The sequence below is a fragment of the Prionailurus bengalensis genome, chromosome B3 (genome assembly GCF_016509475.1).
Source record: "Prionailurus bengalensis isolate Pbe53 chromosome B3, Fcat_Pben_1.1_paternal_pri, whole genome shotgun sequence".
In the NCBI taxonomy this organism is placed as follows: domain Eukaryota; kingdom Metazoa; phylum Chordata; class Mammalia; order Carnivora; family Felidae; genus Prionailurus; species Prionailurus bengalensis.
Window position 1 is genome coordinate 45242116 of NC_057355.1, and position 144179 is coordinate 45386294.

Below are 144179 nucleotides of genomic sequence, written 5' to 3' on the forward strand. Positions count from 1 at the left end.
AATTAGTAGGAATTTTCTTAGGTTTGATAACAGTATTGTGGTTCTGTGGGAACTTATGCTTTGGAGATGTGCTCTGCAAGCGTTTAGGAGCAAAGTGTCAGAAGGTCAACAACTTTGAAGTGGACAACTTTCAAGTGGTCCAGCAAAAGTGAGAGCAAAAGATATATACATACACGGAGAAAGGGATAAAGCAAATATAGTTAAAGGTGACTGGTTGTTGAAGCTAGGTGGAAGTAATTCAGTTCTCCAGAGAGGGCTGGGGAAGGATACCAGTGGTGGGAGGTGGGGGGCGGCAGTGTAAGGCTAAGCTTCCCAAAGTCCCAAATCACCTACCACAGCTGGCCAGGTGAGGGCTCACCATTGCTGATGGCGCCTCCCTCACCACCAGAGGGCCCCGTTTGTATCTGCCCCCAGTGCTCCCTCTGTGCCAGGAATTTACCCTGAAAAGCCCCTTGGGTAAATCCCCTGTTGCCTCTGCCAAGCCAAAAGCCGATCACCTGTGCCACCCACCACACCAGCAGCTATGGAAATTCTACCCACAGGAGTTTTCTCAGGTGGCTCAGATGAGTCCGTCCTACAGGTGCATCTGATTGGTGGAGCCTCGTTCTCAGGCCTGCATCCTTGTTGCAAGGTAAGCTGGGAACTGCCAGATTGATGCTTCTCTTGGTGAGGCTAACCAAAGATGATGGGCAGCATTCCATCTGATAGGTGTTGTCTGCACAGAGGGATAATGCACATAAAATAGCTGAAGGTCCAGGCTGTATCCTAGTACTTAGCTTGCATGGCTGCAGCATACTTCCAGGTAAGAATAATTTCGACTTACCTTTTTAATCTTTGCCAGTTTCATATATAGCATTTCTTTAACGTTGAGTCCTGGGTATAGGAGTTTATTTATGGACCAAATCTGTGGTTTATTTATTTGGGCACATTGCCTTGTTTGATCATAAGTTACTCTGTTGGTTGTTTTCTGTTAAAATGCCGAGAGGCCTTCAGCCATGGATTGTCCATTAATTATAATGTATTATGATGATTATTGTTCACAATGGATCAAAAATATACTCTCTCACCAGAATGCATAATCAAGACACTACATACAGGAAATTTTTAAAAGCCTTTGTGTTTCATCCATTGAAGATCTAAGGAAATGACGGTGAGGCTATTCTGGCAGTTGGTGATAGATTCAAATACAACTGAATTCATATTTACCATGACCTAATATTAATATCCATTAACGCATTTTATGTTGATAAATTCAGAAAGGGGATTCACGGTGCTCTCTCAGAGACTGCTGGGAAGTAGCTTCAACCCCTTCATTTGTCATCATTATAGGGAATAGCTCTGGTCCACAGCTTATCATTTGTTTATGGTAGTAAGGACAGCAAAGAAGGCATACCGGGTGGCACATTAAGGCTGCCGGTGCTCTCCCCCACTCCCTGTCTCAGGGGTTGGCAATGTCATACATCCAAATCCTCAAGCCACAAACCTAGAAGGTATCCCTGATACCTTCCTGCCTTTCCACACCCCAACACCCAATCCACCCCCAACCCTGGTGATTTTAACTTTTAAATATCTCTTGGGGAGCCTAGGTTGCTCAGTCGGTTAAGCGTCCCTGCGGCTCAGGTCGTGATCTCATGGTTCATGAGTTCAAGCCTGGCGTCGTTGGGCTGTGTGCTGACAGCTCAGAGCCTGGGGCCTGCTTCAGATTCTGTGTCTCCCTCTCTCCCTCCCCCTCCCCCGCTCGTGCTCTGTCTCTCTGTCTCTCTCAAAAATAAATAAACATTTTAAAAAAACGTTTAAGTATCTCTCAAATCCACTCACTAGTCTCCAGTCCCTTCCATATCAATCCTTCCTGAGCTACCATTATTCCCCCTGCAGTGCAACAACAGCCTTCAAACTGGCCTCCGTCCTCTGCTCTTCATCTGTGCTCTGAGGGACCTTTTAAAATGCAAATCAGGGTGTGTATTTCTCTGCTCTCATCTCCCCACCCCCTAAAACCTAAGAATTGTTTCGGCGGTCTCCAATTGCCTGTCCAATACAAACCAAAATCTTGAGCGCTTTGCCAGCCGTAGCCCCTCCCTACCTCCTCGGCGTCCCACCGTCATCTGGCACACCTCTCTTCCTCGTGCCCTGGGCTCCAGCTACACCAGCCTCATCCCTGTATTTCTTATGCTGCAAGCTCCTTCTCCCCTCCAGACCTGCCCATGTGGTGTTCCCTCTGCTTGAGATTTGTCCCTTCCGTACCCGAAGCCACTCCTGGATCATGCTGTCCACAGACCAGATCTGTTCTGCATTCCCGTAGCACCCGCTGTCCTCCCTCTTTTGCATCCACCATTGAAATGACACATACATTGGTGATTGTTCGATGACTTTTATTGTCCCCGCTACACTGGGGGCACCTTGAAGTCTGGGACAATGCTTCCGTCTCTTTGGACCCACACCTCACGGCACAAAGCCTAAGCATTTAAGGCGCTGAGTACGTATTTCTTGAGTAAGAGACTCTATGAACAAATGAATGAGTGTGAGTGACCACATTCTGGTCAGAGAGGAGTGGGAAAGCCCAGAAAACATTTAGATGGCACTGTGGGTTGAACATTGTCTTTGAACCAGGATTTAGAAATAAGGCCATGGATGCTGGCTGGTCTCATGTCTTCCCCCCAGGTGCGAGGCGGGGCTGGTCCATTCAGATACAGATAATTCCAGAGATTTGGAAGGTATTTGAAAGCAATAAAAGCTGACTCACAGGCCTGGGTGAGATCTCGATCCAGACTCAGGTTCCCCTGATTGAAATTCCCATGGCCATCTCCCCTGAATTGCATTCAACTTTCCTAAATGAGATTTTATGGGAACTGATTGTGATTAGATAAATGGGTGACTCCACTAATGTATAATACAATTTTCCATTACAGCGTATGTACAATAATTTACATTTCTTGTTTCATGGTGTGATATTTATGTGACATATTCTGGATGAGACCCGCCTGCTGTTTACATAATGATCTTGATTTTCTCTTAGAGAAGATCTGGCTTTCAATTTTCTTTTTGTGCTGCAAGGTATTGTCATCCAAGATAAACATTGTATGTAATAGGATGTGCAGGTGAGAAACATCAATAAAGTAATAATCTAGATGGGTTTTAATAATTCTTATTTATGCCACTGGATTAGGTAATAGAATGGTTCACCTTTCATAAAAGGTTGGAATAAAAATGTCCCTAAAATTACAGTAAATTTTTTGTGATCTGCTTACTGTGATCTGTTCTGTGGCCAAGTGCCACTGAATAGCAAAAATGAATGTTTCGTCGAATATATTTGACCATCAATAACATAACATTCATCGCCAGAACATTTTCCGATGTTGAAGCAATATCAAGGGAAAATATCTTTTTTTCTGACCTCTAAGTCTGCATGAAACAAATGCTTCTATGCATTTAACCCCAATTATTATTCTTCCCCTCCTAGTTAGACGTGGTTGACAGACAAGGGAGAAAATAACTCCCAATCAAATGCCTTTTCATAAAAACTCTTCATAAAATAGAGAAGGACAGGACAAAGGAGACACCTGAAATGAGCCTAATGTAGGGTTCAAGATCCAAGCAAGTATCGGGATGTATGGTCTTTTTTTTACTAATGTTTATTTATTTTTGAAAGAGAGAGAGACAGAGTGTGAGGGGGGAGGGGCAGAGAGAGAGGGAAGCAGGCTCCAGGCTCCAAGCCGTCAGCACAGAACCCAACACAGGGCTCAAACCCATGAACTGCAAGATCATGACCTGAATCAAAGTCAGACGCTTACCTGACTGCGCCACCCAGGCGCCCCTGGATATATCGTCTTGAACCCACAGGGCCACATGTGGGGACAAAGAGAAGGCCAAGCAGGTACCCTGCACCCCTCCCCCTGCTTCAGCGAGAGCAGCTCTCCTTTTGCCCATGTTATGTATTGGTGCTCCCAGTAAGAGTTCATGCAGAAAGGAGAACTGGCTATTTTTAAAACTTAAAAATGAAAAGAACAAAGACACTTAATAGTTAAAAGAACACTGTTCTAGAAGCCAGCTCTCTCAGCCCCATTTCCTCGTTTACAAAATGAAGAGTTGGTATGTAATGGTTTCTAGCATTCCCCTATTCCATGGTATGTGCTGTTTTATATTCCAGGCCAAAACGCTAGTGTAGATGTGGCTATTATTTGGTATAACAATCTAATTATGCCATGTTATCAAACAGCATGCTTACCTCCCTTTTAACATAACAAGGAAGTAAAACATTCAGGTGTGGAACCAGCAGTATATCAACTGAGAGCTGGTCTCAGATATAAAATGCTCACTTTAACATGGGTCACTGGAAAGTAGTCAAATAGCCCTCACAGATTCTAGACTACAAGGTAAAATGCTGCACATTCCTCGAGACTTGTCTGCATTCAGATGAGCCCAACACTAGCTTGAGTTGCAAATAAACCTATAATTTTACTGTAATTTAAAAAAATCTTTATGATTTTAGTGTTTTTTTAATTTTTTTAATGTTTTTATTTTTGAGAGAGAGAGAGCACTAACGGGGGAGGGACAGAGAGAGAGGGAGACACAGAATCTGAAGCAGGCTCCAAGGTCTGATCTGTTAGCACAGAGCCTGACACAGGGCTCGAACCCAGAACCGCGAGATCACAACCTGAGTAGAGTTAGGCGCTCAACCGACTGAGCCACCCAGGCGCCCCTGGATAGTGTGTTTTTAGTTACAACTTATTCTAGCACTGAGCACTTTGTTGAGTTTCTCCTCCTTGCTGCCAAAAGAAAAAAAAATAATAAATGAATATGGCAAAATATAAAATCAAATACTATACAGCCATTAAAATGACATGAATGTGTATTTGTTGGCATGAAAAAATCTCCAAAATATAGTAAGTGAAAAAGGCAAAATACAAATCAACATATATAATATTATTTCATTGTGGGGGAAAAAATCACATGTATTCATATACACACAGGAAAAAGTTTTGAAGGATGGCCTTAGTTATCCCTGGATCACAGGATTATAAGCCATCATTACCTTCTTCTTTGTTACCCTCCTGTGTTCTGAAGTATTTTTTAACATTGAAGTAGGGGGGCGGTGGTAAGTTTGGAAAAAAGAAAACCTCACTAATTTCTTACCCCATATGTTATTCAGAAAAATGTACAAATGACAGCTCTTAAGAAGTAGTGGGTGATCAGGGTGCCTGGGTGGCTCATTCGGTTAAGCATCCAATTCTTGATTTGTGCTTAGCTCATGATCTCATGGTTCATGGGATAGAGCTCCACATCAGGCTCTATGCTGGCAGCATGGAGCCTGCTTAGGATTCTCTCTCTCTCTCTCTCTCTCTCTCTCTCTCTTTTTCTCTCTCTCTCTCATTCCCTCTCTCTTTCTCCTTCTCTTTATTAAAAAAACAAAAAAAGAAAGAAATGGTGGATGATTGAGAATCAGCAGACTTTCTCTATAAAGAGCCAGATAGTAAATACTTTAAGCTCATGGGCCATGCGTAGATTTTATAATCATTTGACTTTGTCGTGCTAGTACAAAAGCATCCATAGATGGTAGATAAATGAGTACACTTGACATGGTCACAGTAAAACTTGACAGAAACAGGAGGCAGGCTGTGAGTCTACAACCCCCAGTGTAGTAGAAGCATTGGTGAAGCAGATAGATGAAGGCTTAAGCCCTCACTCCCTTGCCTCGAGCTGTGTAACCCTGTAAGACTTGCTTTCCTTGTACGCAAAAAGGAAATAATAATACCTCCCTTGAAGATTTGTGTAAGAAATCTCACCCAACAGTACACATAGTTAAGTGGTGGTTTCCTGCCTGCCTTCTTTTTATAGCACAACTGGGGGAAAAAATTAAGCACATTAAATAAAGTGAGATTTTTTTTAGTAAACTAATTCTTTTTTAAATTTTTTTAAGGTTTATTTATTTTGAGAGAGACAGAGACAGCATGAGTGGGGGGGGGGGTGGGAAAGGGGAGAGGGAGAGGAAGAGAGAGAGAGAGAGAGAGAGAGAGAATCCTAAGCAGGCTCAGCCCCGTCAGCACGAAGCCTAACACAGGGCTCAAACTCACGAAACCATGAGATCATGACGTGAGCTGAAATCAGGAGTCAGATGCTTAACAGGCACCCCTCATAAACTAATCCTAACACCAGCATTTACCCACAACAGAACTATTTTACAGCTAAAAGCAAAATTCGTAGGGCAAGCTGTGAAATAGGGTAAAGAGTGGCAAAGTGACCTGTTTGGAGGCTTTTACTTTCCACTTCACTGGCAATGACTACAGAATGCTTGGAGCACACACCTCACATGTAACTTAAACACAATATATCTCGTAAGGTTCATGTTGGGGAAGAGTTGTGCAGAATCAGAGGCATTGAACGCTGGCTCCCATCTGTTCACACAGGTTGACCCACACACCTCCTCTATGAAAAACATGTAAGGGCATCATCATGTATTCATGCTAACAGTCATTGAATCTTCTTTGAGTCTTTGAGTCATTGAGTCTTCTTTTCTCTCCTTGATGTTCGTAACGATGCCTATTGTCCTGCACCTCATTCCTAGTAATGGAAAGCGGGAGGTATGATCAGAACATATCAACGTCTCATTTATTTACCTTCCAAAGAAATAGTTCTTACTTGTGAGTTTTCAAAACTCTTTGACCACCCAGAGTACTTCCATTAGTTTCTGTCTCTGTGTCTAAGAAACATGGCTTCTGGTAGTTTTTTTGTTTGTTTGTTTTCTACTCAGGGTCTCTGCTGATTGAAGACGGTTGATTGGATTTAAAATGTTTCAGAGACTCAAAAGAAAAAGAAACGAGAAGTCTTAGTGGTACTTTACATCCTCGTGACCCCACTGGGCCAAAATTGTGTTTCATGAAAGCCAGAGAAATAAAACTATGGGACCCAAAAGAAATCTCCCTTCAGAACTGGATTTTAGTCCCAACAAGGGGGTCGTGATTAGCAGTTTCCTCCTAGCAAAACCTTTAAAACATGAAAAAAAAAATGTGATGTTGATACCAAAACACATATTCCATACAGCGTAACACAATGGTGGCTGTTAGCAGTCGGAGAGAGAAGCGCGTTGTGACTCTGGTGCTTAGTAATTACACAAGAGAACACCAGGATCACAGTGATGCCTGTTTCATCACTAACCTCACACAGAGCTGTGGTAAAGGAGGAACTTTCACAGCACTTGCCTGAGAGTGTTCCCTTTCCCTAAGACAAAGGGAAGGAATCAGAGAGAGGTGGTGATTAATATAGGTGTCAGGGACAGTTCTCATGCTCTGTATTTAGATACATTGCTTCAATCGAATATTCCAATCCAAAATACAGTCATCTGTGCTTATTCCTTTTTGTTTGCAGAGAAATGAAGTCTATAATAGGCTGCTTTCAGGAGCCAAAGTACAGTGGCCTGAATGCTGCACAAGTTCCGGGCTGGGGGGCAGAGTGGTGGGGGGAAGGCTGGAATCCAGCACCAGCTCCTAATTACCAAGAACGAGCTGTGAGAGCTGGCTGCGGCTGTGGGAGCTTGTCAAGTTCACATGATCCCAGATAGAGACTTCACTAGAAAACCTGGGTTTCTCCGGAAATCAAAACCCAGAATGGGAATAGTTGAAGATGAAAGCATTGCATTGAAAGGCAATATTGTATAGTAACCCACCATACCATAAATATTTACCAGATGTTTGGGGAACCAGATGACCTCTAGAAATTTATACTCTAGAGCAACAGCTAATATGATGGATGACACATAGTTTCAATGAAAGGATGGAGGTGATAGAAAATAACTCATTGGGCAGGGGGTGGTGATGCTAGGAGAGGAGGGACAGGCAAAGAGAAATGGTGAAGGAAGGCTTTTTAAAGGAGGAAATGGGGGGCATCTGGGTGGCTCAGTCAGTTAAGTGGCCAACTCTTCAGCTCAGGTCATGATCTCACAGTTTGTGGGATCAAACCCTGTGTTGGGCTCTGTGCTGACAGCATGGAGTCTGCTTGGGATTCTCTCTCTCCCTCTCTCTCTGCCCCTGCCCCCCCCCCAAATAAACATTTAAAAAGAACTATTTAAAGGAGGAATTGTTTGAGCTGGACTTAGCAGAGTTCACCAACTAGACAAAGAGAAATGAGCATTTCATGTAGAAGGACCAGCATGAGCAAAGTTTGGAGACATGGAACTTGCCGGATTTGGGGAAGAGCAAATAATTTCGTGTATCTGGAATGCACAGGCTGACTGGAGATAAGACTGAGGAACTGAAGGAGTAGAAAGAAGGCATTGTAAGAGGTCTCTGTACTTGGCCAAGGAGTCTGAATGAATTCCAGTAGGCAGTGAGGTTGACCAAAGCTCACTTGTAGTTTTAAAAGATAACTTCACACAGGTTGGGTCAGGAGGTGGTCTTCATTGTATGCAAACTTTGAGGGAATTGGAGAAGACTATAGTAAATCTGTATTTATTTTTTTTAATAAATAAATTGTACCAAATACGGTTCTAAGTGTGTTTGTACACATCAACTCATTTAATGCTTGTAACAACCCTGTGAAGTAGGTACTAATATTCTCCTTATTTTACAGATGAGGGAACTGAGGCACAGAGAGGTTAAGTAACCCGCCTGAGGTCACACAGCAATAAGTGTCAGAGGCACTTAGAAAAACCCCAAGAGGAAGGCTGGCTCCAGTGTTTGTGCTCCATTCAGCTAAGTTACCTGTCTTGTGCGCTGGGCTCTGTATGCAGCTCGTGGTAAGTCTTCCGTGGATGTCGCCACTGACCTAAGCTCCCACTGCTCTCGCATCTCTTATTAATGGGCTGCCTTTTAGTATCGTTCCATCATCTATCCACCTTGGAGCACCTGCCAGAGGTCATGGAGGGGAATAAGGACCCCCACTTTGCATTTTTTCTCTTCCGTGGGTATTCACCTCCCATTTACGCTGTGTGAAATGGTCTCAACAAGGCAGATCCAGGGGCTTAGTGAAGAAATTTATATATACACGTTTTTGTATTTATCTCTGGGTTTTAGTCATGGATATATTTTTTTAATTTTGCGAGCTACCCTTTGAAAACCCTTTCAACTACTATTAACACTTTTGACACGAGTCTGTAAAATTGATTCAGACAGTTTGCCAAAGCTGCCGGTCTTAATTAATGACTTACTATAACCTCCTGTTTTATTAGATCTATATTTCTAGTATATTGGCACATATATTAATGACTGACCCGTGAATAAACTGACAGTTTTAAAATGATATGGGATAACTTGTTTTCTTATGGAGAATTCACTTTTGCCTTGAACTTAGAGTAAAATGATTATTAGTTCAGTAAATTATGACTTTAGTGTTGTTATGATCACCTTAGCAGTAGAAAGACTGCCTGGATTTCATTTCTTGATGAAATTCTACTTTGGATGAGTCTCTGGTTGATCTCATGCTCTAGCACATAGAACTGCTAGCTTCATAGTCGTAAACTTTTCAAGCAGAAAAGCATTCGCTGGGGGTCTGCTAGTATGTATACATACATGTGCAAAATTATTTCGAATTTTCTTTAATTTGTGCTAAAATACATAAAGAACATTTTAGAGTCAGATAGTTATTAAAGTAAACAATGTGAATCTCAACAACAAGAACAACAACAAGGAGCTGGTTGTCTGTGTAATTTGAAACAATTTGTATTGTGCCCACAAAAGGGGGCACCAGATACGCCAGGTTTTATATTTGTGTATTTTGCAAAGTCTGTTTGATATGTGGTAGTAGAGGCAAAGAGTACTGAGTTGCTGCAGAATTACAATGTGTTCTTCCCCAACACACTGCCTTTTTTGAGAGATAATCTTTGAAACGAATGTGACAACTCAAATACTCATGAGCATACTATATAGAGCTGAAAGTTTTTCACTTGAAATTAACGCAGACACTGTGATCCAGGCCTACAGTAAATAAGTCAAATTCATAGGGATTACATTGTATTTGAGGGTTATTCCCAAAGACCTAGCTTAATTCCAGGCTGATTTTCTCCAGAGCTGACAAAGGATAGCTGGATTGTTTCCTAGTCAGAGTGGCGCCACCACGTGGTAATAGCATAAACTCTTTTACCAGTCAGTCAACCAGGAGGCTTCAAAATTACGAGATATTTGACACTTTTTAAATTTAGGAATATTGCATGATTCAAAACTGCATAAGGAGAGAGGCAACTTATATTTCTATATTATGTGATTTCAAACTAGCGTATTGCAAATTCACATAAAGTGGTCGTGTTGTGTTTTTGTATCGTCCTATGCAGAGTGATTAAGAGAATGCACTTTGGAGCTAATTAGTCAGGATTGCATTCCAGCGCTGCTACTTACTCTCTGCATACCTTGGGCAGGTTACTCAGTCCTCCCAAGTCCCAGTTTTCTCACTGTAAGATGGGGACAGTACTAGTGTCTATCCTAATGGGTCATTTTGCACATTGAGTTATCTTAAAACACTTAGAACAATGCCTGGCAAAGACTAAGTCATCTAGAAGGGTTTTTTGTTGTCGTTGTTATTGCTTTTCTATTAGTATGATTAAGCATAAAGAGCCTTTGATAAGTGGTCTGATGCACCTTTCTAAGTCTATTCAGGGTGCAGCCTAAACCAACTCATGAGAGATCTGACATCAGTGACCATGGTAAGGGAATAGATCGCAGCTACTCCTTGCGGTTTAAAGATTAATATCACACGGTGAGGGCATTGTTTTCAAACAAATCAAAATAACATCAAGGTCTTGTGTCAGATTACACTATTTAAATGCATGATTATAAATGACTGAACTTCAACATTTTAACAAAATGTATTCCTCTAGACAGGTGCTTCTTAAACTTTAATGTACATGCAAAGAACCAGAACTCTTGTCCAAATGCAGATTCTAGTTTAGTAGATCTGAGCAATTCCTTTTTTTTTTTTCTTTTTTTAGTTTTGCTTATTTATTTTGAGACAGAGAGAGGGAGAGCGAGGGGCAGAGAGAGAGAGAGATAAAGAATCCCAAGCAGGCTTCACGTGCCAGCAAGGGCCTGATGCAGGACTCGAACTCACGAACCCTGAGATCATGACCTGAGCTGAAATCAAGATTCAGACGCTTAACCGACTGAGCCACCCAGTGCCCCATCTGAGTAGTTTCTGAGATTTTCGCATTTTTTTTTGCAAGCTCCCAGATGATACCGATGCTGTTGCCTTGCAAAGCACACTTGGAGTAACAATGCTCAAAATCACCGAAAGCCATTTCCACTGCTGCTTTATTATCTTCCCTTGTTACTCAGGAAAACATGGTAATTTAATTCTAAGTCAGAGAAGAGCCATAGGAACCAAGATAATATCTTACCGTAGTCTTCACTTTCTCTAGACCACTTAACTATCTTTCGTGGTAGCAATGAGTGCAAAGGTAAGGGAAGGATGAGTACTAAAAAGAACTGGGGTAAGTGCGTAAAGACCAAGTTTTCTCCCAGGTAGTGAGCTCTACCATGCCAGAAGTACCAGTGAATTGCAAATGGTGAAGCTCACCTGTGTATAGAGCTTCCTCCTGTGTGAAAAGCAGAAGGGGCAGTACAGCGTCGGCTGAAGGGTGAAGCAGGCCACACAGGCGTAAGCCTCACGAGACATCTGTAATCGGCCTCTCTACCTCCTCAAAAGGAAGCTAAGGGTTTTATTGTTTGCAAAACAATGCCCAAAACATTGTAAACTTTAACAAATCTTTGGAAATCTGAATAAGCGTATACCAAATCAATTAGCTACGACCCAGGCAAACCAGATACACTTTTATTGTCAGAATCAGAGAGTCGAAAATTACAGTTCAAAAAACACAGTATCACGAAAAAGACTTGAGAATCTGAGCGCTTCGTGGGAAACCCATCCTAAGGATGTGACAACATCAACTCCCACCGAATACAGCTTAAATAATTTCAGGAAGCTCAAAAAATATCTGGAAGAGCATCTGTGTGCTTAGTTTTTACAGATGCAATATTTCACATTCAGTAAAACTCACATCTTAGCCAAAGAAAATATTATAAATAGATGTACGTGGAAAAAACTAGGAAGATGTATGACAAAATGGTGAAAATAGTTAACTGATGGGTGATTTTTCTTTTCTTTTTGCTTACCGGTACTTTGCTCATATTCTATAACCCGTGCATATCATTTTCGTACAATGGGGGAAAAAACAAAATTTACTTTAAAAAAAATTTTTTTTAACGTTTATTTATTTTTGGGACAGAGAGAGACAGAGCATGAACGGGGGAGGGGCAGAGAGAGAGGGAGACACAGAATCGGAAGCAGGCTCCCAGCCATCAGCCCAGAGCCCAACGCGGGGCTCGAACTCACAGGCTGTGAGATGGTGACCTGGCTGAAGTCGGACGCTTAACCGACTGCGCCACCCAGGCGCCCCTAAAATTTGCTTTAAAAAAGAAAACCACCTCCTGAATGTGGATAAAGTACAGTAAAAGTTGGCTATTTAGCAATTGAAACCTTCATACGATCCAGGTATCCCCTGCTTTTCAAAAATCCACACCACACCACTTCACGTTTTTGCAGGACCTACATTAGGACCTGCGTTCACTAATGAAAAGGAATCCAGACAGGATTTCACTTTTACGAAACAAGGAGGAAAGCGAAAATAGCGTTCTGTGCTTGTTTTGCCCCCAGCCTTTACGGGTGCCCTCGAAGCAGCAAGAGTGGTGCCACCCAGCGCCTTTCTTGGGAACTACACTCAGCGTCTCTGCATTAGGCCGCCGTGATTTTCACCCGTGTCAAAACCATGTGCTTTATCTCGATTTATTTTGTGCATCTGTTAGCAAGAGGTGTCCTAACATATCAGAAAAACCTAGAAGAGGTCATTTGGGGGATCTGACAATGCTTAAAAGTTTTTCCATATAAGTTAATGCTAATTGCCTCTTTATGCCATTTTGGCTTACAAAAGGTTTCATAGGACTGTTCTACTTTCATATAGCAAGGGAAACCTGTGTAACTACAGCTTGTGACACACATTCCTGCTCTTATTGCTAATGGGTGAATTTCTGAAATATAATTTGGATCATTTTTAGAAAACAAATACCAATATCCAAAATAGGGCCATAGCATATTGAGAATTTCCCCTGCTAGTAATTAATTCCGTGTGTTGTTTGGGTTCTAAATTACTCTGGGGAAAATCTGAAGTTAGAGAAAAATCCCATTTTTGTTAATGTCAGGGTTCTTGTGGCACCTGACGATGGTACCATTTCAAGTGCACCTGGACCTTCAAAACTGAATTTCATAACTTTTTTTACTGTAGAAACATTTCCAAGGAGCACTTGTGAGAAAACTGCTTTAAACTGGAATCCTTCCGCTCTGGTACAATCATGCAAACAGCCAGCAGAATTTATTTAACCTTCAGCCAACTGCTCAACCAACTTGAAATTATTGATAGCCCATCAGCAATGATCAAGATGGAGAGGCTAAATGAAGAGGTGCTTTTTTTTTTTTTTTTGCTTCTTTTTTTTTTTTTTTTTTTTTTTTTTTTACAAGAGAACCATTGAGCTGGTAACAGGACTTGAAATGCCGTGTCAGCTCAGCTCGCGTGGTCAGGGAGCTCAGCTGCTGGAGGGAAATAAAACTGTTCAGTTACGGCCGCCCTCCAATCAGTCACAGGGGTAATGGTGTTTGGCTTCAGTCAGGTTGTATGTCAGCAAATATACATCTCTTAGACAGCCCCTAAGAGTGCCTTAAGATCATGCTTATTGTTTTATATAGATAGGGGTCGGATGCTGATAGATGGTGGTCATAGGCCACCGAAATAAATTTTACCATGTTTAGCAGGTAAAGTTAATCTCAATACTGGAGAATGAGAGGGCCATTTTGATAGAATATTCATCCCATTGACAGTGATGGGACATTTTTCCTCTGTTAATGCATGGCGCAGATCATATGAAAGTAGATATCCTCTGCTCCCTGCTCCTCAGCCCCCCCTGTGTGAAGTCCACGTGCAGAAAAGGGACCTCAGGTACAATCTGGGAGATTTACTAAGGTTGAACTTTAAAGACCGAGTTTATTTGAAGGAGCTCTCTGGGGAACCGAATGTACGTACCATAGCACTACCCTACTGTGGTCAGAGTGACACAGGAATCAGATACAGATTTAAAGAAACACTGGCTGTTATAGTGAGTTATTTATGCCCTATCTTTAGTCCAAAAAAGGGTCGGAGGCAGCATCATGTGGCACAAGGGTAGCCACCCCCTTCCAAACCTATCAAACATTAGCAGTCAGTCAGAGTACTGTTTTACCACTGAGCCCAGATGAATCTCAGAATCTTAACCCAGTGTTTCAGACACTCAGGTTAACACGAGTTTGCCACCCTCTCACTAACTCTTTAAAATCTGGCAGTCTGCCTCCAAACATTGAAAGAAATATAGTGAGTCTTCTAAGAGTCTCCTGAAGGGCAATCAGAGGGCAGCTCCCGTACGAGAGCCTGTGCTAAACAGAATACGATGGGGTCCTTCAGAGACAGTCTGTTTGTCTGCAAAAGATTTTCTTGGGAATGATAAATGAGGCCCAGCAGAAACGGGACACTGTGCTATTTGCTGGAGAAATGAGAAAACTTTTTCAAAGGATTGGATCGTCTTACCCCAGGGCCAAGAGTCAGTGAGACTCCTAGATCCGAGTCAGTGTGCCTACGAGAGCCTGTCAGAGCCCATCTTCTTTAGAAACTCTTAGAAAGTTTGAAGGCAGAGAAGGGAAAGAAGTATTAGGATGTTAACCTCGGACGGACTCCATGCTTGTGTTGTGGCAGATACACAACCCACTCACAGTGACTTCCGCCCTGTAGGATCTGCTGCAGACGAGGGACTTGCCTCAGCTCCCCGGCCTACCACGTTGTTTATCACACTGCCTTCCTCAGACGTTATGACTGAGAGCTTGCTTGGAAATGAAAAAAATGAATGAAATTCTCATTTTCTTAATTTCCTGAGAGTAGGTCTTTGTTAACCTTCTTGTTGTCCACTTTCTTTATTATTATTATTATTATTATTATTATTGTTTTGACATTTATTTATTTTTGGGAGACAGAGATAGAGCACGAGTGGGGGAGGTTGTCAGCACAGAGCCTGACACGGGGCTCGAACTCATGAACTGTGAGATCATAACCTGAGCCAAAGTCACATGCTTAACTGACTGAGCCACCCAGGCGCCCCAGTGTTCTCTCTTTTCTTGAGGGTAGGGTGTTGCTCATGTAGCTCAAGGTCTCAGGAGACACAGACGCCCAATTTAGTAAAACCCATGAACTCATCCTTTAGTACCTGCCTTTCAAAGAAAAGCCCTAAATAAGGCTGCCATCTGGATTTCTAAGCATAGTCTACCTTAAAAAGGCCAGTCTCTGCATCTAGGCCAAAGTATGTATTTATACTAAGTTTGTGTTCCCTAAAAAAAAAAAAAAAGAAAGAAAGAAAAGAAAAGAAAGTGACTAGACTGTTCCAGAATTTGAAAAAAAAATCAATTTTTAATATTTTGATTCACAAGTATTCTGCAAGCCCAAGTTCTTTTGAATAACAAAAATGTGCTATATGGTGTTCCAGTAAAAATGTACCATAGGATATAAAGGAAAGGCCATTCTGAATTAGTCTCAACTATAGACTTTTTTTAAAATGCCCTTTAAAAATATTTTTTAAATAATGAAAATTAATCCTTAATGAAGTCCTGCCAAACAGAAGTCCTAGAGGGCCTTCCTTTGATGAATAAATTAAGGATTTTTAATTCATTAATTTAATGGCTTCCTTGAGGAAGGAATTGGCATCTAACGCAACCTTATGTCACTTGCAGTGCTCGGCAGGCTGTCTTGAACAAGGGTGACAGTCAGGAACTAGCTGCTGAGTAGATGAATGTGCATGTAAGGGATTGGAAAATGATTTGCTCTCTTGAGTAAATATCTCTTTCTGTATTTTTTCATTTTACAGGGTAATTGCTACTTTAGCCAGTGCAAAGTTCAGTTTTAGTCCAATCCATGAAGAGTGATTATAAATCCCATACAAGTGGGATCCAAATTCATATAGTTTTAGTTGACTTTAAAATGAGGCACTAAAGGGGCACCTGGGTGGCTCTTGATTTCGGTTCAGGTCATGAGCTCACAGTTCATGGGATCGAGCCCCACATTCATTGTGGAGCCTGCTTGGGATTCTCTCTCTCCCTCTTTCTCTGGCCCTCCCCAACTTGTTCTCTTTCTCTCTCTCAGTCTCTCCCGTTCCCCAAAAATAAATATTTTAAAAAATAAAATAGAATGTGGCACTAAAAATTAAGAGTCTTAAAAATACTCTTGCCTTTCACCCAGTATGCCCTTCTAGGAATAGTAAATAATAATGAATTGTGTAAAATTCTGATAAAAGAACTTGGAAGCAACCTAAATGTCCACATATACGTTTGGTGGAGTAATATTTAGCTTTTAAAAATAGTCTTATATGGCCACCTGGGTGGCTAAGTTGGTTAAGTGTCCCACTCTTGAGCTTAGCTCAGGTCATGATCTCACGGTGTGTGTTTGAGCCCCACATTGGGCTCTGTGCTGATAGTGTGCAGAGCCTGCTTGGGATTCTCTGTCTCCCTCTCTCTGCCCCTGACCTGCTTATGCTTTCTCCCTCTCAAAACAAATAAATAAACATTGTTTAAAAAAAAGTGTTATAGATAACTATTTGTGTCTTGGAAAGATAATAATTATATATTATTTCGTTTTCTTTTTTAACCCAAGGGTGACCCAGCAGGGGTTGAGAGATTGGCTACATAGAGGCAGTTTAAGCAATGGATTAAAGGAACCAGGTTTCTTGCTGTCAGAGAAGAGAGTTACAAATATAAAAAGAGAGAAGGTTAGAATTAACCCTGCAGTGTTATACTGAAATTGGAGATTCTGATGTAGACACATGGTATTCTGTACGCATAAATATAAAATCAAATATATATGTATTATATATGTATATATGTATATTTACTGACTTTGTCCACTCTTAAAAACAAGGGGGGGGGAGTGCCTGGGGACATCAACATTCTAGTAAAAGAGTATCAACATTCTGGTTACAGTAAGCACACAACTGCTGAGATCTTGGTGTCTATACCACTCTCCATTAAAAAGAACCAGGGCTCCTTGGAGAAATGGCTAATCCCAAGGCTGGAGGAAGGAAAATACACAAGAAGCCTGGAATATCTTGTTCCAGAAAGGAAGACAGTGCTCAAAGAACAATGGGAACATGTTAGGACATGTAAGTTAGCTTGTAGGAGCTCCCACTGGCTAAATTTGGGATAATATAATTGTCAGAATGATTAATAATACTAATAGATTATACCCCCACTGAAAACAGTAGAAATCCTGGGGTGCCTGAGTAGCTCAGTCGGTTAAGCTTTGGACTTTGGCTCAGGTCATTATCTTGCAGTTTGTGAGTCTGAGCCCCCATCAGGCTCTCGGCTGTCAGTACAGAGCCCTCTTATGATCCTCTGTCCCCTCTCTCTCTCTGCCCCTGCCCCACTGGTTCGTTCTCTCTCTCTCTCTCTCTCTCTCTCTCAAAATAAATAAATAAACTTTACTTTAAAAGAAATAAAACAGTAGAAATCCATGGATCCACGCTGATATAAATAAATGAATGAACACACAAAAGAAGAAAAGTCTATTCCTTACAGTAGAGTGTCAACTAACAAATGTAGAAAAAATAACAGACTTAGAAAATCACCATTTGGTAACTATCATAGTAATAATACATTTAATTAAGAAACTAATAAAAGAGAATTAGTTGATGAATGGGATACATACACCCATTCTCAGAGTATCTCCACCTAAAATATTTATGAATTACAAAGGAAAAATAAGAATTCCCTAGTGGAAAAACCTGGCAAATACCATCTTACTCAAGTAACAAAAGTCAACACCACCACTAGTTGACAACTCGTGTGCCGTCTTATAAGATGCTAAAGAGCCCAACAGCCCTTTGAGATATGCCTGCCAAAGACTCATAAGCTCAATATCTAAATCATGAGGAAACATCAGACGAAGCCAAATCAAGGGACAGTTGACAAAACAGCTAATAATCATAACTAATAATAAGGTTAACAGGGCGCCTGGATGCCTCAATCAGTTAGGCATCCAACTTCGGCTCAGGTCATGGTTTCATGGTTTGTCAGTTTGATCCCTGCATCGGGCTCTGTGATGACAGCTCAGAGCCAGGAGCCTGCTTCAGATTCTCTGTCTCCTTCTCTTTCTGCCCCTACCCCACTTGTTCTCTGTCTCTCTTAAAAATAAATATGTTTAAAAAAAATTTTTTAATAATAATAAGATTAACAACTGTAATCTTCAAATGCATCAAGATCATCAAAGTCAAGTTAGGACTGGAGTTGTCTCAGAATGGAGACTACAAAGACATGAAAAGAGCAACATCTGTTTCTGGATGGGATCTTTTTGTGTAAAGAATATTTATTGGTACTTAAGTGGGATCCTTGGATGATGGGTTTAGGGAGTTCTTTGTTCTGTAGTTCCAAAATTTCCCTATGTTGTAAAGCATTTCAAAATAAAAAAATGTGGGTATAAAACAATAACTATGATTCTATTTTGTAGAAGCTGTGTATCATAATATACATGATACATAGAAAGGTCAGAGAATATACATCAAAATGTACCAAAAAATATGGTTATCTCTTGAGTAATGGGACTTGTTTGCTTAAATTTTTTTTATTGATGTTTTTGCTCATCTATATTTTCTAATTGTTAATTAATATGTATTCTCTTTGCAATGCAAAAATTTATTTTTGTTTTTTAATTTGTATTCATGCACTTCGGTAGTTTCCAGCCTTAAACAGGAAAGATTACATTACAAGGCATAATTGCTTCATCTATAATTCAATTAACCTCTACAATATATAATATACTTGCAAGTCATTGCAAGATTGCCTTCCATTTCTAAAATGTGGAAAATAGTCATATTTTGGAAACGTTATTTATCTTTTCTCTTTATTACTTGTTGCTCATTGATCATAGTCCTGAAAAATAATCTTACTGTAATTGAATCACTGCTTTTCTCATTATTACAATACAAATTTAAAAATCAATTAGCTCTGCTAATTACTACTTATCTGGATATAAAAAATACTGAAGTAACTGTCTTTAGCTGTTGTGAGTTTCAGCATCTTTTTATTGCTTTTCTTAATTCACTTGGGATCATGTTATGATTATAAACTTCATTTTAAAGAATAATTAGAAATACTAACTAGACTGAATAATTAGTAGTGTTGCCATAGTATACAATATCTGTTATTTAGCAAACTCATACTAAAACAATTTGTGATTCTTGTTAAATTATACTAATTGAAATGAAATGTATTCAGCATTCTTATCACTTGCAAAGGCAAAACACTTATATATTGGCCTGGACTCTCAGAGCAAGAACCTTCAAAATGAATTTCAAATTCTGTCCATAAAGTTAGATTCTTTATTAGATTCCAGTGGGTAAATTTGTACTTATGGACATTGTTCACTTAATTTATAGAACACAGCATTGAAAATGTACAGGGTATACTTTTTTGCACGAAAGCTTTGAAAAACATCCCCTGGGTCAGTTTAACTGAAAAGAAAATGAATAGTGGGCCTTTGTGGTCTGTTCACACCTGGATGTACACATACATCTCCAATTAACTGAAACAAGAATTCCCAGATGTTTCCAGCAGAAAGGATATTTTTAATCATGTCATAGTGTTTTGGCAGGTATTTTCTTTTTTTTTTCTTTTTTTTTTTAAACGTTTTATTTTATTTTTGAGACAGAGAGAGACAGAGCATGAACGGGGGAGGGTCAGAGAGAGAGGGAGACACAGAATCTGAAACAGGCTCCAGGCTCTGAGCCATCAGCACAGAGCCTGACGCGGGGCTTGAACTCATGAACCGCGAGATCATGACCTGAGCCAAAGTCGGATGCTTAACTGACTGAGCCACCCAGGCGCTCCTGCCAGGTATTTTCATTTATTTTATTTTATTTTATTTTTGGGGGGGGAGTGAAGATGATTTTTTTTACAAATATAATTTATTGTCAAGTTGGCTTCCAAACAACACCCAGTGCTCATCCCCAACAAGTCCCCTCCTCAATGCCCATCACCCACTTTCCCCTCTCCCTCACTCCCTCCCACCCACCCTCAGTTTGTTCTCTGTGTTTAAGAGTTTCTTGTGGTTTGGCAGGTATTTTTAACTATGCCAGTCAGAATGTTATGTCACGAATCCAGACATGTTAACGGCAAACCCAAGTCAGAGACACAGAATTCTAATATTAACTTTAACACCCCTCCTGCATAGGTCTCTACACCACACACTACCTTACTTACCACATCTATAATTCAGAGTCAATATTACTTTGTGCAGTGGCAGAACCATTTGACCTTGGCCTATAAAAATTAAATTAGGGACACCTGGGTGGCTCAGTTGGTTAAACATCTGACTCTTGATTTCAGCTCAGGTCATGATCCCCAGGTTGTGGGATCAAACCCTATGTCAGGCTCTGTGCTGAAGGTGGAGCCTGCTTGGGATTCTCTCTCTCTCTCTCTCTCTCTCTCTCTCTCTCTCTCTCTCTCTCCCTCCCTCCCTCTGCCTCTCTCTATCTCTAAAATTAAAAAAAAATTAAATCATATAACATATATAACCTCATACCCCACCAAACTGCAGTTACTTTTACTTTTACTGTAGCTACTCCTCAGACCAAAGTCTCAATCAGAGAAAGATGCAAGGCGAATAAAACTGTTCTTACAAACACCCAGGATAGTAGCAAATTAGATAGTTAATTTAAAGATTGCATTTAAATTTAGGATTATTTTAGCTACACATACAGAAAACCTAACTGAAAATGGCACAAACAAAGATCATTTACTAAGGTAGTAACTTTAGAGGGACTGCAGGCAAGGTTAATTCCATACCTCAACAGTGACATCAATGAGTCAGGCTCTTTCTGTCTTAATGCTCATTGATCTTCAGTGTATTAGCTGTCATCCTCAGGCTTATCCCCTCATTGTAGCAAGGTGGCTGCTGCCGCCCCACACATCAAGTTGGCAACTATGTCTGAAAGCAGAAAGGGCAGTGTTCTTTTCATCAGGGAAAAACACTTCATAGAACTTCACCAGCAGACTTTCCGCTTGGGTCCATTGACCAAGACTTATTGGATCACGTGCCAATGCCCTAGCCGGAAGGAACCTGGAAAGTACCTTTCGGACATTTCAGCCTCTGAAATGAGAATCAGCTTTCCCAGCAAGAAAGAAATACAAGAAGATGGAAAGGCTGTTGAGTGGACAACCGATAGGGTCTACTATCCTGAGTGTCCTGGCCAAAGTCTTGCTTTTTCTTTTCTTTACTTTTTAAAAAATATTTGGACATTTTATATAGCTTCAAGTATAAGTAAACCTGTCAGTTGCAATTCATGTGCTTCTGAATATGGTGCATTTATGAGACCTTGTTTTTACTTAACTTCACAGTTTCCAAGGGCTGACCAGAGATAGGTGTTTTCCAGTACTTCTGTGCTGATAACATCCTGCATTTATACCTGGCTCCTATTTTTTATGATGATAACTAGCAGTTGTATAACAGAGTTAGAAAAGCCACTTATTCATATATCTTTCAGGCCTTACTCTCCATATAAAGACTGTGTCCATTTACTTAAAATGAGCACAGACAGTGGGGAGGCCCTAGATCTGGCACTCCAGAAAGCCAGAGACTAGACAGGTAAGCATTCAGTCTCTGGAAACACTGTCAACAAATAGCTGGGCCTCAGCCACCGACCTACAGCTCAGAACAGAGCGCCAGTCTGTGAGGGGAGGAAGACCAAGGACAGGATGAGGCTTCAGTCCAAAGGGGAACTTCTCTAATAGGAGGCTAATAGATGAGGACTTGTGAATCAGGACCAAGGCAGAAATCTACAAATGAGACCTAAGCCTCAGGGGTAATACTATAAACCCAGCAGGTTCTAAGTAAATTTTGAGATAAATGAATGGATGAATTTTGATGACTGAATGAGATACCAGACTTGTAGCAGAGGTGATTTGATACTAAGCCATTGCATGTTGATCTGGAACCTAGTATTATTCTTAGGAACTGGGGACTGATTGCATCTATAATTACGGATCAGATGCACCATTTGGGAATGAAAGGAGGAATGAGGCCAATTGGGGTTTTCATTAATTCAAAGTTTGCTGAGAATATAAGTTATCTGGGGAGCTTATGAAGATTTTATGCAGATTTTCAGCCACCTCCTTAGAAATTCTGATTCAGGAGGTCTTCTGTCAGGCGACATTTTTAACAAGAATCCTAAAGTGGCTCTAATGCTGTGGTCAATGGAATCATCTTGTATTCCTAATTAAGCAGTAAGCCCCTTAAGGACCAACAGCATGCCTTAGATTCCTTCTGTGTCCCCCATAGATTTTAACTGTATGATGTGAATGCTCGCTATGCATGTTGATTGAAATGTCTGCCAGTCTAAATTAGGTCACTGGAATTGACCAGTTAGGATGATCGTAGAGAGTCACCTGCTGAAGAAGTTAAGAATATTCACTAGCTTAATGCTAATTGATTACTCCCATCTGCAATGTGCTAGACATTGTAGGGGAGCCAGAGGTGAGCAGGACACAGAGTCTGCATGTGAGGTAATTACAAAGCAGTGGGGTACAGATCTAATTTAATACAAAGAAGAATTTGATGCATGTTATGACATGAATAAAAGTACAGGGAAAGACGAACAATTAGAGAAGGTCAGCTATGCCTTGAAGAACAAGTCTGATTTCAGTACATGATGGAAGAAAGGAATGGTCATCCCACAGAAAGGTGTTCACTCATTCATTCATTCATCCATTCACTCAACAAATGTTTACTGAGCTCCTGTCATGTGCCGAGCACGGTACTAGGGGTTAGAGATACAGAAATGTGCAATACCAAGTCCATGCTGATGTTCTAGGGAGGATAGGAGATAGTCAATAAACAAATTAATTAGTAATGACCTATTATGCTGCACTTGATAAAAACTGACATTCTCTCCCCTGTGTATGGAAGCTGTGTAAAAACTGAATTGAAAGGGAGGAGAGATGGGAGCAGGAAGGCCAGTTAAGAGACCAGGATAACAACAGAGGAAGACATGACAAGAATCCAGCTTGTCACATGGACAGAAAAGAAATCAATTCAATAGAAAAACGGTAACGTTACCAGGATAACAAGAAAAACAAATATGAGCAAGTAACAGTTTTCATGACCTCAACACCTACATCCTCACCCCTTCTGCTGTCTGTGTCCATCATCCCTAGAATGGTGTCCCCAGGACTTCCCTTGACTTCCACATGGCCCTTGAGATGATATGAAGGGATAACCGTAGATGCTCCCTTCTCTCCAGGGAATGATCTGCTTCTGTGGGGCTGGTTCCCTTTGAGGGACACTTCTTTGTCACTTCCCAATTATTTTTCTATAAGGTAACTGGTAGAGTGTAGCCTCAGGTCACTGACTTCAAGAACTCATATCATATCAGGAGAACCAGTTATAAAACACAATGGCTGGGCACTGTGGAAGCTAAATAATTGATTAAGTTTTTCAGTTTTCAATCCACAGTATAGGTTTTTGGAAGAAGTATTGAATCAAGTTGTTTTTTTTGTTTTTTTTTTAATTTTTTTTTTCAACGTTTATTTATTTTTGGGACAGAGAGAGACAGAGCATGAACGGGGGAGAGGCAGAGAGAGAGGGAGACACAGAACCAGAAACAGGCTCCAGGCTCCGAGCCATCAGCCCAGAGCCCGACGCAGGGCTCGAACTCCCAGACCGAGAGATCGTGACCTGGCTGAAGTCGGACACTTAACCGACTGCGCCACCCAGGCGCCCCAGAATCAAGTTGTTTTAATTGAACTACACATAACTATCACCTTTGTTTTCACTCTAATGTCCTAGATACTAACCATATATGAATGGAAAGATGAAAGAAGAAAGGAGGAAAGGAAAGGAAATAGCTTTTATTTATTTATTTATTTATTATTTTTTTAAGAGAGAGCGAGAGCGCGCACAAGCAGGACAGGGACAGAGGGAGAGGGGGAGAGAGAATCTTAAGCAGGCTCCACACCCCAGCATGGAATTCAACATGGGGATCAGCCTCATGACAGTAAGGTCATAACTCTTAAGCAGCTGAGTCACCCAGGTGCCCCAGAAATAGCTTTTACTAATTAAAGTAATTAAGTAAGCCGAAGTTTTGTAAATGGAATCGACTTGAATACTCTAAGGGTGGTTTGATGTAAACCTGCCTGGTATAAAATAATGAACAAGCTCTAAAAAGACCAGAAATGGTCCTTTCCTGCAATTATAAAATAAATGCTATTTCACATCTTACAGATTATAACATACTTTCACATGCATCTCATATGTCCTGACATTTAGACTCTAAGCAGCAACGTTGTAATATAGGGCTTGTTACTACCCCAATTTTGCTGATCAAGAAGCAATTCCATGAGGTCAAGTGACTTGCCCAAGGTAAAGGTGCTAGGAGGTGACAAACTCTAGGTTTTGTATTTCAGTCTTCTAATGAGCCCCTCTTCCCTCCCTGTTTATATGAATAATAGATCTAAATTTATACACATTGAGTTTGTCTAAAGCTAGATACAAGTAATTTTTTTTATATAATTATCACCTCACAAGTATCAAGGGGCTTTCTTTTTCTTTTCTTTCTTTTTTTTAAATGTTTACTTTTATTTTTGAGAGAGAGTGTGTGTGTGTGCTAGCAGGAGAGAGGCGGAGAGGAAGACAGAGGATCCAAAGGGGCTCTGCACTCACAGCAGAGAGCCTGCTGTGGGGTTTGAACTCAAGAACTGTGAGATCATGATCTCAGCAGAAGTGAGATGTCTAACCGACTGAGCCACCCAGGTGCCCCCTCTTTTCTTTTCTTTTTTTTAAGTAGGCTTTACCTGCAGCATGGAGCCCAACGTGGGCCTTGAACTCACAACCATGAGATCAAGACCTGAGCTGAGATCGAGTCAGACGCTTAACTGACTGAGCCACCCAGACACCCCTCAGAGGGCCTTCTTGACAAATCTACAGCTTTCTATGTTAATAAGTTGCCAAAAGATTATTGATAAGCTAGCCAGTAAACAATTTTTAAATTATTCAGGTGTACCTTACTTGATCCATGATTTTCTAAAATGCATGAGAGAATTTGTTATGTAAAGCAACCCTTTTTTCCCTTCTTTCGTAAATGATTTCTTTACCTAAAAAAATAATCATGGATCAGGCTTACAATTACCATTGCATTCTTGACTGTTTTCAGTTGCGAGCACTCAAGACCAATTCTGGCTATCTTAAGCAAAGAGAGACCATTTTGCAAGGATCTTGGGAGCCCACTAAATCAATGGAAGGCTAGAGAATCATGCTTGAGATCTAGGATACAAGGTGGCCACATAAACCAAGGTCACCCCACAGGAGCAGTGGCCCTTCACCACCAGTCCCATAAGAATGACCTTGACCTCCAAGATTCCTTTTGTGCCTCCATTGTCGTGGGATCCAAAGCCCTGGGAGCAAATGTCTGATCGGTTGAGCAGACCACGACACTACCACAAAGTGAGCTGAGGAATAACCAGGTCCCCTTATTTTCTATTCATGTGCAGAAATAGGGGAGAAGGGGAGTGAGCACTGGGCATTGCCACTTTGCAAAGACTAACTACAATGTTGAATTCTCCCAAAAGGGTGATCCAGAGGCTGAAGGGGACTGAAGGAGGGGTAGAGTGCTGCCCCAGTGCAATAGATTGCAAAAAAAATAAAATAAAATCCAGTCCAAACATGTTCCTCACAGTATTGCGTATCATACTTAGAGTGCGGAGAGCCATGAGAACATTTTCTGACAATAAGGGATTTAGTTAAATTATGGTTCATTTTATATAATAGAAAACACTGAAGCTATGAAAATGATGTTAAGGCAAAATGATATGAGAAGCTAGTTATTAAATATTAATAAGAGAAAAAATAGATTATAAAGCAATATTTAAAATAGGATCCTATTTTGTAAATAAGAACAATGGAGGGATATGTACCCCCAAATTAATAGTTTACCTCTGGGTAATAGAATTAGGAATGTTCCTTTTCTTTTCAATGCTTCTCCCTATAATACCACTGTATTATTTTTAAATGATTAAAAGCTGGTTTAATGTGCACATATTCTCATTAAATAGATAATTTCTTTTGTTTAAATATTCATACCCATTGTCTTAATTTTTTTTAATATTTATTTTTGTGAGGGTGCAGGTAGGGGAGAGGTAGAGAGAGTGGGACAGAGGATCTGAAAGCGGGATCTGAGCTGACAGACTGACAGCAACAAGGCTGAGCCTAATGTAGGGCTTGAACTCATGAACCACGAGATCATGACCTGAGCTGAAGTTGGATGCTCAACTGATTGAGCCACCCAGGTTCCCCTCTATTGTTTGTCTTTAAATTATATATGTGTGTGAATCCTATTTCAGTGTTTAATAACTGTGTGTCCTTGGGTGAGTCACTCCACTTCTCTGAGCCCTTGTGTGTAAAATGGTGCCATGATCAGAAATACCCTATACATACATATACTCTTTGACCCAGGTCCTCCAGTTCTCAGAATTTATCCTACAGGTAAAGTTGCATTTAAAAAAAAATGTTTTAGGGGCGCCTGGGTGGCTCAGTCGGTTAAGCGGCCGACTTTGGCTCAGGTCATGATCTCACGGTCCATGGGTTTGAGCCCGGTGTCGGGCTCTGTGCTGAAAGCTCAGAGCCTGGAGCCTGTTACAGATTCTGTGTCTCCCTCTCTCTGATCCTCCCCCCATTCATGCTCTGTCTCTCTCTGTCTCAAAAATAAATAAATGTTAAAAAAAATTTTCTTTTAAATGTTTTAATGTTTATTTTTGAGAGAGAGCAGGGGAGGGGGCTGAGAGGGAAGGGGACAGAGGATCCAAAGCAGGCTCTGTGCTGACAGCAAAGAGCCTGACATGGGGCTCGAACTCATGAACCATAAGATTGTGATCCGAGGTGAAGTCGGATGCTTAACCAACTGAGATGCCCCTGCAAACTTGCATTCTTAAGAAGTAATGTTTTTATAGGCTTAGTCATTGTAGCATTGTTGGAATCACAGAAGTTTTTAAATAACCTAACTGTCCCCCAGTAAGGAACTGATAGGGTAAATTACAGTACATGTGTACAATGACATCATTAAAAGGATTGGAGAAGATCTTTTTTTGCGTTCATAGGCAACAATCTCTAAATACTAAATGCAGAACTGTGCATATAGTACACTAGAATCTTTAAAAGGGTAGGAAAGAAAGTATTCATTTACATTTATATGCATAACTTAGCTCTAAACAAACTGATACCATTAAATACCTGTGAAATGACACATCACAAAAAAGCTGATAACATTAGTTGCATGTGGGAGGGTAGCTGAGAGGCTGGGGCACAAATGTAGCAGGGAGAGTTTTCACTGTATACTTTTGTACTGTAGAAATTTTGAAACTTATGACTATATTTTTTATTTAAAAATAAATAATGTAATGTAAACTGAAGGGATTAAAAATAACAAAATAATGCTATGAAAGCGTAGCATGTGGCTAGCACTTAGCTATCAGCCTCTGATAGAAAAGCTATCTACCACCTTCGTGAGTAGTAAGGGTGTAAGGCTTAAGGCTACTTGCTTTTTTTCTCCAAACATTAACCGTGCTCCCTCTGGTGGAGATACCCAGGAATTGCAACAAATGGGAGAAGAAAAATTGAACCGAGCCCCTCCCTGATTAAATAAGTGGATTGATTGATTGATTGATTGATTGATTTTATAATTTATTGCCAAATTGGTTTCCATACAACATCCAGTGCTCATCTCAACTGGTACCCTCCTCAATGTCAGTCACCCACTTTCCCCTCTTCCCCACCTCCCATCAACCCTCAGTTCTCAGTATCCAAGAGTCTCATGGTTTGCCTCCCTCCCTCTCTGTAACTTTCTCCCCCCTTTCCCTTCCCCCATAGTCTTCTGTTAAGTTTCTCAAGATCCACATATGAGTGAAAACATGTGGTATCTGTCTCTCTGACTGACTTTAAATAAGCGGATTTAGATACCTACCTTCATCTCCCGGAAACCACTGCAGTCCATGCCTGTTCAAAGCAGCTCTCAACTTCGGGAGACTGGTACCTGAGTGCTTCCCATGGCACACAAAGAGTTAATAATATATGTGGTCACAGTGGCCAGCGGATGTAGCTCAGTTTACACAGACCTGTGGGTGTATCTCATAAAACTTCAGCATCAGGCATTTTTAAATAAACAACCTAGAAATAAATGTCCAGATATTGTCCAAGGATCAAGACAAATCAACTGCTGCTATTCATCCACAAGCACAATTTTTAATGAAAATGACTAATTCAAGCAGCTTCCATAACGCAGGATGTCAGAGGTAGTTGTACAGTTCTGTATTAGTTGATATTTGTGTTGCTGAAGGAGCAATATCCCATCCACGTCAGGATTTTTCCTAATGTGTGCCCTAGTGAAGCCTCAAGAACGTTTAAATCCCATTAGCACTATCCCCACTGGAGGGGGAACTGATTTAATTGGGAATCAACACACATTTTACACCTCTTTGGGAGAAAATGCTCAGGACTTGGATATGTTTAACAGAAAAGGCTCTATGTATGGCACTATGAGGAATAATTAAGCTATAAATTTCATCTTTGTTTGCCAAATGAGAAATGCCTTTTTTAAAAAAAAATATGACCCACTCTTCCCCCTCCCCCCAACTTTATCTGTCTAGGTAAATATAATTAGGTAATGGATGATGATTTGTTAGCATTTTATTTCCTGTGTTTGCAAGGGCATTAACAGTGATCAGAAAGCACACAACAAATGTGGTCAGTTTCTGATTTTCAGAGGCAAGAACGTGACTTTAGAGAATCAGATGGGCCAGAAACAGGCATTCTTGCAAATTAACTCTTCCTGTATTCCGAATAGGATCAGAGAGACTTTTGTCTTAGCTGATTTGCATGCACTAATTGCTAGTGCTGAGTAAATGTGGAGTGATCACCTACACAATTACATTCATAAATTAATATTTTTTTACTCCGCTGTTATTTACACACAGGAAAAAACAGTACAAATAATTTTAAGGCTGTGTCTACACTTACATAATGAAGTGGTTAATTAAAGTAATGAGCTAGTTAATGACAGGCCTAGAAATTTTTCATGAAATACCCATATAAGGGAAGAAGAAATGTCTTTGCCTGAATAATTCTCATAATTGCCTCAACATTTGATTTCACTTTCTATGCACAGAGACATGCCCTAAATGACACTTTGGTTATGAATCTGAATTATCCTTTGATTTCTCATGGGCGCTATGGATGCCAAGGCTAACTGCCAAGGTAACAGGATTAAACTAGGGGTATCACACAGAGAAGAGCCCCCCACCCCGGAAGTGCTGAGCACAGACTGATGCAGGCAAGCACATGGTACTGAATGTTCAGAAACAGAAGCTTTGGCTGGGTCTAGATTAAATTATTCCTCCACCATCAATGCCAAGGGGTCATTTATCACTCCCAACCCAGAATGATCCGGTCCAGTTTTAGAGAGCCCCATCCTTTTTCAGGACCTCTGATCCTTTGGTCCAGTAGACCTCTAACCTTAGTGCTGGAGGCCAGATCACCTCTACCTGCTTGCTTCACGTCTGTAGTCACAGCCGTCTTGATTCTGTTCCTCGTGTTGGTCTAAGCCACCATCATCTCTGACTTGGGTCAGTACAGCATCTCCTCGCTCACCTCCTTGCCTCCACTCTGGCTTCCTCAACTGTACCACTGATCACCAAAGCCTATTCTCAAGGCAGCAGCCAGAATAATTTTCTAGAATGTATGTCATATCATGTCAGTCCTCCGCTCAAAACCATGCAATGACTAGAGCCCAAACTGTGGCATGCACTCTGGGTCTGGAAGCATATTGAGGAGGTTCAGCTTCTGTAGAATACCAAAGAGTAAGGTGCCTGAGAAGAAATGAGGGACTAGAACCCTTCTCACTGTTTGAAGCCGTGACTGGGGTGGCGCTCCTCTACTCAAGCTCAAGGACCCTTTGGCCCAGGGATATAATTTATAGGGAAATGAGACTCTAGGGAGGAGAAAGGACACAGACATAATTTCTTGACCTAGATCTGATCCAGTATTGCCTTTTATTAATATTCCCCTTCCCTGCTGTATACACCTTGTCTAATTCCTACGCTTGAGCGTAGATGGGACATGACAATCATAAATAGGTTATGTTTTATGAAATGGTTCACTGTAAGAAAAGTAAAATTATCCTGGGTGGACATGACCTAATCTGGTAAGCCCTTAAATGGGATTAGGCTCTGTTTAGAAAGAAAGATTTGAGGCATAAGAAGGATTTGATGAGAGGGAGAACTTCTATCCCAGTGTTTGAAGATGAAAAGGTCACCTGTCAAGGAATGAGAGTGGGCTCGAGGAACTGAGAGTATGTCCCAGTTGACAGCCAGTAAGAAATGGGAACCCGAGTCCTACCACTACAATGAATTGAACTCTGCCACGTAAGCTCAGAAGAGGGCTCCGGGTCCAGATGAGAAAGCAGCTCGGCCAACATCTTGGTTTTAGCTTTGTGAACACTAAGCACAGAGCCCAGTAACACTGCGTCTAGACTTCTGCCCCACAGAACCGTGGACAAATAATAGCATTGTTTTAAGCCGCTAAGTTTGTGGTAATTTGTTACACAACATCAGAATACCATTTTAGGTAGAGGAGTTTAATGGGTGTGTTTAGGTCTGATTATAGTAGAAAGAATCTAGATGGCACAAGACCAGTTAGAAATTGCTGTAGTAATCTATGATGAGATGATAAAGGCCTGAAGTGTCGACAGTAAAAAATCCACAACAAAAAACTAGTAACAGATTGTGAAGGAAGAATCCATTAGACTTGGTGTCCACAAAAACATTCAGGGATAGTTAAATGCTGTAGCAATGGTCAACTGAACAACTCACTGGAAATCAATCATGAACTTCATCTGATAGTTTTCTTGCTACTAAGTTGGACAATTGTTGAAATACTGCGTTGGATTTTGCGTATGTTTGTATTAGGTTCTCAACTAAAAGACAAACTCCTTGTGGAGAGAATCATTTAAACTTCACCGAATTGAACCGTGGGATCAAATGTTATAGACATGAAATGATGTAATTAAATTACAAGGCACTTCACTAACTGTTAGACTGGCTCAAATCAGAACAAACTGACAATGTCAAGTGCCAAGAAGAAGGAAGAGCCACTGTAACTGACATGCATTGCAGGTGGAATGAAAAACAAGATAGCTACTTTGGACAACAGTTTGTCAGTTTCTTATAAAGTTAAAAATAGACTTACCCGGGCGCCTGGGTGGCTCAGTCGGTTGAGCGTCCACTTTAGCTCAGGTCATGATCTCACGGTCTGTGAGTTCGAGCCCCGCGTCGGGCTCTGTGCTGACAGCTCAGAGCCTGGAGCCTGTTTCGGATTCTGTGTCTCCCCCTCTCTCTGCCCCTCCCCCACTCGCGCTCTGTCTCTCCCTGTCTCAAAAATAAATAAAAACATTTTAAAAAATTAAAAAAAAATAGACTTCCCTTACAACCCAGAAACCAGTCTTGGGTATTTAGCCCCCCCCCCCCAAATAAAGACATTTATACACACAAAGCCCTGTACTTAAATGGTTCTAGCAGCTTTATTCAAAATCATCAAAAAGTATAAACAACTCCAGTATCCATCAATTGAAGGATAAATTATAGTATACCTATGCAATGGAATACTACTCAGCAATAAAATAGAACCAACTACGGGTCTGTGCAACAACACGGATAAATCTCAAAAAGCATCATGCTAAGAGAAACAAGCCAAACTAAAACTACATGCTCTATGACCCCACTTATATAACATTCTCAAGTGTCAAAACTCTAGGGACAAGGAATAAATCAGTGCTGGGTTAAGGCCAACAGCTACGGTAAGGGCCGGTAAAAGGGAACTTCTTGGGATAATACAAATATTCTGTATCTTTTCTGTGAAGGTGGTTACAAGTCTATGTACATTTTTCAAAATTCATAGAACTATACATCTAAATGGGGTGAATTTTAATATATGTAAATTATACTTGATAAGTCTGGCTTAAGGAAAAAAAGAAAACAAAAATTACAGTACACCAACAAGCACTCCATAGTAGCTTCATTATCTGTCTAGTGAAATAGGCCCCTGTCCAGATCTTTAGAGCTTTTTAAGGCTGGGGGCAAAGCACAGGATGTATTATCGTCCTTCTCTGAACTCCTACCCCCCAACTTCAGCAAGAAGTATATATGTATTAAGTAAAATAATTTATTTGTGCATAAAAATCTGACCAAAACAACAATTGTTGTACTAAAGAGGAAAGAAGGGAAGAAAATATTTCAACCGCTCATGTTCAAGAAGAGAAAGAGGTCTGAAAGCAAGGAGGGCCTGCCAAGTCCAGGCAGTGTATTTCTGCAAATGTGGACCAGGGCTTCCAGTCTGTTTTTAGCACCAACTGGTAGCATTCCTCGCTCTTCTCCTCTCCCTGGTGCCATATAGCAACAGCTGCCTGAACTCTGAAAACGTTTAGAACCACTCCAAACACAGGCCCATGGGCAGTGTTATCCCTACTGTCCATATCTTAGGTCTCTACCCATAGACATTCACAGGCATCTATGACAGATCAAGTCTTAGGAAGGTCCAGGCGGCACTTCCCATATTCATACTTCTACTGGTGTAAACGTGGACCCAACTGGGAATTTCCTGTTTTTATTTGACTTGACTTGAATGTCATTTCTGTATAGACAGAGGGCGTGGATTATTCTAAGGCCCATCTCTAATCTTAAAGAAAAGAAGGATTTACCCTATTCTCTTCTTAAAATGTCATACGCAAACACACAAAATTTCTCCAGGCACCCAAATGACAGTGTAGGAAAGCATGTCAAATGAGAAATAGGTGTCATGGTAGGTCAGGAAGGAACAATAGCATCAGCAAAAGCATTAATGCTAAGAGGATGTTAGAAATGAAAGCAGCGGCACCTGGCTGGCTCAGTCAGTAGAGCATGTGACTCTTGATCTCAGGGTGGTGAGTATGAGCTTCAGGTTGAGTGTAGAGACTACCTAAAAATAAAATCTTTTAAAAAATAATGAAAGCAAAAGAGTTCTATTTCAGTACGATAGCATCTAATATGTTCAGAGAGATGCAGGCATTTTTGTTTTGCTACGTTCGTTGTCTTTCTTGAGTTTTGTCTTAAGACGGGTATAAATTTTTTTTAAAGATTATACACTGCTCCCTCTGAGAATAGGGGAACTTGAATTTAAAATTAACAATATTTCCAATATGTTAAAAATTAACTACATCCCATGTTCAATATTTTCTTAAATAACGATTGTCTATCACAGGCCATTCTGAAGTATAATAAATGATATCTTCTAAATTCTACTAATGGCTGGCATTACTTATGACCCTTTCTGTAGCAATAGCCAATAAAAAAGATCATATTTTCTGTATATACATATCATTTTGAAGACTCTAACATTCAGAAGTGAGTCAATTTATTTAATTTATAGGAAGATGAAAATCGTTCTAGGAATAACATTTTATGATTGTACTCTCATCAATATCTGATACTCTAAATTTTCTTTTTAAACACCTCCATTTTCAACTGTCATGTTTGAATTACTTTTATTATTGTATTTTACCTATTTCAATGTCTACTTCTTTTCTTTTATAAATGAATTCACCAGTTGAAGTCAAAATGAGCCTAGAAACCCTTAAGATTTAGAATACTCTTTAATTACCATATATCATGCCACTAAGAACAATCAGATCTAGCTCTCTCTGATAAGAATTACGTTGACATTTTTCTCATCATTAAATTTGACTTATTAAAAATAGTCTTTTCACAGCAATAAAAATGGAATACTAGATTTTTAGCATACTAAAAATGGGCTATTCTTATTTTTTTTAATTTTTTTTTTTACATTTATTTATTTTTGAGACAGAGAGAGACAGAGCATGAACGGGGGAGGGTCAGAGAGAGGGAGACACAGAATCCGAAACAGGCTCCAGGCTCCAAGCTGTCAGCACAGAGCCCAACGCGGGGCTCAAACTCACGGATCGCGAGATCATGACCTGAGCCCATGTTGGCCACTCAACTGACTGAGCCACCCAGGCGCCCCTGGGCTATTCTTATTTTATCATTTAAAAATTTTGAAACAATTTGACTGCTGTTACAACTGTATTTCCATAATTTCCTCTCCTTATTAGGGAAAAATTTGCCCACTGGAAATGTACATGTAACAGAACATATACATAAGTGTATATAAAATGAAAATATGTACATATGCATATCAACAGACAAAACTGTAAAATGGCTCTGTAAGACCTATAGTATTAGAGATGTTTCAAACACCAGTGATTAGGAATTTATCAGACATTTTTTTTCAAATTTAGGGAAGGGCATAATTTCAGATAAGCCTTGTCTGGTCATTTGGTCCTTCGTTATTCATGCTTCCCCATTTGGCATTTTATAACAAATTGGAAGAATAAATTCAATTTGTTATGATCCAAGCATTGTGTTTACAGGGTCCTATTTAACCTCCAGACTGTGAAAGACCCACACATTTGCCTTCTATTTGAATGGATATTGAGAAAAATGAGATTTGAGAAAGAAATATGGCTTTGTTTCATAAAAACTAAATATCATCTAAAAAGTTAGTTTATTATCCATGGCTAAATATTTGACCCTCATAAAGAAATTGCATGATATGCTTTTGAATCACTTTCTGTTACTAAGTGCATTAAACCTTTAAGCTTTTCACTCATAATTATTTTTAATTCTCATCCAACCCTTCAATGACTGTTTCTCTTTGACTAGTTTAATTATCATGTTCACTTTTCCCAAACTAAACTGTGTACTTTTCATTATAAATTTTAAATTTCCATAGAATAAATGAAATTATTTTTGCCCTAATAACCTAAATATGTTACAAGAGTAGATATGAAATGTGTTGCAGAATTTTTAGGATTAGATATCAAAGATGGCGATCGATACCAAATTTTAAGAATTTTACTGGAAAGTTTTGTGACACTATACTCTGGTCCCAATTTATGGTTGAGAAACTAACAGCAAAGTAAGCATATATACAGATCAACAAATATGCCTTATTTCTTCTGGACATGTCTCATCTCCCCTATTAGATGATCAGCCTTTCCTGGACAAAGCCAAAGTAACACCCCCAGTATCTAGCACATCCCTACTAAGAATTAGGGAATTTGAGTTGACTTTTAAAAACCAGTGAATCTTTGCCATATATATTTACTTAGCCCAGAATGAAATGTTTTGCCATTAAAGATTTAGTAGCTACTAAATTATGTGCTCATCTTATGATTTCTGCACCAGTCTCACCAAGCCGTTAGCTAATGGGGCACCTGGCTGGCTCACTTGGGAAGGCTGTGACTCTTCCATCGTTGGGTCGTGAGTTTGAGCCCCACAGTGCAGGTAGAGGTTACTTTAAAAAATTAAAAACTAAAATCTTTAAAAACAAATCAATTAGTTTTATTTTCTATTGAGTTCCCAAATTTACATTTCTTCACTACAGCTATTGTGGGGAATTGGGAATGCTTTGGCTGCACTTTTCTTAGATTTTATGTGAATTTTCCACACTATTGTATAAAACAGAACATTTCTTTTAGAAAAATTTTGTTCCTGACTTACTCTTTTTGCTTTCAACATTGTTTTGCATTTTATGCTGGCAGAAAAAAATAAAATTTATTTTAAATGTGCAAATGAAATAAAGGCCAACAAAAAACTGTTCTCTGCATTGGATAATAGAGTTTTAATGTATTTCTGCTGTCTGGCTGGTGTATTTGTGTGATAATTTTATGTGACAGTGTAATTAAGTTGTAAAACAATTCCCATTTCCTATGTGTTTTATCTATTTATCATCATTTATTTCTTTACCTTCTTTTTCTGCAATAAATATTATTGTAAGGAGAGTTAAATAAGTTAAACCAATGCAATTACTTTTACAGATTGAAATTAACTTCATATATCAATTTGTACACATTTATACAAAGTACCTACAACTTGCCCGATATAAATAAATGTGTTTATTGCCGTATATTTATGATGTCACTGTGGTTTCCATGTTTGCCTTCCTTTTGAGTGATGATCTATATGTTTAAACTTGACATTTTAACAGTATTTTCAAACAATTTCATTCATTATCAAATAACCATTTATTAGACTATGGCAATTTCATACAATTTACTGAACCCTTTAGACACTCCTAAACAATGATTTATCAACCAATATACAGATTTTCATGCTTATCACAGCAAATATAGAAAGTAACATTAAATAGTGACTTGACAAGAGATAACTAAATTATCTTTTTAAAAAAATCCTGATGAGTCATGTTTAGTAATAGCCCATATGCTTTTATAACTCCACTAGAAATTAAAGGAGGTGTATTAGATTGTTATATTCTTCATGTATTAAGATGGTTAATTATAAAACCTATATAGATGTCGATCCTATAAACTCAAATGTTGATTTTAAAGGCAAGAAAGAAGAAAGGGTATTTAAGATGTTTTGGACGCTGATGTGCTTGGTGGCTTTTTGTGTCTGGGCTTCCCCCATAGGAAGGACAACATTCCTGCTCGGAAAAGGCACCTCTGGGTGACAAATCTGAGATGATCCAAATGGATCGTGTTGTGTGCAGCCACTGGTTACTTACAATAATCCTATCCGCTTGCTGCGCACAGAACATATCCAGACCTTTCTCGTGAGGTCTGACCCTATCATCCTCACTGGAGCATCCCACAGAAGTTACGTGGTTATAAAATGGATTAGGAGAAAAATTTAATTCCTCTACCCAAAAGTGACAAGTCAGGGGCAGAATGTTATCCTTGTGGGATCATGTGGTCGATCCAGTGAAGACTACGGTTCTCAGAGAAGCTGAGACAAAGTTTAGGTTTAAAAACACACAATTAACGAGGACAGAAAGGGAGGAGAGAAAACAAGACAAGCTTCCTTTCAAGTAGGATCATTGACATGAAACATTAAACCTGATAAAGGTTTCTGTCAGTGTGTGGGAGGGTCTGTATTTCTTTAGTTATCCACATCCAGGAAGAATTCATTTGACACTAATTGCAGAAGGATTAAATTTATTCAATCTCTATAGACTACTCCTTGACTATTAAAATTAAATGAAGATAAAAAATGAATTATTCTTTCCTAGATCAAAAATTAATCAATTTATGAGGATGTGGGGGAAGATAGGCAGTGAAGACCACGACCTGTGACTTTTTGTTCTGAAATAAATTGAAATGAGATTTTTGGTTTTTTTTGCTAGATTTACTAATTTAACAAAAAGACCCCTTATTTCCAAGGCTCCCGGGACACCTTTAGAAAATATACTCTAAGAACCGAAAACTATATACATTCCTATTAATACTTTAAAAAATATATAGCTGTGCCAAGAAATTGGCCTGCTAGAGAATGTCTTTTTTAATAGTCAAATCACAAAAGGAATTATTAAAATGAAAAAGAGGGGGGCGCCTGGGTGGCGCAGTCGGTTAAGCGTCCGACTTCAGCCAGGTCACGATCTCGCGGTCCGGGAGTTCGAGCCCCGCGTCAGGCTCTGGGCTGATGACTCAGAGCCTGGAGCCTGTTTCTGATTCTGTGTCTCCCTCTCTCTCTGCCCCTCCCCTGTTCATGCTCTGTCTCTCTCTGTCCCAAAAATAAATAAACATTGAAAAAAAATTTAAAAAAAAAAAATAAAATGAAAAAGAGGGACAGGTTTCAAGTGATTTCATTTCAGCATGTGTCCTCTGTCCCTTCATGTCAGATAAAGGACTAAAGAACTGACCGTGTGGCTCAGTCAGTTCAGTGACCCACTTTGGCTCAGGTCATGATCTCGCAGTTCGTGGGTTCGAGCCCCATGGCGGGCTCTGTACTGACAACCCGGAGCCTGGAGCATGCTTCAGATTCTGTGTCTCCCTCTCTCCCTGTCCCTCCTCTGCTCACGCTGTCTCTCCCTCTCTCAAAAAATAAACATTAAAAAAATTTCTTTAAAGAACGAAAGCAAAAACTATTATAAGAGGCAGTCTCATAAACTAAACTTTGAAGGAACTCCTTATTGTCAGAATGGTCCTTAAACAAAAGTGATCCCTTCAAGGCAGTGCCTGAGACTCCCTGAGACTACCACCTTTTTCTTCATTTGCCGTTGCCTGTTTCCTAGTCTTAGAGAATACATACTGCATATGGAGTGTGGGGGAGATCTTCAATGGTCTGGCTGGAATTTTAAAGGAAACCTGCTTATTCTGAGTTCAGGGCTTTATCTACTGTATTGTGCAAACCTGCAAACTGTAAATACCAATATCCCTGGTAAATATTCAGATTCTTTAAAGTGTCTTTCCTATTATCTGGCATGGGTTTATGTATGCACTTGGATTGGGGTTTTTTAATGCCAATTTTTTTCTAAGGCAGACAATAATATGAAGGTGTGTAATTTTCAGGTATTTGTACTTAAGCACCCATATAACATTTGAGTGAATTTCTAAAATTTAAGGAAACAATAAGCTCGGCTTTCAGCAAAATAATAAAAATGAGGCAAAATGAGTCTTGGATACCCCGTTAGTTACCGACAAGGAAATTGAAGATCTGCAGAAGACAGAGAACTTTCCCAAGGTCACAGAGACTGTAGCAGAGTAAGGCCTAGAATGCCTCTCCTAATCCCCATCCAGTCCCTGGCCTTCCATTTTAACGTAAAGTTTATGTGTTAAACCCTCTATGAAAAATAATTGCATTTTAACATGAATCAGTGTCATGAGCTAATTAGGAAAGACTAATAATGTAATTTCAGGCATTAGTCATCTTATTGATTTAAATTCGCCCCACACTCTCTCATATCCCAAACTGCACACCAAGATTACTAGATACAATTTTTGTAAATAGTGCTTGAGTAAGGGCATTGTGTAATGGAGTAGCATCTCCCATCTATGTATAGAAAAAGTCCCTCACATTAATGAGTGACCTGCTGAAAAATTAGTATTCCATTCAAAAAAAAATCTAGAATTGTAGAGACTAAGGATCTTTTAAAGCTGATAATTCATGGTAAACTTCTGTCTTTCGTGTCTCCCCATTCCATACATACATACCTGAAACTGGAAAGTGTCCTATTTTTTCTCAGGGAGTACTGTTTGGTGCTTTAGCAATTATATAGGGAAAAAAAGTATTGCTTTAAGTATCCTAAGGGAACCATGTAAATGAAAAATAATGTTACAATATTAATATTTTCTCCTCATTGTACTGACACTCATTAAAAAGAATTGAGTTAGTACATTTTACCTGCACTGTTTTAAAATATACATAATGATCTAGATTCTGTCAGTTGAGGTAGTTACTCTTAGGAAGTGAAGTATTTTTGGAAATACATTTGTAGGACATACAGCCTATTGCAATAGTGAACTAGATGATATCACCTTTTCATGTTTATATTTGTATGAAATTAAATAAAAGTGCATTTGCCTTACATAGAGCCATGTTAGCACTTTGCTTTGTTAAGTAGCATGTAATTCCCAATTGGCCCAACAATTCTTTGTGCATTTTTAAATACACTTGTTTTGTTAAAGCAAATAAGACTGCATTTTGACTCTAAAGATGCAGAATAAATGATAAACGCATTGGTGAATGACAGTGTTATATCTAATTTTGTATTAGTCTGGAGGACCTTCGAAAATTCTCACTTTTATTTACCCAGCCCAGGAAGAATTTGAAAACCATTATCACTGGTAAAAATCATCATCATCATCAATCAAACTGCTTTTTTCTAATTGGAAGCTATCACTTATTTGCATGTTTCCAAATATAGATGCCACACTGAGACAAACAAGAGTCAAATCTCCTGCTCTCTTCAAAGCTACTCTTTACTTTAGTAATAAACCAAGCACGGGGATACTATGTCTCAGTACTTTTGCAAGAGCATTAATAAGGGGAGTGGTTTTTCGTAATGACCCCTGTTCAGGGTAGGTGACATTCTTTCCAAATGTCAACCATGATGTCCAGTTTAGTTGTTGCTATGATTTGTCCAGATTTTGTTCTTTTAGATCATAAAATGTATATCCTCAGATACCTGTAAACTCCTATTTGTTATTTCTTTCATGACCTTGCAGAAACAGTTTCACAGAGGACTTGAATGTGGACTCTAAGATTTGTTCACAGTATTAGTTTTGATGAGCATTCGAAAGTAGCACTAGACTTTTCTTACGTACGTTGAATGAAATGCATATCCTGTCTCATCTTCAACAAACATGACTTACTCCAGATCTGAGCTCTTGCTCTCACATGACTTCAATCCATAACCTATTTCCCTGAATGAGATGAATACTTAAAGTCCTGTGGACTAAAATTCTCTGGCAAATTAACCTCGTTTTCCTCCTAAATGGCCATAGTCTAATTCTGCATATGGAAACATTTCTTAAAAACATGTGCTGGGCTCTGTGAAATGTGGAAACATCTCGCAACAGTGATGTGTAATATATGTGTGCTGTCGGATTTCATTTTCAGAAATAGGGAAGCATCAATTCTCTCTGGAATTATTTCTTTTACTGGTTCATTGTCAAAAAGAAACTTGTCACCATGCCAAAGACAAAACTGCTGCTGGGTTTAGTTTAGAATTTTATAAAGTGAATAAGTGAAAAAAATATATATACTTGCATCGCAGTCTCAAGTTATGAATAATTAAATGAATACATAATTGTATCCAGTTTTACCCTCAAGCTCAACCAGCAAAGACATCTTCAGCCCACGTGAAAAGGAGACTTCACATTTTTTTCAAAAATTATGAGTGAGCTGCCGAACATCACTGAGTTTATACGCTCATAAGCAAGAATAACAATCTGCCTATAAAATTATACAGTGGGGAGGGCAGTATTGTTCAAGAGTTTTGTTTAATGTACATTCTGCCTTCTAAAATTTGAATTTACACAAGCATTTTCCTAGCATTGTCTGAAATGTCTTCTTCGTCATCTCACATCCTACCTCTCTGATCCCAGGTTGCAGTGAGGGTGAGAAGCAGCACTCTGCAAGCCTGTTTTGGCTAAGTGCTTTTGTTTTGATAGATGAAGTATGACAAAGTAACATGAATGATCTTAACACACGTACTGAAGTATATTTTCAAATGAATATTGCCGCTTTCAAAGTGGTTCTCTCAGAACTTAATAATGCTGTCATTGTGAGGGACATGTTTCAATCTCTTCTTTTGGAGCCCAGTTATAAAGTAATCATTGATTGCTTTTCCACGTTGCTCATTATGTTGGCTCTGAACAAATACTTAGCATCAAAAAAACCTCCCCTTTCATCTGGCCTTTGATGGCTTATTTTTGTTACTGGCCTTTCACACCCACTCATCCTCCCACAGCTTGGGCTCCAGTCGTGAAGAACGATGTGCGGTTCCTAGAAGCCTCCGTGCATTTGCACATGCCATTACCTCTGCTCAGAAGATTCTCCTTTTGCTACTAAGCTCGAGATCACCTCCTTCCAAAAGTCTTCCTTTACTGACCCCACCTCCTACTCCTCTCCGGCCATCTGTTTAGTTCCCTTCTATTTAGCTGTCCTTTGGAAGTACCAATATCACCTCAATCCACCAAGTTGTTTTACTGGGTTCCTTTGCCCCTCTCCCTGACTAGTCTCTGAGCTCCTTGAAGGCAGACACTGTGTCTTTATTACCTGTACCCTTAGGGACCGACAGTATTGACTCATAATATTGTTCAATGAAAGTTTGTTCAGTGACAGTTTGTGAATGTATACAAAGGTCTGGCGAAAGGTTTGTGAATGGACACTTGAATGAAGTGGGTAACCTAAGATGACATCTTTGAAGGTAAACTTTCATTTGAATGAGTCCTAGTCAAGTTCAGGAATTAACAGATTATTCAATAAATGATGTTAAGTGAACTAGTTTGTCAGTGTGGGAAAAATCAGATTCCCTACCTCATATCATAAGCATATATTACAAAATTCCTATTGAATTTAATGTTTGTATTTTTTAAAAAGATGAAACTATAAACAATTATTAACTACTTGTATAATTTTAGGGTGAGGAGGGCCAATTTTTTATTTTTATTTTTATTTTTTATTTTTGAGAGAGAGAGAGACAGAGCACACAAGCCAGGGAGGGGCAGAGAGAGAGAAGAGAAAGAGAGAATCCCAAGCAGGCTCTGCACTGCCAGCGCGGAGCCCAATGCGGGGCTTGAACTCACAAACCAAGAGACCATGACCTGAACTGAAACTGAGTCAGAGGCTTAACTGACTGAGCCACCCAGGTGCCCAGGAGAGCCTATTTAAACATAACACCAAAGCTGAAAACCACAAGGAAATGGCTGATGGTGGTTCTGACCAAATGTATCACTTTCCAAATGGTATCTTTTACTTCGGGTCTGGAAGCCACACTTTTTTCTTCTGAATTACTTTCCAATTCTTTTTTAAAAAAATTTTATCTTTATTTATTTTTGAGAGAGAGACAGAGTGTTAGCAGGGGAGGAGCAGAGAGAGAGGGAGACACAGAATCTGAAGCAGGCTCCAGGCTCTGAGCTGTCAGCACAGAGCCTGATGCGGGGCTTGAACTCATGAACCGTGAGATCATGAACTGAGCCAAAGTTGGATGGTCAACCGACTGAGCCACCAGGCACCCCTCAATTTTTAAGATTCTAAATACTCTAAATACCTATTCAAGGACACTCATACTAGAAAACAAGTGATTGTAAAAATATACTAAATATTGTCCAAAAAAATCTGCAAACACAAGGAAAACTGTGTCTTAATTATACTTTTTTCAGGCTAACAGTTGGATCCATTGCTTAAAGGTATGTCACCTAAAAGTTGAAGGAAAATATACTGAGCGTATTATTTGAAAATATAACTAGTATCTTGTTTGAAAATCAGTTAGTCTTAGGTTTTTGATGTTTTTGTACATTCTGTGAAGTGTGGTTTTTCATTATCAAAAAAAAAAAAAATGGAGCAACCTAAATGTTCAATAAGGAATTGTTAATATGTAAATTACCCAAAATAGAAACGTTGGTGTTGAAATATACTTACCAACCTGAAGAGGAGTTCAGGATATATTTTTAAATGAAAAAAAAATTTATAAACTATTAGGTACATTATCTCATTTTTTATAAAAACACGTATGTGCTCTACTACAAAGCTGTCATCATCAAGACAGCATGGTATTGGCACCAAAACAGACACATAGACCAATGGAATAGAATAGAAACCCCAGAACTAGACCCACAAACGTATGGCCAACTCATCTTTGACAAAGCAGGAAAGAACATCCAATGGAAAAAAGACAGCCTCTTTAACAAATGGTGCTGGGAGAACTGGACAGCAACATGCAGAAGGTTGAAACTAGACCACTTTCTCACACCATTCACAAAAATAAACTCAAAATGGATAAAGGACCTAAATGTGAGACAGGAAACCATCAAAACCTTAGAGGAGAAAGCAGGAAAAGACCTCTCTGACCTCAGCCGTAGCAATCTTTTACTCGACACATCCCCAAAGGCAAGGGAATTAAAAGCAAAAGTGAATTACTGGGACCTTATGAAGATAAAAAGCTTCTGCACAGCAAAGGAAACAACCAACAAAACTAAAAGGCAACCAACGGAATGGGAAAAGATATTCGCAAATGACATATCGGACAAAGGGCTAGTATCCAAAATCTATCAAGAGCTCACCAAACTCCACACCCGAAAAACAAATAACCCAGTGAAGAAATGGGCAGAAAACATGAATAGACACTTCTCTAAAGAAGACATCCGGATGGCCAACAGGCACATGAAAAGATGTTCAGCGTCGCTCCTTATCAGGGAAATACAAATCAAAACCACACTCAGGTATCACCTCACGCCAGTCAGAGTGGCCAAAATGAACAAATCAGGAGACTATAGATGCTGGAGAGGATGTGGAGAAACGGGAACCCTCTTGCACTGTTGGTGGGAATGCAAATTGGTGCAGCCGCTCTGGAAAGCAGTGTGGAGGTTCCTCAGAAAATTAAAAATAGACCTACCCTATGACCCAGCAATAGCACTGCTAGGAATTTATCCAAGGGATACAGGAGCACTGATGCATAGGGCCACTTGTACCCCAATGTTCATAGCAGCACTCTCAACAATAGCCAAATTATGGAAAGAGCCTAAATGTCCATCAACGGATGAATGGATAAAGAAATTGTGGTTTATATACACAATGGAATATTACGTGGCAATGAGAAAAAATGAAATATGGCCTTTTGTAGCAACGTGGATGGAACTGGAGAGTGTGATGCTAAGTGAAATAAGCCATACAGAGAAAGACAGATACCATATGGTTTCACTCTTAGGTGGATCCTGAGAAACTTCACAGGAACCCATGGGGGAGGGGAAGGAAAAAAAAAAAAAGAGGTTAGAATGGGAGAGAGCCAAAGCATAAGAGACTTAAAAACTGAGAACAAACTGAGGGTTGATGGGGGGTGGGAGGGAGGAGAGGGTGGGTGATGGGTATTGAGGAGGGCACCTTTTGGGATGAGCACTGGGTGTTGTATGGAAACCAATTTGTCAATAAATTTCAGAAAAAAAAAAAAAATAAATAAAAAAAAAAAAATAAAAACACGTATGTGCTATTTATATAGGTATATGTATACAAAAATCTGAAAGGATATGCATAAAGGTATTAGCAGTGACTATCTTTTTTGCCTTATTTATAGTTTCTAATGTTTCAGCAATAAGTATGGATAATTCATGAGATGGGGATAAAAAGATAACTCGTAGAATGGATTCTTCAAAACTACAGGAAACACTAACCGAGCTTATTAAACAGTGAAGTTACTGAAATGAAATAGAAACTGAAGATTGCAAAACAAAACAACAACAACCAAATCACCTAACTGTATATGATTTCAAATGATTTGCTGCCACCCTGTGAGGAATGCTACTCATTGCGGGACTGAAATAAGCAAACAATGAAACTATGAAAAATCTGTAACTGAAGATGGAATCACATACATAAGCATGATCCAAGACGTTGTTTAAAGCTCTGTGTACCAGTTGGTAAGTTTTGTTTTCTCTGCCAGCTATTTAGGGGGAATAATACCTAACATATATGATTACAGTATGTCAAGCACTATTCTAATAAATATGACTTTATCTTACAAAAATCCTATGAAGTTGTTTTTTCCTTATTTTTATAGATGGGACACAGAGTTTAACCGCCTGCCAACGGTAGTAAATGTTGCCAAAACAGTGTAAACCCGGGAGCTGCATTTTGGGTCAATGATTAAAATTTTTGAGGTTTCTGTTCCCCTCAACCACCCTCCCCCCATTCACAAATACACTGCCCAGTAGTTGATCGTTGAGCCTTTGTAGGGATTTACTGGATGAAATTTCTTGAGAGAGATTATTATATTCTCCAAATAATCTTAGTTCCTTGAAGCTATCGAGAGCTGGGCCCTTCAGAGAACTGATTGTTACCGATCCACGGTGAGACAGGTGCAGAAATTTAGAGTAAGCGTTTGGAAAACTTTATAGTAATTTTACAAGTAATTGTATGGCTGTTGACTCTAATAATAAAATGTGTCTAATATTTTTGTTTTATCTTACTAGAGCATGGTCCACAACTAACTGTTAATCCAAAACACTAATCTGATCGCTCCCTGTGTTCGGGGCAGCACTGTTTTATTCAGCCTCGAGAATTTTGCCAAGGGTTTTTCTGAAGTTTAGTTCCCCAAAATGAGGCCTCGAGTACTTTTCCTCCCCTATTTTTCTCCATTTTATGCTACAAATGTATTGTAATGATCAATAAAGCCAAAATAAAGAGTGTAAAACAGGCTCTCTGAGACTCGAGCACCCAGTATCGCCATCACGCGACTAAGCGCCGCCAGATCTGGGGAATACAGGGCTCCCGGCGGACGCCTGCGCAGGCGTTCGTCCGCGACGGCCGAGGGGGTGGGGGCAAGGCCTGCTCTGCTTCGAGAAGACGCCACGCCTTCGCCTGAAGAAGGTCAGGATACTACCACTTCCGCCGGGGCAGCTCTCTGCATCCGGGTCAGCTGCTGCCGCTGCAGCTGTAGCCAGGGGACTGGGCCAGGGTCTCCGCTGCCGTCCGAGGGGAGCGGGCTCCTCTCGGCGCTACCTCTTGCGACCTGGCCGTCAGCCCCGCGTCGCCGGCCTGGAGGGGCGAAGAAGACGAGGGGGCCAAGGCTTCCTCCGGGGTGAGTGCGGCCCGGGAAGACTAGGCACGGCGGGCCTGGGCTGGAAGCAGGCCTGGGGCGGATGTCTGAGGGGCGCGTGTCCCCTGGACAGCCCGAGAGAGGAAGCCCAGAGAGTTACCCGGTGTAGGGGGCGCCTTGGAACCTGCCCGGGAGGCGCTTCCCGGATCCCCACCCAGCTTAGGCCCCCGCCCTTGGCTCGGCTCCTGCTTGCCTTTGCCATCCTTGCTCGCCCCCCCGCCACCCGTCTGCCGTTTGTGCTGTTGTTCTCGGGAGAGAACTTGCGCCTTTTCCGCTCCCCCTGCACACACCCTAGTCGGGATGCGGTGACCTGGCCCCTTTGGTCCCGTATTTAGGATCAGCGTCAGTCCTGGTGCAGAACAAAGAAACTTGGACTTCTGATATGCCTCATACTCTCGGGGAGTAGACGCGGAAGCGGCATTTGTAATGAAAGCTTTAGTAGACCTTCCTCTGTGAAAAGACGAATTCCTGCGTGAATTTAGAGTTTGCCTTTTGCTTAATGGTTTGGGTTTCCTGGGTGTAGCTGATGCACCTTGAGATCAACTAGATCTGCTCACGTTAAATCAGGAGTTTATTTGGGTCTGTTATGTTGCTTTGAAACTTCGCTTGTCTGCCTGTTCCTGGAGCTCTTTGAGAGCACAGCTTTTGCCCTGTTCATCCTGGTAATCATAGTGCCTTATAGTTCGCTGAAGTGTGTGGTTGCATTTTAGTGTTGCTTTTTTCGTCCTCCCCTTTTTTGATTAGGATCTCTGTTTGTCTTAATGCATAATTACTTAACTTTTTTTCAATTAAACATCCTTTCTCTAAAATTGTGTAGGAATTTCTGCAACTTGTACATGGATAAGGTTGGTAACTGAAGTTACCCATTTTAGTTACCTTTTGTACTATCTTCTTGATGATCTTGTACATCTTTTACTTAGTTCCTGTCATTTTACATTTTCTCCACACTCTTCTTAAATCTTTCTAATCTCCTCAATTGCCACCTAACGTTGTTGGGCTTATACAGGAGGTATGACAGGTCCACTTCTGCAAACATGAAACTTGAACTAGACCATCATAAGTCAGTGCTGTTGTAGTCTTTAAGCGTTAGAGGACCTATGAAGTTAAATGTGACCAGATCTGGCATTGCAGGCTTATTCTGTATAAAGTTGATGGTGAACTGGAGACAGTGTGCTGTAATAGTCTACGGGTTAATCTGGGAACCGGGATGTAGTGTCGTTTGCCTCACATATTAGAAGAAAATGGTGATAATAACACCAATGTTTTATACTTCGCAGAAGTTGTTGATTGGAACATATGGGATGATGAATGTGCAAGTGGTTAGTAAATGTGAAAAGGAAAGTAGTCCTCCAGATTCCATCTGGAGAAATGCTGGTAAGATCAGGGATGCAGGAAGGCATCTAAAAAAGGAAGTATATATAGCCAGTTCTGAAAAATTAACCTTGGCTAACAGTAGATGGAAAGATGTCTTATTAAGCTTACATGGTGTAAAGCAGATTACTAGTATAATGTGATGATAGTAATATTCCAAAATTATCGTTTTTTTGAGGTTTATTTATTTATTTTGAGAGAGGGAAACTGCAAGTGGGGGAGGGACAGAGAGAGAGGGAGAGAGAATCCCAAGAGGGCTCCACGCTGATGCTGTACTGTCTTCTGAACCTGGAGATCATGACCTGAGCCAAAATCAAGAGTTGGCCACTGAACCGACTGAGCCACCTAGGCGGTCCTCAAAATTATAATTTTATATTACAACCAATATTTGTAACTACAGGGGCTCCTGGATGGCTCAGTCGATTAAGCGATTAAGCGTCTGACTCTTGGTTTTGGTTCAGGTCATAATCTCACAACTCGTGGGTTCCAGCCCCTTGTCGGGCTCTGACCTGACAGTGCAGAGCCTGCTTGAGATTCTCTGTCTCCCTCTCTTTCTGCCCCTCCCTCGCGCGCGCGCTCTCTCTCTCTCTCTCTCTCTCAAAAATAAATAATTAAAAAATGTTAAAAATACATTTATAACTACAATAAGGAGATCAGTATTATACTTTAATCTTTGTAAAGGCCTTAGAGCATCTCCAGTATGTTCTGCATACTGATAATAAAAGTACTGTTTAGGGGCGCCTGGGTGGTGACTCAGTCGGTTAAGCCTCTGACTTCAGCTCGGGTCATGATCTCACGGCTCATGAGTTCAAGCCCCATGTCAGGCTTTGTGCTGACAGCTCAGATCCTGGAGCTCTCTTCGGATTCTGTGTCTCTTTCTACCCCTCCCCTGCTCACGCTCTGTCTCTCTCTCTGAAATAAATGAACATTAAGAACTTTTTTTTAAAAGTACTGTTTATAGGTGACATAATTATTCTTTGCTTTATTTTCACAATTTTGAGAAGAGTCAGACCATTGTAATTTTTCTTGAATTTTGTGTTAACATTTTTGACAGAGTATCTCATTTTACTCTTTTTTTAAATTGAGGTACAGTTGGCATATCACATCATATTGGCTTGAGGTGTACATACAATAATGATTTGATATTTTTATATATTGGGAAATGATCACCACAATGAGTGTATTTAACATTCATTGCCACATATTGTTAAAAATTTTTATCTTGTGATAAAAACTTTTAAGAATTATTTTCTTAGCATCTTTCAGATCTGTAATACACTATGCTGTACGTTACATCCATAGGATTTATTTCATAACTGGAAGTTTGTACCTTTTGACCCCCTTCACCCATTTTGCCCACTCCTTCAACCCCCCTCCCTTCTGGCAACCACTGTTCTGTGCATCTAAGAACTTGGTGTGTGTGTGTGTGTGTGTGTGTGTGTGTGTGCGCGTTTTATGTGTGTTTTAAGATTCCATATATAAGTGTATGTGTCTTAAGATTCCACATATAAGTTAAGTGAGACCATATAGTGTTTGTCTTTCTCTGTCTGACTTATCTTACATAGCATAATACCCTCAAGGTCTATCCATTTGTCCCGACTGTCAAGATTTCATTCTTTTTATGGCTGAATAATATTCCATTCTATATATATGCCACAGTTCCTTTGCCATTCATTCATGGATGAAAACATAGGTTGCCTCTCTACTTTCACTATTGTAAATAATGCTGCAGTGAACATGAGGCTGCATGTATCTTTTTGAGATGGTGGTTTTGTTTCCTTCAGATAGATACCCAGAAGTGGAATTTCTGGGTCATATGGTGTTTCTATTTTTAATTTTTTGAGGAACCTCCATACTGTTTTCCACAGTGGCTGCACCAATTCACAATCCTACCAGCAGTGCACAAGGGCTTCTTTTTCTCCACACCCTTGCCAGCACTTGCTATTTCTTGTTGAATCGAGAATGGCCATTCTAATAGGTGTAAGGTGACAGATCATGGTGTCATTTCATTCTTAAAAACCCCTGCATGATCCTGCTCTCAAGTAGTGACAGGCATATAAGATTTTTCCGTAGGTGTTTTGGTGATCTTTGTAAACATATAAGTTGGCCTAAAGTGTTTTCCTATAGTGCTACCAGTGTTGCCAACCTTACAGGGCAAAGTGAACATAAATATTTAGAATGAAGCCCTTTCATTTAAATGGGGAAGTGAAAGGCTTGCCTGGGCATTTCCTTCTGCAACTATAGATGGTGGTTACTAGCACCTGTTCCAGCAGAACTGTTACACTACATAATAGTAAAGTTGTCATATAAGATTATAATTTATAACTCAAGACGGTTGTAAATATTCTAATACTTAATTTTTTTTTAGTTTTTTTAACGTTTATTCATTTTTTGAGAGAGCGTGAGTGGGGGAGGGGCAGAGATAGGGGGACACAACAGAATCTGAAGCAGGCTCCAGGCTGTGAACTGACAGCACAGAGCCCGACACGGGGCTCGAACTCACAGACCGTGAGATCGTGACCTGAGCTGAAGTCGGACGTTTAACCGACTGAGCTACCCAGGCGCCCCTTAATACTTAATTTTTGCTTTTAATGTTTTCAATCTTGAGTTGCATAGGGAAACCCCTTCTTCATTTTGGTTGAATTTACCACCACACCTCCCTCCAGAGACTGTCAGGAGGAAATACATTCTCCTTGATTTTTAACCTCATTGAGGTCAGCAACTGTTGTGAATTTATCTCTATGACTTCCACTGATAACTGGCACAAGTTATGATGTTCTCCCGGTACCACAAGTCTGTTGAGAAATCAAGTTATTCCTGTTGCATTAGGTTATTTTAACACATGGCATCTTAAAGTGTTATTTCCCCATTCTAATTTGCTAAATCTATGAACAAAAAGTGGGAAACAGGCACAGTTAACTTGTGAGTCAGCAATGTCCTGATTTCCTTCAAAGTGGTTGTGCTTATATTGCTCCTTTCTTGTTTGTTTCCTGTTCTTACAGCTGCTGATGATTAAGTGCTTCCAAGAACAATATTCTCTCAATTGTTTAAACTTTTTATCTACCTAGTGTATTTTCTCCCTAAAATTCGTGATGGAATGGTCAAGAGTGAATCTATCTTTATCTCTCCTCCTAGGTTCTGTTTAACTAGCTTAAATAATTATCCCCAAACTAAATATCCATGTCCATGTGCTGTGTGTATTAACATCATGTACTTCATGATTTTGAAGTACAAATTGAATGAATCAGCTGAGATATCTGAAGGACTCAGGCTCTATATTGAGTAGAGAAGTTCTTTTCAAGTGATAGACTGGTTCCTGTGGTAGAGGATCGAAAGGACAGGGTTTGTCTTATCGAATTTCACTGGTTACATATTTTCTCTTACAAATGAGGAATAATTTTACCAACAGAAATTGATAATTGCATGGATGTGGATTGCCCTAAATATTTTCAGTACACTTTTTGGGGAGTAAAACAACAGAAAGCCTAGTTACATAGTTTAATAAGAAAAATAAGCCTAAGGGGTAGAGCAACACAAAGGCTTGCTATCCAGTGTCATACCTACAATTAAGTATTTATTCATGTAATTGATATTTACAGGCTTATGTGCCAGGCATTGTGCTAGGTGTTGGGAATATAGTGATAGCACTTTCAGTCTCTGCTTTTGTTTTTGAGATATTAAATATTTTTCTGAGTACGTGGGATATTTGAAAAAGACACCAAGAACATCCTGGTATTTTTCCAACACCTGGCAAAAAGGCGAGACAAAATAATGGAAACTTTTTCTGATTATTGAATTTAGGAAGTATATTAGTTCGCTGTAATGTGATTATAAAAGACTTGAGAAAACATTGAGGAGTAAATTAAAATTTTAAAAATTAAAAATGTGAACTATATGCTAACTAATTTGGATGTAAATTTTAAAAAATTAATTTAAAAAATTAAAAATTTGAAAGAGACAGTTTTAAACCTGTATTAACAGAGTGTTTCAGTCTTCTTGAGCATCAGTTTCTAGGGCAATAAGCATTAAGTATTTGGGCTTGTTGACCATAATTTTGGGGTCTTTTACACTAGTTCTGTGTCTTAAATAGAAGAGATTGGTAAGGTAGGTATCCCTTTTCTGTTTATTTTCTTCTCTACTCAACATTGCCTCGCTCATTGTTTTCCCAAAGAGTTAAAAATCCCTTACTCCTATATATAAATACTGAGTTTTCCAAGCAAATATGTTAGTAAGGAAAAGATAGCATTTGCCATTTTTTCTGTACTTGAAAGCGTGTCCTCGAAAATTTAAACCTTTTGAGAATGTGTGAAACCTTTCTTTGAGCAGAGGTAAGAATTCAAACTTGGCAGAGATATAAATTTAGTCTACCATGTGAAATCTAACACTTCAGAAAATTGCCTAATTTTATTGTTGTTCTGGAACACAGTGCTTTTTCTGTACAGCTTTGTACATCTTTTTTTTTTTTTTTTAACGTTTATTTGTTTTTGAGACAGAGACAGAGCATGAACAGGGGAGGGACAGAGAGAGAGGGAGATACAGAATCTGAAACAGGCTCCAGGCTCTGAGCTGTCAGCACAGAGCCCGACGCGGGACTTGAACTCACGGACCGCGAGATCATGACCTGAGCCGAAGTCGGCCGCTTAACCGACTGAGCCACCCAGGCGCCCCCAGCTTTGTACATCTTTTGACTGTTGTAATGACAGCACATGAAGCAACCATAAACCATAACCATGTCTTTGTTTTATTTATTTCTTTATTTATTTATTCCAGTATAATTAACTGGAGTTATATCAGTTTCAGTTGTATAGTAGAGTGATTGAACAAATCTGTACATGACTCAGTGCTCATCATGATGAGTGTACCCTTAATCCCCTTCACCTCTTTCACCCATCCCTCACCCACCTCCCCACCAGTTCTCTATTTTTAAGACTCGGAGTTTTTTGTTTCTCTCTTTTTACTTCGTTCATTTGTTTTGTTTCTTAAATTCCACATATGATGTATTTGTCCACGTATTTGTCTTTCTCTGACTGACACTTTACTTAGCATTATATCCTTGAGATCCTTCCATGTTGTTTTAGAAGACTAATTGAAGTGAATGTGAATGACTGTCACCTTTTGTTTTATTTGATAAGTATTTTTAAAAGTTATATATGCATGATTTTAAAAGTCAAATAGTTGAGGATTTACTGTGAAATGCATCAGTCATTCTCCCCATCTCACCCTCTTTCTTCTACTGGGGCCAACCGCTTTTTGCTTTGTTTTTAATACTTCTAGTGATACTTCCTATCTCTTAAGAAATACATGTTTTATTACTTTTTCAAAAAATACCTTTAATCATCTATTGACTTGGTCTAATGTAATTCAACTGAATACTCATTTATACGTCTTCCCCCTAAAGTTGTCAGTTTTTTGTTGCACTCATTAACCAGTTGATCTTTATGACTTCTTAAATAATATACTTAAACCTCTGTTTCTTATTCCATCAACCAAACCAATCTCTAGGTTCTTCACTTTGTAAATAAGGATGTTGGCCCCACATCCTTCCTCAGACAAACTAAAATTTAATGGCCTAGGTTAACACATGTAGATGCATCAATAGAAATATTCACTAAGTGTCTGAAAACTTATGCTGAACTGTATGAGAAGTTTAGTGTAGATATGAGGCAAATCAAAATTAATTTACTGGATAATTACTAAATAGCCTTCTTTAAATACCTCCAGAATTATGGCATTGAAACTATACGGGAGGAAATATAGAAAACAGCACACATGTTTATTGTACTTCAGTTCAAAAATGTTAATTATACCTCAATTAAAAAAAATACAGCACACATATCACTTGGCTTTAGTGCCAATATGAATGTAAATGCGATTTACTGTCGATTTCTAGAATCAACCTCCATCCACATGACAGAAAATTATGGGTCTAGAGTAGAGAATATATTTACTTTTTATTCATTGTGCCTTCCCCCTAAAATTGCATAATTTTTCTGCATACGTCAAAATATTTAATAAATTTTAAATCACAGCCTGGGATACACATGCATATATGTAACTGAAAACGAATATTTTCACTGCACAATACCCTTACTACAAATAGCACTTACTTTGCTAAAATATATATATATATATATATATATATATATATATATATATGTTTATATGTCCACACACATATGTATGTATGTATGTATGCATATACATATGTGTATACATATACATATGTGTATACATATGTATATATGTATATATGTGTGTGGATATATACACACACACACACCGTTCTCATTCTCATTCTTTTTTTTTTTTTTTTTAATGGTAGTTGAAACCCATTAAATTGATTTCACAACCAGGGTGGAGGTGTGAACTAAGGTACAAGATTATTATGCCTTTTAAGCGGTTAAAAAATAAAATGGAAGATATGTTGTTACAAATTTTTCTCTTTTCACAGGACATTGGCTCTCTGGATTATCAGGAGCTTGTAGTTGATATTGAATCTAAGCTGAGGATGGAAGGTGTGGAACTTAAGGAAGAATGGCAAGATGAAGATTTTCCAATGTGAGCAATACTTTTAAAAGAAAATTTAAAGCAAAACTTCAAAATCTCTTTATTGAGATGTCACTTACTAAATGAATATTGAGTTTCTTAAAGAAGCCCAGTATTGAGGGGCACCTGGGTGGCTCAGTCGGTTAAGTATCCGACTTTGGCTCAGATCATAACCTTGCAGTTCGTGGGTTCGAGCCCTGTGTCATGCTCTGTGCTGACAGCTAAGAGCCTGGAGCCTGCTTCAGATTCTGTGTCTCCCTCTCTCTCTGCCCCTCCACATCTCATGCTCGCGTTCTCTCTCTCTCTCTCTCTCTCTCAAAAGTAAATAAACATTAAAAAAAAAAAAAAAAAAGAAGAAACAGCCCAGTATTGAAAGGTATTCATTTGATACTAGAAAATGAGAGTTCCCGTCCAACAGTTAGATGAATTCTCTTGTATCTTATATTCCAACTAAATATATGAGATTTTCTATAATCTTTCATTTTTGTTTTCAAGATTTAAATTTCAAAATTTTTGTTATTATAAAAAAAATGCTTTAATATGGTATTTCTTAGAGTCTAAGGGGTTCCTGGGAGAAGGGAGTCTTTAAATGTCTGTAAGAATTATTAAATTTTGTGTTTCTATTTTAAGAAAAAGTTTATTAAATAAATAAGGGGTTTTTTTTTTTAGATCATCTAGCCAGCTACCTTGATATGTTTGCATTTGTGTTTACAATGGTATTGACACCAGCTGGGTTAAGAGAAAAAGGGCAGAGGCAGATCTTCTATGTAAATGATGCTTCCATACCTTCCTGGTTAGAAGACCGTCCCAGTGCATAGAAAGGTCCCTTAGCAGTGGGAATATGGACAGCTGGTGGGAATACCAAGCCATTGCATAACACATGGGGATAATAGTAATGTAGAAATACTAAGCTCAAAAGAATTGTAGCCATCATCACCATCCTCCCATGTGAGGGACAATTTACCTTCATCACCCATTGTATCATATGTCACATTAAATTCCTGCGTTTGAATTATATATTTTTTAGGTTGTTTATAATTTTTAGAATTGTTTTATAGTTGTATTCAAGAGGAATTAGATAAGGAATTTGTATCTACTTTTATGTGTTATTTATTTAAATATGTAAGTCATCTCCAACAGTCTGAAATTTTCTTTAAAAGTGGTTTGTAAATTACTGAAGCTTAAGAAACCACTCTATTCAGTTTTCCACATAATTGGTTCTATATTTTTAATAGTTCTTTTAACTTCAAAAAAATTTTTTTTAATTTGTGAAATAAAAATTATGTCTGTGTCTTCTAGACCTTTACCAGAGGATGATAGTATGGAAGCAGATATATTAGCTGTAACTGGACCAGAGAGCCAGCCTGGTAAGAACTTGACATTTTGGTTTCAATGAAATGATAGGCTTTGTGCTATTTTTTAACACATTTCTTTGTCAAGCAAAAAAAAAAAAAAAAAAAAAAAATATATATATATATATATATATATATATATATATATATATATATACATACACACACACACTCACTTTTTGTTCTATTGGGGAGCCAAAGAATGAGTTGAATGTTTAAGAAAGCGTGTTTGGAATGCCCTGGAAATTATAACTTTCCAAAGACCTACCCTTGGTTTTTGGAAGTTTCTACAATAAAAAGTTGAGAGGAGTTAATTTTTAGTAGTAAGAGTTGGTTGTAAGATCTGCCTCTGTTATTTAAAAAGATATATCCTTGTTGGAGTATGTCATCTTGCCATGATGTAGAAACAATAATGATCAAAATCCAAAGTTCGTAAATTAATGCTTTGGGATTGTGTCTGATTAATGTTAATTTTCCTCAAGAATGAAGTGATTAAAATTTTTCTCTTACTCAAGTTGAGCACGTAAACAATCCTTCTAATCTATTTTTCACCTTTTTTTTTTCTTTTACCCATTCCATGCTCACTAGAACTTAATGGAAATAAGGTGAGAAAGAAACTCATGGCCCCAGACATTAGCCTGACCCTGGATCCTAGTGATGGCTCTGTGCTGTCAGATGATTTGGATGAAAGTGGAGAGATTGACTTAGATGGCTTAGACACGCCATCAGAGAACAGTAATGAATTTGAGTGGGAAGGTAAATGCTTCATTGTTTTCATCTAACTTTTATTAATAAATGTTTGTCTCTGTATGCATATGTGTTTTTTGAGTAGCAGTTTCGTATTAGGATAATTGGAAAAACTTAAAACTTGAGCATGAACCCAAAATCAATGATGAAGGGATTTTGTTGAAATATGTTATTCTTTAAAGTTCCTACTGTATTTGTTACTAAGATGTGAAGTACTGCTAACGCTGAATATTCTTATGTTTCAAAACTGTTTTTAGTAGATTACACAGGTGGCTTAATTTTTTTTTTTCTTAATTGCCCAGTATTGTAAAGTTATGTTTTCTCATGTTGCTTCCAAAATATCGCTTGATAATTGTGGCATGTTCTTTTATTCAGTCAATAATCTAAGCAAGAAAAGCTTTGAAGAGACATGTAATTTAGGGAATATGCTACAAGTAATTAAGGATTTGCAGAGAGGGAGCTTTGAAGGGAGGTTTTTTTAATTAGGTTTGCCTACACTGTGTAAACAACCAGCTTGAATTATGTATACTCTTAGTCTTGCAAACTTTATATTCCTGATTATTAGTTATTTAGAATTCAAAGGAGTTGGCATGTCTGTTGCTTTGGATGCTTTCTTTAATGACATAATTGCTGTGTACAGTATCTTTATATAGTTGTTTGTGGGTTTCATCCTTAGAATGATTTTCATTTCAAAGCAGTGTTCGGCACTATGTGTCTTATCTGAAGTGAAGAGTAAGATCCTTGATATGCTGTATCTTTGTTCCTTTTTTCTTCCCTGTTTTACTGGTTCACTAAGCAGTCCAGTTATAGCAGTTTTTTTTAAAAGATACTGAAATAGTTTTCTGCCTATGTGTTTTGTCTCTTCTTTCTTTAATGCTGCTGTAGTCATTTCCTGGAAGGATATTTTCCGTTAACAGCTTTATCTTGGAAACAAACAACTAACATGCAGTAGGTTCCCCCTCCCCCATCTTTTGGTAAGGACTATGATACTAAAATTTTGAAAATCATTTCTTCATTTAAAATCCACTAAAATGCAATCTTGAAATATAAATTACACCTAATCATTGGTGCTTCTGCTTTGGCTAATGTCAATTCAAAATAGACTTTTGCATGTACACGTCAGAATTTTTTCAGTAAATATATGCTTAATAAAATTGATCAAATGCGGGGCGCCTGGGTGGCGCAGTCGGTTAAGCGTCCGACTTCAGCCAGGTCACGATCTTGCGGTCTGTGAGTTCGAGCCCCGCGTCAGGCTCTGGGCTGATGGCTCGGAGCCTGGAGCCTGTTTCCGATTCTGTGTCTCCCTCTCTCTCTGTCCCTCCCCCGTTCATGCTCTGTGTCTCTCTGTCCCAAAAATAAATTAAAAAAAAAAAAGTTGATAAAATTGATCAAATGAGAAATAATCATTGACTAGTTAACCACTTTCTATCTGGTATTACAATGTTTGGGGAGTAATTTATGTGCTCAATAACAAAAACCAGTTTGCTCTCAGATAGTTACTGTAAATAACCTATAGTGGTAACTACCAAGAACAATGTTGTAAATAGAATCTAGAACAGTATCGTAAGGCCAGTATGCTAAGATTTTGATGGTTGTGTGAATTATCTTTTTTGGACTCATGAATATACACTGCACTGTGATTAGGTGCTTTCTGAATTAAGCAATACAAAAAGAGTTAACCATGTTTTCCAAAAGCATAAAATGGCCTCATACGAAGAGCAAGAAGCCTTTTCCTCTATTATAGAAGAAACACTTAAAAATTCCACAGAAGGTATAATGAAAAATTCTCTGAACAGTCTAATTAGATAGTAAAGTGGTTAACATGCAATTTTATTTTTATTTGTTATTTATAAGTAACAATTTGTGATTCAAAAACCTTTTATTTTGACAGATGATCTTCCAAAGCCCAAAACTACTGAAATTATTAGGAAAGGCTCAATTACCGAATACACAGCAGCAGAGGAAAAAGAAGATGGACGACGCTGGCGTATGTTCAGAATTGGAGAACAGGACCACAGGGTTGATATGAAGGCAATTGAACCCTATAAAAAAGTTATCAGCCACGGAGGTAAGAGCGATCAAAGATTGTTCATATTTTTTAGTGCAATATCAGAAATGTAAAAGCTTAAAGAAGCTCTCCCTTGAGTTAAAAATTGTAACTGGTAATTTTTATGTCATTTTAGAAATATAACAGGTTTGAAGTAGAAGGATAAAACCACATTTAAAAATCACTAGTAGACGCACACAGTATGTTCAAAAGGTACAAGAGTGTACAGCAAAAACTGTTTTCCTCCCACTCTCTTCCTAGACCCCCCCCCAAAATTGAGACTTTCTCATCTTTTTATCTGTTTGTAATTTACATACAGTGAAATGCCATAATCCTTTTTTGTAGCGTTTGCAAATTTCTTTTTTTTTTTTTGGTCTCAGCTTCATGAGATATCTATAATTGACACATAACATCGTGTAAGTTTAAGGTGTAAAATGTGTTGATCTGATACAATACATATTGCATAGTGATTACTATTTCTTTTTTGTGGTGAGAACATTTATGATCTGCTCTCTTAGCAACTTCCGAGTACATAATAGGATATTATTAACTGTAGTCACTATGCTGCACGTTAGATCCCTAGAACTTATTCATCATATTACTGGAAGTTTGTACCCTTTGACCAACATCTCCTCTTTCCCGTAGTCCCTGGTAACCACCATTGTAGTCTCTAAGTTTGGCTTTTTTAGATTCCACATATAAGTGATATCATACAGTATGTGTTTTTCTTCGTTCTGACTTTTTCACTTAAAAGTGCTCTAATCTGAAATGTAAGATTCAGTGAGTTTTGACAAATGCCCATGTAACCATGTATCCCCATATCACCTACACCTCTAGACAGATAGAACTTCTCATTGCCCCCAAAATTCTCTCATACTCCTTCCCAATGAATACCCCCTCCCCAGTAACCACTATTCTAATGTCTGTCCCCATGACATTTCCTGTTCTAGAATTTCATGTAACTAGAATCATACAGTATACACTCTTGTGTCTGCTTCTTTTGCTCAGCATATTCTGGAGATTCATCCATATTGTTGCACGTGTCTATTGTTCATTCCTTGTTATTGCTAATTGTGTGTTATTCATTGTGTGGTTTGACCACAATTGGCTTATTCACTTTTCCTTTGATGGCTATGTGAGTTGTTTCCAGTTGGGGCTATTATGATTAAAACTGCTGTGAACATTCTTGTACTAGTCTTTTTGTTGTGTAAGTAAAACCTGGTGTTACTTAAAGCCCTAAACAAATCCTGTAGCTTTACCATAAAGTACAGAACTAATTCATTCCACATTCTTACGGAGCACCAACTTTGCATATTTGTGGAATATCCAAAAATATAAGGCTTTGATCCTTAAGAAATCACAAGTCAAATAGGAAAAGCTTTGGAAGTACAATTATAACTTCTATCCATCTATGCCATGTACAGAAGTTTACTTACATGCTGTAAATAGTGCCAGAATGTTAATGGTAGTCAAAATGCAATTCACTCCTGGGGCATCTGTGTGGCTCAGTCTGTTGAGCATCTGACTTTGGTTCAGGTCGTGATCTCACGGTTCATGAGTTTGAGCCCCCCATGTCGTGCCCTGTGCTTGCTGACAGCTCAGAACCTGGCGCCTGCTTCGGATTCTGTGTCTCCCTTTCTCTCTGCCCACCCCTGCTTGTGCTCTGTCTGTCTGTCTGTCTCTCTCTCTCTCTCTCTCTCAAAAATAAACATTAAAAAAAAAAAAGTGCAAGTCACTCTCTAGAACATGTCATATTACCTGAAATCCTAATGCAGGAAAGGGACCACACAGGTTAAGCAGATTGGGTTTTTTTATGTAAAGTCATTTCTACTTAATTTACTCTCTACCAAATGCATTCCCTTCCTTATTTCTATAGTCTTCATTCATCTGAAAACAAATCACTTGAATATTTGCAGTTACATTATTCCACCTAATTTAATCTTATTCAGATGAAGAAAACAGGATAATCTGGATCAGGAAGTCCACAGACTTGCATTAATTCAGCTGGTTCATGGGAAACAAGTTGTGAGACCTGCCTTATGATTTAAACCTAATATCTTTCAGAAATAGTGCTTTATTTGGATTAGGGGAAAATAATTAGGGCCATTTTATCCTACTGAATTATCACAATGTGTTTTGTGGCTGAGATTAAGAAAGATATTGAAGATGCTAAGGTACTTGAAATGTTTAAACCTTTTCAGCGTGTGTTTGTAAACAATAGAAATGAAAGTTAAAGCAAAACTGTTTGTTACTGGATACAGCTTAATATCTAGAGATTATAATAAACATACACATTTTAATAAACATACACATTTTAACACTTTTTCTTCTGTTAGAATTGTCAGAGATGTAATCTTTTCTTAGTTTTTAATCCTCTCTAAAATCCACAAAATGCTAGGTATTGTTGACTGTAAAACTATTTTTTGAGAAGCACCCACTTTAACCATAAATTGCTTAAGATTGTTTTATTGCAGATGTTTTTGTATTATGTCTTCTTGGATTATATCACATTTGTCTATTTACTAAAATAAGTCTGGCTTTCGGATTATGCTATTTTAATTGGGTTTCTGGTTTTATGCCCACCCTTTCCTCTTGAGATTTTATTGCACTTGTTTTGAGAAGAGGGGATTTAAACATCTTTCTAAGACTATTTAAGGTTAAATAAGAAACCAGGATTTTTGATCCAAAAACGTGGAAAGTGAATCACTTTAATCTGTCAACTGTACAGATTTCCTCTGAAAAAGTAAAATCATGCTAGCGATTTTCTTTGATTTCTTTTCCAGGATATTATGGCGATGGATTAAATGCTATTGTTGTGTTTGCTGTATGTTTTATGCCTGAAAGTGGTCAACCCAACTATCGATACCTGATGGACAATCTCTTTAAGTAAGTGTATCTTCACAAAAACATTTGGAAGAATATTGGGTTAATTAGATCTCCATTTCAAGAAGGTGAACTTTAACTGGAAAAAGATTATAAATATCCCCATCCTGGTTAAGTCCTTATTCTTTGGCATTATGCAACTATTTGTTTTCCAACTCAGCAGAAAAATTGTCAGTTTAAAATTGGAGGGAATATTTCAAATGATCTGTTCCAGCTTCTTTATTATTTATATTTGAGGATACATTAAGTGTAAAGAAATTGCTTTGATCTCAAAATCATATGACTAAACTGCATTTATTCCCAAGAAGCCAAATGTAACTGAACTAAGTTCTGTTATATTTCTCCAGAATCATTTTGTTTCTTAAGGTAGTGCTGTTTTTAAAACTCTTACTGTGGAGGGGTGCCGCAGTGGCTCAGTTGGTCAAGTGTCCGACTCTTGATCTCAGCTTAGGTCTTGATCTCGTGAACCGTGAGATTAAGCCCTGCTTCAGGCTATGCGCTGACAGCATGGAGCCTCCTTAGGATTCTCTTTCTCCCTCTGTGTCCCTCTCTCTTGTGCACACACACACTCTCTCTCAAAATATATGAACTTAAAAAACTTACTGTGGAAAATTTCAAACATATACAAAGGCAGAAAGAAATACATTGAATCTTTGTGTATGAATCACCCAGTTCCATAGTTAACAGTTTATACCTCCCCAAAATTTATGCTCTCCCCATTGTGTAACTTTGGAGCAAATCCCAGAAATCATGTCATTTCATCTATAAACACTTAAATATGTATTTCTAAAAGATAACTCTTTTTTGTATATAATCATAACACCGACTAGTGCAATTTTAAAACTTTTTTTGTTTTGTTTTTTAGAGAGAGAGGAAGTGTGCTTCTGTAAGGGGGGCACAGAGAGAGAGAGAGAGAGAGAGAGAGAGAGAGGGAGAATCTCAAGCAGGTTCCTCTAATGCAGGGCAATCCCATGACCCTGGGATCCTGGCCTGAGTGGGATCCCCAAGCAACTGAGCCACCCAGGCACCCCCTCCAACCAATGGAGTTTTAGGATTTTAATTGGCTTTGCTGTCATTTAAGAGAAGGGAAGGACATTCTATAATTTGGATAATTGAGTTTGGTAGTGTAAAGCAATATTTAAGGCTTAAACTTAATTTGTTTTTATAGGTATGTTATTGGCACTTTGGAGCTGTTAGTAGCAGAAAACTACATGATAGTTTATTTAAATGGTGCTACAACTCGAAGAAAAATGCCCAGTCTGGGATGGCTCAGGAAATGCTATCAGCAAATTGATAGAAGGTATTGTAAATACACATTGAAAGCTAGTCTGAATAATTTTTAGATTAGATTTATTAGGTTAAATTTTATTTCCTATTGCCACTTAAAGACACCATAAATTACATTGGTTAATTTCATAACACATTTCTATTTTCTCAATGTAGTATCTTAGAATATCCTGAAGGAAATGAGTTTTGATCTGTTTTACAAAGAATAATTCCTTAAAACAAACTTATAAAATAGTTCTTTATTTCTCCTTATTTATACCACACTGAACATTTTCCTGTAATTTACATTTTGGGAAAGGGTAGAAAACTTAGTACATTTCCTATTTTAATATATTGTGAATTTTGTTTAACTCATAGTGCTTAGCATGTTTTATGGTTTTGAAGAAGCTCACCTATAATCTTCCTCTGGAGTGAGCTCCAGAAGTGTGTTCTCCTAGGAGTTAGTTATCTATGTGAATGGAAGGAACTTTGATTCTACAATTGGTTTGATTTGACTATAGCTGATTTGAACTAATTTAATGAACTCAGCCTCATTAATAGGTTTCTCTAAATACCTAAACATGGCAGGAGCTAGTTTTTATGATAAAAAGAAAAAAAATGCTAATGATCACTTTATTTAAGTGTGAAATATGCATTAATAAAACAGGTTTTATTTGGTCATTATAAGTCATCCAGGATAATGCCTCTAATTCTTAGGGGGGAGTTTTACAACCCATAAGAATGTGTTAGATCTTATTTACATTTCCTGTTCCTATGGTGATCTTCACGTCCAGCTTTCTGCTTGCACAGTGCCTTTCATAGTGTCAAAGAAATGAGTACCAGTTCCCTCCTCTCCTGAAAAATGAAAACAGTTTACCTCTGTATTCCATATTGACCTCTACCCCTGGTTGACACAATCCTAAAGTGAATATATCTAGGAGACATTTAATGACAGGCTATACTGTGGATGGACATAAATTTAGCCAAGTGGAGTAAAGTTCATCTCAGTAGTAGGAGTGACCATCAGAATTCAAGAGTGCATTTTCTTGTCTTTAAGAATATCCCATCTAAATGAACTTATGGATGAGGGGTTTTTTTTTGTATAAACTTGTACATACTTACTGATGTCTTACCTTTTTTTCCAGCAGTAGAATTTGTAGAGCTTTTAAATTTTTATTTCTTTTTCTTTTTTTTTTAACTCCAGGTTACGGAAAAATCTAAAATCACTAATCATTGTACATCCCTCATGGTTTATCAGAACACTTCTAGCTGTTACAAGACCCTTTATTAGGTAATTTTCTGAGAGCCATTGACTTTAAAAAAAAAACAAAACTAGAAACAAAAACACAAACTCCTTGCATGAATTTGTCAGTTCTGTTGGTCAGAATATTGAGGTAATTATTTTTATTTTCTTCCATAGCTCAAAATTCAGCCAAAAAATTAGATACGTCTTTAATTTGGCAGAACTAGCGGAACTTGTCCCCATGGAATATGTTGGCATACCAGAATGCATAAAACAGTATGTTTTGTTTTATTTCTTTAATTATATTGGATTTTTATATTTTGATATGCAACAGGTAAATATTTTTCAATACACACTCTTTTTCCTGTATTGTAAATATTTTGTAACTGCTCTTGTTTTTGTAAAGAAGGAAAAGGGAAAGAAGCCATTTTCCAACACCTTCTCCATTAGTCACCATTTTCTTCAGGCTGTCAGTTGAAGAAGTAGGAAGTATTTTTCTGGTTGTGATTAATTCTCATTTTTAAAGACTTTGCAATCTTAAGAGTTGATTTCTTCATTGGTCAGTACTAAAGAACGTTCTGCAGACTTGGAACATGCTGCTGTCCAAATTTGAGTAAATTCATCATGGCATTGAATAATCCTGTCACTGGAGAAATAGACAGTATTGTTTTTATCAGCCTAACCTTGGTACGTTCCAGTGGCTGGAATATATTCTGTTTACCACATTCACTTCTTTATAACTTTTATAAGGATTTGGTAGAAGGCTATTAACATAAATACATGGGTATCACACTGCTGTCATGTAGAAAAAAGTTTTTTGTTTTGCTAATCTGAGGTTTAGTCCATTTAATGTGTCAAAGCCAGATTTCTTAGGTCAGTTTTGACTTTCTCCACAGTGTATTAAGTATTTTTGGTTTTGCCTGCAGTCTTATATGAGTTTATTGTCAGTGCCTTTTTTTCGAGTTTTTGTTCCTCTTCATAACATGTATATTTACTAAAATAACTCTTCCCTACCAAGGTATGAAGAAGAAAAGTTAAAAAAGAAACAAAAAAGGTATATGCACACCTTGACTGGGTTGCATCTAGACTAGTCCATTTGCATTGCACAGACTAACTCTTCCTTATTGGTTGGTTAGCTTGTAGACAAAGATAATAGCATCTGTAAATATAAACATACCCCAGAATCCAAATACAGAGTGAATCTAAAATTCCTGATGCTGAATATGGCTTGGATTCACCCTGTTTTAACACCATGCATAATGCCAATTAGGAATTAAAGGCCACAGCCCCTCTTCACTCCTTTTTGGTATACGTATACTGATGACAAAACCAGAGAAATTGCTAAGAATACTATTTGAAAAACCAATTACCTCTAAGACTTTATCTGTTTCACCATATTCTTTACATGTCTAGTGGTTTTGATAAATATATATATTTATTTAAGGAATCAATTTATTTCCCTGGGGTTTATGATTATATTTGCAATGTACATATTCTTTGGCTAACCAACATTGATTTCCCTGTATGCTTATAAATGGCCTGCTAACCAGTCAAATCCTACATACAATAAAATACCTAAAATTCAGTATACCATTTAATAGTTAAATACTCTGCTTTCCATCTTTAATTTTGAATACTTCTGCTTTGAGCATAACAAACTATTAGCTCTTAATATCTTGGCATAGAACATGAAAGGCAAGGGTATAAAATAATTACCATTTTATATACTAATTTAGAATAGTGTAGAATTTGGAGGTAACTTGTTAATGGATTTTTAAAAAATAATGACATATTAGCAAAATTGTCTTAATACTAAGTGTCTTAAGAGTTAGGGTGAGAAATTTGTATGTAGTTATCACTTTGACCATTCTAAGGAACCAGTTATAAGGAACTGAAACATTCTTAACTTTGAGGACATTTTGACTCTGTTGATGAGCAAGAATTCCGTTGACCTTGTGACGGAATCATAGCTTTACATTTTTATATGACACTTAACAGTTTAGCAAACATTTGAACATAGAGATGTGAACAGTAATTTTAGATCTTGCTAATTTTTTTTTCTAGGCACTAGTGTACATTTGCCAGACAGATAACTGAAATTAAAAATATAATCTGTAATTGTATACTGAAGACAGTTGCTTCATGGATTTCAAAATGAATTACCTTTGTTGATAAAATCTGCTGGGCCTTTTTACAAAGTTCTTAGTATTCAGTTACCTAGAATTTAGGCATCAGAAAAATAGTAGAACTATACTTTTTATTTAAATGTATTTTTTGATAACCTACCAGTACTATTTTATCTTGTTTTTTTTTTGTTTGTTTGTTTGTTGGTTTGTTTTCTCTTTTAAAAACTTCTGTTTAACCTTGATAGAATCATTACATGTATCTTTCAGGCACTTCCTTATTTTTTTGTACAAAGTTTTTTTACTCTTAAAAAATCATAAATTCTTGTCAGCTTGAAAATGGTAGCATTAAAGTTTTAAAGATAAAGGAGCATATTTTAAGACATTTCACAGAGGCTGTATGAGGAGGAGCTTACTTAAGGTGAAATCCCTATGATGAGTACTGGTAATAATGGGGTTTCAAAACTGAGTGTGGAAGTATAGGAATTTTAAATGTTGTAGATGTTTCTTCCAAACAGTTCCTCAGTGCCAAGTATGGCCAGGGAGAGATAACAGTTGTTAACATGTTTGAATGTAGTTTAAAAGTGAAGTAATTGTGAAATTCGTTCTTAAGGATGTTTCAGATTTTGAAAAGATTGGTTGTATACTGCAAGCCTTACCAAGAATATGTACCTTTCAAATTTTTGGTACCCTCATATTAAAAAAAAAAAAAAATGTTTTTAAATGTTGTTAATCTGGCTTTACCACAGACCAAGACTTTTCGGGCTCATTTACTAATGTTCAGGTGATCCTAGTAATGAGTGGTGATGATCATAGTAATGTAAACATAGTAATGAAAAGTATCTTTATATATCAAATTGTTTTAAACTCCCCTCCATCAGTAATTCCAACTAGTACAAATATAATAGACTATGGTACATTATCTTCTTTAAAGGGTTGTTTATAATTGTGTGGTAATTACATAATTCTAATCTCCACTTGCCTAAATTTTGATATGATCTCTGTGCAACACACTACTAATCGAGGCAGATTTTTAACCACCTCTGGATATTTCTGATTATTAAATTCGATGGCTTCTTACTATCAAAATAAGTGAAAGGCATTTATACTCTAAGTGTACTAGTAAATTTTAGACAATAATTCTGATTTCTATAAATGTGCATTTTTATCACTGAATTTAAAAACATTGATCAATTGGTGGGATTGGTATCATTTTAATATTTCGATTAACAGAATCATTTTTGAGGGAGTTTTTCCTCTACCACTTTCTCATCACTTACATCCCTGCGCCAGCCATGCTATGGCTCCAAGATTTTAGTATACTTGTTATAGTTTGAACTTATAGTAAAGTTTATGGGCATTTGTACGTAAAGTATATTATAGTCTTTGAGGAAACAACAGTCACATTTCTTGCCAGTGTCCTCTTGTCTTTAAAAATTACCTTTCATGGTTGGGGAAATGTCTGGTAACCTTTTTACTATGTCTGCTTCTTTGCAAAGCTTTGTTTTTAACAGAATAATATTCTATGCTAAAAGTAGTCACAATTTTTAAAAGAAAACTGTTCACTTGCTAGTGTCTTATTATCTATATTGTTTTTCATTAACCAGAGTTGATCAAGAGCTTAATGGAAAACAGGATGAACCGAAAAGTGAACAGTAAGTTTGGCATCTAGTCCAGACAAGACTGAAGAATGTGCTGATGAAGCAGTGCTCTTTTTTGCATTTATAATGCATTTATTGGCCCTGATTTTTATGTAACCTGTTACAAAATTGACTTGATTCTTCCTTAATGGACTTTTGTATAAGGGACTGTTCACTGCTGTATTGGTTTGCAAATCTCTTGAATTTAGCTCTTTGTTAGCTAATTATATTGTACTCATTTTATATTTTATATTGCTAAATAGCAGAGAACCACACTTTATATAAAGCAGTTTTTGCATTTGTTTGTTGAATCTTCAGTAAAATCTTCTTCAGTAAAATATTTATATGCCTAAATGGTAAAGGAAAGAGATAATATATATTTTTATGTTTCTGAGCAATATTTTTTAATGTATACCTGTCTTGTGGAAGAATGTGCAGGTAAATGAGATCATGATTTGTAAAGTGCATGTTCGAATTTCTGTTTTTGTAGATGGTTAGATACATTTCCTGGGTAACTTACAGAATAAAGTTGCTCATAAGATGAGGGACAGTTAAACTGGTTCTCATGAACACCCAAAGGTCATGTTCATAATCTAAGTAGATGTATACTATCCTAGGCTTTTTTCTCATTTAATAAATACCGTTTAATTCAGAAGCGCAAATACAAATGTATTGCACACTGTTTCCTTTTTAAACTTTAAAGACAAGTCAAAAAGCCATTTTTAGAACTAAACTTCAGAGGCTAAGAATTGGGATTTGTAATATATGTATATATGGGACATTTTATCTTCTGGCCCAAAGTCAGAACTTTATTATAAAAATTTTAGATTTGTTCACTAATGTGAAATAAGCTGTGTGTCCAGGGTATCACTCTCCAGAATTTGTGAGTGCAGTGTAGTATTCAGAGAATGTGATGAGTTCTTCACTGTCACTATTTTTCTGTAGAAAATAGGGGCTGCTTTTTTAACTGCTCTCAATGTGGGCACTTTACCAAAATACTTTATCAGTTATTTAAACTTGATAGTAAGTGTTTGACCTAGTCAGATATTGTGTGTATTCACATTTTCTGTTGAATCATGTTGACAGTACTGTAAAACTAAGTTATTTTGTAAGTCTTAGAACATCACTGCATTATGCTGTTTTGGATGACACATTTATATTAACTTTTTGTTTAATTTGGTAAGTACCTTGACACTATATTAAAATACATTGTCCTTAGGTGCTCGAACAGAAGAACTTAATTGCCCGCAGAATCATCCTAAAATAGTAGGTTGGTCTAGTATTGTGTCATACACTTGTGTGACTCATTTGGAAAACTTGGTATCCTCCAAATTTGAGGGTACTGCCACACTCTGGGCCTTCCTGTAAGGCAATTTATTAAAGAGTGTCCTAGAATAGCAAAATTGGAGCAAAGGAGGGCTAAGCTTTTAGGCTTTATTCTGTCAGACTGAACATACATGTGGCTTTCACCATTGCCATTTTTATTATAAAGTTTGTATTACAAAGAGAATTTTCCTTTACTTTTTGTCCTTCTCAGTTATAAACTTGACATGCTAAACCTAAGTCTAATCCTAGAGGATTCCCAGGATGAGATGTTCCTCAGCAGCCTTCTGACTTAACTTGGATCCAGCAGCTGTAGGCAGATCCTAAACTAACGTCATTCTGGCAAGTAAAGCCCAAACCATTATTGCTTGCTCAAACCTTAGGAACGGCTTGTGTTGAAAAAGCAAACTAACAATAACAACTTAGCCATTCCTCCTGAATTTAACCATATGAGAATTATGAATAAACGATTGTGGAATTTAATTGTGATTAGCGTATATATTTGTAGAGCTCTTTAAGTAGTCTTTCATCTATAAAAGTCTTTATCCTGCTCACAATTTGCTGAGCTTTTTAAATAGGTGGTTTTCCTCCACATTAACAGTTTTTCAGTTTCAACAGTTTATTGTGTTTGTTCACTTTTGCTTTTGCAAGCATTGTTCCTAACTACAGATACAGCTTGTTGCAAAAGTGGTGCATTTTCTTAAATATTTTTTGAAGTACAACTAGCCCGCCATCCATTAGAACATTAAAATTCAGAGGGAACAGTGTTAACACTTGGGATATAACGAAAGGGATGTGCCGTGAATCGCTAGAGTAGAACACACCTGCTCTAACCTGCACCTTAATGGAATCTGGTATAGAGATGTGCCCCATAATAAATGTCTCATAACCCTAAGGCTTAAGATCATAACTGGTAGGTTGGAGGAGAAGCATTTACCAAGTTTGTTGTTAATCGTTTGTCTTTGTGTGACATTTCCCCCATATCATTGAATTTTAATTTTCCATTACTGATTGAAGTGAAAGTACATATAATTGTAATATTTCATGTTTCTCCTAAGGTCATGGATCTAACTTAACTGGTTTAATTTGATTTTTGTCAGTATATTTTGTTGTACTTGGGCTCTGAATGCCTCTTAGTCAAAAGTTGCTTGTATAAAGTAATTTGGTTGTGTTCTGCTGGATCATATTCCTAGGTAGCACCAAGGAAAGATGGTATATTGACCTCACAGTTTAAGCTTAATAGCCTTTACCTTGGGTGGAGCTTGGTGGTGGAATATGATTCTAGGTAAGCCCTAGCAGGGTAGTTTGAAAGGAAAATAACAAAACAAGGAAGGAAGAGAAAGAAAACTATAAAGGGGTTCTCTCAGATGTCACTGAATGTGTCTGTAAAGGGAAATAGTGTGTGTGGCAGCTCTTGGCACCATGCAGTAGGCTTTCTTGCATCCAACAGGAAAACCTGCAGGCTTCACACAGAACATGTGAGTAAGAAGACTGGAAGTGAAGGAGGCAAAGACTGGTAACACCTGTAATGAGAATTTATATTTTCCTCTGCTTTGTCTCTTCATACAGAAACAAGTTTGAACAGAGAGGGTCAGCAGTAACAGTGCTCAGATTAAAGTTTAGGACTAGGTTATTTTTTATGTTTTCTAAGATTGGTAAACGTTAATGTAGTCTTTGAAAGTGGACATCGCTATTTAGTAGCTTGCAGTGAGTACTGAAACTTGCTGATTGACGAGTAAATGTCAGTAGCTAGAATTTGTTTGACTGCAATTTCAGAATTTAAAAAGGTAAGGGATCTGCTTTTTGATAGAGACTTCTTGTAGAGGACTATATAGCACCACTATTTGGCTGTTTTTATGTGAGTGCTCAGGGAATCTCGAAGTGTTTGATTTAGTGCGGAAGTGGCTTTTTTAGATTTCTTCAATTGACAGGTAAATTAGCATTAGGATATTATCGGATAGAATGGGCCAGTTTCCTGATGAGATTGGTAAAGGTATATATAAGGTGACAGTTGCTTTGTCCTCCTTTTCCCCATGTTATATATGGAAAATTAGTAACGTTGCTCAATCAGAAGGAAGAAGATAGGCTGAAAATAGATTTGCTAATCCGTCCCATCTTGTTTTCATGCTTATTTTTTTCCCATCCTATTTAGATATTTGAGAACTGGATCACAAACCTCAAAAGAAAGGAATAGAGGAGTTAATGTGCTTATTAATTAGACCACCTGTTCCGTTAGAGTTTATCTTGTCGCAGGGACCAGGAATTGGAGGAGTTGAGTTGCTGGGAGAAAGCATTATGAATTTACATTCACATGAGAAGGTCAGCTGGTAAGGGCAGTGGAGACCATCTATGCAGTGTTCTAATAGTACTGAAGAATTACCTGGGGAGCTTTTTACTCCCTCTTCCGCCACCCAGGATTCTGAATGAATTAGAGTTAGATCAGAGGTGAGTCCCTGTAATGTAACTTTCCTTCAAAGTTCTAAATAGTACTTGAAAATAAGATAATGTGTTAATAAACACCAGGAGTGACTCTAAAATTTGAACAGAACTGTTATTTTGTTTCAACCATGTATGCTAGATCTACTTAATTTCTTATGTTTTGAGATTTACTTTAAAAACTCTATGAAAAGTTCACATAAAGCACTTAAACACGTAATGAAAATGAAAGGTTTAATGCTTTCAGATTGATAAAGAACAATATTAAACTGTTTGCTTCGGATAGCTGTCTGAGTCTTATGTGACCTCATATATAAGAGGTTAAAACATTTACATTTTGAAATCTGTGTGTTTTCACAATCAGTATGGGTAAGGAGGAACTTGGAAAATAATACTACTCTGCTGCTCCACTGCACTTTTTGTATACAGACTTTTTAAGTTATGCTCCTTAAACTGTTCATTTACATAAACCTAACTAGTAAATATTGGAGGTGTTCAGGGCTACTGTCTTGCACAGCCGATTGGACACTGTTCACGTGGAACACAATTTAGAGTTAGTCACCTACACACTTTGATACGAATTCCAAAAATTCAAATATTTTTCTTAATGTAAGTTCAGGTTGTTGCCATGTAGACACAATGTGCTGTGATCGTTTCACTATTCAAAATATGTTGCCTAGGCTGGTGCTGTCATTTTACAGTGTGAGAAATTTAGTTCTGATTACTGTGTGTGGAAGATGTTGATGTGATCCCTGTAAGAAAGAAAAGAGTTGGTCTTGATTTACTAAGGAGATGTAATATTTTATTTTTCTCTGACTTATTAGGAATACAATAACTTGTGTCCTCATTTGTTGCACATGATACTTTTGCAACGTTAATGAATTTAAATAAATTAATTGTAAAGTTTGTTTTTGACTCATTTTTATCACATATTTTGTCTTACGTTAAGTTACTAAATTGTTACACTGAGTTTTTATCTTGTAAGCCTTTCAGTAGTTACAGAACTTTTGTTTCTCTTTATGTAGTCTGGGCACTACTTGCTATTCTTCAAAGGGGTGAAGTGTTCATCCTGCTTTCATTTTAAACATTGTCGAAACTATCAAACTTTGTATCTCATAGTTTAGAATCATTTTGGTAATGGGGAATCCAACAATAAAATCAGTTCAATAAGTGGCTGAAAACATGGCTTAAATGAGAATGTTTAGCTAACAAAACTGCTCAGAGATTCCATTTGATAGCACTTGTTTATGTATTTACTCCTTAATCACTGTTCACCTACTTAATGGCAAACAGCTGTACACATCATGCTGCCTTTAGTCCACTTAGGATATGCCATTTGGGTTTATGTAAACTCAATATATATTGCAGTATTTGTCTTGCATAAGGTGCAAATTTTAAATACAAATTCTCCCACATTAAAATTCTTCAGAACTCAACAAGAGCTTGTTGGGCTAACTGAATTGCAGCCGTGTTTTGAATCATAAAGTGATACCTGCTCTAATCTTTTCAGAATTGGTCTTCAATTTAGTATTACAGGATCTTCAACAGTATTACCCTGAACACACTTCAGGCATAAAATGTGACTGCCCTAACATTCCTAATTGTGTATCTAACAGTGGATAAGCTTATTATGAACGATTTGGTAAACCTGGTGAATTACTCAAAAAGGAAGCTCGTCCACCGGTCTAGGGCTTGAAAGCTGCCGGTCCCACGCCCTTCCTCCCTCCGCACCACACCCTCCGGTGGCAAGGCTTGAGTGGTGTGTGGGAGGAGGGGCTGGGCGGGGCCTCCCGGCCCACCCGCGTGCTGTCACTTCCAGGTTCGGCGAGCACTTCCGGGTCGTCGGCGCAGCTCTGCGGCTTCTGCGACGGCCGAAGAGGTGGTCGGGTAGTAGGTGCTTCCTGCTGGGCTGCTGGCTGCTCCGCTTCTGTCCGCTCCGCGGCGGGAAGCGCCTTCCCCACAGGTACTGGGTGAGCCGCACCCGCGCTCCTTGCCGTCCCCCAGAGGTGGGGTTGCGGTCGGCTGGGTCTTCGAGGGCGGCGCGGAGGGCAGGGGCCCGGGGTGGGCCCGTTACTGACTTCGCTGCCGGGATGGCCAGGCGACCGGTACCCGCGAAGGAAAAGTGCGGGAGTCGGCGGGAGGAGGTTGCGCCCTGCGGCGGGAGGTTTGTGGTCCACAGGGCGCCAGCTGAACGGTCCTGGGGGAGGTCTTCAGCCCAGCACCTTATTGTTAGCCAGGTGAATGTCTTTACGCATCCTGAGTTGTTGTGTTGTTTCGTTTTGTTTTGTTTTTGCCGAATATCAGAGGAGCGCATTCCGTAAGTGTCTCATTCCTGGGCTGCTTCGCTTATTTGAAATCTGCCTTAAAGTTCAAGCGGGCTCCCACAGGGTAACGAATTTAAACTGGATGATTTGATCAGGAAGGACGAGGACTACTGAATTAGTTCCGAATGTGGAGCCCTTCTAATTAATTTTCTAAATTGCGAAGTGAATGAGCACGAAATGGATGTGAGGGATACCAGATCTAACAGATTTGAACATTTCACAAGGGATTTTTAAGAATCTAAAATAATTAAAGTAACTAACAAATGTTTAAATAACTTAAAGCTATTTTTTTAAATTAGTATCTATTGAGGTATAATTGCCACATAACATTAGTTTCAGGTTAATTAGTGTTTTCCTTTCCTTCAGACAGATACTAGAAGCGGAATTTCTGGATCATTTGGTAGTTCTATTGTTAATCTTTTGCAGAACTTCCATGCTGTTTTCCATAGTGGCTGCAGCAGTTTGCATTCCTGCCAACAGTGCACAAGGGTCCCGCTTTCTCTACTTTCTCGCCAACACTTATTTCTTGTCTCCTTGAGAATTGCCATTATCACGTGTGTAAGGTGATATTTCATGGTGGTTTTGATTTGCATTAGCCAGATGATTAGTGGTATTGAGCATCTCTTCATGTGTTTGTTGATCATTTGTAGGGGTTCTTTAGAAAAATGTTCAGATATTTTGCCCATTTTTTAATCAGGTTGTTTGCTGTTGTATGAATTCTTTTTTATGATTTGCAAATAGTTTCTCCTATTCAGTACGTTGCTTTTTGTTTCTGTTTTTTATGTATATATTTATATATTATCCCTTCAAACCTCTTTACTTTTTTGGGTGTATGCATTGTGCTCAACATTCCAGTTCACTTGTCCTCTGACTTTAAAATGTAACTCTTATATATGTATTTAGCATATATATAAACATGTAGAAGTCAATCTTTTGATTGATTCAAACTTTCAGTGTCTGTTTTCCATTGACTCCCTCTCTACCATATCCCACCCCCTCAACTACCAATCTGTTCTCTGAAACTAGGCGCTTGGGTTTTTTCATTTTTTGGTTTTAGATTCCACCTGTATCCGATATCATACGGTGTTTGCCTTTCTCTGTCTCACTTCACTTAATGATAATGCCCATGATGGGGCGCCTGGGTGGCTCAGTCAGTTGAGCATCTGACTTGATTTTGGCTCAGGTCATGATCTCATGGTTCGTGGGACTGAGCCGCGTGTCAGGCTGTGCACTGACAGCACAGAGTCTCTACCCCCCTCCTCCTCTGACCCTCCCTCGCTCTCTCTAGCTCTCAAAATAAATAAAATGGTAATGCCCTTGAGGTCTATCCCTGCTGTAATTGGCAAGATTTCATTCTTTTTATGGCTGAATAATATTCCGTTGTAATATATTCACCATGATGCCTTTATCCATTCATCCATTGATGGACACCTAGGTTGCTCTGATAGCTTGGCTATTGTAAATAATGTTGCAGTGAACATGGAGTGCATATATCTTTTCAAGATAGTGTTTTCATTTGGGGGGGATAAATACCCAGAAGTGGAATTGCTGTATCCTATGGTAGTTAATATTTGTAACTTTCTGAAGAACTTCCATACTGTTTTCCATAGTGGCTGCCAATTTACATTCCCCCCAATAGTGCAAGAGAGTTCCCTTTTCTCCATCGTCACCAATACTTGTTATTTCTTGTCTTCCTGATAGTGGCCGTTCTAACAGGCATGAGGTCATATCTCATTGTGGTTTTAATTTGCATTTCCCTGATGATTAGTGATGTTGAGCTTCTTTTTGTGTGTCTGTTGGCCATTTATTTGTATGTCTAATTTAGAAAAATGTCTGTTCATGGGATGCCTGAGTGAGTCAGTCGGTTAGGCGTCTGACTCTTGATTTCAGCTCAGGTCATGATCTCACAGTTTGTAAGATGGAGCCCCAGGTTGGGCTCTGCGCTGACAGTGTGGAGCTTGCTTGTGAATCTTTCTCCCTCTCTTTCTGCCCTTCCCCTGCTTGCACAAAATAAATAAACATTAAAAACATTTAAAAAAAAAAGAAAAATGTCTTTTCAGATCTTCTGCCAATTTTTAAATTGGGTTGTTATTTTGCTGTTCGTTGTATGAATTCTTTATATAATTTGGATATTAATTTCTTATCAGATAGATGATTTGCAGATATTTTCTCCCACTCAGTAGGTTGCCTGTTTATTTTGTTGACACTTTCCTTTGCTGTACAGAAACTTTTTAGTATGATGTAATCCTACTTACATATTTTTGCTTTTTGTGATTTTGCTTCTGGTGTCCAGTTTAAAATATCATAGCACCAGTGTCAAGGAACTTAACTGTAGCCTGTGTTTTCTTCTAGGAGTTTTACAGTTTCGGGTCTTACATTCAAGTCTTTCATCTGCTTTGAGTTGATTATTGTGGGTATAGTGTGTAAATTAGTGGTCCATTTTCATTCTTTTACATGTGTTTGTGCAGTCTTCTCAACATCATTTTTTGAAGATACTTCCCTTTCCCCATTATTCTTGGCTTCTTTACTATAAATTCATTGAATATGTATGCCTGAGTTCATTTCTCGGCTGTTATGTTCTGTTGATATATGTGATTACCGTGGCTTTGTAATATTGTGTAAAATCTGGGAGTGTGATTCCTCCAGCTTTGGTCTTCACTCTCAAGATTGCTTTGGCTGTTTGGGGGTTTGGGGGTTCCATACAAATTTTAGGATTGTTGTGTGTCTTTGAAAAATGCCATTGGAATTTTGATAAGGATTGCATTGAATCTGTAAATTGCTTTGGGTAGTAAGGAAGGACATACTAATAATATTGCTTCTTCTACTCCATGAGCATGGAATGTCTTTCCCTTTATTTGTGCCTTTTTTCAATTTATCTCACTGAATAAACTGAATAATGTCTTGTAGTTTTCAACATATATGTCTTTTACCCTCTTAGTTAAATTTGTTCCTAGGTATTTTGTTCCTTTTGATGCAATTGCAAATATGATTGTTTTCTTTATTTCTCTGATAGTTATTAGTGTATAGAAACTCAGTAGATTTTTGTGTATTGATTTTGTATCCTGTGACTTTACTCAGTTTGTTAATTTATTCTGACAGTTTTTTTTTTTTTTAATTTTTTTTTTTTCAACGTTTATTTATTTTTGGGACAGAGAGAGACAGAGCATGAACGGGGGAGGGGCAGAGAGAGAGGGAGACACAGAATCGGAAGCAGGCTCCAGGCTCTGAGCCATCAACCCAGAGCCCGACGCGGGGCTCGAACTCACGGACCGCGAGATCGTGACCTGGCTGAAGTCGGACGCTTAACCGACTGCGCCACCCAGGCGCCCCGTATTCTGACAGTTTTTTATGGAGTCTTTAGTGTTTTCTGTATATAACATGTTGTCTACAAATAGTGACAGTTTTACTTTTTCCTTCTCAATTTGGATGCTTTTTGTTTCTATATCTTGCCTAATTGCTCTGGAAGGACTTGTAGTACTTTGTCACATATAATAGGACAAGAGTCGTGTCTTGTTCGTGATCTTAGAGGAAAAGACTTTCTTTTAAAAAAAAAAATTCTTTTTTTTTTTTTAATTCTTTTTTAATGTTTATTCATTTATTGAAATAGAGACAGAGCACAAGTCGGGGAGGGGCAGAGAGAGATAGAGATACAGAATCCTAAGCAGGCTCCAGACACGGGACTGGAACTCATGAACCCTGAGATCATGACCTGAGCTGAAGTCGAATGCTCAACGTACTGAGCCACCCAGGCTTTCTGTTGATCATTGTTGAGTGTGATTTTAACTATGGGCTTGTGCTATACGGCCTTTATTATATTGAGGTATGTTTCCTCTAAATCTGCTTTGTTGAAAGTTATCATAAATGGATGTTGAATTTTGTCATATACTTTTTATGCATGTATTGAAATGATCATAAGATTTTTATCGTTCACTTGGTTATTATGGTGTATTACATTGGCAGATTTGAGGTTCTTGGGCCATGCTTACATCCCTCGAATAAGTCCCCCTTGATCATGGTGTATGATCCTTTTAATGTATTGTTGAATTCAGTTTGCTATTATTTATTGAGGATTTTTGCATCTATGTTTATCAGGGATACTGGCCTGCAGGTTTTTGTTTTTTTTTGGGGGGGGGGGTTTGTTTTGTTTCTTGTAGGATCCTTGTCTGGTTTTGGTTTCAGAGTAATACTGGACTCTTAAATGAGTTTGGAAGAGTTTGTTCATCTTCTCTATTGAAAGAGTTTGAGGATTGGTATTAATTCTGTTTTGAATGTTAGGTAGAGTTTATCGGTGAAGGCGTCTGATCCTGGGCTTCTGTTTGTTGAGAAGTTTTTGATTACTGAGTAAATTTCCTTATCATTGATTGGTGTGTTCATGTTTTCTATTTCATCATCATTTGGTTCTGTGTTTTTAGGAATTAATTTCTTCTAGGTTGTCCAATTTCTTGGCATGTAATTGTTCATAGCAGTCTCTTAAGATCCTTTCTATTTCTGTGGTGTCATTTGTAACATCTCTTTCGTGTCTGATTTTATTTGAATTGTTTTTTCTAGGTGTATTTATGAATTTAACTAAAGGCTTGTCAGTTTTGTTTATCTTTTCAAAGAGCCAGCTCTTTTTTTCTTTGATACTCTCTAAGGCTTTTAAATCTCTATTTCATTTCTATCTTTATTTTCTTCCTTCTGCTGTGTGTGTGTGTGTGTGTGTGTGTGTGTTTTAGTTCCTTGAGGTGTAAAGTTAGGTTGTTTGTGAGACTTCTCCAGGTAAGCCTTTATCACTATGAACTTCTTTCTTACAACTGCTTTTGATGTATCCAACAAATTTTGGTATGTTGTATGTCCATTTTCCTTGTCTCAAGACATTTTTTTATTTCTTTTTTGATCTCTCCTTTGATCTGTTGGTTATTCAGTAACATATTGTATAATCACACATTGTGAATTTTCTAGGTTTCTTTGTATAATTTCTGGTTTCATATCATTATAATCATAAAACATGTTTGATATGATTTCATTCCACCTAAATTTATTGGCTTGTTTTGTGGCCTGACATATCATCTGTCTTGGAGAATGTTCCATGTGCACTTGAGAAAAATATATATTGCTTTTGGAAGGAATGTTCTGTATGTATAATTTAAGTCTGGCCTAACATGTTCTAAGACCAGCATTTCCTTATTAATTTTCTGTTTGACTGAAAATATTGAAATCTCCTATTATTGTATTGCTGTCTTTCTCCCTGTAGGTCTGTTACTCCTTGCTTAATATGTTTAGATACTTCTATGTTGGCTACACAAGTATTTCCAAATGTTCTATTCTGTTGTTGGACTGACCCCTGCATCATTATGTGACACTCATCTTATCACTTATTGCAGTCTTTGTGTTTTAAAGTTTCTTTTCTCTCATTTTTTTAAACGTTTATTTATTTTGAGAGAGTGTGTGTGCAAGCAGGGGAGGAGCAGAGAGAGAGGGAGAGAGACGATCCCAAGCAGGTTCTGTGCAGTAAGTGCAGAGCCCAATGTGGGTCTCAATCCCATGAACCCCGAGATCATGACCTGACCTGAAATCAAGTGTCAGTGCTCAACCGACTGAGCCAGCCAGGTGCCCCTAAAGTTTATTTTTCTGATAGAAGTATAGCTACATCACCTTTCTTTTGGTTTCCATTTGCATGGAATATCTTTTTCCATCTCTTCACTTTCTATTTTACATGTTCTAAAATGTAGGCATCTTGTGCAGGTAGCATATAGATGGGTCTTTTGTTTATATATATGTTTATATATATGTATATATATGTGTGTGTGTGTGTATTATATATATATATATATATATATATATATATATATATATATATATATAAAATACACACACATACATTCAGCCACTCTGTCTTTTGATTGGAGAATGTAGTGCATTTACAGTTATAGTAATTATTGATAGCTATGTACTTACTGCCATTTTGTTAATTGTTTACTGGCTGTTTTTGTAGTTCTCTTCCTTCTTTCTCTCTTCCTTTGTGGTTTGATGACTTTCTTTAGTGGTATTCTGATATTCTTTCCGTTTATCTTTTGTGTGTTTGCTGTAGAGATTTGCTCTGTGATTACCAAAAGGCTTATATATAATAACTTATGTCTGTGTTAGTTTCAGGCATACAACATATTGCTTTGACAGTTTTATACAATAGTCAGTCTTCACCATGGTATCTGTCACCATACAGTGTTATTACAATATTATTAATTGTGTTCCCTATGTACTTTTCATCCCTGTGACTTCTTTTATAACCAGAAGTTTGTACTGTTTAATCTCTTTTATTTTGCCCATTCCTCCCACCTGCCTCCCTTTGGACAACCATCAGTTCTCTGTATTTAAAAGTGGTCTGTTTTTGTTTTTGTTTTTTTTTTTAGTATCCACCTATATGGGAAATCATATGGTACTTGTCTTTCTCTGTCTGACTTATTTCATTTAGCATAATACCCTCTAGGTTCATTCGTGTTGCCACAAATGGCAAGATACTCTTTTTTATGACTGCATAGTATTTCTTTGCATATATACACCACTTTTTTTTTCTTTTAGTATAGTTAGCACACAATGTTACTTTCAGGTGTACAATTTAGTGGGTTGACATGTTTATACATGATGCTATGTTCACCACAAGTGTAGCTACCATCTGTCCTATTACATTGCTATTAAAATGTGTTGACTGTATTCCTTATGTTACGCCTTTTATTTGACTTACTCCATAACTGGAGGACTGTATCTCCGTCTCCCCTTCACCTATTTTATCCAACCCCTTACCCCTCTTTCCTCTGGCAATAGTTCTCTGTATTTATCAGTCTGATTCTGGTTTTTGTTTGTTTATTCATTTGTTTGGTTGTGGGTTTTGTTTGTTTTGGTTCCACTGATGCGTAGAATCATGGTATTTGCCTTTCTTAGTCTGACTTATTTCACTTAGCATAATACCCTCTAGGTCTATCCATGTTGTCTCAAAATGCACAATCTCATTCTTTTTTATGGCTGAGTAATAGTCTGTTAATATATGTGTGTGTGTGTGTGTGTCGATATAGATATAGATGTAGATATATACACAGACATACCACATTTTCCTTTTCCATTTCTCTACTGATGAACACATGGGTTGCTTCAGTATCTTGGCCATTGTAAATAATGCTGCAGTAGACATAGGGGAGCATATATTTTTTTCAGATTAGTTTTTATTTTCTTTAGGTAAATACACACTAGTGTAATTACTGGATTATATAGCTTTGTTTTGTTTTGTTTTGTTTTGTTTTGTTTTGTTTTGAGGCACTGTTTTCCACACTGGCTTCACCAATTTACTTTCCCTCCAACAGTATAGGAGGGTTCCCTTTTCTCCACATCCTCACCAACACTTGACATATTGTGTGTTTTTGGTACTAGCCATTCTGATAGATATGAGGTGATATCGTGGCTTTTATTTACATTTCCCTGATGATTAATGATGTTGAGAATCTTTTCAGGTGTCTCTTGGCCACTTGTACGTCTTCTTTGGAAAGATGTCCAATCAGGGCTTCTCCGTATTTTTTAACGAGATTATTTGGTTTTTTCGTGTTGGGTTGTAGAAGTTTTTTATATATCTCGGATATCAACCACTTATCAAATACGTCATTTGCAGATATTCTATCCCACTCACAAGATTGCCTTTTGTTTGATTGATGGTTTCCTTTGCTGTGCAAAAGCTATTTATTTTGGTGTAGTCCCAATAGCTTAATTTTTGCTTTTGTTTCCCATGCCTGAGGAGACGTATGCATAAATAAGTTGCTAAGGGCAGTGTCCAAAAGATTACTGCCTATGTTTTCTTCTAGGAGTTTCATGGTTGCAGGTCTCACATTTAGGTCTTTAATCCATTTTCTGTTTATTTTGTGTGTGGTGTTTGTGTTTGGTGTCAGAAAGTAGCCCAGTTTTCCCAGTACCATTTATTGAAGAGACTGTCTTTTTCCCATAGTATATTCTTGCCTCCTTTGTGATAGGTTAATTAGCCATATAAATGTGGTTTTTATTTCTGGGCTGTCTGTTTTGTTCCATTGATTGATATGTCTGTTTTTATGCCAATACCATAACGTTTTAATTACTATAACTTCACAATGTAGTTTGAGCTCGGGAAGCATGTTGCTTCCAGCTTTGTTCTTCTTTGTCCAGATTGCTTTGGCTACGTGGGGTTTTGTTGTTCTGTATAAATTTTAGGCTTTGCTGTAGTTCTGTGAAAAATGCCATTGGAATTTTGATATGGATTGCATTGAACTTGTAAATTGCTTTACATAGATTGTATGGAGATTTTAACAATACTCTTCCAGCCCAAGAGCATGGAATATCTTCCCATTTATTTTTGTTGTCTTCAATTTCTTTCACCAGTATCTTACATTTTCAGTGTAGAGGACTTTCACCTTGTTTAAATTTATTTTTATTTTATTCTTTTTGATGCAATTGTAAATGAGATTGTGGGTTGTTTTTTTTTTTCTTTTTTAAAGTTTGTTAATTTTGAGAGACAGAGCGTGCTGGGAGCAGGAGCAGTGTGCAGAGAGATCAGAGAATCCCAAGCTGGCTCCATTCTATCAGCCTGTAGAGCCAATGAGTTGTTTTTTTTTTATTTCCCTGATAGTTCATTGTTATAATTATTTTTGAAACGCCCAGAGTCTAAGAGACCCCCAAAAACGAACCACCAGAGTCCAGAGTCAAAGCTAAGCAGCAAGGGTCATTTATTGCAGGTTCGAACCTGGACTTCTGCGCACTCGTTGCCGGTGACGCTAAGAGGCCCCGAGAGAGGTTTTTACACCCCTTTTATAGACAGGTACAAACAAGTCATGGGGAAATCAGGAATTTTCCACAGTTACAGAGCTGCGATTGGTTGGTGTTTAAAGTTGGACACTTAGCAGTATTCGATTGGTTCCTGCCTTTAGGTCAGACCACAACCGGGGGTACGGGTATCACAATGATTGATCAGGAGTACACGGATGTGCCAAGTAACAATGGTTGATCAAGAATATATGGATGTGCCAGGCAATAATGATTGATCAGGAATACATGGGCGCGCCAAGCAATTGTACAGAAGCGGAACAAGCTGGTTAAGCTTGGTTAGGTTTCAGTTTCCCGTAACTTAAGCTTTTAAGTTTCAGTTTTCTCAGGCCTCTCATTTTCTGGATAACTCTTAGAATGTTGTCAAGTGGGCATGACCTAAGAGTTGGTACTCCTACTTTGTCAAGTTTCTCTCTCTATTGGGACCTCTTGTTGCCCTTTTTAACCCCTCCCCCATCCACCCACGTAGATTTTTTGCCTTAATTTACTAAGCAGATACTTATTTGGCTTCCATTATGAGTTAGTTGCTGTTTGTTCTAGACAATTGGTTTACTTCCGTGAACAAAACAGATAAAAGCCCCTATTGGAAGATGCAAAAAATAAACCTAATTACATAACATGTTAGAAGGTGGTAGTGCCATCAAAAACACATAGCAGGAAAAGGGGGATTGGCAAGTTCCAAAGTGGAGGTACAAGTTGGTACTTTAAGTATGACCATCAGTTTAAGGCTCATTAAGTACAAGGTGTACTTGAAGGAATTGAGAGAATCAAGTAGGTGTCTGGGGGGAGAGTATTCCAGGTAGAAAGAACAGCCTTTTCAAAGGCTTACATAGGCAGGTACTTCCCTGTCATGTTCTAAGAATAACATGGAAGGCAGTGTGTCTGTAGACATACTGGGTGAGAGCAAGGGAGAGATGGTAGGTCTGGTTGGAGAGATCATAGGCAACCAAATTCTTGTAAGGACTGAGTGAAATGGAAGGTTTGGAACAGAAAAGAGGTATGTTCTAACCTAAGTTTTAACAGATTACCTGGCTGCCAAATTGGGATTAAAGTGTAGGGGCAGTGTGGAAGCAGGGAAACCAGTTAGGAAGCTAGTTCAGTAATCCAGTGGCAGATGATCACAGCACAGACCAGGGTGATAACACATGGTGGAGTAACATTGGAAATGGTGAGAAATGGATGGATTCTGAACGCACTTTGAAGATAGAGTTTACAGGATTTGCTAGGGATTAGATGTGGAGGTGAGATGAGGGGAGTGGAGGATAACTTCAAAGGTTTTTGTGTAAACCCATGGAAGTATGGAGTTACATCAACTGAAAAGGGAAAAACAAAAAGTAAAATGTTGAGTAGGCAGTTGGATCCAGTAGTGCCTGCAAGGGCAAGGTATATGCTAGCATATGAATTTAGGAATCCTCAGCAAGGATTATCCTGAGGAATGAGTGTAGACATCAAAAGACCACAGACAGTGATTTGTGACTTAGAGAATTCAGAAAGAACAGGGTAAACTAACAAATGATATAGGGAAGGATAAACCAGGGAGTTGAAGAGAACAACCCAGGGGCACTTGGTGGCTCAGTCGGTTAAGCATCTGACTTCGGCTCAGGTCATGATCTCACGGTCTGTGAGTTTGAGCCCTTTGTCAGACCCTGTGCTGACAGCTCAGACCCTGAAGCCTGCTTTGGATTCTGTAGCTCCTCTCTCTGTCCCCTCCACCTCTCACACTTGCTCACTGTCTCTCAAAAATAAATAAACATAAAAAAAAAAGAAAGAAAAAACGTGTGAGGTCCCAGAAGCTAAGCCAAGGTCCTATATCAAAAGGGAGAGTCATCAGCTGTGTCAAATGATTAAGTCTGAAGAGGACTAAGAAATCTGGATTAGCTTCACCAATGCCGTTGGTTCACCATCTGTTTCATTTGAGTGCTGGAAGCAAAGCCTGTGAGGAGTGAGTGTAAGAGAAAATGGGAAAGGAGAAATGAGAGATGGTGAGTGCGGGTAACTCTTGGGAGTGTTCCTTACAGAGGAACAGAGAAACAGAGTGCAGCTATGAGGAAAGGGAGTTGAGACTTCTTATTTTCGAGAGCGAGAGCACGCATATGCCTGGGAGAGGGGCAGAGGGAGAGAGAGAGAATCTCAAGGAAGCTCCACGTTCAGCTCAGAGCCCAGCCGAGGGCTTGATCAAGGGCTTGATCCCAGGACCCAGGGATCATGACCTGAGCCAAAATCAAGAGTCACATGCTGTACCAACTGAGCCAGCCAGGCGCCCCAGGACTTTTTTTTTTTTTTTTTTTTCTTCCTGAAGATAAGAGAAGTAGCCACCTTGTTTATTTGCTGATGGCAATGATCCTTAGAGATGGGAAATTTGAAGGTCAGAGGGAGAAGGACTAATTCAGTTGTTGGAATAATATTCTTGAGTGTATTAGAGGGATAGGCTTGATGCACAGGTTGAAAGATTGTATTTGAATAACAGCATGGATGGTTTGGCACAGTGACAGGCAGGGAGGCAAAGTATGTGCATGTAGATGTTGGTAGGTGGTTTGGTACCATCTTGCGAGTCTGGAAGTTTCATTGCTTCATTTTCCTAAGTAACAAAGAAAACTTTGTATCACACTCTGACAAATTTTTAATATTTGATGTTAGCATTTTGACATAACCACCAAGTTATTTGTTCACTAATACTTATTGAATACATACTAGTCATTGTTCTAGATGGTAAATTTTTTAACTGTGAACAAAACCCACTCTTATGGAACATCTATTTTAGTGGATGGAAACAGTAAGCATATGTGTGTCAGCTGCAGTTAATGGTATGAATGAAAGTTAAAACAGTGTAAGGGGGAAGGGAGGTAGTTCTTTTTTTATAGGTTGGTCACAGAAGACCTTTCTGATGAAGTGACGTTTGAGCAGAGATGTGAATTAAATCAGGGAGTGAACCATGGAGGTAGTTGGGAAGAACACTTGAAGCAAAAATGACAGTGCAGAAGCCCCAAAGCAAGAATATCTTGCCATATTGAAGAGCAGCAAGGTACCAGTATGGCTGCATCAGAGTGAATGAAGGAGTAAGTGGAAGAAGGTAAGTTCAGTGAGGTAGTAAGGGACCCAGAGGATGTCAGCCTTGCAAACCATTAGGAGGACTTTATTCTGAGGTAGGATGCTGCTATTGAACGTTTGCAATAAATGAGTGATGTGGCTTCATTTATGTTTTAAAAGGCTCAGTGTGGCTGCTCTAGGGGCAGGGGTGTTAAAGGCAATTGTAGAAACAGGGAGAGCTCTTACAGGGCTATCACAGTAATTTTGGTGGCAGATGATGAGGACTTAATGGTAGCCCTGGAGATGGCAAAAGTGGTCAGCTCCTGGCTATACTTAGAAGGAAGAGCTTAAAGGATTGGCTGACAGGTTGGATGCAGAGTGAGAGAGAAGCTAAGGTTGAATGTAAAATTTTGGGGGTGTCGTATTTACATGAGACTAGATTTACTATTTACTAGAGTGAGCAAGCTGAGGGCAGAAAAGGTTTGGGAGGGACAGAGTCAGGAATTTGGTTTTTGTCACATTTCATTTGAGCTACCCTATTGATACTTTCAGGGAGTGTTGAGGCAATTTTATATATGGCAACAAGGGGACAAGGATTGAGGATATACATTTGGAAGTCATCAGCAGATAGTAGTAAAATCCATAAGCCTGAATGAGCTAACTAAGGGAGTAAAACATATAGAGAAGACCTAAGAAGCCTTAAGGCCCTCCAGTAGAGGTCATGTTGCTGAGGAGGAACCAGGCAAAGAAAACAATAGTAATATCCAGTGAGTTGGGAGGAGAGAATGGAGTGTGGCATCCCAGAAGCCAAAGAAAAGGTTTCAAGAAGGTAGACGTGATCTCCTGCATCAAATTCCATGGGCGTATAACGTGAAGATTGATAACTAACCATTATTTTTGCCGAGTTTTACTTGATAAAGTCTCCTGTCCATCTCTAAAGCTGAAAGTCCCATGAGGTCAGTGGTCTTGTGTATGACATGTAGCAGCAGCTCAAAATTTGTTGAAACTGTACTACTGCCACCCTATTTGAGCCCTCATTTCCTTCAAGTATGTTCTTCAGATTGCTGCTCATTTGACCTTTCCTGGAATGCTTCAGTGGTTCCCGTTATCTTCCCTGTAAAACCCTGGTGTTTCTCCTGGTGGAACAAATCCATCGTGTCCTCGTTCTCAGCTCCGTTTCCTACCACTGCCTATTCATCCTCCTTAAACTGTATCATTTCATACTCCTTTGGCTTTACTCGTTCTATTCTTCTTCTTTTGCTTGGCTGAAGTCTAGCTTGAAGAGTCAGGAAGATTTTGGTAACCAGTCTACTCAGTCCACAGGTAGCCTGCATCATACACTCTATAGATCTATCATAGTTACTCTTCTCTATTGAGTTAAATCCTGTTTTTGTATTTCTGTTACTGTGTCTAGAGTATAAGTTTTTTAGAATCAGGAGTATATCCTTATCTTCCTGTCCCTGCTGCTTATGATAGTCCGATCTTCTTGATAGGCACTCTGTAAATATCAAATGTTAAGGAAAAAAGGAAATGAAGCGAAGCCATGTACGTGGAAGCTGAAGACTGTCTGGATTAGTGACTTGGCAGTAAGGAGAAAGGAATGGTAATGCGTGATAAATTCATTCTAGATTAAGTTAAAAAGCAGACTTTTAAAAGAAATAGCAAAAATATACCTATATCTGTAAATGAGTATACCTGTACTTTGTGTAAAGGAGAATAAATGCCTATGTCAAAATAAGAGAAAAGAATAAGTCATTTTTAACTGTTCTTTGTAATTCTTAGTTATAAGGCAATTTGCAAGTATTAAGGGTTCAGATAGCATATATTAGTATATGAAGTAGACTATATTACATACATGGTTTATGTTTAATACTTTCATATTAAATTTTTAGGACATCAATGCAAGCCTGAATAAGAAAAACAGTTCCTTCCTCCTAAGCCATGGCATATCAGTTATACAGAAATACCACTTTGGGAAACAGTCTCCAGGAGAGCCTGGATGAGCTCATACAGGTGGGAGACTAAACATCAGTTTTTATTTAGATGGATCTATAATAGTTTTTGTTATATCCTTTGTCTCAGGCAGAGATAGGACATTAGAGATCTTCGACTCTCTGACCCAGCAAGTCAGTATTCAGATGAATAACTGCAAGTTCTTGTACATTATACCATTCTGATGACATGGTTGAACATGCCTAATTTTTCAAAGATTATTGTGAAACATAAAAATTGAGAGTATTGGTTTTCTGTTACAAGAAAGGCATAGTCTGTGTAGCTTTAAGACAATTTTGGAAAATTTCATAGTCTTTTGAGATTTAAATTTGAATTTATATTTCAATTTTAGGAGAATTAACCTTTAAACTTCTCTAAGAACGTTTTAATATTATTTCCATTTGCTTTCATACATTTTATGAGCTTTAATGAGATTAGGGGTTTTTTTAGTATATTAAGTCCTGTGGTTTTTATTTAAAAGAAACTTGGTTCCTTCAATTTACTGAATGCCTCTTTCCAGACACTATAAAGGAGTGATCGAGTTTTGTCCTGGCAGTGTAACATCACTGCATGTTTTCTTTTCACAATTCTGTTTGAGTCAGGACAGTGCAGGAAAATACAGTGAGGCTTTACTTCCTAATTGTCATTTATGGCACAAAAGAGTAAGAGATTCTAGTTTAAGAGGCTCTGGTTAACCTCGGTTAAATTTTAGATGATAACTCATATGTATGTTGTCTTTAATGTCCTTCCCTAAAAGGATTTACGACCTTTACTTTTTCTCAGTCTCAACAGATCACCCCCCAACTTGCTCTCCAAGTTCTCCTTCAGTTTGATAAGGCTATAAATTCAGCATTGGCCCAGAGGGTCAGGAACAGAGTCAACTTCAGGGTAAGGATATTTTCCTAAAATTTGGCAGCTTATACCAGTGGTTATTACAACAGTGCTTTTTAGGATCCGTACATAATTATTACTATAAAAGGAAGAGATGGCTTAATCGAATTTTCGAACTTGTTTTATAATAACTATACTTTTAACTGTTTTTTAAACTTTATTTATTTTGAAAGAGACTGTGCCAGCAAGGGAGGGGCAGAGGGAGAATCCCAACTAGGCACCACACTGTCAGCTCTGAGCCTGATGTGGGGCTGGAACTCAATAAATCCTGAGATCATGATTAACCGACTGAGCCACCCAGGCGCCCCAAATTATACTTTACTTTTAAATTCTGTATACCAGCTCTATCCACCTAACGTGAGATACAGAGTTGTTTTTGAGATTTTTGTTCCATTGTTTCACAAATCAGCCTATGTATGTTTAGTTGCCTTCCCTCCAGAGTCACTGAGGTCTCAAATGCCCAAACCCTTATCTGCAGAATTGAAGGTAAATGAGAGCTGTCTCTCCGGTTTGCTTATGTTTTTCAAACTCTGACCTTCCCTCATTCCAGGGAAGTACATTCATGTTGCCTCCCACCTACTCTAATGAAGACCTGAACTGGTGGTAGATAATGATCTGTTCTGGTAGCTTGATCTCATTTAACTCATTTATACTTTGAACAGTAAGCCCAAACTGAACAAAGCTATCTTTCTAAACTGGATGGTAAATCAGACTGAAGCCCATTGCAAGCATCATGGTAAATAGAAATAATCTTACCACGTTGATATTAATTGAGCCATCATTTGGTTATATTTAATATTTGTGCTCATGTTGTTAAGGGATACCATAAAGTAGAAATTAAAAGATTACAGTATATGAAAAGAACATAGAGGTCAATTGATTTAAGAGAAGTATAGAGTTTGGGGTTTTTTTTAATTAAAAAACTTTTTATTTAAAATCCTTTCTTCAACATGTCAGTGTCTATTACATACCAGGCATTGTGGATCTCGGGTATACAGAGAATAATTTTAATGAAGGGATAAAGTCTGCATGTATTTTATGTAGTAAAAGTTATCTGGAGTAAAATGTATCTTTATAAAATTTTGTCAGTAGATTCTTGAATTTTACTGGCAAAATTAGTTTGCTGTTTTGTGTAACCACATGTACAAACCTGCCCGGTTTGTCATTCAGAACCTGATGCTTTAATTCTAAGTTAATACATACGTTTTTGCCTATATAGACAATTTGACTACTTATCTTCTAGTGGTATTGTAGGTTTCCAGTTTGGGTCTAGTTAGGTAAAGTTAAACATGGACACCTGTGTGGCTCAGTCTGGTTAAGTGTCCGACTTCAGGTCAGGTCACCATCTCACGGTTCATGGGATCTCAGCCCCACGTCGGGCTCGGTGCTGACAGCTCAGAGCCTGCTTTGGATTCTGTGTCTCCCTCTCTCTAAAATAAATACAACATTAAAAAAAATTAAACACAATTTGACATTTGCATCTTTTGCATAGTGTTTTATAAGTTTGCCTGTTTTCCAGTAGCTAGTAATAACTACTGTCATAGCTCGGGCTTTCATTACCTACCTCTCCCATTACAGCAAACTTGTTCAGAGTGTTTGCAAATAACCTATTTTGCTTGGTCACATTTAAGTCTATATTATTTGTAATAATTTTTACTAGCCTGGGGGCCCATTACATGTTAAAAAGGTCAATGTATATATTCACCAAGGACCTTGAACTAATTTTTAGGGAGAAAATTCATATTGAACTAGTCCTTTAAAAAGTCAATGTGTGCTTTAGAAAAAAAGTATGCTAGCAGGTGAGAGTAATGTTAAACTTGAAGTAGTAATTAGGCATTAAAAGATTTAATGGTCAAGAAAAATCACCCTTCTAAAAACACTGACAGTTTCCTTTTCCCTATCTGGTCTGTTTCTACCAAGAACATGTATTAAGATATTTTAAGAATGTTGCCCAGATACAGATATATGTAAAGGTGCATTGAAGACATAGTTTGGCCAAATTAATTACGGTTTAAATCAGTTACTTGACCAAAGTCAAGTATCTTAGTATTCGAAAAGTTCCTTAAATACCTTGTTTGTAATGTTTTTGAGACAGAGGGAGACAGAATTCAAAGCAGGCTCTAAGCTCTGAGCTGTTAGCACAGAGCCTGATGTGAGGCTTGAACTCATCAACTAGGAGATCATGACCTGAGCCGAACTGACTGAGCCACCCAGGCAACCCTTTAGAAAATTTTATTTAAAAAAATGTATACATTCTCGAGTCCTTATACTTGAGATAATTAGATTAGGACTTGGACGAAGATACTATAAATTAAATATAGTATTTTATATTAGGAATTCTAGCTCACTAAACAATTCTAAAAAGATTCTATCATTAATCTCTTCTTGTGTTTACATTGTATTAAGCCTTTGTTGGCTCAAAAGTTGTCTATTTTACTCTAAATGTTAGCGTTGAACATAAAATAGTTTTCGGGCAAGTTTTATAGCAATTTCACAATAAAATAAGGGAAGTATATACATTTATGTTACAACTAACAGAATTTCAACATGTATTTGAAAATATCCTAGTAACATGCCTTGTTCAGATTATTGGCATAGCTGTCACCAACTGGATAGTTCGCATTCAGGGGTGCTAGAAATGAACATTAAAATTGGCATTTAGCTGTGTAGCCTTCCAAAGGCTCAGAATGTAACTAAAGAGATCTTTTTTTTTTCAGTTAACACTATGTCCTGAAGGTTTTCCATGCCTTAATCTCACCACTCCACTAAAACTTTTCTTACCACATTATTTATGGCTAAACCTAATGCATAATTTGTGACATTACATTCTCTGTTGAAACCCATACTATCCCAGCTTCTATTCTCTGACCCCACTGTCTCTCAGACCCTTTTTTGTTTCATTGTTGGTATTCCTTAGGGTTATCTAGGGCTCCACCTATTCTCCTTGAATGATCTCATCCAACCCTGTGTCTCTAAAGTTGATAGGCTCATGCTCCCAGGCTTTCTTCCACACTCTAGCAGCTTTCTGCACATGGTGACTTAGGTCTCAAAGTCAACAAGTTCCAAATCAAACTGGCTTTTCCTATGATTGCACTGTTATTGGAGACAGAAACTTGGGGATGAACAGATTTTGTCTCCCTACCATAGCGCATTGTTACCAGGTATCTCCCCACTTCCATTTCCTTGCTGCTACAAGTAAAGCCACTCTCACCTCTCTTGCAGGCATCAAAGTCTTCGGCCTCCATCAGGACCGCCTCCCCCCCACCCCCAATCAATTAATGTTATCACCAGAAATGCAAATCTGATGTTATTCTTCTGCTCAAAATCCTTCACTGACCTAATAATAGGTTTAGGATGCAGCAAATCTTTCCAAGGTTCTCCAGGATGTCCTCCACCTTGGGAGCTATCCCATTTAACTATTTAACCATTTAACTATCCCATTCCAAATATGTGTTTTACTTTCTCTTGTCCCACCTCTCCTTGACTTGTACTCGCTTTTCAGGACTCAACTTCAACTTCACTTTGTGAGGGGAAGCCTTCTGTGCCCCATGTCTTCCATACCCTTGGGTGCCCCTAGCTTACTTCTCTTTCATTTTTTTTTTTTTAATTTTTTTTTTTCAACGTTTATTTATTTTTGGGACAGAGAGAGACAGAGCATGAACGGGGGAGGGGCAGAGAGAGAGAGGGAGACACAGAATCGGAAACAGGCTCCAGGCTCTGAGCCATCAGCCCAGAGCCCGACGCAGGGCTCGAACTCACGGACCGCAAGATCGTGACCTGGTTGAAGTCGGACGCTTAACCGACTGCACCACCCAGGCGCCCCTTTTTTTTTTTCTTTTTTTTTTCTTACTTCTCTTTCATAGTACTGCTATACTGTATGCTTTCTTGTTTTAACGATCTCCCCTGCTACCGTATGCTCATTGATGGCAGGGATCATATTTGTATCCTCAGAGCCTAGCGTAGTCCAACAAGTGATAATTATTCATCTTTTTAAAATTTCATGAAGTCATTCACAACCATCATAGTTTCCCTAATCATTCTCACTTGATAGAACATTTAGGTAGAATCCAGTTTTCACTATTACAAGTAACACTGCAGAGAATGTTCTTCTGAATTGAAGGTTTGGGGTTTATAAATCTCTTACCAAATACTAAATTTCATTTGTGAAGATTCCATGTGTATGTGTCTGTTTTGATGGCATTCAGCTTGTGTCTTTCCTTGCACTTTTACCGCATTCTTTGAGAATTTCCTTTTTATTTAAGCACATATTCCTGCTCCTAAAAAAAACCAAAATACTTATCAGTTGCACCAGACAATAATGTAGTTCCATTGGCTATATATAGCACAGTAATTCATCCAAGACACAGGGTTAAAATTTAGTGTTTCTGGGTAGTCCCTGCTTTTGTACAAGCTCAGAGAATTAACACATACAATAAAATGTGGTTGAAAAACATGGGTTTGAACTGTGTGGATCCACTTTTATATACGTATTTTCTCAATATTTCTCATGATTCTCTTAGTAACATTTTCTATGCTGTAGCTTACTTTTGTAATACAGAATATAATGCATATAATGTACAAAATGTGTTAACTCTGTTATCAGTGAGGCTTATTAGTTAAATTGGGGTGGAATCAAAGTTTGTATGGATTTCCTACTGCAGGAGTGGTGTTTTACATAAAAATTCAAGTGAACTTTCATCGTGTTGCCACAAGAGAGCAGTACAAATTCAAATTTCCTTCCAGCTTTTTTTACATGGTTCAGGTAAGTAATTGGCAGACTCTTTGAGAGCTGAAAATAGTCTGCTAACTACAGCATTTAACTACTAGCAAATTTATCTAGGGTGGTGTTTTTGGTTTGTTTTTTCCCAAATGACAGGATGAAAATTAAGGAAAATCTTAAGGTAAGTATTAAATCATCATATTGTTTTAAAGATTACATTCTTGGTAACTGAGTTCTTAAATTGCCTTGGGGGAAAAATGACTTCATGGTATGTCTAAATGTTTTGTTTTAAAGGGCTCTCTAAATACGTACAGATTCTGCGATAATGTGTGGACTTTTGTATTGAATGATGTTGAATTCAGAGAGGTGACAGAACTTATTAAAGTGGATAAAGTGAAAATTGTAGCCTGTGATGGTAAAAGTAAGTGTTTACCTAATTACTGTGAAAGCAAAACTACTTGAAATCTTGTTTTTTGTGAGTCTTTAGAACATCTTCATCTGGAATTAAGGGGGGAAATGGCTAAGAGATCTGGCTTCTGTCTCAGCTAGATTCTGAATGCCAGGTCTCAGCCAGTCCTCTTAATGACTTTAGGGATGAACATTTCATAGGACATGTAGACTAACCCACACAAATTCAATCTGTGTGAGTAAAAATAAGCTAATTAAGTTTTTTCAGTTGCACATTTGAAGTGTTTAATTTTGACAGTTTATCCTATGATTTCTGTGTTGCTGGATGCTTATACGTTTTATATTTAAAAGTAATCGTGTAAAAGAATTTGAAAAACCCTAAGACTCTTAATGATAAATATCCATTCCCCTCTCTGTTATATCTGTGCAGATATATTTTCCACAGCAGACCTAGGACCTTGTTCAAGTCCTTAAATGTTTCAAAAACTATACGTATCTGCTTTCTCTTCCATGATTATTTCCTTTTTGCTAATTATATTTTAAACATATACTTACTTTTACTTTATGATCTGAACCATTTGTGTTTCAAACAGCTGTTCCTGAAATTAAATAGAGAATACTGTTACTCGCTAAGAAGGGAATTTGGAAAAGCAAAAGAAAATGTAGAAATTTAATACCCTAAATTTCTCAGGTTATTTTGTACATTTTGGGTTCCAAAAGAAGCTAATTACTGAAAAATGTAGAGAAGACAGAAGAAAAGCGTAATATGTAACACCATCTGGAGAGAACATCACTTAATATCTTACTGCATAACTCTCTAGTCTTATGTATCCCTTTTTACAGTAATAAATGTATGCATACATTTGCAGATACATCATTTTTCATGGCTGCATAAATGCCTTTGGCCCTTTTTTTAAAGAATGAAGTCTTTTCCAGATACCAGCAAGTCTCTGAAAGTAGCAACACTACAATGACTTGCGCTTTTCAAAAGGTTATGTGGGAATAAAGATGGCTTTTTAATATTATCCAATCAAATACTGTTTCCTTGCTTAATGACAGAAAAAAATCTATGTTATTTTATAGTTCCTGGATTATGACATTTTTGTAGGTCAGATTATACTTTTTTTCATATTTTCCTTATAATTAAGGCTAATAGCATCAGCATAACCCTGAGACTTTTAAGTTTTTGTTAGACTGGGGAATTGGGGCATGAATTTATAACTCCTGCACCTCTATCAAAATAAGTTAATGATGTAGACCAGTACTATTCAGTAAAACTTTCGTACCTATGGAAATGTTCTCCATCTGTACTTTTTCAGTAGCCACATAGGGCTATTAAGCATTTGAAATGTGTTAGGGCAACTGAGAAATTTACTGTTTATCAGTTAACTAATTTAAATAACCACACATGGCTTCCCGGTGGCCACCCTGTTGGACAGCACAGATGTAGACTCGTAGATTGTCTGTTTCAGTTGTTTGAAACATAGCTAAGAACCCTCACCAGTGGAACCACCAAAAAAAAAAAAAAAAAGGCAAGAAAAAAACATAGCTAAGAATCAAAAAGTCAGTTAAAGAAGACCCCTGGGCGGGGGGGGGGGGGGCGGTGAAGACCCCTGAGCAAATTACTAATATCAAAGAGTCCACATAAACATGTGTGTTTAATAGCTCCTGTCTGGTAGTCCTTAGAGTGTATTACTCTTGCTTAGATGCAAGATTATCTGTTTTTTTCAGAATTCAGTGGATGAATAGTAAAATCAGCCTTACCTACTGCAGTAGCTTCTGAGGAGTGTATTAACTGATCGTCAGAAAACTGTTAAGTACTCCAGAAAAGTTTAGGTTGTGTTGCATGTGTTCTGTCAGCAGAAAAGAATACAATCTTAGAATTTTTTCTTTCCAAAATTAAAATATAAATGATTGAGAAAATGTCATTCCTTAATGACCAGATAAATGGATAAGCCCTTTTTTTCCTAAAAGCTTTCTGAAATAGGAACAGTGACAGTGGCTGGAATTTTGGTTTCTCATCAGAAATTAAAAATACAATTTTCTCCTCATTATATGTTACGGTTCTTTGTGGTTTAAAATTTGGGGACAGTAGAGGACCTAGAAAAAAAATCATCCTATGGCAACTATATGAACCAAATTGGTATAACTTATATAATGAACCAAGTAGTATTAATTTGGTTTTTCTCTAGCATAAATAGGGAGAGCTAAGAATTATCTTCTTTACCTGTGCCTTAAAAAGCAAGTTAAAGTTCTCAAGACATTTCCTTAATCAGCTTCCCCCAACCATGCCTTCTTTTTCTCCCCACCCCTCAACAGCAGTGCCACTGTTATTTCCTGTTTTAAAGATATTCTCAAAATATTTAAAATTAAGTTGCTCTTTCAATTTATTCTTCTTCTCCTGTTTCCTAGATACTGGCTCCAATACTACAGAATGAATGGGAAAAAAAATGGCTTTTTTATGCCATCTTCTGTTATTATTCATCGCTTTTTTGAGGAGAAACATAGAAGAGACTTTTTTTATTTATTCTAGCATCGCAGAAATGACTACACTGTGCTATACTACCAGAATTCCAATAGGAAGAAGCTTGTAACTATAGCCTCTTACCTTTTCAGCATGAAGAAACAGAAGTTTTTTTTAATAACATTGTTGCCTTCCTAAAAACATTCTTTAATAAACTCATTTTAAAACTCAATGTGAGTAATAACTGGTAGAACTATTAAGCTAGCAATATGAAGATATTAGATAAGTGTTTGAAAGCATTGGCTCTTTCCTTTTCTATAAAGGAAATGCATTCATTTCAGTAAAGTGAAGTTACTTTTCATCAGTAGTAACTTTAGCAGGGGTAAAACCAAATTCTGGATTGGAATTTCATTTTGCTCCATTTTTTGTTTAATGTTTATTTTATTTTTGATAGAGCACGAGCAGGGGAGGAGCAGAGAGGGAGGGAGACACAGAATCTGAAGCAGGCTCCAGGCTCTGAGCTGTCAGCACAGAGCCCGATGCAGGGCTCTATCCTACAAACTGCCAGATCATGACCTGAGCTAAAGTCAGATGCTTAACTGACTGAGCGACCCAGGCACCCTGGAAAACTTCATCTTTAGCTTCCATAACCAAAACCAAACTAAAAAACCTAACTACATAAAATAAGTCTTTACAGGACATTAAATTATTTCTTAAACTGGCCATATTGGTCATACTTCATACATTTTTAAATCATCTACATCTTAACAATAGATTTTTCAATACAAAGTCCTACTGAATACCTGCCATATCTTTTTTCTTTCTTTTTTTTTTTTTTTAATTTTTTTTTTTAACGTTTATTTATTTTTTGGGACAGAGAGAGACAGAGCATGAACGAGGGAGGGGCAGAGAGAGAGGGAGACACAGAATCGGAAACAGGCTCCAGGCTCGAGCCATCAGCCCAGAGCCCGACGCGGGGCTCAAACTCACAGACCGCAAGATCGTGACCTGGCTGAAGTCGGACGCTTAACCGACTGCGCCACCCAGGCGCCCCTCTTTTTTCTTTCAAGTACACAAAGTTCTCCTGTTTGTCAAGCTAGGCATGTATAATAAGAATATGACTTTTCCAAAATATCGGAGGGAGAAGGTCAGGCACTGGGTAGTTAAGTAACCGAAATTTAGTAGCTGACTATAGATGAATCAAGACCAACTATTTTTAATAACGATCTGACACTTTATCATTTAGGGAGGGTAGGCTCTTGCCAGCCTTATCCTGTGGTCAGCTGCATTTCCACCTTAGTTTAAAGGTGGAAATGAAGCTACCCTGGGGTGAAAAATTACCTTCTTCTCTAAAAGATAAAGCTGCTGAGAGATAATAGAGTTGGCAGTGATCTTCAGCAAAATAGCTTTTTATAAACCTATTAAAATGTTAAATAGGTCTTTGTATTACACATAGTTCTCTTTATTCATTTGTAGAAGCACATTATGTAACAGGTGTCATTAAGCAACCAGTGCTCAAGTCTGATCTATTTAGCAGCACAGACTTTTGTTTGTAAAATAATAGCTATAACATAACTAACGTTATTATGGGTGAGACCAAGTGCTCTGTTACATATATTCCACTGGATGATCTTCACAACAACCCCAGAAGACCTCTGTTCCTTTTTTACACGTTAACAAATTGAAACTCAACCTCTCTAAATTACCAAAAGTTAACGGAATTAGGATTTTTCTTAATTGCAGTTAATCAAAACCAAACCTTTTTACTTTGGAGGTTACACATAATGGTTAGGGGACAAGTATGTTGATAGTAAACAGTGGTTGTAGAAATTTCGAGTTCTTTTTTGAGAGAGAGAGGGCACAAGTGAGCTAGAGACAGAATTCCCAGGAGGGGTGGGGCAGGGGGGAGTGGGGGAGAGAGAGAAGCAGGACCCCAGCTCACCCAATGTGGGACTCGAACTCACAAACCATGAGATCATGACCTGAGGCGAAGTCAGATGCCTAATGACTGAGCCCCCCAGGGGCCCAGAAATTTCTAGTTCTTAAGGAGTAAGTCATGATTAAAAAAATTTTTTTTGTTAATAATAGTCACTGAGATGTTACAGAAAGAAATATAGGGCTAGAGTTCTGTACCTGTTTGGGAATTCAAAATTCTGTAAATGATATCAATAGATATCCAAGAGATAAGAGAAGCAGCATATGCACCCTGGGTGAGGAGTTTGTTGTAAGATACTGTTGACTGGCCTGACCTACTAACTGGAGCAACAATAACTTGCCCTCTCTGGGTGCTTCTGCCGGATGACCTCAGCATGTCAGTGTAAGCCTTGCTCTCACATGGACACTAACTTTTATTTTCACACCCCATTCTAGTAATCTATTCCAGCATTCCCTTCCGAACCTTCCCTACCAGCCATCATAGTCTGCTCCAGTCAAGTTTCCTTACGTTGTTTCCTCCATTTTTCATGGCTTTCCTTTTAAAAATCAAAATCCTACCCATCCTTCAAAACTTAAACCCAGTTGTGTCTCTGAGTATATAGCCCATACTGATCTCCTCTTACAAAGGAGCCCTTTAAAGACATGAAAAGACATAAGACACAGGAAGAACGTGGTCCATTTCTGTACTCAATCCAGGTAACTGGTATGGAACGCTTGGGGTTCAGAATTCATTCCCCCCAGTTTAAGTCAGTTCTTGTACTTCAGTTATAGTCACCATACACACCTCTGCTTTGCCCAGGCAGGAGATCAGTAGTCCTAGGTCACATGTCCTGTCAGTTCTGGTGACTTGCATACACATCACACAGTTGATTCTTTTATTGCAGTGTAGGTGTTCTAATGCTCCCATAGTGGTACTCAGACTTTACTGGAATTACTAAAGGGTCACAGCAAGAACTCAAGCCACTTTGTCCTTTCCCAGCTGGCCATGGGCTCCAGTGATAGTAAGCTTGTCTGTCAATGTGAAAGAAGAAAAAAATCCATTAGTTTTTCTACTACTAGGACAAAAAGCTGGGCTTTTGTAATAATGTAAAATCAGTCCGCTATAGATGCATTACTAAATGCTATTTTAACACCCTAATAGGAAAGAGTACCCTCTCTGCATTTACTGCCAGATTGGTTGCTGTTTGGCTGGTTTGTTGTGATCTATCTACAGCTAATTTTGGAAAAGTGAATATCTCTTGGTAGACATCAATCACAGTGTGAAAGTAGGTTGCCTTCAGTTTTGAGTGGATAATTAAATGCTACTAAGGGTAAAATTTTGAAAGTTGATGTACACGTATTTGAATGTGTGTGTGTGTGTGTGTGTATGTATGTATATTTGTATGTACGTATGTATATATATATGTATATATATATATATATGGATGGGAAGCCATTATTTGTAGCAGAGTTACAAAATTTGGACTTAACAAAACAGCACATGGTAAGGGAAAGTGGAAGATACAGTTGACATGGTAGACTGTGAGCAGAATACCAGAGGTCTTGAAAGCTGAGCAAATTATTTATTTATTTATGTATTATTTTATTTTTTTTTTAATTTACATCCAAATTAGCATATAGTGCAACAATGATTTCTGGAGTAGATTCCTTAGTGCTCCTTACCCATTTAGCCCATCCCCCCTCCCCCAACCCCTCTAAGTAGCCCTCAGTTTGTTCTCCATATTTATGAGTCTCTTCTGTTTGTCCCCCTCCCTGTTTTTATATTAAAGTCCTCATATGAGTGAAGTCATATGATTTTTGTCTTTCTCTAATTTCACTTAGCATAATACCCTCCAATACCTTCCAGTTCCATATACCCTCCAGTAGTTGGAAATGGCAAGATTTCGTTCTTTTTGATTGCCAAGTAATACTCCATTGTATATATATACCACATCTTCTTTATCCACTCATCCACCGATGGACATTTGAGTTCTTTCCATATTTTAGCCATTGTTGCTAGTGCTGCTATAAACATGGGGGTGCATGTGTCCCTTCGAAACAGCACACCTGTATCCCTTGGATAAATACCTAGTAGTGCAATTGCTGGGTGGTAGGGTAGTTCTTTTTTTAGTTTTTTGAGGAACCTCCACACTGTTTTCCAGAGTGGCTACACCAGCTTGCATTCCCAGAGCAAGGAAATACAGCACCTTTAATGGGCTTTGGGTGGGGGGAGACATATGAAACAAAGCTGAAATAATGCAGGGAAGATAGACAAGTATCCTGGCAGGAGTTAAAATTTAGCCTAGAAGATTAATTGTGGGAATGACAGAGCCCCAGACCAGGGAAATTTCACTGAGAAAAAGTCAATGGAGCTGGGAGTTCAGGGTATTAAATACATGGACATCTCTTGACCTGCTGGCCAAGATGCCCACCCTTGGTCCTGTGATGAGGTTCACAGATCAGAGACTTCAAAGGTGATGGAAACTTCAAGATCAACCAATAAACCTATCCTCATCCAGTGCACCAGAAAGACAAAATCCAGATAGGGGTCCACTTCTCCAAGACCAAAAAGCCTGAAGGGGGAGCATAAAGCCCCAAAGCTGTAAAACTAAATGAAAATACAAGCGGTCCTTCATAGCATTGCTTTAAGTCCTTACGACTACACATGTAAGAGCACAATACATGGAGCTGTCCAAGTGAGAACACAATAAATCATAATCCATGCCTGCTACTAAAATACTTTCGAATGAAACTCTATGATGCCTGGCACCGCAAAAACTAAGGAGGGAAGTGATCAGGGGCTGGGAGAAGAGGAGAGACCCTAACAAAATTAAGTTTAGTAATAGGTAAATGGGATTCATGGTACTCACCTCACTATTTGAATATATGTTAGAAAATTTCTTAAAAGAGTTCTTGGGTTTTTATCTTAATGCCTGTAATGTGTGGCATTTGTCCTAAAATATATTTAGGGCTTGTTTTTTTACTATGGTTTTCTCTGTCCACATTATCTTACTATCATGGCATATGGGACCCACATAGCTGTCTCATAACTCAGTTTCAGTTGCTTAATACAATGATTGCCATTTTTTTCTGGAGACTTTCAGGGCCCTCCAGTAGATTTTAAAGACTTTGTCAATCCATTCTGAAAATGCCCTCTAATTTGGTGAAAACTCATCCAGTTTTGTTTTTTTTTAATGCTGTGGTAATACTAGAACCTTATTTTCCTAGTACATAGGTAGATAGACTTTCCACGGGGTTTAGGGCAAGGCATTTCACTTTATAATAGGTGTAGGAATGTGTCAACATGCAGCAAAGAATTTAGTAGGATTAGCTCAAGAGCACTGTGCACAAAGACTATGTGAACACTTAAAGTTCTGTTCCAGGAGAAATTGGCCTCAAAATTGGTTCCTTTGCCCCTAGGCAGAGATTGGAGATTATTCTTTACACTTTTAGAATGCATGGGTAAGTACCAAACCTTTGTCTAAGTTAAGGGAGTGGACACACATGCTCTATGTTTTTCGCCCTATGATTTTTATTCATTCTATTTTCCAAGATGAAGTGCCACCAAACACCCAAATAGCCAAAACAATCATGAGAAAGAAGAGCTAGAGTCATTATGTTCCCTGACTTCAAATGATATTAACAAAGCTATAATAATCAAAACAGTATGGTACTGGCATAGGAAGAGACACATGGATCAATGGAACAGAGATCCCAAAAATAAACCCACGCATATATGTCCCAACTAATTCATGACCAAAGAGCCAAGAATATACCCATGGGGAAAAGACAGTCTCTAATAACTCATGTTGAGAAAACTGAACAGCTTCAGCAAAAGAATGAAACTCAACCACTATCTTTTACCATACACGAAAATGAGCTCAGGGGTGCCTGGCTGGCTCAGTTGGTACAGTGTGCAACTCTTGATCTCAGGGTTATGAATTCAGGTCCCACGTTGGGTGTAGGAAATACTTAAATCTTAAAAAAAAAAAAAAAAAAAAAAAAGGCTCAAAATGGATTAAAGACTTGAATGTAAGACCTGAAACCATGAAACTCCTAGAAGAACACAGGTGGTAAGCTCCTTGGCATCAGTCTTCGTGATTTTTTTTTTGGATCTAACTTCAAAGGCAACAAAAGCAAAAACAAACAAGTAGCCCTGTACAAACCAAAAAAACCTGCACAGCAAAGGAAACCATCAATGAAATGAAAAGGCAACCTACTGAATGGGAGAAAATATTTGCAAATCATATATCTGATAAGATGTTAACACTCAAAATATATTACCAACTCCTACAACTCAATAGAAAACAGTCTAATTAAAAAATAAGGATTTCAAATAGATATTTTTCCAAAGAAGACATACAAATGCTAGCAGGTACATGAAAAGGAGCTCAATATCACTAATATCAGGGAAATGCAAATCAAAACCACAATGAGATACCAAACCTCAAACCTGTTAGAATGGCTGGTATCAGCAAGACAGGAATTAAGTGTTAGGATGTGGAGAACTCGTGTGCACCATTGGTGATCATATAAATTGGTACAGCCACTATGGAAAACCATATGAAAATTCCTCAAAACATTAAAAATAGAACTACCATGCGATCCAGCAATTCCACTTCTGGCTATTTCTCCAAAGGAAACAAAGTCACTATCTTGAAAAGATATCTGCATGCCTATGTTCTTGCAGCATTATTTATAATAACTGAGACATTGAAATGACCTGTGTCTGTCATTAGATGAAGACAATGTGATATATATAAATACATACACAATGGAATATTATTCAGGCATAAAAAAGAAGGAAATTCTGCCATTTGTGACAAGATAGATAGATACATCTTGAGAGTTATACTAAGTGAAAAAGAAAGCACATTCTGTATGATCTAACTTTTATGTGGAATCTTAAAAAAAAAAAAATTGATACAGAGAATAGATCAGTGTTTGCCAGGGGCAGGGAGTAGAGTTGGGTGGACAAAATGGTTGAAGATGGTCAAAAGGTACAAACTTCCAGTTATAAGTAAGTCCTAGGGATGTAATGTCCCAGATGGTGACCATATATGTATTACATATTTGAAAGTTGCTAAGAGAAAAATCATAAAAGTTCTTATCACGAGAAAATACATGTGTAACTGTGTGGTGATGGAAAGTAGAGATCAGAGTTTAGGGACAGTGAGGTAATTGGAAGTAAGCAGAATTCCAGAAAGGAATCAATACAGTGTCTTCACTGTGTCTTCACTGAGTACTTGGCTGCATATAGGTAGAATGACACTCTACAGGATCAAGCAAGAAGTGATTTAGGTTACGAGGTTAGTTGCAAACAGCAATTCCCAGAGCTCACAGAGGGTGAAGAGCCAGAGTGAAGAGTCCTCAGTAATCACCCAGGGTATTAAGTAGAGGGGGATCATGCCTTTTGTAGTGACCATAAAATATCCCTGGAGTAAGGGGCACCTGGGTGGCTCAGCTGGTTAAGCGTCCAACTCAGTTTCAGCTCAGGTCATGATCTTGTGGTTTCATGAGTTCAAGCCCCGCATCAGGCTCTTAGCTGACAGTGCTGAGCCTGCTTGAGATTCTCTCTCCTCTCTCTCTGCCCCTCCCCCACTCACACTGTCTCTATGTCTCTCAAAATAAATAAATAAAACTTAAAAAAGTATATTAAAAAAAATATATCCCCTGGAGTGAAGGCCACTTTAGCTTAGACCCACCCTAGCAAAGATGCTTTAAATACAAGATTCAAAGGGATCAAACTGATCCACAAATAAATGCTAAAACAAAGACTGACACTGCTAAGTAAACAAAATCCAGTTCCTCAATGATGTAACAGTCATAATGTCCTGCACCTATCTAATTAAAGAATTAGTAGACATGTTAGGAAGCAGAAAAATGTGACCCATAACTAAAACAAAGAGTAGTCTATAGGAAAAGACCCAGACATGGCAGTGATGAAAGCCAGCAGACAAGGATGTGAAGACAGCTAATTTTGTACAAGTATTAAAAACATGAAAAAAATTTAAAATATTTTTAAATAACCCAAGTGGGATAGAAATAAAAAATAACTATATATGCAGTGAAATATTGGATAAATTAACAGATTAGACACTGCAAAAGAAAAGTTCAGTGAAATTGAAGACCTAGCAATAAAATCTATCCAGAATACAGCATTTTCTTTTTGTCACTTAGAAAAATGAACAAATAATGGCCAATTTTTTTTTCAGATTTGAGGAAAGCCCTAAACTGACAGAGTGAAGAAGTTTGATAAACTCCAAACAGGATAATGATGCACTCCACAATCTAAGTGCTGAAAAACAGCAAAAGACATTCTTTAAATAGGGTAAAAAACACCTTATTACCACAGAAACAGATAACAATTTCCACCGACCTCTTAAAAACCATGTAGCTCAAGACAAAACCTTAAGTGTTGAGGACCACCTCACACCAATTTACGATGGCTACTATCAAAACAAAACTAACAAAATACAAGTGTTGGTAAGGATGTAGAGAAATTGCAGCCCTTGTGTACAACTGACTATAAAATGGTACAGCTACTATGGAAAACATGGCAGTCCCTCAAAAATTTTCAACTAGAATTACGCTATGATCCAGCCTTCCTACTTCTGGGTATATACCAAAACTAAATGAAAGCAGAGACCGAAAGAAATATTTGTACACCAGTGTTCACAACAGCATAATTTGTAAGAGTCAAAAGGTTGAAGCAACACAAGTGTCTATTGATGAACGAACGGATAAACAAAATGTTACATACACATACAATGCAATATCATTCAGCCTTTAAAAAAGTCTCACACATGCTACAACATGGATGAAACTTGAGGATATTATGCTAAGTGAAAGATAAGCACCAATACCCTGTGGTCCCACTTACATGAGGGACCTACAACAGTCAAACTTAGACAGAATGGTGGCTGCCAGGCGTTGGGATTGGGAGGATTTAGTTGTTTAACGGGTACAGAGTTTTTTTTGCAAGACGAAAAAAGTTCTGGGAGATTGGTTGCAAAACAACATGAACCATAATGAATTGTACACTTTACAATGGCTGAGATGGTCAACTTAATGTTAGGTATATTTTGCCAACAGGTTTTTGGGTTTTTTTAACCTTAAAAAAATAATGCTTAGGAGAAAACCTGCTGTATGTCTTCTCCCTGCCTTCCCCAGAGCTGTCTGTTCTAGTTGAGCCCCACCACATCTGAGAAGCTTTTTCTCATCTTTCCATTTCCCATGTCTCCGAATTCCTGTACCACCCTACTTAGTACTGAATTATCTTCTTGTCTTGACAAGCTGTAGGACCCCTGAGGAAAAGAACTATGTCTTCAGCTTGTCTTGGGGGCCCTGATAATACCTGTCTTAGAGGAAGTGTATCAGTCAGTGTCTAATCAGTGAAACAGAAACCACATTAAGTATTTCAAACAGGGTGTGTGGGTGGCTCAGTCAGTTGAGCATCCAACTCTTGATTTCAGCTCAGGTCATGATCTCATGGTTTGGGAATTGAAGCCCTGTGTGGGGCTCTTCGGTGATAGCATGGAGCCTGCTTCGGCTCTTAGGTCTCCCTCCCTCTCTCTGCCCCTCCCCCACTTGTTCTCTGTATCTCTCTCAAATAAAAATAAACTTTAGAAAAAATTTAGGGGCACCTGAGTGGTTTAGTCGGTTAAGCGTCCAACTATGGCTCAGGTCATGATCTTACAGTTTGTGAATCTGAGCCCCATGTAGGGCTCTCTACTGTCACCACGGAGCCTCTGTCTTCCTCTCTGTCTGACCGTCCCCCATTCATGCACATTCCCTCTCTCAAAAACAAGTTATTTTTTAAATTTTTTTTAGAAAGTGTTTCAAACACAAGAAATGTAATATAGGGAGTTTGTTACAAAGGTCTTCAAAGGGCTGGAGGAGCAAAGGAGGAATGAGTGTATCTAAAGAATACTAAGGAAACAGCTACTATTCCTATGGCTGGAAGAAGCAAAAAGGAAAATCCTAAGACCCACAGTCACTATCGCTGAGGCTGCTACTGTGGAACCAAGCAGCCAAGAGCCTACTGTCATCAGCCACAGCTGCCACTGTGCTGGTGCACTCCAGCTTCTGCAGCTGGAGTACCGCAGCCAGTACCGTTGCTTGTGACACCACTGGAAGATGGGTTCTTCCCCCCAGTATCCCAGTAGTGCCTCTCACAGGTCAGACTTACAGAAATCCAGCTGCAGAGTCTAGGGAAATGTAGCTTGTGGATCTCCTGCCACAACAGTGAAGAGGAAAAAATATAGAAGAGTTAATATGGAGCTGGAAGAGGGGTACCCAGGTGGCTCAGTTGGTTAAGCTTCCAACTTTGGCTCAGGTCATGATCTCGTGGTTCGTGAGCCCGAACCCTGCATCAGGCCCTGTGCTGACAGCTCAGAGCCTGGAGCCTGCTTCAGATTCTGTATCTCCCTGTCTCTCTGCCCCTCCCCTGCTTGTGTTCTCTCTCTCTCTCTCCCTCTCTCTCGCTCTCTCAAAGCATAAATACAGAGAGAGAGAGCTGAAGGAACAGACAATATCCAGCACCCTCCTTTAACTACTGTGCCTGTACACCCATCCTCTTGCCTTTTTTGAGATTTATACACAACAAACTTTTCTTGTACAAAGTACACTTAATCTCTCCCCCCAAAGAAAGACAAAACATCCCACCAGTCACTATGAACATCTGGATGATGAGAATTTTAGTTGAGACAATCCCCCTGGAGGATATTTTATCATCTTGAGTCTCAATTATAAATCAGTCACCACCAAAGCTTTTATGTTTAACAGAAGAGAGAGGGAAGGTGATTAACAAGTGAAAATATGTAGGAAAGCAACAGCTGGCATTGTCCTCATTGTTATAAATCATATGGCTATCTCTCACCTTGTTTTCACAGCCCAGATCATTTTCTTGTTGCCCTCAGTCAGCATCTTAGCTGGCTGGGTTTTTTTTTTTACCTAGTGAGGAGATCCTACCCTTCATTCCTGAAGTATCTAGGTCCTTACTGATTCTTCCTTCGGTGAGTTACTGTAGCCTTCTATTAACTTTGAACAGCTGAACGTAGAAGCACTACGGAAGCACTCCAGAGAGTGCCCTCCATTGCTTAGCAACAGCCATATTTCCCTTGACAATTGAGACCAAGCACCCCAGTCAATACAGTAACCCCTTACTTTTCCCCTTGGTTCAGTGGCACAAGCACCCTAAATGCCCAAGTGCAAGTCACACTTTCCAGTTCATGGAGAGCACTGTTGGTTTCCTAGTGGACACATTCCTCCCTTGGGACTCAACCAGCAGATCCCAAAGTTTCAAGTACAGAAGCCAAAATTCTGTGAGTGGGGTTATTAGATGTATTATTGAGAAGAGTCATTCTTCCTATTCCCCAAGCCCTGCTTGATTCCTGGATCCTTTGATTCAGTGGACAACTCACTAGCAAAGAGCATTCCTAATGCCCAAATTGTAGTTTATAAATACCATTCACACTTTTAAAACAACAACAACAAAACCCACCTCCTTGGAGAATGGCCAATTAAAGGTAAGGGATGAGAAATATAGAGAACTCGGAAAGGCTTCTTGTTTCAGAAAATAAGGCAGTTATCAGAAATTCCTGGAGTCAAGTCAAAAAGACACAGAGCTTTGGGGATTTTAAAGCCTAACTTTAAAGGGCTCTCACTAGCTTTAGCAGGCTGCATAATGGCCACCAATGATATCAGGTCGTAATCTTTGAAAGACTGCAAAAATTTTGCAAATGTGACTAAGGATTTTGAAATGGAGAGAACATGGGATAGTCAGGGTGTGTCCTAAATGCAGTCATACATCTCTTTTATGAGAGGGATGCATAAGAAGATTTGAGACACAGAAGAGAAAGCCATATGACCACAGAGGCTGAGGTTGGAGTAATGTGGCTACAAGCCAAGGATGGCTGGCAGGTACCAGAAGGTAGAAGAGGCAAGGACCACCTTCACCCCTACAGCCTTCACAGGGGTCACAGCCTTGCCAACACCTGGATTTTAACCCAGTGAAACTGATTTTGGGTTTCTGGCCACCAGGCCTGTGAAACAATAAAATTTCTGTTATTTACAGCCACCAAATTTGTGACAATTTGGTACAGTAGCCACAGGAAAATAATACACTAGCCAAAAATGGAGCATTTCAAGCATCAACATAATTGAAGTGCATCACAGCATATAAAGTATGTTTTTAAACCACAGGTTCAAAATGATACCAACACCTTCCCTATGTATGTAAATTTGTTGCTAGCTAAACTGTTCAGTGTTCTAAAAGCTGATAATGGGAAATAACTGCACCTCACTGGACGAATAGAGTTATGAAAAATTTGTACTTTATAAAAATGTGAAGGATTTGTAGAATTAAGAGGTTTCCATTTTATAATTCATTATGAAATAATATCAACGATCATCAATGACTGCTAAAACGATTAGGTCGAAAGGTTATGGGGAATTTATAATCATGCTGACAACGTCCAAACCCCACAGTTCAGTCCCATCATTTTAAAACACACACACACACACACACACACACACACACACACACACACACACAACGATGTTATGTACCTCCTGCTGGGATACAACAGGAAATACAAAATACCAACCATGACATTTTCTTGGCAAAATTTCAAAACTGGATCAGGCTCCCCCAGATCCAAATACCAGTTTATAAGAAATATTGGGGATAGAAATATGTTAAATGAAAGAAGTGATAGGATCCTATAAACAGAATCCACAATGTGAGGGAAAATGTAGAGGGAAAAGACCTACCTTGTTCAACAAATTGCCAAAAAGACCAAAAAGGAGGAAGGGGAAATTTATAATTAAAGATTTAAGAGAGTTCAAATGTTACCGTTTCTGTAAACCTTTAATAGACTCCTTGAAATAGAACAAATCCCTCACTTCAAAGCAATCCCAACACATCAAGAACTTGACACTCCACTATGCCCCTTTTCCCTATTCCAGGATTCCCCCCTCCCCTTCCACCTTACTCAGATTCAGTTCCATGGTCATCATTATGATCACTCTCTCGCACATAACATAAGCTCCTTTGCCCCCTCTCATACTTGCTTGGGTAGATCACACACCCGAGTAAATCCTACTCTGTATGCCTGTCCTCCAGCAGCTGAATGTGGATGAATAGCTGATTTCTTTTTAGACTCACCCTCCTTAATGTCACTGGAACCTTAATGCTGCCTGGCAGTTTTTTCCCCTTGGTCTGGCTTCTTTTCCAGTTTCCAGTTTGAAACAATTATACATTTTCCTCTTTCCAAACACCTCCAAAATCGCCTCCATCCTCATCTGATAAAGTCATCTTGCTTGATATTTCACTGAATTGAATAAAGGTAATAAGAAAACTTCCAAGACATCTAAATGACTAATAAACATATGAAAAGTTACGACACATGCAAATTAAAACTGTACAACCTGGTACCACTACCACTCACCAGAACGGTTAAAATGACAGTAGAAATACAGGCATTCCTCAGACATTTTGTGGCTCGGGCTCCAGACCACTGCAATGAAACAGCTATCACAAAAAAACAAGTCAAATTAATTTTTTGGTCGTCCAGTGCATATAAAAGTTACAATTACGCTACACTGTGGTCTATGGTATGTGCAATAGCATTATGCCTTAAAAAAAAAAATACAGACCTTAATTTGAAAATACTTTATCGTTAAGAATAAATGCTAACCGGGGCGCCTGGGTGGCGCAGTCGGTTAAGCGTCCAACTTCAGCCAGGTCACGATCTCGCGGTCCGTGAGTTCGAGCCCCGCATCAGGCTCTGGGCTGATGGCTCAGAGCCTGGAGCCTGTTTCCGATTCTGTGTCTCCCTCTCTCTCCGCCCCTCCCCTGTTCATGCTCTGTCTCTCTCTGTCCCAAAAATAAATAAACGTTGAAAAAAAAAAAAAGAATAAATGCTAACCATCATCTGGGCTTTCAGCAAGTTGTCATGTTTTGGCTGGCAGAGGGTCTTGCCTCGATGTTGATGGCTGCTGCGTGACCAGGGTGGTGGTTGCTAGGATGTCTGTGGCAGTTTCTTAAAATAAGACAACAATGAAGTTGGCCACATCATTCACTCTTCCTTTCACAATTTCTCTGTAGCCTGTGATGCTGTTGGATAGCATTTTACCCAGAAAACTTCTTCCAAAAGGAGTCAATCCTCTGGCTGCTGCTTTGTCAACTAAATTTATGTATTCAACACTTTGTTGTCATTTCAACAATCTTCACAGCACCTTCACCAGTCGATTCCATCTCGAGAAACCACTCATCACCATAACAAATACAATAATAATGAAAAAGTTTGAAGCACCTCAAGAATTACCAAACATGACAAGGACACAGTGAACAAATCCTATTGGAAAAATGGCACCCAAAGACTCCCTCAACATAGGATTGCCACAAACCTTCCAGGTGTGAAAAAGAGAAGCACAATTCAGTGAAACTCAATGAAACAAGGTATGCCCAAAGTCACAAGGAAGCAGATGAAACTCTCACACCTTGCTAGTGGGAGCTGAGTTGTAAAACTCATCATGTTGTAAAACTACATCACAGTCTTAAGTCAAACACATGTATGCTCATGGCCGCTCGAGTTTCTCCCCTAGATGTGTACCCAACGTATATGTGCTTTCTATAAAACAGGTTCCAGAAGGTTCACAGGAGCATAACTCAGAGAAATGCTGGAAACAACCCAAATATTCATCAACAAGAGAATGGATAAACTATGGTATAGTTATATAATGGAGTATTACAAAGCAACACAGATAAAACTCATAATAGCAAGTTGGAGGAGTCATAAGCAAAAGAGAATATAGTACTTACAAGAAAGGTAAAAATCAGGCAAAATCACCTATGGTGTTAGGACCATAGTTTTCTTTACAGTAGCTTCGGTGGTAACTGGAAAGGGATAAAGGGGCATTCTGGATTGCTGGTAATGTTCTGTTTCCTGACCTGGATCCTAGTAACACATACTTTCCTGTGTGTGTATTATACATCAGGTGCAATGTTAATGAAAGAAGAGAGAAACCGAACTCCACAAGCTCCCACTGCTTCATGGAACTGTCCACGTGCATCTGAGCCCTTTCACTGGCCTTCACTCCTGTTACTGTGGGTGTTCCATCAAAGATAGGCTTTGCCTCCTGTGCCCTACAGAATTACCCCCTCTCTTCCTAAGAATGCCACTCTGGCAGGTCTCCCATCTCATTCCCACACCTTTTCTCTCGACTAGATTTTTCCTATCAACGTACAGACATACTATCACTTTTCTAATGTCTAAGACAACCTTCTCAACCTTCGGTTGCTGTAGTTTTTTCCCCTTCTCTTGGGCTAGAGCAAAACTCAAATGATTATATGCGCTGAATGCTGATTTGTTCTAATACCCTCTTTGAACCACTCCAGTCATGTTCTCACCTCCACACTCCACAAACACAGATCTTCTCATCCAGGTCACCTCCACATTGTTCAGCCCGGTAGCCACTTCTTCATCGCCGTCTTCCGTGATTTTCTGCCGTTTTTAGGCTTAATCATCAACTCCCTCTTTTCCAGATCACTTTCTCCTTCAGGCTTCCAGAATACTGAGCACCCATGTTGCCCTCTACCACACTACTAGCTGCTCCTTTCCAACTTTCTTATATGGTTCCTCTTTACATCTCTGGCCTCTCATTTTGGAGATCCCCAGAGTTCATCCAGGGGCTTAGTGTCCATCCATGTTTTCTCCTCTGGGGCTCATATGCAGCATCATGTACACACTGCGTAAGTGGAGGAACACCAACGAAATGTCTCCAGCCCAGACCTCTCTCCCGAACTCAGGCTCCTGACACATCTGTCTCCCAGCGTTTCTACCTAGATGTCTAACAGGCATCTCCAATTTTCTATGTGCAACATCAAACTCCGGATCTGCCCCTAAAAACCCACTCTTTCACAGGTTTCCCGTCTTGGTTAATGGAAACTCTATCCTTCTGACTTCTCACCAGGACAAAACCCTCAGAGACATTCTTGACTCCACCATTTCTCTCCTAAACAAACTCAGTCTGTCAGCAGGTCCTCAAACAGAACCACGAAAGCATTTCTAGAATCGGACCACTCTCACCATTTCTACTTCTGTAACCCTGGCCTAAGCCACTATTACTAGTGCCAGGATTATTGCCAGAACCTCCTAACTGGCCTTCCTGCTTCCCCTCCCTCCCAACCAGTCTGGTCTTGGTGCAGCATTGAAACATTGACCAGATCAAGTCAGTCCTCTGCTCAAAACCTTCCACGTCCTACCTATTTCATGCAAAGACAATTTCCGTGTGACGGGTTACAAGGGCATTCACAGCATACCCCTTCCCCCTTGTACTGTTACCTCTTCTTTGTCTCCACCTTTCCTCTGCTCCATTGACACTAGCCTCCTTACTGCTCCTCAAACATGGAAGATGAGCTTCTGCTTCAAGGCCTTGCAACTCTTTCCTCTTGGCCTAGAATGCTCTTCCCCATTTATCCTCATGGATCATCCCTCCATCTTCTTCAGATCTGGACTCAAATGTCACTTTTTCATTAAGGGCCTCCCTGACCACAGTATTTACCAATGTTAAGCACTCTCCCTCTCCACCCCACTCTCCTACAGTCTCTATCACTTCCTTTAATTTCTCTCTAGCACCATCTCCTTCCGATACACATATGTATTACTTATCTGTCTGCTGTCGGTTTCCTGCTAGTATGTAACAACAGGAGCATGAGGATTTCTGTCTTGTTGACTGCTATATCCCCGGTGTCAAGAACAATGCCCAGTAAATAGTAAGAGTTTAGTTACTATTTGCGGAACGAACATAGGAGTTATGTCAGTCCCTGTCACACACTCAAGCTTCAAAGAGATGGGAACCACATCTTAACTATCTTTGTAATAAATGGCTGACTAAATGGAAGAAAGAAGAACTGATCTTCAGTTTAATGAAGGTACTTACTGAAGGTAATGCATTCAATTGTCCTTTTCATTTTTAATGCAAATACTTGATCTCCCCTGAACAAATCAGGTCAGCTATTCCCAAACAATGTTACCAACTGCCTTTTCTTCCTTTCTTAAATTTTCCCTCAATCAAGAGCAAAGATTACAATAGGCAGAGCATGCAATAAAAATATAGTGATTAAACAATGCTTACCAAATCAAAAAGAGGAAACATTCAAACCTTGAGAGGTAATACAAACATTGTTGCACAACTCACTTATGATTTTTCTTGTCCCAAGAAAGGTTAAAGAAACAGATATGACTCAGAAGGAAGGAAAAAACCAACAGATATGTTGGTTTAGTCATATGATTTCTAAAATGCACTCAATAAATGAGGGCAAATTTTGACCCTTCTGATATGAAGACCGCATGTTATTAAATAAAGAGCACTTCCTATTCACCTAAATATATTTCTAGAGAAAATTTCAGGGCTTGGAAAAGTCCAACAACTTATTTCCCCCAAAATGACAAGTTCACACTTTTATCTTTTTAATTTATATTAAACTTTTTCAATTTATTTCACATGAAAACTTACAGAGGAAGTTGACTATGAGGCCAAAGACCTGAGTTCTTTTCTCAGAACCCATGCACACATGGGAGATTTTCTGCCCACTTCCCACAGCAGCAGGTCCCCCCTTCCAGCCCCCTCAGAGGAGGAACAAGGACAGTCCCAAAGGGTAGCAGGTGGAGAGGTCCATGGTCACCACTGCTGGGAACAGACATCACAGGGCTCATCTGCCGAGCACGTAACTATTCATCAGTCACCTCTGTGGTGGGGCTGAGAGCAAGGTTGAGGAGGACTCGGTATCACAGTGCAGGTAAGGAGGGGTGGCAATGCCCATCACCAGAGGAGTAGGCCCTTACAAGAAATAACAACTTACCAATAGAAAATTCACTGTGTTAGACACAATGATAACTATGTCAGAGTACATGGGTTGCAGGGAAGGTTGACTGTGAGAGAAAACTTGATTAAGCGAATCATAACCAAGAAGAAACACAGTAGTGACATCACGCATTAATCGGATCATTCACATTACACCAGTTGGTGTCTAAATCCCTTTTCCAGAGCATATTGTACACAGGAGACCAGTTGCTCTGTGTATAAGACATGCCTGTCTTTTTATATAATATCCCTTCCCCATCACAAAAGATTATGACTAATAGCCAGTTGCCTTCCAATTGCCTGTCACCTCTCTCTGGAGCTTCAGAAAGGAATCTTTCATTGGGTAACATTTACTGCAGGTGTGGGAGAATACACACACAATTGTTTTCCTATAAGGAAATGTATAAACCACAGAGCCACAAATAGTGACCCTTCCATTCACATACCTAAATAAGAGTTTTGACTAAAGAGTCCTAAACTTGGAATACCCAGACTTCCTGATTTAGCTAGACAGTCCTAGTTCATTCTGGTTTCCCAACACGATTTTTTTTTTTTTAAGTAGGCTTCACTTGCAGCGTGGAGCCTAACACAGGGCTTGAACTCGCCACCCTGAGATCAAGACCTGAGCTGAGATCAAGAGTCAGATGCTTAACTGACTGAGCCAAGCAGGTGCCCCTCTCAACCCCTCCCCCACTAAAATGTGTTCCAGTTTGGCCAAGAAATTATATGAGGGCCTTACCTAAAATGCTGTCTTTGCTATGGAACATTAAGCTTTGGCTGTGAAGCTGGCAAAAGTAGTGCTGTAATTGTCCCGTAAGTATATGAGTGACCACACTGGTCAGATCGCCCTTTTTCCCTTACAGAGAAGTCATGAATCTGGCAATGTAAACAAAATGAGGAGGGCTTTGAATAATCAAAGAATCCACTCTGTTCCTGTACATTCTTTTGAATCTGCTATTTACACACTCGGCCATGATCAACTTTGGAATAATGGAGATTCTCTTGCCAGCCACCAGGGATTTTAAATGTCACAAATAGTTAAGAGAAAAAGTCTCACACTTGTGTCTTTTTTTTTTCTGGCTTATTAGACGAAAGTAGAGGTAGGGCTTTGAATAAAGAGTTATTTATTTTTAAGTTAATAGTACAAAAGGCCCTCTTTTCATTAAAGTCCCACCCCGCCCCCACTACCAAGCCTAGAATTTATTAGAACCAGCATAGAGTAGAAAAGCAGACAGCAAGCACTCAACTGAAATCCAGGGTCCCCTGCCACACTTCCCTCCCTTACTCTCCCAAATAACGGCTTCTTATTTTGACTCTGTGACAGAGTCAGTGGGAGAGCTCTTAGGAGTGGGGTGGGGGAATGCTCACCAGGAGTGTTCACCCAGGACAGCAAGTTGCAAGGCAGATCTACTTACCCACACTCCGATAGCAGCCCCCTAACTTGGGGATGCCACAGATTGCAGAGCCCTGGTCTCCCACCCCACATTGTCCCAGCCCATCTGAAGTATGTATCCACATGTTCTTGCCCCACAGGTAGCAATCTTCTTATAGTTTATCTCAGAGTTCAGTCCCATAGATGGCCTTATGACGTAAGTACTCTTCTAAACACTGAAGAACATTGTCATCCACCTTTGGGTCAAACTTGTTGGCCAAGAGGTGATGGTTTTGAAGAATCCAATGCAGGTCTCCAGTCCCGTAAATACAGATAGACCGCTGGTGGATTCCAGAGCAAGGTGCATAAGGTGCCCCCATACTGATGTTTCCCTCATGGCCCTGCCACTTGACCAGCCTGGCAATGGCTGCCATATCTGAGACATGAAACTTGGAGTGGTAGGGAATAGAGCCAGGCATCCATGGTGCACGCTGAAGCGTGGCCCATAGATGCTCATCGGGGCTATAGGTGTCTTTTACCCATTCAATCAGTTGTCGGGACTTGGGGTTCTCTAAGACATGTCGGACAAAGTCTCGGGAAGCTACAATATAGGCATTCCCTGTGAACATAGGTATGTTATCAGGGGGAGGATCCTTCATCTTGTTGGTTACGTACAATGTGTCTTTTGTCTCATAGTGATATTTCCAGCGAGTCTTTTTGTACTCAGTAGGTCTTTCTGACTCCATACTGTTCTTCCCATTCAACATCTTGAGGGCCAGGACCATCTCGGCATTTGTCTTTATAGGAAAGTCTGTCCCACATGTATTTAGTAAGTATTTCCATGGCACTGGGCTCTGGAGCAAGTCTTCCATACAGTTCAGGTCAGCCTGCACCCTGGACCAGGAGGCATAAACTACCCGAACCAACTTACTGGCCATGAAGACATTTGGGAAGCATGAAATAATTGCCTTGACTGCCTCTTTGAAAGTTTCTGGGGATTTCTCATCCACGTGGATGCAGTATATGTTCTGAGGGGCATACACAGCTCGGAGCAATCTTTCAAAGTTTTCTATTTTCTCATGGACCACCATTGAGTAGGCAATAGGGAAGTCTGACTCTTCTTGGCTCAGAGGGAACCGTATGAACTTCCTTTCAGCCTTAAAGTGCTCACAGTCTCTGGTCATGTTAAGGTAGTCAGTGTCTGTGAAAGGCTTCCGCTTGTTCTTGATCTCCAGGTTGTCCAGCACAGCCTCAATCACTGCCTGCTGGTCCCCTTGGATGATCCGAGAACAGTTGATGGATCTCTTTGCTGGCAGTTTCAGGGACTTGTACAAGATGTCTCTACAGTGCCGGCTCTGAAAATCTCTGGACTTCAGATCCAGGGAATCAAAGTCACATTTCAATCTGAGACAAAGCCTCAGAGCAACAATGGCCAGCAGCATATAGCAGCCCAGGGCCCACAGGTAACGCTGCTGCCACTGTATCTTCTTCCACCAAATCATCCTCACAGAATGAGAAACCAGTAGAGTTTGGGCACAAGGACGGAGGAGGAGGATGGAATCCTTGGACAGAACAAAACACCTTCAATTACACACTAACCCTGAATGTATTCATAGGAACATCAAAAGTGCAACTCCAAAGTGATGGCAAAAATACATTCCTTTACTAGACAAATCACCTCAGTAAAGCCCGGCCTAGGAATCTCTTACACCTGGCCTGTTGGCGGGGGCCTAGAGCCTGACTGGACTAACTGGCCATGTGTGCTGGGATCAGGCTGGCTCCACCTCCCCTCCAAGAGAAAAAGAAAGGGAAGCAGAACTGGGCACCTGGTGACGTTGAGGTTTAATTAGTAAGAGGAAATCTGCACCCGCCCTTCATTCCTCAGTCTTCCCCCACCCTTGACCACCCTGTTCCTAAATGGGGCTCTTATCTGGGGCCTAGAATTTCTAATCAGTGTAGAGAGACAATCCCTGAAATTCAGACTCTCAGTGTCTGTTCTAGAAATCCAAAGATTTCAATCCTTTTAAAAGTACACTTCTTGGTCTTGTTTGGCAATTTACATATTAGGATACTTTTACTACATACAATTCATTGGTTAGATTTGGTATCTAGCCGCCCCCTTTTTAAAAAATGTTCTTAAACAAGTACAAAAAATTGGATATGATCCAACAAATGCATTGTAATCACTCATGTAGATAATTCAGTCTATCCAAATTTAAAATACATATACACGCAGAGGCACACAACACTACGCATATACAATATTTAACGAGTGCTTTCTGTGGGCCACAAATATTTTTTTTACATTGCCCCAGGTCATCTTCACAACATACCTGAGCTGTAGTAGTATTAGGCCTCTTTTTTAAATAGGAAGATAAAAGCTAAATAACTTGCCAAATATCACATATGCTTTAAGAAGCAAATATGGGACTCTTCCCCACTCGCCTTTCCCCCAGTTTTTTTGTTTGTTCATTTTGTTTTGTTATTGTCCACAAGCCTTAATGCTTCTTCCTCCAAACCACAACCATCTTTTAAATAATACAGTACAGGGTACTGAGTACCATCAAAGAAAAACACATGATCTAGGGGGAAAAAAAACTCTAAAAGGAGAGAAGCAAAATGTGACAAACCCTCTCAACAATGACTGTTTTCCCTTGTTGTGTCCTCTTTGTAATCATAAGATTGTGTCCTGCCTGGTCATAACTTTCATGGGAATCTAAGAGGAAGAAAAAATGAAACATGAAGAAAACTCTCACCTTTTTAATACCTTTGTCCTTGCTTAGGAAAGATCACTTGTCAAGATGTGTTTGTTTCCAAGGAAGATTGGTTTGAATCCATGGAAGCAAATGTGAACACCATATCCCCTTCTTTTAATGCCTCCACAAAATATTTTCTGATGTTCACAGGATGTCCAGGAACAGTCTCAGGCTCCTCCTCGGTCTCTGCAAAGTAGAGAGCAGCAGGTGGCTCTATCAGTCACCTTCCAGCTTCCTGCTCTCAGATGGGAGAGCTAGCTCACATGTATCATTCAGGAGCATATTCTCAAACACTAGGCATTCAAGGAGGTGAACAAGGCAGGGAAAAAAAAATGCTGGCAATATCTGAGAAGGCAAGCAGGTATTTCAACCAGAATAGTCCAGTTTGTAACCATGCTCTCCTGCCACAAAACCATTCATAGAAACCTGTCAACGCTGGCACAAGAACTTGAAAGCTCCCCACCCACACCCACCCCCACACCCACCCCCTTTAGCAAGGAACCATAGAAACACCGGTAGGCCCCTGCCTTATTTTGGCCTGGAATCCAAATATCACTTCTCTTTCGTTCCGTGAACATTACAAGAGTAAAACCATAAAATACTTTTTTTTTCTTTAAAAATAGTTCTATATATATAAAAAAAAAAGTTTGTTCTTCAAATAGAAACTGCTCAAAAAAAAAAAAATCCTTTTGCCTGTCATCCCATTAAAAATAATCTGTGAGTTGTAGAAACACCCACAGGGTTTCAGACTGTAGACCTCACTCACTCATGTCTGAGTCTAGCGTCTTGGCAGTCTAAGGAATGGAAACGCTATGGGTGGTTGGACTTCAGTGAGAGCCCCCCTGGCTGGTTTGGGTAATATAGCATGCAAACCACCTTCTTCGAAGCTGCTGGCATTGCCACGGTTTCTCTCCTGTACCCAACGTCCCCTTCCCTCCCCACACCCCCCACCCTACAAAAGCAGCATGCCTAGCCAAATACTTGAAAGAGCCAATTTAATATAAATAACTTAACTAGATATAAAGTTAAGTAGAGAACTGTAGGGGACAGGGAGGGGTGTCAGGCCACCCTAAATTAGGAAGTGGCAATTACTGAAAGTAGCTACTACTCCTAGGCTGGAGGAATGAAGATTTGGGAATTTTTTCATTTAAAATTTGGGAAGAAGGGTGCCAACAAGCTAAAACTCAGACCTCTGAGATGGGAAGAGCACCACCCTCTCAGTAGGCACTGGGGTCTCTGACCTCAGAAGAGGCCCCCAGGCTGAGATCTCAACCTCTCCTGAGGCGGCTGAGGTATTTGTCCACCATTACTGTAACTGCATTCAGTGCAGTTACATAAAGAGACTGCCCCTGCCCAGTAGTAAACAGGCGTTGACATGGTGATGATCACAGAAGCAGGAAGTAGACCGGAAGCAAACAGGAAATCCCGCCTCCGGCCTCATTGGCTCCCTCTGGCGCCCCCTGTCGGCTGAGCTTAATAGGGAGAAGAGGCAAAGCAGAAATCCTAGCCAATGCCAAAAATGGGCTTTATCTGAAAACAACAACATAATAAGCAAGATCTGTCAGAGTTGCCTTCTTCCTCCAAGAAGTGTTTACATAGCACCCAGTACAGCCTAGGGAACTTAGGTCTTTTCTTTGGGGGGACATCTTCTGCCTGTTTCTGACTATAGATGGAGACAGGCCAATAACAAAAGAGCCGTATAGGGTCATCTGTGCTCCCATTTTTATGGCCCCACTCCACTGGCTCTGTCTTCTGTCAGCTTCCATCATTCAGAGTCTGTGTGGCTCTGTTTTGAGCTGTAACATTTCTGAGGCAAACATGATTAAATGATAAACTCTTGTTCTGGTATCTACAAACATCTCTATTTCTTTTTGTTGTTGTTATTATTATTATTATTATTATTTTTTTTTTTTTTGAGACAGGGAGGGAGAGAGAATGAGAATGAATCCCAAGCGGCTCCACACTGTCAGTGCAGAGTCCCCTGCAGGCCTCAAACTCATGAACTTTGAGATCATGACCTGAGCTGAAATCAAGAGTCAGACGCTCAGCTGACCAATCCACCCAGGTGCCCCACCCTCCTATTTCTTTATTCAGGACTTATCTTGGATGGCCTGCTCAAAGTCCTGCCTTCCTTCCCATAAAAGTTATACCACAGATATAGATTTCTTTCAATAAAAGAAAATATTCTGAATATTTGATTTTTAAGGTAATCAAAATAGGGATCCACTCTCATTTGCTAAGTATATGCTAGTATGACATTGACAAACTGAAGATACAGTTTGTTGAGATAATTTACACATTAGTAATACGAAATATGTGGTAGCCGCAGACACACCTGGGTTTTCCCAAGTCAGAGCTAGGTCTGAACCCTGGCTCCGCCACTTTCTAGCTGTGCAGTCATGGGCAAATTCTGTAATTCCTCTACGCTTTAGCGAGTTTAGTTTTTTTTTTAATTTAATGTTTTATTTTTGAGAGAAAGACAGAGTGTGAGTGAGGGAGGGGCAGAGAGAGAGGGAGACACAGAATCTGAAGCAGACTCCAGGCTCTGAGCTGTCAGCACAGAGCCCGACACGGGGCTCAAACTCACGAGAGTGTGAGACCATGATCTGAGCTGGAGTTGGACGCTCAACCAACTGAGCCACCCAGGCGCCCCTTTAGTGACTTCCTTTGTATAAGGGGGACTAACACCAATACCTATTTTATAGGATGGTGGTGAGGATTAAACAAGGTAACACGTATTTAAAACTTGACTTAGAAGCTGGCATATGCAGCCCCTTGATGAAGGTTATGCAGGCTCCGGGTCCAGCCCACAAAGGCCTGTTTTACACAAGAAATAGCTCAAGAAGGGTACAAATAGCATTCTTGAACTCTGCAGTGTTGATGTAGTAATGTGGCCAGATGGGTAGTCCAGGGGAAAGACCTGAAATTGTCCCTTTGTGCCCTGGAAGAGACTCAGTTGGACACGGTCAGTATTGGCACCAGAGATGAGGAATGAGCTATAGCTGATACCAGGAAAGTGCAGATGAGGGACAGGATGGCTGGAGGTACGGGACAATCGTGAGCCAGGCAACCTGCAGAGATCTCTCAGGCACTCGGGATGGTGGCGGGTTCCATACTTTAAGTCCGTGCGGGTCATGAAGAGAAGGTAGAGCACGGGGGAGGGGAAGGGCCCGGGCCCCCGGTGCCTGGGAACCAGGCAGTTCACAAGGCAGGAACCCGGATCTGGAGGACAAGGCCCTTCATTAAGGTTTCTTTTACCCCTTCTGAGACGTAAAGGCAGAGCCAGATGGGCCTGGAGGCAAATGTATCCTAGAGTTCAGGAGTACAGCCAGGTATTTAACCCTGAAAATGATGAAGCCACTCCCTCAGCTATCAAAAATTAAAAGCAACATAAAACCAGACACTAAGTATAAAAGCGACCAACACAGGTCTGAGTTCCCACAATAACCATACCTATTTTACTGTTCCTGAAGCAGCAAACTCTTCCTGCCCTCAACCCTTTACTCATCTCCTCCTAACTTTAGCTTCCCCACTGGGCAAATAGCTTGGCTTGCATCCCCTGAGTTTTAGATTATAAATCTTTATATGTTTGTGGGAAGGTCTAGAAGTTCTACCAATAGCGAACAGAGAAACTAAGCTGGGCTCATCAGAGTGAATCTGGAAGAATCCAGTGGAGTTTATTATTAACTTCAGGGGACGTTCTGGGGACCCTCCAGCCCCGAAAATAAAATCAGAGGAGGCCCCAAACAGCAGGAATCCAACCATTTTAAGCTGGATTAACAAATTGGCAAATGTACCCTTTTACTTATTTTATATAGTGATGTTTACCTCTGGGAAGTATCTGCTTTGTCTTCATTAGGCTGGTAGCTCCAGGAAGTCATGTGCTTTCTCTCTCAGCACCCAGCATGGTAGATGTTAGAATTCTAAGGCTGGTCAGAAGAGAAATGCTGTCCGCAGAGAGACAGCAAGGGCAACCCCACTGACTAATAAAGGAGAAGAGAATATGACTCAGAGGGGGCAGAAAGTGAAAACAGATACAAAGGCATTAAGCCAGTTAATGTATTACTGGATGGGCTGGAGCTGGCGTTTGAAAGGAATTAAAGGTTCTGAGGAAGAGAGGGTGGAGGTTCTTCGAGCTTCTATTGTATGTTCTAGGTCAGTGGGATCTCGGGGAAGATGGGGCTACGATAGCTGGCCACACACAAGTGGTTAAAAGACCCAACACAATCAACTCTGTCTCGACTCAGGGTTGTTTGATGAAACCCACACTCAGCGGACACTCCCCATGAACTGGAGCAAAAGGGAAAAGAGATTCAAGAAAGAAAAAACAACACCGTCCCCCCTCCCCCATAGAATTCACTATGTATCTGTTCACTAAATGCAGAGGAAAATTCTCAAAGCAGGAAAGAAGGGTATCTTCTCAAGGAGATACAATCCTGCTTGCTCCTTCCTGCTCACATTCCCAAGGCAGGTCATCTGCTGAATTGTACAGGAGGCCTTATTTGCTTACTCTCCCCTTCAGCCCCCCAACTTTGAGTGGAGCCCCCTTTCTACCAAAGCCAGACTACCCGCTCCTCAGTACCACAGACCCAGAGGCCAGCCACCGCCATGTTTTCTCTTCCCTCACCTCATAAGCCTGTCCAGATGCACTGGCCCTCACTGTGGTGTCATGAGCTTCTGAGGGCAGGGACCACGAATGACTCAGCTCTGCCTCAGCAGCTAGCATGACAACCTGAAGATAGGTTCACTGTAAATGTTTCCCGAATGAATAACTGCCTCGGTGTCCCAGGGAAGGTCCTCTTAATACCGGTGTCTTAGAACTAGAGTTTACAGGTGCAGCTGACCCTCGAACAAGACAGTTTGGAACTAAGTGGGCGCACTTATATGTGGATTTTTTTTTTTTTTTTACAGTACAGTATTTGTATTTTCTCCTTATGATTTTCTCAGTAACATTTTTTTTCTCTAGCTTACTTTATTATGAGAATCCAGTACGCCGAACATATAAAATATGTGTTAATTGACTTATGTTATTGGTAAGGCTTCTGGTCAACAATAGGCTATTAAGTTTTGGGGGAGTCAGAAGTTTTACATGGATTTTTGACTGGGTGATGGGGAGAGATAGCACCTCTAACTCCCTGTATTGTTCGAGCGTCAATTGTAGTTCTTGGAATTAACAGGTAGAGACTCCCTGAAGTTAGCTATGCCCCAAAACGTAATGCCACCAAGCTGAAACTAACTGAAATCCAAACAGCATTTAAGGGATTAATTTTGGGACGCCTGAGTGGTTCAGTTGGTTAAGAGTCCAACTTCAGCTCAGGTCATGATCTCGCAGTCCAGGAGTTTGGGTCCCGTGTCAGGCTCTATGCTGACAGCTCAGAGCCTGGAGCCTGCTTCAGATTCTATGTCTCCCTTTCTCTCTACCCCTCCCCCACTCATACTCTGTCTCTTGAAAATGAATAAATGTTAAAAAAAACAATGTTTTTTTTTTTTTTAAAAGGGATTAATTTTGCTTAGGAAACTTTCTCAGAAATAGCCTACCAAAAAAGAGAGTTGGAAGCAACTTAATAATGAGATTAAGGTGCCCTCCCAGGGTGCCTGGGTGGCTCGGTCAGTTGGGTGCCTGACTCTTGATTTCCACTCAGGTCATGATCTCACGGATCATGGGATAGAGCCCTGTGTTGGGCTCTGTGCTGACAGTGAGGAGCCTGCTTGAGATTCTCTCCCTCTCTCTCTGCCTCTCCCCCACTCACTCTCACTCACTCTCTCAAAATAAACAAATGTTAAAAAAAAAAAAAAGCTGCCTTCCATTGTGTCATTGGGAAGTAACCTAAACGGAACCAATAATAAATGGTAAGTGACATGGCAGTGCTTCATCCATTCACCCCAGGTAACAGTTGTTGATGGAGGAGGCTAAGTTTTAGATGCTAGAGTTACAAAGTTGATTAAGACAGTCTCTACTTTCAAGGTGCTCATAGTCTCGTGTGGGAGAAATATGTGAAAACAGATTGTAATGCCACGTAGGAGTACAAGCAGGAATATACGCTGGCTTTAAAAGAGGCCCAGAGGTTGAAACAAAAAAAGGGAATGGTCAGAAATACAGGCACAAACAATTAAGTGTGGGTCTTAATGAAATCTAGAAGAAAAAAAAGAAGAGTGAGAATTTGTGTGGCTGCCTCCTGCATTGTCTAGAGAAGGGTCTTGGCTAGTGGCAGTGGCCATAGGATGAACAAATATGGGTTAAAGGAAATGTCTCCTTAGAACAGTCATTTGGGAAAAGAAAGGGAGATCACAACCCCAACACTGTAAACATACATTTCAGATTTATATCTAAAAAGAAAAAAACAGTTCCAAAAGATCCAGGATATGTATGATACCTAAGTTGGGAATTTCTTTTTAGTATTATATCAAGAACAGAAAATTATATAAAAAAAAAAACAGATTTAACTATAAGGAAACCATAAACAAAACTATCATTTGAAGTAAGAAATGGGACTTATGGGAAAGCTCTTTAAAAAGGAGAGGCTAAGACCTTCTTTCCTTCTTTGGGAACTCATGAATGCAGATTTAATGGCTGGGGCTTCAGCAGCTACCTAGGATCTTGAGGCAACATTGAAAGGGGAAGCCATGAGGTGAAAGTAATACCACGGAGCCATTTCCCCAGTTCTGGACTGACCGCCTACTTCTAGGTTTCATTAATAAAAGCGAGAGAGATAGCTTCTTTACTCACTACTTTTTCAGGTCTGATATGAGCCGTCATTCACAAATTCCTAACCCACACAGAAGCTGTTTCTTAATTGAGGGACATTTCAAATCATAGGTATGAAAAAGTCACATATTTCAGGAGAGTCAAGAGAAGGTAGTCTAAAGGCTGTAGAGTATACAGGAGCTCTAATTCCCATCCTACCACCGCCTCCCTCATCCCCACACTATCACAGCATCTCTTGTTTCTTATGAAAAACACAGTTCAGGTGAGAAGTCTGGAAAAGAATGCACCCAACATTAACCACAGTATTCTTGGTTGTGTGATCACTGCCGGTTTTCAGCTTCTCTTTTTTGTTTCATCAGTTTTGGTTCCCCGCCTCCCTCCCCCGAAGTTTTCATCTAAATTCCAGTTAGTCAACATACCATGTAATATTAGTTTCAGGTATATAATACAGTGATTCAGTAATATCCATACAATACCTGGTGCTTACCACAACGCATGCACTCCCTAATTCCAATCACCTCTTTCACCCACCACACCCATCAGATTATTCTCTATAGTTATGACCCTGTTTCTTGGCTTGCTTCTTTTCCCCCTATGTTCATCTGTTTTGTTTCTTAAATTCCACATATGAGTGAAATCATATGGCCTTTCTCTGACTTATTTCACTTAGCATTATCATCTCTAGCTCCATCCACATCATTGCAAATGTCAAGATTTCGTTTTTATGGCTGAGTAATATTCCACTGTGTATACATACCACATCTTCTTTATCTGTTCGTCTCATCAGTTTTCCAATTTATCGATAATTCACGTGTATTATGGATTTTTAGAATTTTTAAAAGCTATTTTAGAATCATCTTGGGAAACAAAACAAACACTACTCTCTTGGGGTGCCTGGGTGGCTCAGTCGGTTAAGTGTCCAACTCTTGATTACAGCTCAGGACATGATCTCGTAGTTCATGAGATCAAATCTCACGTTGAGCTCTGAGCCAACAGTGAAGAGCCTGCTTGGGATTTTCTCTCTCTCTCTGCTCCTCCTGTGCATGTATGTGCTCTCTCTCAAAATAAACATTTAAAAATCAATATTTAATTGGCACCACCCACAGGATTTTCTTCATTTACCACAAAAATACTTTTTTCTCCGTTGCCATCACCTGGCATTATCTTTGGGTTTTGTCTTTGCCACAACTGATAGATGAAAAGTGATATCCCACTATGGTTTTCATCTGTATTTCTTTTATTAGTAGTAAACTTGAGCCCCTTTTCATATATTTGCGGCCATTTGCATTTCTTCTTCAATTTCTTTCCCACTAATGTTTTTCTGTCCATTTTTATGTTACGCTATTTACTACTTATTATTAATTTGTAAGAGCTCTGAATTTAGGGGCACCTGGGTGGCTTAGTTGGTTTAGGGGTCCAACTGGTGATTTCAGCTCAGGTCATGATCTCACGGTTTGTGAGTTCAAGCCCTGCATCGGACCCTGGGCTGGCAGCTCAGAACCTCCTTGGGATTCTCTCTCTGCACCTCCCCTGCTCTCTTGCACACACACTCTCTCTCTCTCTCCCACAAGTAAATAAACTTAAAAAAACATAGCTCTGAATTTATCAGTTATGTACTCTTCGTTCAGTTTTTGTGGCTATGTCATCCCAGTGCGTTGTTTGACTATGTTTTATGGGGCTCTTTCCTAGGCTTAACACTCGATACACAGAAACTCACGATTATTTGATACAGTCAAACTTCTCTATTTTTTCCTTTTGCCTTCGGAGATTCATGTAACGAATGGAATAGAAAGCCCATTTCTACTCCAGGGTCATACAAATATTCACTCACATTTGCATTTAATAATTTTTAGGGGCTTTTTACATTTAAATTTTGGAGCCATCGGGGATATATTTTGATGTAGGGGAGGCAATGATTATGCCAGGACCGCACAGTTATCTTGGCCATGTTCTGCGTGGCAGAATCCATACACTTCAGGTGCTATTTTTTTTTTTCAACGTTTATTTATTTTTGGGACAGAGAGAGACAGAGCATGAACGGGGGAGGGGCAGAGAGAGAGGGAGACACAGAATCGGAAACAGGCTCCAGGCTCTGAGCCATCAGCCCAGAGCCCGACGCGGGGCTCAAACTCACGGACCGCGAGATCATGACCTGAGCCAAAGTCGGACGCTTAACTGACTGAGCCACCCAGGCGCCCCTTCAGGTGCTATTTAAGTTAAGATGCAGGGATCCCCTGCTTTCCTCAGACTACACTCACTTCACTTTCACAAAAGACTGACGTTAGCATCCGTTAAATCCAAAGGGGAGTTTCACTTTTGCTAAAAAAATTAATTAAAAAAATAAAAAGCTGCTACTCTACTAACGTAGGTCTTTCAAAAAGCAAAGTGGCTTCACAGAAACTTTGGGAACGCAGGGGATACTCTTCCCTTTTACCGTGTGGCTTATGAAAGTGTCCATGGGCACACCCTACCTTCAGGTCGTGGGGGAAGTGTGTATTCTCATGAGCTCTGGTCAAGCTCCCATCCACAATGCCATACATCCGTGTCATCCGTGCCATCATGCAGAGAGAGAGCGGGTCTAACAACCAACCTGATCCACTTATACTCGTGGGAAAAATTTTTTTAACTAAGGGACTTACTCACGTGTTGGTTCTGTGAGAAAGCCAAAAAGCAGGAGAGGTTAGAAGCTGGTATTTGCGAAGGGAGACAGAAGTACCTGGCGAGTCCGGAGGGCTAGCAGAAACACACCGTGACAGGCAAACGGAGCCCAGTGCGGACGCATCAGCAAGAACCTGCTATACAGTTAGATGAGTGGCAGAATAAGGAAGGCGGGCCTTTGTGGGGTTAAAGCAGGCAGGGGACTAATCCCCAAATAAACACATACATAGAAGGTGGTGATGGAGGCCAGAAAAGCTTGGATTAATTGGCACCCCATTCTCCATACCCATTAATGGAACCATTTTCTGCTCTGTCCTTTGCAATGGAAACAAATGGGGAACAGGGTGGTATCTGGGGTTTATGCATCAAGTCAGCTTCCAGGGACTGTCCAGGGCGCATTCAAACTGATTACCAACCTCTGTAACAAAATATTCCTCTCCCTCACTGTGTGACTTTACAGCTACTTGGCTTCTCTAGGCCTCAGTTTCCTGTGTTGAAACTCTAACCCTAAGCCTGAACCCTAAACCCGTACCCCTGAATCTGGAAGACCAGCTCTTTCAACACAGAACTTCTCTGATCCTGCTCCCTGGCCTCTTTGTCTTGGGAGCAGCACGCCTGGATGGTTCAAGAATCCTTATCTGCCAGCAGAGCTCCCCAAAGGAGGAAGGAAGGAGGAAAGGACTAGAAGTGAGGGGCCAGCTGGGAGGATTCTGGGAAGAGAAGTCCATGTGCAAATGAAAAGGGCCTAGCCATGTCGGTGACAATGAGGATAAGAAGACAGAATAGACAGAGACAGGAAAAATTTTAAAGTATCACAGAGATAGATCTGAGGAGACTTGAAAACCAAATCTGAAAACTAGCAGCCTTAGGACCTGAAGTTCACGATGGTGACCCCAGGTCACACCAGCCAGGAAAGGAAAAGTCGATCGCTTTCACAAAACTTGAAAACTTTGAATAACTTTCATAAAAGTTAAAAATATGACTCTCCACAAGTATACACTGAACAGGCACCAAAATGTTACTCAATTAGATAATCTAAGACAGAGGAGAAGGAAGAAGGTACATCTGGCTCAAAGAGCATCTTGAGAAACGATTTGTAGACATTTATAAAGCAATGTTAGAATAAAGTTTCTAGTTTAGATACAAAACTGGTCAACACTCCAAGGTGATACAAAAATCATAACATTTGGGATCTCTCTTTAATTTTTTTCATGTTTTATTATTTATTTTTGACAGAGAGAGAGACAGACACATGGAGCACGAGTGGAGGAGGCACAGAGAGAGGGAGACACAGAATCTGAAGCAGGCTGCAGGCTCTGAGCTGTCAGCACAAAGCCCGAGGTGGGGCTTGAACCCACGAACCCTGAGATCACCTGAGCCAAAGTCAGACGCTTAACCAACTGAACCACCCAGGCGGCCCTAGGATCATTTAGTGAATAGAAATTATTTGCCTCTCTACAGAAAAGACCTGGAAATACCAGGGAAATTCATGGAGTCTGAGACCTTAACTAATAGGAAATAGGGAAGCCAAACAAATACTCGTTTTTCTAAATTAGTGGTTCTCAACCAGGAGAGCTTTTGCCTCCCAGGGGACATTTGGTATTATGTGGAGACCTTTTTTGGTCACAACTCAGCAACTCTGGGAGCTGGGGGTGGGGGGGTGGGGTGGGGTGCAGGGTTAGCATCTTGCGAGTCAAGGCCCTACAGGGCACAGGACAGACTCCGAAATAAGAAATTATCCTGCCCCAAATATCAACAGTGTAAAGGGTGAGAAGCTCTGCCCTAGACCATCACCCCTGGATGGGCTTGTTAAAGAATGCCCTCAGAGGACTCTGTCATCATCGCAAGAGTATGTTGCCCATTGTTTTTTCTTATTCACACGTTTTAAGTAATTTATATCACCAGTAACGTCAACCATCTGCTTTCAAAGGAAGGTAGATTTCTTTTTACAAGTATTTCACCCAAGAATTTTTTTAAAGTTTTCTCCTTAACCTGAGGAACATGAGAAAAAAAATCACTTGAACAGAACGCCTCTCCCCATTTACTGAGCATCTGGTCTTCTTGAGCTCCCAAGGTAGTTTCTGTCCAAAGATGATAAGATTTTTCCAGGGAGCATGAAAGGACCCATAAATTTCTTAAACAAAAACCCCTCCAAACACCAAAAAGATGCTATGATAGAACTTGGGGAAGCAGACAGAAGTGACAGACGTACAGGTCACAGGAAGGACAGCACAGGGAGGAGAGAGGGGCCGACGGCCACACCAGTCGCCCCCCTCCGAATCCACCACCTTCCCTCCCGTTCCTGCTCCAGCCCTCTAGTTCCAAACCTCTGCCAACACCACTGTCCCCTGAGGCACCCAGGCCAGGCTTTTCAATTACATCTCAGGCTCTTCCTCTTTCCTTCCCACCTGCATGAATTGACGCGTTCAGTAAAGCACGTCCGGAGCAATTACTGATTATTGCTGGGCGCTGAGCACAGAGACAACAGTGAGCAAAACTGTCTTTCAGCGGATTGCCAAGGCCCTTGGATTCCTCCTTGATTAGCTCTCCATCCTTGTCCTTTCTTACCGTGAGTCAGGCTCTTTGCAGCCACAGCCTCTTACTCCTCTGCCCCCGGTACAGCTTGGCCTGCCTTCAGATCCTCTCCCTGAAGCACAACTCTGCCCCATGCAACTCCCTGCTAAAAACAGATCCCCAGGAACTTCCCTTTGCATGGGCTTAGAGAATAGAATCCAGTCACCTTCACTCAGCCATCAGGCTCCTTCAAACTTAACTCCCAGGTTTTCTTGATTCAAAGATACTGCCTCAGAAAGCACCATTCACTACTCCCAGGACAGAGGGCAGCTCATTTTTTCAACTCCCTCATCTGCAGGTATCATAAAAGCACCCAACCACTATGTCTGTCATGCTAAATATTTACCGGCCCCAAAATAAATATTCCCAATGTCAGAAAACAAATTATGATCATCTACAGTGTGTCGTCAGAACATGTTTTTTTTTTTTTTAAGCTGCAAGTTTTTTTTTTTAATTTTATTATTTACTTTGTGAGAGAGGGAGAGGAAAAAAAAGAACCAGTGGGGGAGGGGCAGAGGACGGGCGGGGGTGGGGGGGTGGGGGGGGGGGTTGGGAACTGAGGATCCGAAGCGGGCTCCGTGCTGACAGCAGAAAGCCTGTTATGGGGCTTGAACTCACGAACCGTGAGATTGTGACCTGAGCCAAAGTCAGACACTTAATTGAGTGAGCCACCCAGGCACTCCTGTGACATTTTTAATAGGTTTTTCATTTTAAAAATGAGTTTTGCTACTTCCAAACATTTAAAAATCTAAATTTAAAGTAATAAGTTCTTTGGGGGGGGGAAAGATATTCAAGGGAAACAGGTGCTATATTTTTAAATTCATTTTTTTTTAATTTTTTTTTTTAACATTTATTTATTTTTGAGACAGAGAGAGACAGAGCATGAGCAGGGGAGGGTCAGAGAGAGAGGGAGACACAGAATCCGAAACAGGCTCCAGGCTCTGAGCTGTCGGCCCAGAGCCTGATGTGGGGCTCGAACACACGGATCACGAGATCATGACCTGAGCCGAAGTCGGACGCCCAACTGACTGAGCCACCCAGGTGCCCCCAGGTGCTATATTTTTAAAATGATATCCTCACAAAGCTGACATTTATCGTTCATTCAACCTGTGGTGGATGCAAGGATATTCTTGGTGAACCGAATGTAGGCCTTTACCTCAAGGAATTTAACAGACAAGTGGAGAATACAATCAGGTATTAGATTTGTGTAAGGTGCTTTGATAGGTTTTTTGGTTGCAAATATGTGGGTCAGAGAAGGCCCCTGAAAGAGGTAATATCTAGGCTGAGACCTGAGATTTGTGTCTATTAATTTTTCTTTTTGTTTTATAAGGAGAAGGCTTAAAACCACGATTGTCCAATTTAAAACTTCAGCCTCTTTTAGCACCTGTCACAATGTGGTCTAGATAGTCATTTAATCTCTGAACTTATACCCTGCAACCTTGCTCATTTGGCCTGCCACCTTCTTGCAAATAAAGACTGTATCTTACTCATTATGTATCTCCAGTATCTATGATTGTGACTTGTATTTGTAGCCAATAATGTGGGTGGAATAGAATGGACAAAATGGAACAAACTGGAAACAATATATACTTTAAATTACTGAATATCTTCATGCAGTTGTGAGGCAAGCTATTTGGCAAGCAAATATTGGTAAACAAATTCAGCTAATATCTGATAAGTACTATGAACAGTTATACATGAACAATTTAAACAACCCAGAAGGAATGAATAAATTCCAAGAAAAATAAAACCCACTAAGACTGAATTAGGAAGAAATAGAAAATCTGAACAGAACAAATACTAGTGAGGAGACAGAATCAGTGATCAAAAGCTTCCCAAGAAACAAAAGTCCAGGACTAGATGGTTTCCCTGATGAATTCTACTCAGCATTTGAAGAATACTTTTTTTCCTCACACTATCCCAAAGTTAGAACAGCAGGAAACACTTCCAAATTCATTTATGAGTCCAGCATTACTGTGACATTAAAATGAGACAAGGACATTACAAGAAAAAGTTACAGGCCAATATCCATGATGAACACAGATGCAAAAATCCTCAACAAAATATTAGCAAACAAAATTCAACAATACTTTAAGAGAATCACATTAGACGATCAAGTTCCAGGGATACAAAAATGATTCAGTATCTGCAAATCAATCACTTTGATACACCAAATAACAAAATGAAGGATAGATATCATAGATCATCTCAATAGATACCAAAAAAGTATTTGATAAAATTCAACTTTTCTGATAAAAATTCCCAACATGGATGAAAGACCTCAATGTAAGACAGGAAGCCATCAAAATCCTTGAGGAGAAACCAGGCAAAAACCTCTTTGATCTTGGCCACATCAACTTCTTACTCAACACCTCTGGAGGCAAGGGAAATAAAAGCAAAAATGAACTACTGGGACCTTATCAAAATAAAAAGCTTCTGCACAGCGAAGGAAACAATCAGCAAAACTAAAAGGCAACCGACAGAATGGGAGAAGATATTTGCAAATGACATATCAGATAAAGGGTTAATATCCAAAATCTACAGAGCACTTATCAAACTCAACACCCAAAAAACAAATAATCCAGTGAAGAAATGGGCAAAAGATATGAATAGACACTTCTCCAAAGAAGACATCCAGATGGCCAACCAACACATGAAAAAATGCTCAACATCACTCATCATCAGGGAAATACAAATCAAAACCACAATGAGATACCACCTTACACCTGTCAGAATGGCTAACATTAACAACTCAGGCAACACCAGATGTTGGCGAGGATGCGGAGAAAGAGGATCTCTTTTGCATTGTCGGTGGGAATGCAAGCTGGTGCAGCCACTCTGGAAAACAGTATGGAGGTTCCTCAAAAAACTAACAATAGAACTACTCTATGACTCAGCAATTGCACTACCAGGCATTTATCCACGGGATAAAGGTGTGCTGCTTTGAAGGGACACATGCATCCCCATGTTTATAGTAGCACTATCGACAATAGCCAAAATATGGAAAGAGCCCAAATGTTCAACAATGGATGAATGGATAAAGAAGATGTGGTATATATATATATATATACAATGGAGTATTACTTGGCAATCAAAAAGAATGAAATCTTGCCATTTGTAACTAAGTGGATGGAACTGGAGGGTATTATGCTAAGTGAAATTATTCAGAGAAAGACAAAAATCATATGCCTTCACTCATATGAGGACTTTAAGAGACAAAACAGATGAACATAAGGGGAAGGGAAACAAAAATCATATAAAAACAGGGAGGGTGACAAAACAGAAGAGACTCATAAATATGGAGAACAAACTGAGGGCTACTTGGAGGGGTTGTGGGAGGGGGAATGGGCTAAATGGATAAGGGGCACTAGGGAATCCACTCCTGAAATCATTGTTGCACTGTATGCCAACTAATTTGGATGTACATTTTAAAAAATAAAAAATAAAATAAAAAAGAGCCCCCCCAAAAGAGATGAATAAACCAAATGAAATATACATTCAAAAAAAAGAATTCCCAACAAAGTGGGTTTAGAGGAATATAGTGCAACACAGTTAAAGCCATATATGACAAACCCACACCTAACATATTCAGTAGTGAAAAGCTAAAAGCTTTTCCTCTGACATCAGGAACAAGATAAGAATTTACACTCTTATCACTTGTATTCAACATAGTATTCAAAGTCCTGGCCAGAGCAATTAAGCAAGAAAACAAGAAAGGCATCTAAATTGGTAAAGATGCAATATTCTCTATTTGCAGATGACATGATACTATATATAGAAAACCCTAAAGATTCCACCAAAAAACTATTAGAACTAACAAATGAATTTAGCAAAGTTTCAGGGTTAATATATAGAAATTGGTTGCATTTCCACACACTAATAACAAAGTAGCAGAGAGACAAATTTTAAAAATAATCCCATTTATAGAGGTTCCTGGGTTGCTTAGTTGGTTAAGCGTCCAACTCCTGGTTTCAGCTCAGGTCCTGATCTCATGGTTTGTGAGACTGAACCCTGCATTAGGCTCCATGCTGACAGCTAGAAGCCTGCTTGGTATTCTCTCTCTGCCTTTCTCTCTGCACCCCCCCCCCAATTGCACATACACTCTCTCTCTCAAACTTTTAAAAAATAAAAAATAATCCCATTTATAATTGGATGAAAAATAATAAAATACCTAGAAATAAATTTAGCCAGGGAGGTGAAAGAACTCTGTTCTTAAAACTGGAAGACACTGGGGTGCCTGGGTGGCTCAGTTGGTTAAGCGACCGACTTCGGCTCAGGTCATGATCTCACAGTTGGTGAGTTCGAGCCCTGCATCAGGCTCTGTGCTGACAGCTCAGAGCGTGGAGCCTGCTTCGGATTCTGTGTGTCCCCCTCTCTCTGCCCCTCCCCTGCTCACACTCTGTTTCTCTGTCTCTCATTAATAAATAAAAAACGTTAAAAATATTAAAAAAAATTAAGACACTGATGAAAGAAATTGAAAACAACACAAATAAATGGAAAGATATACCATGCTCATGGACTTAAAGAATTGATATTGTTAAAATGCACATACTAGCCAAAGCAATCTATATATTTAATGCAATTCCTATCAAAATACCAGTAGTATTTTTAACAGAACTAGAATAAATAATCCTAAAGTTATATAGAACCATGAAAGCCAAAGTAAGCTTGAGAAAGAAAAACAAAGCTTGAAGTACCACAATCCCAGATTTCAAGGTATACTACAAAGCTATAGTCATCAAAACAGTGTAGTACTAGCACAAAACCAGACACGTAGATCAATGGAACAGAAGACAGTGCCCAGAAATAAACCCACACTTATATGGTCAATTAATCTATGACAAAAGAGGCAAGAATATACACTGGGGAAAAGATAGTCACTTTAAAAAATGGTGCTGGGAAAACTGGACAGCTAGAAAAGAATAAGACTGGACCGTTTTCTTACACTATACACAAACAGAAGGTAGAATCAAGACCTAAATGTGAGACTTGAAATCATGAAACTCCTCGGAAAAAACATAGGCAGTGATCTCTTGGACATCGGCCTAGCAACATTTTTCTAGATATGTCGCCTCAGGCAAGGGAAACTAAAGCAAAAGTTGTAGTTTACTACAACTACACCAAAATAAAAAGCTTTTGCACAATGAAAGAAACCATCAACAAAATGGAAAGACAATCTGCCGAATGGGAGAAGCTATTTGCAAATGATATATCTAACAAGGGTTAATATCCAAAACATGTAAACAAGTACTACAATTCAACATGAAAAAACAATCTGATTAAAAAAGAGGCTGAGCTCCTGAATAGACATTTTTCTATAGAAGACATAGAGATGGCCAACAGACACATGAAAAGATGCTCAACATCTTTAATCAACGGGAAATGTTAATCAAAACCACAATGAGATATCACCCCACACATGTCAGAATGGCTAATACCAAAAAGACAAGAGGGACATCTGGGTGGCTCAGCTGATTGAGTGTCCGACTCTGGCTCAGGTCATGATCCCACGGCCATGGAATCAAGCTCTAAGTCAGACTCTGCACTGAGAATGAAGCCCGCCTCAGATTCTGTCTCTCCCCCTTTGCCTCTCCCCAGCTCATGTACATGCTCTCTCCCTAAAATAATAATAAAAAGAAAGTCCAGAAAAATAAGAGTTAACAAGGATGCAGTGAAAGGGAAATCTTCATGCTGTGTTGGTGGGAATGTAAATTGATGTAGCCACTGGGAAACAGTATCGAGGTTCCTTAAAAAAACAAAAATAAAAATGCCATATGATCCAATAATTCCACTGCTGGGAATTTACTCAAAGAAAACCTTGAGGGGATATATATATATCTCCCTATGTTTACTGCAGCACTAATTAAAATAGCTGATATATGGAAGCAACCGAAACGTCCATCAATAGATGAATGAGTAAGGAAGATGTAGTATCTATACACACAATGGAATATTACTCAACTGTAAAAAGAATGAGATCTTGCCATTTGTGACAACATGGATGCACTAGAAGGTATTATGTTAAGTGAAACAAATCAGACACACAAAAAAGACAAATGCCATACAATTGCACTTATATGTGGAACCTATAACACACACACACACACACACACACACGCACGCACGCCAGAAACAGTTTCCTAAGCGTAGTGAATAAACTAGTGGTTTCTAGAAGGTTGTGGGAATGGCAAAATAGGTGAAACGGATTAAGAGGTATAAATATCCAGTTGTAAAACTAAGTCAGTCACGGGATGTAAAGTACAGCATGGGGAATACAGTTAATAATATTGTAGTAACTTTGTTTAAAAAAAATTTTTTTTTAACGTTTATTTATTTTTGAGACAGAGAGAGAGACAGAGCATGAACGAGGGAGGGGCAGAGAGAGAGGGAGACACACAATCGGAAGCAGACTCCAGGCTCTGAGCCATCAGCCCAGAGCCCGATGCGGGGCTCAAACTCACGGACCGCGAGATCGTGACCCGGGCTGAAGTCAGACGCTTAACCAACCAAGCCACCCAGGCGCCCCAATATTGTAGTAACTTTGTATAGTGACAGGTGGTAACTGCGCTTAGGGTGAGCACTGTGTAATATATAGAATTGCCAAATCACTATGTCCTACACCTGAAACATAACATTGTATGTCAATTACACTTCAATTTTAAAAAGAAAAAAGAAAAATGCCTACTATCTATCTACAACGTAAGATCATTCAGCCATAAAAAAGGAAAGCTTGCTATTTGTAAAAACACAGATGGAACCTGAGGGCATTATATTAAGCGAAATAAGTCAGAGAAAAACAAACACTGTATGATCTCACTTATATGTGGAATTTGAATAAACAAACAAAAAAACAACTCTTGAGTACAAAGAATAGATTGGTGGTTGCCACAGGCAAGAGGTATGGGGTGGGAGAAAGGGGTGAGGGTGGTCAACAGGTAGAAACTTCCCATTATAAGTCACAGGGATGTAATATACAGCCTGGGGACTGGAGTTAATAATATTGTACTGTATATTTGAAAGCTGCTAAGAGGGGGAGTTCTTAAAAGTTCTAACCACTGGGGAAACGAATTTTAACTATGTGAGGTGGCAGGAGTTTACTAGGTTTATTCTGGTGACAATTTCACAATATATGCAAATTTCAATCATCATGGTGTACACCTGAAAATAATATAATGTTATATGTCTACTTTATGGCAATAAAACAACCATCAATCACCACCCAGTCCCCACTTCACAGCTGTGAGATCCTGGACAAGTTGCTTAACTCCTCTGAGGCTTAGTTTCCTGGTCTCCAGAGTGGCGGTGTAGGGGAGGAGAGGGTGGGAAAGGATAAAAAAACAAACCAACTATTTCCTAGAGTTTTGCATATTAACAAGGCCCAATGACTTCACAGTCATAGAGGCTCAATCAATAAAACGCAGTGTGGATTATTTTCAAAAAGTAGAATCTGATAAGTTCAATCGCGTATTTTCTTTTTCTTCGCTGAACTGATCTTATCAAGACCACTTTTCTGCAGGCAATTTGCTACTTCGCACTCTCTATGGCACAGTTGTCACAGAATGGAGAAGGGTTCAATAGAACTACACACCTTCCACCTTTCTCGAGCGCTATGCATAAAACCCAGCAATGAGAAGGGAGGCAGTTAAGCATACATTGGTGTGTGAGAGAGACTGAGCTCTTTTATTCGGTAGCTGAAAGGTATGAAGAGCCGGTTGTTTAACTTTACTCCTCTTACTTCACACAACATGCCAAATCCAGTTCTCAGGCAATGCTTCTTTGTACCTGTGCAAAATAAACATGGAAGTCTCTGTCACAAGCGCCCTGATCATTTCTGGTGAACCACTGTTTTCCTCTGCCTAGACAAGGCAGGCAAAAAATCCCCGTGAAAAGGAACAGATTAAGACCACGGGAAATTCAAGTCAAGTCTGAAGCGATCATTTAAATTTATTTAAATGTATGGGGGGCCTGGGTGGCTCAGTCGGGTTAAGTGGACGACTTCTGCTTAGGTCATGGTCTCGCGGTTGGCGTTTGAGCCCCCGTATTGGGCTCTGTTCTGACAGCTCAGAGCCTGGAGCCTGCTTCAGATTCTGTGTCTTCCTCTCTCTCTCTGCCCCTCCCCCACTCACACCCTGTCTCTCTCCCCCTCTCAAAAGTAAACATTTAAAAAAATGTATTTAAATATATCGGCTTGGACTAGTAGTACTATGTAAATAGGACTATGTAGGTGTGGTGGAACAGGTGGACCTTTAGACCAGGTGCAATCCCATCATCCCGCATTGGTTCTGCCTGTGTTCTCCTGAGACTGAGGGCTAAGGAGACCCATGCATCACAAGAAGGAGATGACCACCAGAAATGTCTCACTTAGAAGCTTGAAGCTACTTTTCATGTCTTTTCCTAATTACCACATTTCTTTGAATCGAAGATACTGTTGGTCATAGGATCTCTTGTTATTTGATGACCCGCCGAGGAAGAACAAAGTCTGCCATGAAAGCCAGACACAGAGCTTTCTGGTCACTTAGAATGTTTTTGCTTAAAGAGCTCCTTCACACTTACTCAGGCTCAAATGCCAGGGCTCAGCGTCTTGCCTTCCCTGGAACCTTTAACACTGACAGTGTAATTTTTGAGGCTGTTGAAGAACTGCAGGGTTTAGGTAGCATTTTGTAGGTGACTACATTTGTAGTTTTAGTTTGGGGCCCAACTCAATCACTGGTCTCGGAAATTGAGCAACTTCTGTTCAAAATCCATAGGAAGCTCCTAAAAGATGACTGATCAACTCCTTAATGATGGCTCAATAATGATGCATAAATCAGTCACACAAGTCATTGCTTTGAAACTTGTTCTGAAGAATTGGGCAATTCTTCCTGCTTTTGGGTGCAGTGCTCAGCCTAGGAAAGTATCTGTAACAAGTTGTTATGGCCTTATAGCTAATCCTCTTTCTAATCTCTCACATGGGGCACCTGGCTGGCTCAGTCGGTTGAGCCTCTGACTTCGGCTCAGGTCATGATCTCACAGGTCATGAGTTGGAGCCCCGCACTGAGCTCGCTGCTCTCAGCATGGAGCCCACTACAGCTGGTCTGTACCCTCCCTCTCTGCCCCTCCCCTATTCATGCTCACTCTTAAACAGTAAAAAAAAAAAAAAAAAAAAGATTCTATAAAAAAAAATAAACAAAATATTTTGTTGGTACCTTGCAAGAAAATATCAGATTTTGGTCATTCCTCCAACAATGAACATTTGCTTCTCTAATATGTGATCTATGCTCTTGTACCTTTTTAAAAAAAAAAATTTTTTTTAATGTTTATTTATTTTTGAGACAGAGAGAGACAAAGCATTAATGGGGGAGGGGCAGAGAGAGAGAGGGAGACACAGAATTGGAAGCAGGCTCCAGGCTCTGAGCCATCAGCCCAGAGCCTGATGCGGGGCTCGAACTCACGAACCGCGAGATCATGACCTGAGCCGAAGTCGGACGCTCAACCGACTGAGCCACCCAGGCGCCCCCCTTGTACCTTTTTGTAATGCCATACAGTGGTGATGGCTTTATGGATGTACGTGTGTGTGCAGAGGAGGAGAAAGAGTATACTTGAAACGTGCTGAGTTTACTGTATGTCAATCATATCTCAGTCAAGCTGCTTTTTAAGAAGCATTGTAAATCACCAGGGGATGAATGGATAAACAAAATGTGATATATACATATAATGGAATTTCATTCAGCCTTAGAAAGGGAGGAACTTGTGACAAATGCTATAACATGGATTAACCTTAAGACATTATGCTAAGTGAAATAAGCCAGTCACAAAAGGGCCAATACTGTATGAAGCCATTTAGATGAGTTACCTAGATGAGTCAAAATTCAGAAAGGAGGTGGACAGTGCTTACCAGGGTGGGAAGGAGATGAAAACGGGATTAGTGCTTAATGGAGAGCGTTTCAGTTTGGCATGATGAAAAAGTCCTGGAGATGGATGGTGGTGAGGGTTATACAACAATACAAATGCACCTAATGCCACTGAACTGTACAGTTAAAAGTGGTTACAATGGTAAATTTACTAAACTCGATATTTATCTTTCCAACAACGTACCTAACTCTGTTGAAGAGACAATGTGAATAGTGATGCCCAGGTTTACCTGCATGTCCAGTACATGCCAGCTACAGCAGGTTGTAGGAGGTCAACAGGGATCAATGAATACTGTTGATGCTAAGAGGTCTTAAACTGGGAAAAAACATGTATGTTAGAACTGATGAAATATATGGGAACGCCAGGTGGCTCAGTAGGTTAAGCATCTGACTCTCGGTTTCAGATGGCTGAGGCCATAATCTCACAGTCCATGAGTTTGAGCCCCACATCAGGCTCTGCCACTTAAAAACAGAATTGATGAAATATGATTCTTTTTATTGTTTTAAGTTTATTTATTTATTTTTGAGAGAGACAGAGAAAAAACACAAGCAGGGGAGGAACAGAGAGAGGGAGAGAAGAGACACAGAATCTGAAGCAGGCTCCAGGCTCTGAGCCATCAGCACAGAGCCCAATTCAGGGCTGAAACTCACAGACTGTGAGATGATGACCTTGAGCTGAAGTTAGGCACTCAACTGACTGAGCCACCAAGCGCCCCATGACTTTTTTTTTTTTTTTTTTAGAGTGCGAGCACAAAAGCACGAGTATGTAAGATGGGCAGAGAGAGAGGGGGAGAGAGAGAATCTTAAGCAGGCTCTACACCCAGGGACTCAATTCCATGACTCTGGGCTCATGACCTAAATTGAAATCAAGAGTTGGATGCATAACCAACTGAGTCACTCTGGCTCCCCGATAAAATAGGATTTTTAAAACTGCAATAATTAGGGGCACCTGGGTGGCTTAGTTGTTAAGCATCTGACTTTGGCTCAGATCATGACCTCATGGTCTGTGAGTTCGAGCCCCTTGTTGGGCTCTGTGCTGACAGCTAATACATCTTATGTGAAAAGAACTGTTGACCCCCATCTATTTCAAATACTCCTACAAGAAGAGGCCCAGCCCCTTGATTCCGCTGTGCATTTCATTCATATTGGTCAAATAAAAAATAATTCGTAACACTGCCCGAAGTAAATTTTACACTATCAGCTTCTTTTTACTTAAAATTTTGACTATTTCTTAATTCAGTACCACAAATAGTTACTGACAGCTTCCAGATAGGCAAAGGTGGCGACATGTTTCTGCTTTTAATCTTGTGGCTTAATACTAGATCATATGCATTCTATTATTTTTTCATAAATATCCTCAAATTAATACAGACAATTCTTCACAGTGTCCCTGCTACTCACACTTAACACTCGTCTAGGAGCTATAGAAAGAGATTGCTATTTGAGAGGAAGAAATTCGCCCCTCTAAAATAATATAGCAGTTTGAGTAGATAAGAGTAGTGAGTGGTTAGAGAAAGAGATAAACGGCTAGAAATAAAATAGATCCCTAGTGACTTACTTGGCTAACAGTGTAAGCTTTTTCAAAGACATGTTAATTGCTTTTTCAAAGAGCCCTTTTCAAGTTTGCTGACTTAGAATTACAGGGGCCACCTTTTCCTTATGGGGTAGCATAGCGTCTGTTTGCTTTATCTCAGTGTTATCTTTCTCCTCTGCTGAAACCAGGGGACGCTCTGAAGGGATCTAAGGTCATAATCATTAAGAAAAGAAGTTCTATGTTTTGATGTGGTAAGACAATCTGTCTGTGGGACCGCCCAACCGTCGGAGGTGTTCTCTCCTTCCTTCCAGGGAGGCAGTTCTTATAAAGCAACCTCAGAATATTGTAACATTCTGGGCCTCTTTTTGTCCCACAGCAGAACATGGCACAGGCAGACCTGCTTAGTGTCATAGGACAATCGTGCAGAGTACTATAGTCAACAGCTCCGTTCTTTGGCTCACGGTCTCCAACTGGTGTTCCTCACCCTGTGCAGACCACTACTGACAGCCTCCAGACTCGGTTCTCTTGTTTCCTGGTAAATATCAGGAAGTCAGAGTTTCTATCTGCTAACTCTCCTGTGAGTAGTTCTTCAGCCCTGTCCCTGACTGTCCTGGGGGGCATCCCTCCTTACCCCCACCCCCACCCCCTGCCTACAGCTCCACTTCCCTCTCCTCAGGCACCAGGGGAAGGTTGACCTCGTTGTCCGCCAAGAAACCACCCCACAATATCCTCCAGGTAGATCAGACTACACGGAAGGATTTGGAAGAAACCCAAAGGAATTCAGTGTAGAAGGGGTATGATTAAAACTATGTGCCCAGGGGCGCCTGGGTGGCGCAGTCGGTTAAGCGTCCGACTTCAGCCAGGTCACGATCTCGCGGTCCGGGAGTTCGAGCCCCGCGTCAGGCTCTGGGCTGATGGCTCAGAGCCTGGAGCCTGTTTCCGATTCTGTGTCTCCCTCTCTCTCTGCCCCTCCCCCGTTCATGCTCTGTCTCTCTCTGTCCCAAAAATAAATAAATGTTGAAAAACAAAAAAAAAACAAAAAAAAACAACTATGTGCCCAGGAAATTAAACTCCTTATGAAGGCCCCCGCCCCCAACTCCTAATTTAGATCTCCTACTCACCTCCTATCCCCGCTGCCTTCCATCCAAAATACCAAGGCCTTCTGCTAGTAGGGATTGATCTGACTCCAGAACCCCCTGCCCTGTACTTGGGGCACACTTTCCACAGTCTGATCCGGAATCATACCTCGGAGAGCATGAGGTGGAAATGCTGGAGCATGTGGTTTGGCAGGATATTCGGGGGATACCCATTTTCACCCCCAATCCTTCAGGGATAGACTCTGCAGTTGTAATTTTCAGACACCCCGCTCTCTTCTGTCAACAGTTCAGCGCAGAACACAGAGAAATAATAGTGCTGAGACAATATAGTGTAAATCTCAAAGGAGAAAGAGAATGTGTCTCCCAATTGTCTCACACTTTCCAAGTTACCTCCCTCTCACAATATGGCCAATAGCTAGCTGTATTATGCAAAGCAGCTTTAGTTCCTTCTCTGTGTTCCCTGCTTTCCAAAAGGGGCATAATTTGGTTCGAGTAATGCCTTGAGTCTTGCAAATTTGAAAGTCAAAGCTTTCAAATTGGTAACACAAAAATGTGACTACGTTTTAAGTCCAATACCTTCTCTATATATTCTGAGAATGTGTCTGGGCAGAGTGTTGAAAGAAGATACATTTTATCCTTCTGGTTGCAGATTGAGTAGTCAGACCGTGTTATCGCCCTTGTAAAGTGTCTGATATTCTTCTGTTAGGATATGAAGAGAACAAAAGAAAGGGGATGTTTGTAAAATTTCTATAGAGCAGTCATTCTATATTGTATATGGGGTATTTTCTATGCAATTATGTAAATTATACATACATGAATTACATGTGTAACAATTACATATATGTGTTTATAGGTCTATGAGTGGGTATATAAGTATGTGTGTGTGTGTGTATGTATATAGTATTGTATATATACAATACTCTTCAAGAATATAAACCCTTTGTATATTTGTAATTAAAAGTATATCAGCCTGGGGTAGGCCCCTAACTTGGCATAATTGCACAGATTCCTGAAAGAATAATGTAGGAACCCTGATTTCTAGGAAATAGCTTCTCTGAGCTTTTTTGCAATTTCTGTAAGAGAGCATGAGCCTTCTGCTGAGTAACTGAGCCCTCTGGGCAAAGCTCTCCACGAATGGTGCAACATGGCTTCTTCATTTGGGGCCTCGGTATGAGCTCGCACTGTATTTACTCTGGGTTGCTGACCCATCTGGTGTTAGGGATTGGTCAGCTGTCTGTCTGAATCACTGAGGAGCCTGGGGAGGGAGGCTAATTATCCTCATGGAAGTTGGAGACAGGGACAGTTATGCTTAGGAATGAAAGAGTAAAAAAAGACATTGCCTCCAGGCCCTATGGGAGGGGCAATTTTAAATACAGAGGAGAATCAGGTGGTCAGTTCCAGTGACCTCAAAGTGCCAGGTCAGGTCCTCTGAGCTGCAGGCTCAGGGTTGAGCATGCAAGGTGATGACTGGGGAAAGCACCTGTGAGGGATAAAGGGCGAGTGACCAGAAGTCAGCAGGTGCTTTCAGACAGCAATTTAGGTCCAACACTTGTCAACAGGAAGAGGGAAGGAAGGGTTATGTAGGAAGAGCACCAGTCCACAAACTTCTGACCAGCATGGTAACAAGTCCCCAAGTCAAAGCTGCCTATTAGACAAATCCCGTAGTGGGCACGAAGAGTGAGTCTGTCGTCGATTAAGCATCCAACTTCAGCTCAGGTCATGATCTCATGGCTCGTGAGTTCGTGAAGTCGAGCCCCACATCGGGCAGTGTGATGACAGCTCAGAGCTTGGAGCCTCCTTCAGATTCTGTGTCTCCCTTTCTCTCTGTCTCTCTGTCTCTCTCTCTCTCCCCTCTCTCTCAAAAATAAACATTAAAAAAAAAAGAGTTCCCACACATATTCCTCCCTGCCCCTATTTTGTGAAAGCAGCTCTGAGATCTTCTGACGACTGGGGTCAA

General features: G+C 39.4%; 3 protein-coding genes, 1 long non-coding RNA gene and 1 other non-coding gene across 10 annotated transcripts; 3 read left to right on the forward strand and 2 right to left on the reverse strand.

The window, feature by feature from the left end:
* The first annotated feature begins 46015 nt into the window (after positions 1–46015).
* BNIP2 (BCL2 interacting protein 2) lies at positions 46016–72114 on the forward strand. 5 transcript variants are annotated; one of them, XM_043555295.1, is made up of 11 exons: positions 46022–46213; positions 54054–54160; positions 55448–55515; positions 56089–56256; positions 58139–58315; positions 61078–61180; positions 62346–62477; positions 63648–63734; positions 63864–63962; positions 64705–64740; positions 67417–72114. In XM_043555295.1, the coding sequence occupies exons 2-11, from the start codon at positions 54111–54113 to the stop codon at positions 67466–67468; spliced, it is 972 nt and encodes a 323-aa protein (XP_043411230.1). In that variant the 5' UTR covers positions 46022–46213; positions 54054–54110; the 3' UTR covers positions 67469–72114. The 5 variants fall into 5 exon arrangements, with proteins under 5 accessions (XP_043411231.1, XP_043411230.1, XP_043411233.1 ...); XM_043555296.1 differs by lacking the exon at positions 64705–64740 and having other exon boundaries at positions 46016–46213; XM_043555297.1 differs by lacking the exon at positions 63648–63734 and having other exon boundaries at positions 46030–46213.
* Positions 72115–73031: 917 nt separating this feature from the next.
* GTF2A2 (general transcription factor IIA subunit 2) lies at positions 73032–96080 on the forward strand. Of its 2 annotated transcripts, none has more exons than XM_043555300.1 (5): positions 73032–73171; positions 87266–87386; positions 88149–88253; positions 93271–93397; positions 95797–96080. In XM_043555300.1, exons 2-5 carry the CDS (start codon positions 87315–87317, stop codon positions 95820–95822), a joined length of 330 nt encoding a protein of 109 aa, XP_043411235.1. In that variant the 5' UTR covers positions 73032–73171; positions 87266–87314; the 3' UTR covers positions 95823–96080. The 2 variants fall into 2 exon arrangements, with proteins under 2 accessions (XP_043411235.1, XP_043411236.1); XM_043555301.1 differs by lacking the exon at positions 73032–73171 and adding an exon at positions 74009–74095.
* A 13605-nt stretch (positions 96081–109685) lies between these two features.
* Positions 109686–112724, forward strand: LOC122468574. Its single transcript, XR_006293279.1, has 2 exons — positions 109686–110228; positions 110768–112724. It is a non-coding gene; the product is annotated as an uncharacterized LOC122468574 (long non-coding RNA).
* A 2018-nt stretch (positions 112725–114742) lies between these two features.
* GCNT3 (glucosaminyl (N-acetyl) transferase 3, mucin type) lies at positions 114743–119067 on the reverse strand. The gene is made up of 3 exons (XM_043555302.1): positions 118954–119067; positions 117764–117949; positions 114743–116569 (listed from the first exon to the last, which is right to left on the reverse strand). Exon 3 carries the CDS (start codon positions 116507–116509, stop codon positions 115193–115195), a length of 1317 nt encoding a protein of 438 aa, XP_043411237.1. The 5' UTR covers positions 116510–116569; positions 117764–117949; positions 118954–119067; the 3' UTR covers positions 114743–115192.
* A 9393-nt stretch (positions 119068–128460) lies between these two features.
* Positions 128461–128542, reverse strand: TRNAQ-UUG. Its single transcript has one exon. It is a non-coding gene; the product is annotated as a tRNA-Gln (tRNA).
* Positions 128543–144179: the final 15637 nt, after the last annotated feature.

Excerpts from the sequence above, each read along its gene's own strand:
- BNIP2 (XM_043555295.1), top strand. The coding sequence starts at position 54,111 with ATGGAAGGTGTGGAACTTAAGGAAGAATGGCAAGATGAAGATTTTCCA. Across the intron at positions 61,181-62,345 it reads CTGATGGACAATCTCTTTAA|GTATGTTATTGGCACTTTGG; the intron begins GTAAGTGTATCT and ends TTGTTTTTATAG. Across the intron at positions 64,741-67,416 it reads TTAAAAAAGAAACAAAAAAG|AGTTGATCAAGAGCTTAATG; the intron begins GTATATGCACAC and ends TTCATTAACCAG.
- GTF2A2 (XM_043555300.1), top strand. The coding sequence starts at position 87,315 with ATGGCATATCAGTTATACAGAAATACCACTTTGGGAAACAGTCTCCAG. Across the intron at positions 87,387-88,148 it reads GCCTGGATGAGCTCATACAG|TCTCAACAGATCACCCCCCA; the intron begins GTGGGAGACTAA and ends ACTTTTTCTCAG. Across the intron at positions 88,254-93,270 it reads GGAACAGAGTCAACTTCAGG|GGCTCTCTAAATACGTACAG; the intron begins GTAAGGATATTT and ends TTTGTTTTAAAG.
- GCNT3 (XM_043555302.1), bottom strand. The coding sequence starts at position 116,509 with ATGATTTGGTGGAAGAAGATACAGTGGCAGCAGCGTTACCTGTGGGCC.